Below are 106866 nucleotides of genomic sequence, written 5' to 3'. Positions count from 1 at the left end.
AAGTGATTAACAAGCATGGAATTAACAACATTGGTAGTAGCAGCCCTAGTGATAGTCTGCTAAATCAAAACTCTTTATATCTCAGAATGTTAGGGCTTGGAAGAGACCTCAAAAGATCATTGAGTCCACCCACCCTGCCAAAGCAGGAACACCTAGGACAGGTCATGCAGGAACACATCCAGATGGATCTTGAAAGTCTCCAAAGAAGGAGACTCTACATCCTCTCTGTGCAGCCTGCTCCAGGGCTCTGTCACTCTCACACTGAAAAGAAAACCTTTTCCCTTTATGTTTGCATTGAAATATCACAAATTAATTGCTCTTAATTAAACCTTGAGGTGAATGTGTCACAAAAATCATTTGAGGGGAGCAAAACCAAAAGCAATGCAATACTGAAATGATTGCCATGCACCACAGTAGAAATGAGAAAGTTCTTGGCATGCAGTCCTGGCTGTGTGAATGTGGACTTGAGTGAAGCTGCATTCAGAGCTGGGAGCTGCAAATTTGGGCCAAGACAAAATGTTCAACACAAATGATGTTTTACTTGGTTTACAGGTTAGTGCACATATCACAATGTCTCACTGGGGCATTATTCTCCCAGAAAACAGATTGTGCTGACAGTCAAATGTCAGCCTGCTCAAACCTTTTACACTGATTTGTGGTAGCTAAAGAAATCAGCAAAGCTTTGCTGCAGAACAAAACTGAATCACAGAGCAGTTTGGAAGGGAACTCCAAAGATCATCCAGTCCAACCTCTCTGCAGTGAGCAGGAACATCCTTCCTCTAGATCAGGTTGCCCAGAACCTTGAATATGTGTAAGTAGTTAATTAGACCTTGTGTCTAATACAGTTGTATGCAACTACTGATGTGATAAATCAACCTATCAAGCAGAGTTAATGAGGTCTCAAGGATGAGGCTGGAGGTTAGGAAGAAGTTCTTCACAGCAAGAGTGATTGGCATTGGAATGGGCTGCCTGGAGAGGTGGTGGAGTCACCATCCCTGGCTGTGTTTAGATGGAGGCTTTGGTGCCATGGGTTAGAAGGGTTAGGTGATAGGTTGGACTCCATGATCTCAGAGGTCTTTTCCAACCTGGTTAATTCTGTGATCCTGTGATAAGTTTGTCTGCAAATGAGACCACTTTGCAGGCTGTTTCACTGTAAAAATGCACAGAAAAGCATTCAGAACTTACCCCCAAGAAGCTTGCCTTGTGATGATCCTGCTCCTTCACCCTCCATTTCCTTCCCTTTTCCATGGCTAACACAGCAACCTCTTCACTCAGCACCCAGAAATCTTTCCCTGGCAGAAGTGCCTCTGAGGATAGTTTCTTGGGTGGTCCCTGGGTGCTCCATCTCTTCCCCTGGGACTGCTGGGTTGGAGTGCCTCCAGTCTGGGCTGTGGGTCAGCCCCATGCCTGTAACCTTTGTGTACACTCTGTTGCCATGGTCACTCAGCAGAGGCTTGTGCATGGAGGCTGGACTGGTGCTCTGAAGCGTGCAGGTGGCTCCAGCCATAGGAGGCTTTGTTGCACAAAAGGTTTCTATGGGCAAAGTCAATATGGAGCACAAAGGGAGTTTCCACCCTTCTCCTATGGACAAATGGTTGTGGCATGGATATCCAAGGTGATGCAGGCTTTAGTGCCACATGAGGCAGTCCAGACAGGCACCTCCAGGCTGCTATCTGGACACTGGGGCTGCAGCCTGGTTTTATTCACACTAGAAATCCAGCTGCTATGGGAAGAGGCCCCCAGACAGACAGACTAAGAGCTGGAAAGAATGACTGTCTTGTGACCCTGGCTCTGACCTGCAGTGGGAGACACAGGTTGGACATCTATATCCAGTGGTGACCACATCACTTCTATTTCTTGGGGGTCTAGGCAAACATTTCCATCTGCTTGCTCTCTACCTGTCCTCTCACTGCCTTGCATTTCATCTCTTCTTTCTCTAAGCAATCCTTTGCTCTTTTCTTCCTCACAATCACCTCTAACACAACCCCATCCTGCTACCATATATGTTTGGAGGGACAGAAACCAGATGGATCAGTCTGGTATGGATTAGGTCTATGCTGGCTGTCCCCACTTTAAGTTACTCTTTGCTCCTGGTTCTGCATTGCCCCTTTTTGTGTTGGAACACCTCAGGAAATAACTCAGGTTTTATGGGTTTTCTATCAAGAGTTTGGAACTTCAGCTGCTTACCTGGAGATATTGTCCTTCATCCATCATCCACAAAAGCCAACTGGCTTGTAGAAGGAAGATTGGTACTACTGAGCTGCACCTTGTCTTTTTCCATCTACTCCATCCTTTACAGCAAGCAAACTGCAACAAGTTCTGCAGAGGTGGCTCCCATCAGCAGTGTGTTTAGGGAAGCAGTGTTTGCTCTTGAGTTGGCCTGCAGTTACTAGAGAAACTGTCTCTGACACAGTTTCCCCTTTGTAATTCATGCCTAGACTTGCCTGGTGGCCCAGGAGACCCACAACTTAATCTGGCTAAGAATGCTGGTGTTGAGTTAGGAGCCTGATCTGAATCCTACTGGAACCTTTGGGCAGGTGTCTATTGATTTCAGTGAGCTCTGAACCAGTCCCATGGTTGTCCCTGAACTGTAATGCAGTGATGGTGTTGAGTTAGGAGCCTGACCTGAATTCTACTGGAACCTTTGGGCAGGTGTCTGTTGATTTCAGTGAGCTCTGAACCAGTCCCATGGTTGTCCCTGAACTGTAATGCAGTGATGGTGTTGAGTTAGGAGCCTGACCTGGACCCTGCTGGAATCTTTGGGCAGGTGTCTGTTGATTTCAGGGAGCTCTGAACCAGTCCCATGGTTGTCCCTGAACTGTAATGCAATGGGTTGGTATTTTTCCCTCTTCCTAATAAGGATTAAAACTCAACAACACCCTCTAAAAAGGCACAAATGGCTACTCCTTCATCTCATGCCACATGGTAGTCAGGACACTTGGCTATTCATCATGGGGTCAGCAAAATCTGCTGGGATACTTCTGTTTGGATACATCTGGGAATGAATTCAGTGCAGGCCTTTGAGCACAGTCTCTCTGCAGCCTTGTAGCTCCCTTCAGGTACTGGCAGGCAGATCTAAGGTTTCCCTGGAGTCTTCTCTGCTCCAGGCTGAACAACTCCAGTTCCCTCAGCCTGTCCTCATAGCAGAGGTGCTGGAGCCTCCTGGACCTGCTAGGATTTGGCTGTGTGACAAAAAGCAGCAGAAGACATCTTTTCTATTCATTTTATTTCAATGTATTCTTTATTCCTTACAGGATTCAGGATTCAGAAGAGTGTGGCCAGCAGATCAAGGAAGGTTTCTCCTCCTCCTCTACTCTGCCCTGGTGAGAGCACATCTATAGAGTATTGTGTTCCTTTGTGGGCTCCCCAGTTCAAGAGGCACAGGGCTAGATTAGAGAGTGTCCAGCAGATGAACACTGATGAACACAACAGAACACAGTACTGAATCAATTAGACCTCACAAGAAGGAGCTGATGTTGGAATAGAGCCAAGGAGGTTTCAATTAGCCTGGAACCCAGCATGTGAGCTAGTCTAGCAAGGCACATCTGAGTGTCATTACCTTCCTCAAACCCACCTGATTTCCTCTTCTATATAAACCCTAAGCAAGCTGCACTAAAGGAAGAGTGAGGGAGGATTTGGGTGGGGTTTTCCCATCACTCTCTTCTGTGTGCATGCTGTAGATTCTTGTAGCTCTTTCTGAGTGTTTGATGCCTTTGAAGCTGTCGGTAAACCATCTCAGGTTTTCAACTGCTCTGATCTTAGAAGGTAATGTTGTCTTCTTTGAATATAAAAAGCCTCTCTAATTGTGACAGTTGCTAATGGTTGAGTGTAATAAGCAATCTAACAATGAGCACTGCATTTTCAGCTCTCCATTGCTCAGTGTGAGTGTCTTCTAGTAATGCACTCAACTCACTTCGCTGCCCAGAGCTACAGGTATCAGCTGTTTGGCAACTGGAGTCTCTGGACTCTATCTGCCATAGCTCATGCAGGTTTTGCAGCAGCTATTCTTGGAGCTTGGTAGTGCCTTAATGCTATTAAATCTCTCTAGTGTGGTGTCTCATCTCTGCTGATGACTCTCCAACAGCTGAAGCACCTGCTGCACTTCCATTTAAAATGAAAGATGAAATTGCTGCCACAGTTTTCTTCATCACAAGGCTAGTGAAAAGGGAAGATAAGCTGAGCAAGCATAAGGTGGAGAAATTTGCAGCTAAGCTGACAACAATACTGTTTGAGAAGTACAAGAATCACTGGTACTTGGACAATCCTTCCAGAGGACAAGCCTTCAGGTGAGGGACCTTTAGCAGGAATGGAGCTCTTCCACACTATTCAAGGTGCAGTGAATACTTTGAGTGTGTGGAGCCCTTCAAATGGAAATATGTTGGATAAACCTGAAAGAGAGCTACTGAGCTGTCCCTTAAGCTTGAGAAGTGTCACTGATTCTGAAAGTGACTTCACATGCTGTGAGTGTGCAGCTGTGTGGCTGAGGTGGAATTTTAGAGACAGGTGTCTTGTCTTAATCCTCTGACTTCTTAACTGGCAGAGTTCAAGATGGCTTCAACTACCTGAAAGGAGGTTGTAGCCAGGTGGGTTGGTCTCTTCTGCCAGGCTTTCAGGGACAACACAAGAGGACACAGCCTCAAGCTGTGCCAGGGCAGGTTCAGACTGGATGTTAGGAGGAAGCTCTTCACAGCAAGAGTGATTGGCACTGGAATGGGCTGGCCAGGGAGGTGGTGGAGTCTTCATCCCTGGAGGTGTTGACGAGGAGGCTGCATGAAGCACTTAGTGCCATGGGTTAGTTGATTAGAAGGTGTTAGGTGGTAGGTTGGAGTCTATAATCTTGAAGGTCTTTTCCAACTTGATTAATTCTGATTCAACTTGCAGAGTTGCCCTGCCTGCTTTTAATTCCCTTGAAAAAGACTGAAGGGAGTTACTGTGGATTGTTAGAAACAAACAAGAGGTGTTCAAGAAAAGACTGGATGGGGCATTTAGTGCCGTGGTCTAGATGACTGGATAGGGCTGGGTGATAGGTTGGGCTGGATGAGCTTGGAGGTCCCTTCCAACCTGGTTGATTCTGTGATTCTAGAAGATCTGTTTTGGACCTATAAATTAGTTTGTGAAGCTAACTTGCTGGTTGAGGTGAGAACCTGCATCACTAGGTGAAATACACTGAGAAAACAAATAATGAGCTGGAGTGCAGGAGCAGGACTTAGGAGGCTGCAGTGAAATCTTTAAGCTTATCTGCCCTTTGTTCTTATGTAGGTGCATAAGGATAAACAAACATCAGACAAGAGACCCACTGCTGGAGCAAGCTTGTGTGGAGAGCAATGTGGACTTTGATAAGCTTGGTTTGCCAAAAGAGATGACAGTGTGGGTTGACCCCTTTGAGGTGTGTTGCAGGTGAGTTGGGAAGCTGTGGCTGCTCTGTGCAAAGCTGATTGGTTCTAAGCCTCTTAGTAGACTCAGTGTTTGAGGGTGTGCTTATTGTACATCAGTGCTGGGGAAGGTCTTGAAGCAAATCATCTTGAGTGCCTTCATGGAGCTCAGACAGGGCACCCAGGACCAGGTGACCTGCTCTGTGGATCAGGGCAAGGCTGAGGGTGTTTACCTGGGCTTCAGTAAGGCCTTTGACTGTCTCCTGCATCATCCTCCTGGGCAAACTGGCTCATGGCTTGGATGGGTGAAAGCTTCGCTTGGAGAAGTACCTCCTGGCTGGGCCTAAAGAGTGGGGGCAATGCAGTTAACTCTCTTTGGCAGCTTGCTGTGCCCCAGGGCTCAGTGCTGGGGCCATCTTTACCTGTGATCCAGATGAGGGATTGAGGCACCCTCAGGTGGTTTTCAGCTGACCCTAAATTGGGAGGAACTGGGGTTTAGTCTGGAGAGAAGGCAGCTGAGGAGTGACCTCATTGCTCCCTGAAAGGAGGTTGAAAGACAAAGGGTGTCAGTCTCTTCTCTCTAGTAAGAAGTGACAGGAAGAGAAGTAGCCTAAAGTTGTTCCAGAGCAGGTTTAGAGTAGAAGACACTTCCTCACTGTAAGGGTTGTTACACACTGCAACAGGCTCCCCAGGGAGACTGCTGAATCCCCTCCCCTGAATGCACTTAAGGACTGTGTCTGTGTGTCTGAGGCCATGGCTCACCACCAGAGCTGGGAGAGTTAATGGCTGGACTCCACCATCCAAAAGGTGTTCCCCACCTGAATGGGCTCTGTCCTGTTGTCTCCTCACCTCCAGGTACGGCGAGAAGAACAGGCCCTTCACCGTGGCACACTTTGAAGGGGAGGAGAACCCAGAGCTTCCTCAGCAGATCAGCTATGCTGTCGACAGGGCAGCTCTGGACTATCATTCTGGGGTTTCTTCAGATGAGGAGAGCTTCAGCAAGGAGCCAAAAGCTATCCCTACTGTCAGCAACCCTAACAGCGTCTACCAGGTAACCATATGGCAATAGCATGTGGCCTGCAGTCAGAGCTGGCACCTGCCCTGCTGGGTGCCTCATGGAGGAGTGCAGGAGGCTTAAACTGATGGCCAAGTCTGGCCTGGTCTGGTCCTGAGCATTTAGGGGTCACCAGACCAGGTCTGGTCCCGGGCTCTTGGGGCTCACTAGGCCAGGCCTGGTCTGGTCCCGGGCTCTTGGGGCTCACTAGGCCAGGCCTGGTCTGGTCCCGGGCTCTTGGGGCTCACTAGGCCAGGCCTGGTCTGGTCCCGGGCTCTTGGGGCTCACTAGGCCAGGCCTGGTCTGGTCCCGGGCTCTTGGGGCTCACTAGGTCAGGCCAGGCCTGGTCTGGTCCCGGGCTCTTGGGGCCCACTGGGCCAGGCCAGGTCTGGTCCCGGGCTCTTGGGGCCCACTGGGCCAGGCCAGGTCTGGTCCCGGGCTCTTGGGGCCCACTGGGCCAGGCCAGGTCTGGTCCCGGGCTCTTGGGGCCCACTGGGCCAGGCCAGGTCTGGTCCCGGGCTCTTGGGGCCCACTGGGCCAGGCCAGGTCTGGTCCCGGGCTCTTGGGGCCCACTGGGCCAGGCCAGGTCTGGTCCCGGGCTCTTGGGGCCCCTGTACCAGGTCAGGTCTGGTTGCAGGGCTCCGAGGGATGCTCTATCCTGGCAGGGGCTCCGAGGGGGCTCTGCTTTCACAACCCTCTTTTCCCTCTCTCCTTTCTCGCCGTTCAGTTCAGTGACTACTGCAAGGCTCCCATACAACCCTGGTGCCAGTACCTGCACAGGAAGACCTACCTGAGCGATGGCTCTTGCTACGCCCAGCACAGGGCTTACAGAGCCTGCAGGCCCACAGCTGCCTTCGCAGGACTGCGAGTCGATAGGTACCACTGGGTCAACACCAAGCGGTAGAGCTGTGGCTGCCCCTGCTGAAGCCCTGAGCTCTGTGGTACCAGGGGAAGGCTGTCACTAGTGAGTCGAATTAAAACCAGAAAGCACTTTCTGTCTAACCTCTATTTCTGCCTTTTTGTGCTTGTCACACTCTTCTTGGATGGGGGGAGGGAGGGGAGAGAGAGAGATGTGTTTTATGATGTGACCTTTTTAAAGTGTTTTATTAATGTGAAGATAAGATTGAAAATTCCATGTGAGGCTTTGCTTTGTAAGTCAAAAAGGAAATGCATCTATCAATAAATCTGCTCCTGGTGTGTTTTTAAAGCCATCTGATCTGCTCTCGGTGCTCTGAAGGGCGTTGGAAGCTCTTATGGTGACAGCAGGAGGGAGCCAAGGAGGATGAAATCGTTCCTCAAGCTGCGCTGAGCAATGGTCTGCTCTATTCTGATGAAGCAGGAGTGCCTGTCTTGAGCAAATCATCTTCCATAGCACAGAAGCAGCTCTGAGCCACCTTGAGTAAAGGTTATGGGGATGCAGCTCTGGGGGACTGCCTTGGTGCTCTGGCAGGGCTCTACCCTCTTGGCTGGGGCTTCCCTCCCCAGCTGTAAGCTAACACATCCTGTAGAAGGATGGAGCTCCTATTTCTAAGGACACCCAACAGCAAGCTGGTAATGCTGGAGCCCAGAGGAAGCTTTTGTAGCTCTCCCCAGCTGTAAGCTAACACATCCTGTAGAAGGATGGAGCTCCTATTTCTAAGGACACCCAGCAGCAAGCTGGTAATGCTGGAGCCCAGAGGAAGCTTTTGTAGCTCTCCCCAGCTGTAAGCTAACACATCCTGTAGAAGGATGGAGCTCCTATCTCTAAGGACCCCCAGCAGCAAGCTGGTAATGCTGTAGCCCACGGGCAGCTTTTGTAGCTCTCCCCAGCTGTAAGCTAACACATCCTGTAGAAGGATGGAGCTCCTATTTCTAAGGACACCCAGCAGCAAGCTGGCAGTGCTGGAGCCCATAGGCAGCTTTTGTAGCTCTGCACAGCTGTAAGCTAACACATCCTGTAGAAGGATGGAGCTCCTATTTCTAAGGACACCCAGCAGCAAGCTGGCAGTGCTGGAGCCCATGGGCAGCTTTTGTAGCTCTCCCCAGCTGTAAGCTAACACATCCTGTAGAAGGATGGAGCTCCTATCTCTAAGGACACCCAGCAGCAAGCTGGCAGTGCTGGAGTCCATAGGCAGCTTTTGTAGCTCTGCACAGCTGGAGTCAAGCTGGGTTCTGGCTAGTCCAGCATTCCAGGGAGACTGAGATTCCCCTTGCAGTAGGAAAGAACTGTGATAGCCAAAGCAATGCATGTGGCAGGACAGGGCTGGCAGCCTTAATGACTCTCTTGTCTCAAGGTGTGACATTGTTGGCACTTTTTGTACCCCTTCACCAAAAGAGTACAAAAGGACCACAACTTCTGGGCTCCAGATGTTGCATCTGCCACAGAAGACCTTCTTGGAATGTAGACCTGCACCAGGAGCCTGGCCTGTTCCTGTGACATCTTCGCTGGATCCAAGGAGTGGTGATGTCATCCCTGCTTCCCCCTCCCCAGAACTGTTTTAGAGGGTATTCAATTCTCTGGAATTTGATGGAATTCTCTGGGGCTCTCTGAACTTTAGCAGCAGTGTTTGGTTTTACACTGCTTGGGTATAGACAGAAATGTTATGTAGGCTGAAGTCTTTTAAATTAGTATTTATTAGTTGCTTTCACTCAAGGACCCTTTAGGATGAATGGAGGGGTGGAAATCACTACAGTTTTGATAACCTCAAGATGTATTTTAGCCTAATGCAGAGGGCCAAGTGAGAACCAAGCTCCCAGGTCTTCATCTGAGAGCCATTACAGCTCTCTGCCCAGGGCTATTTTCTCTTCTAATGCATCTATTTGTTTCACCAGGCAGTCTTTCTCCAGCCTAGTTAATTCAAGATAGTAAGGGAGCAACTCTTGGTTGCCTTTACTCTTTAAAAACTGGTGTTCATCCTCTGTGATATGCACCAACTCTTGAGTTAGCTGATCCACTTTATCCTCAAGGTCTGAAGGGGACAAGTAAGCACAACTTTCCTCTTCAAAGCTGGAAAAAGGGAGAGGCACTTTTAAAATCAGAGTAGAATAGAATCAACCAGGTTGGAAGAGACCTCCAAGATCATCCAGTCCAACCTATCACCCAGCTCTATCCAGTCAACTAGACCATGGCACTAAGTGCCTCATCCAGTAGCCATGCCACTGGTCATGTAATATCCATGAACTCTTCCCAGGAGCAAACCAGGACAGATTCCACTGGAACTGAACTTTTCTCTGACTGAGAGAGAAGGAAGTCAGCCTTTGTGCCACATCCTAACATCACATCTGTGTTTCTACAACGTGCCAGGCTGTAGAAGGTTACAGAAATAGGCTTTGTGGTATTAAGTGAGGTACTGATGAAGAGCTGTAATGATTTGCTTTGCATCAGCCTCCTGCCATTGCACAGTGCTTGCTGGCTTACCACAACAGTTACTGTTAGCTCCTGTCAAGGGATTCTTACCGTGCCCTCCATCCACAGCTCCCCTTTCCATGATGGAAATGCTCTTTGTTCACAGGGAAAGTGGCATTTAGTGGTTCCTCAAATTTTCTGGGGAGCAAGAGGCTGTTCTTCATGGATGAAGCAATAAGCACAGATGTGGAGAAAGCAGATCAGTGTTAATTGGTTTTAAAAAAGCCTTTTTATAGACTCTTCAGATGCCCTTTTTAAATGGTTCTCCTTCTTATGCAGATTGCATCTTTTAATGCATAGAAGCCAAATGATTTCTTTCCAAGCATGAGACTTTTTTTCAGATCAACCAGACCAGGCCTCCAATTCTTCCTTACTACCTTCTCCTCCAAAATCATAGAATCAGCCAGGTTGGAAGAGGCCTCCAAGATCATCCAGTCCAACCTAGCACCCAGCCCTATCCAGTTAACTAGACCATGGCACCAAGTGCCTCATCCAGTCTGTTCTTGAAGACCTCAAGGGATGGTGCCTCCACCACCTCCCTGGGCAGCCCATTCCAATGCCAATCACTCTCTCTGCCAACAACTTCCTCCTAACATCCAGCCTAGATCTCCCCTGGCACAGCTTGAGGCTGTGTCCCCTTGTTCTGTTGCTGCTTGCCTAGGAGAAGAGTCCAACCCTACCTGGCTGCAGCCTCTCTTCAGGTAGTTGTAGACAGCAAAGTGATCTGCCCTGAGCCTCCTCTTCTGCAGGCTGCACACCCCCATCTCTCTCAGCCTCTCCTCCCAGGGCTGTGCTCCAGGCCCCTCCCCAGCCTTGCTGCCCTTCTCTGGACACCTTCCAGCACCTCAACATCTCTCTTGGATTGAGAAGATGAGAACAGGACACAGCACTCAAGGTGTGGCCTGAGCAGTGCTGAGAACAAGGGAAGAATAACCTCCCTTGTCCTCCTGGCCACACAGAACCAACCTTCTTCTCTTCTGCATTTCTCAGTGCCTTTATCCAAAGTTTTTTCAATGAAGATATTTCATTTGTGATCTTGTGGTATATAGCTTTGACCTGAGGGACAAAAATAAGAGAAGAATATTATAGAAGGAGGGCAGGAAGTGATCTGGGTGTGCTGGTGTCAGTTCTCAGTATCAAACACACTGGTGCTAGCTTGTCTCAGGGTATGATCATTTTTCCACGCTACTCATCTGTTAAGTGCTTGCTGCAATGTCAGCTCCCTCTGCTGTCCTTGAAATCATAAACCAGAATGGGTTGGATTGCAAGGGACCTTCAAGCTCATCCAGCTCCAACCCCCTGCCATGGGCAGGGACACCTTCCACCAGCACAGGTTGCTCAAGGGCTCCTCCAACCTGGCCTTGAACACCTCCAGGGAGGTTGTGGAGCACAGAAATGCAGAATGTGATCAAAGAGCATGTTCTAAGTTTCCATGCTCCACAACCTCCCTGGGCAACCTGTGCCAGTGTCTCCTCACCCTCCCTCTCTGTGCTCCACAACCTCCCTGGGCAACCTGTGCCAGTGTCTCCTCACCCTCCCTCTCTGTGCTCCACAACCTCCCTGGGCAACCTGTGCCAGTGTCTCCTCACCCTCCCTCTCTGTGATCCACAACCTCCCTGGCCAACCTGTGCCAGTGTCTCCCCCCTTCACTGCTAAGAATTTCTTTGTAATCTCCACTCCTCCAGCTTCAGTTCATTCCCCTTCATCCTATCACTACAAACCCTTGTGAGAAGTCCCTCCCCAGCTTTCTTGTAGGTCCTCTTCAGGTACTGGAAGGAAATTAGATGAATATTACAGATAACACTTCACAGCCCAGATGTTGAACCTATCCTATGGATTTAAGTGATAAAAATCATGTCTCTATTGTGTAGTCACTCATATTTATCCTCTATTTAATCTGCAGCTCTCCTGTGTTTGAGCTAGGAACTTCATCTTGCTTCCATCTTTCAGGTGAAAAATTGAAGCTGGAAGATGAAATCACTTCCCTCAAACAGTTTCAGTTGAGTGCAGAGCCACAAGGAAAACAAAACATTCTGCCTGAAGCTCACTGCTTTTCCCACTGTATTATAAGTTATAAACTCAAAATGCTAAGCATCTGCTTGTCTGATTCACATCCTAAAAGGATGAAAATAAACCATGCCTAACAGCCCAAGGCTCATGAACCAATGGTAACAAAGCTAATGGCATCTCTTAGGCCCTTTCAGCATATATGTGAGTACTCTAAAAAAGACAATTTACCTCTTCTTTGAAGTGGTCCAGTTTGGTTGTGACAGATAGTGACTGTCTCAGCAGGAGTTCAAAGAAAACCTTGGTGTTAAATGATTCAAGGTCTATTGGTTCTTCAGCCTCCCAGCCCTCTTCCCTCTTCAGAAAGCAGCCTGCAGCAGGGACATGTAAATCAGTGCAGCTAAAGATGGAGTTCTGGCTCTGTTCCCTGTAAGCCCCAGTGTTGGTTAGCCTTTTTGCTGCTTCACCTGTCCCATCAGTGTTGAGATGCTTGAATGTGTCCAGAGAAGGGCAGCAAGGCTGGGGAGGGGCCTGGAGCAGAGCCCTGTGAGGAGAGGCTGAGGGAGCTGGGGGTGTGCAGCCTGCAGCAGAGGAGGCTCAGGGCAGACCTCTTTGCTGTCTGCAGCTCCATGAAGAGAGGCTGTAGCCAGGTGGGGTTGGGCTCTGCTGCCAGGCAGCCAGGGCCAGAAGAAGAGGACACAGCCTCAAGCTGTGCCAGGGCAGGTCTAGGCTGGCTGTTAGGAGGAAGTTCCTGGCAGAGAGAGTGATTGGCATTGGAATGGGCTGCCCAGGGAGGTGGTAGAGTCACCATCCCTGAAGGTGTTGAAGAGGAGGCTGCATGAGGCACTTGGTGCCATGGGTTAGTTCATTAGGTGCTAGGTTGGACTGGATGATCCTAGAGGTCTTTCCCAACCTGGTTAATTCTGTGCTGCTGTGTTGCCAGTGTCAGCACCCACACTACCTTTGTTTTGCAGTGAGGGGTGATGCTTTTTGATGGAGCAGACTGCCGGCACCTTGGAGGAATAGGTGTCCAGATTATGCTTCAGCTGCTGCCTTCGAAACGGAGGGCAGGGAGTGCCTCTGTGTGACCAGCTAAGCCTCTGACAAAGAAACTGCAAAGCACAACCAGATTAAACAAGTAAGTTCCTTTCCTTGTTTTGCCAAGCTCTGTCGATGTGATTCACACCTCGTTGGCTCAGCAAAGCAGGAGGTATCATCACTCGTTAGGCAGAGGACATGAGAGTCTCAGTAGCTGCTACTTACTGTCAATCCCAGCGAGGCAACAAGCAACAGGAGGAGTCCTGTGGTTACTCCAGCGATTGCTGCCCAGTCAGGTTTCAGCAGCAGGTCTTGGTTTTTGGCAATGCCCATCTGTACAGCGTGTCTGGGGGTCGTGGGGAAGAAAGGTCCCTCCTCATAACACTGTCCTCCAGGTGGCATGACCCTGATGTACTTTGAGAGGAGCATAGATAGAAAGGCTGATCTAAGCACCCATGCTGACCCAAACATGAAGGGCACTGTAGTTTCTGTCACCTTAAGGCTTTGCAGCAGCTGCATCACTTTGCACTTAAATATGCCTGGATCAGCAATAGTGTGGCCAGCAGGAGCAGGGAATCATAGAATGGTTTAGGTTGGAAGGGACCTCAAAGCTCATCTAGGTCCAACCCCCTGCCAAAGGTAGGGACACAGAATTGTGCTCCTGTACTGGACAGTGGTGAGGCTGCACCTTGAATGCTGGGTTTAGTTTTGGGCCTCTTGTTCTAAGAAGGGTGTTGAGGGGCTGGAACAAGTCCAGAGAAGGGCAACAAAGCTGTTGGAGGGTGTGGAAAATAAGGCTGGTGAGGAGAAGCTGAGGGACCTGGGGGTGTTTAGCCTGGAGAAATGAAGGCTGAGAGGAGACTTCAGTGTTCTACAGCTCCCTGATAGGTGGTTGCAGTGAAGGGAATGTTGGGCTCTGCTCTTTAGTCCCGGGTGATAGAAGGAGAGGAAATAGCCTGAAATTGTGCCAGGAGATGGCTAAGTTGGAGACCAGGAAAAAATTCTTTGCTGCAGAAGTAGTCAGGGCTGCCCAGGGATGGAGTCCCCATCCCTGGAGGTGTTCAAGAAAGGTGTGGCTGTGGCACTTGGGGACAGGGTTTGATGGTCATGGTGGTGTTAGGTCAGTGGTTGAACTTGATCTTAGAAGCCTTTTCCAACCCAAACAAGTCTGTGATTCTGTGCAGCCAGATGCATGCAGGCTCAGGTGCTTACTGCTGGACTCACCTGTACAGTCTGATGTGCAGATATTGAAAGATGTTCACTGCTGAGTTTTAGGATCATAGAATCAAGCAGGTTGGAAGAGAGCTCCAAGCTCAGCCAGCCCAACCTAGCACCCAGCCCTGCCCAACCAACCAGACCATGGCACTAAGTGCCCCAGCCAGGCTTGGCTTCAACATCTCCAGGGATGGCAACTCCACCACCTCCCTGGGCAGCCCATTCCAATGCCAGTCACTCTCTCTGACAACAACTTCCTCCTGACATCCAGCCTCAACCTGCCCTGGCACAGCTTCAGGCTGTGTCCTCTTCTTCTGTCCCTGGCTGCCTGGCAGCAGAGCCCAACCCCACCTGGCTACAGCCTCCTTTCAGGGAGCTGCAGACAGCGAAGAGGTCTGCCCTAAGCCTCCTCTGCTGCAGGCTGCACCCCCCCAGCTCCCTCAGCCTCTCCTCACAGGGCTCTGCTCCAGGCCCCTCCCCAGCCTTGCTGCCCTTCTCCAAACACCTTCCAGCACCTCAACATCTCTCTGCAGTGGAGGAGCCCAGAACTGGACACAGCACTTTAGGTGTGGCCTGAGCAGAACAGAGCACAAGGAAAGGATAACCTCCTTTGTCTCAATGGCCACACTGCTCCTGAGCCAGGGCAGGATACCATTGGCTCTGCTGCCCTCCTGGGCACTGCTGCCTCATGTTCAGCTCCTCTCTCCCAGCACCCCCAGGTCACTCTCTGCCTGGCTGCTCTTTAGTCACTCTGTTGCCAGCCTCTGTTTCCAAGCAGTCCCATGGGACATGCAATGCTTTGCTGAGAGGGACACTGCCCATGCAGAGAGGGCTCCTTGACACAAACCATTTTCTTGTGCTGGTTGCTGCTCAGCTGTAGCACATAGGTACCAGGGTGCTGGAACTGGAAAAAGAAGAGGAGGAATTTTTGGGAGGCCTCTTTGACTTCCTCACTGAGGCTTCGAAGGTCTCCCCAGTCAAATTCAGCATTGGTGTTGTACAGGTTGTTTCTAGGAGCAAAAGGACAAAACTTGGCTCTTGTTACTACTCACTTGTTTGGGTGCAGGCTCAGATTTACAACAGGCTTTTGCTAAGACAGAGTTGTCACTTAAGGTTCATCCATGTCACTCAGTAACTGAGGATCAGTGGATTTAGGCACTGAACTTCTAATTGTCTTCAACCCATTCCCTCTTGTCCTGTCTCTAGACACCCTCCTGAGAAGTCCCTCTGCAGCCTTCCTCTAGGATGCATGCAGCTCTTGGCAGGCAGCTCTAAGGTCTTGGAGTCCTCTCCAGGCTGCAAACCCCAACTCCTTCAGCCTGTCCTCACAGCAGTCCTGCTCCAGCCCTTGGATCATCTTTGTAGTCTGCTCTGCATTCTCTCCACCAAGAGGAAATTGCAGCCTTGTTCTCTGCAGCCTAAGTGCATGAGGTGAGTCCTACATTCAGCATCTGTACTTACATATCATACACTGGGTAATGCTCCTTGGAGACAATGAACATGATGACCACATTGACATTGATGCAGGTGGTAGGGTTTAAGATGCCAGTGAAAAGGAGTTCTGATGTGGAGCTTGAAGCAATCAGGTTTTGTAGCCAGGCAGAACTGTGCTCCTCATGGCCATTCCTGACTGTGAAAGCACAAATCTTGTTAGGTTTGGATCACTGCAGGTGATTTTCTAGCTGCAGAACAGCTGCAGGATGTAGCCTTTCCTTTTCATTCTCATGGCTAAGCTTTTATAGGTGCAAATTTGGGACCCAGATAAAGCTCACTGTCAAGAGACCAGGCCAATATACCACTGGCATTGTCCTGACATTGGGTTCATAGCCACAGGATGGTTTGGCTTGGAAGGGACTTTAAAGCTCATCCAGTTTCAAACCTCTGCCATGGGCAGGGACACCTCCCACCAGCACAGGTTGCTTAAGGCATCATCCAACCTGGCTTTGAAAACCTCCAGGGAGGTTGTGGATCAGTGAGGGTGAGGAGACACTGGCACAGGTTGTGCAGGGAGATGTTGAAGGCCTAACCCTAACCTTGAACATCTCCAGGGAGGTTGTGGATCAGTGAGGGTGAGGAGACACTGGCAGAGGATGCCCAGGGAGGTTGTGGAGCACCTGGAGGTGTTCAAGGTCAGGTTGGATGAGCCCTTGAGCAACCTGTGCTGATGGTAGGTGACAGGTGGGTTGATCTGGATGAACTTTAAGGTCCCTTCCAACCCTTTCTCTGAATCTCTGGAGGTGGTTGATAAGACAAAGCACAACTAAACCTTAGAGCAGCTGTTTTAAACAGGTGCTTTGGAGACTTACAGGAGCACTTACCTGGATCTGTTGTTGGAGAAGGTTGAGTTTTGTGCTGTGATGAAGCCTCATTAAGCACCATGAAGTTATGGAGCTGTTGTGGGTCAGGATTATACACCCCTAAAAATCCATTCCCTGGAGCAGCATAAAGAGCATTGGTCACTTTTGCTTTTGCTCAGGGGCTATCCACTCACCACAGCACCCTGAGTAAGACCTCCAAAACCTAAACCCAAGTAGCATTTTCAGTCCCCCTCTCTTATAACAGGACAGTTTTTGTTCTTTCCCTTACCACTCATTTTCACCATGTATGTTGGCTGACTGTATTTGCTTTGTTCTGGAGAGCAGACATCTCTCAAAGAGGAGTATGGTTGTAGGAGAACTGTTCTTAATTCTTCTAAGGACACAGCAGTCTGAGAGGAAAAAAAGTTCAGAAGTTTGTGGTTTTTTACATGAAGTTGTGACACAGTTGCAGTGTAAGGGTACTAAGAGCTGCTTTCTGGATTTAAGGGGGAAAAAAAAGGGTTGAAGGTGTCCTGTGGTTAAAAAGATTATGCAGAGAATGGGTTGGCTTGGAAGGGATCTTTAAGATCATCCAGCTCCCCAGTTGCAGAGGGACAGGAATCTGCTGGACAGGGTCCAGCAGAGGGCTGTGAGGATGCTGAGGGGACTGGAGCACTGCCTGATGAGGAGAGGCTGAGGGACCTGGGGCTGCTTAGGCTGGAGAAGAGAAGACTGAGAGGGGATTTGATCAATGTTTGTCAATCTCTGAGGGCTGGGGGTCAGGAGGAGTGGGGACAGGCTCTGCTCACTGCTCCCTGGGATAGGACAAGCAGCAATGGATGGAAGCTGCAGCACAGGAGGTTCCAGCTCAGCACAAGTGGGAACTGCTTGACTGGAAGGGTCCCAGAGCACTGGCACAGGCTGCCCAGAGAGGTTGTGGAGTGTCCTTCTGTGGAGCCTTTCCAGGCCTGTCTGGATGTTTTTGTGTGCCCTGAGCTAGATTGTATGGCTCTGCTCTGGCAGAGGGGTTGGACTGGATGATCTCTTTGGGTCTCTTCCCACCCCTGACATCCTCTGATCCTGTGTGATCCAACCTGCCATGGGCAAGGAGACCTCCCCCTAGCCCAGCTTGCTCAAGACCTCATCCAACCTGTCTATGAACCTGTCCAGGGAGAGGACTTCCACAACCTCCCTAGGCAACCTGTTCCACTGTCTCACTCCAAAGAACATAAATTACTGAGTGTAGCAGCAAGAGTCAGGTTGTGAAAACAGCTCCAGCTTTTACCTTGCTCCCATTCCTGTGAGTGATAAGAAGCTGAGCCTTTTGCTCTGCACAAATGACTTGCAGAGTAGCTTTTTGTTGTCTTCTACACTGAGAATTGCACACACCCTCCAGACTGTCAGTCTGACAAACACAGAGCCCAAGGACTTTGTCATAGCCTTGATAATCTCTGGGGACAGCACAAACCTGCAGCAACAGCAAAAGGAACAAACCAGCAGCAAAAGTGATGCTCCTTATGTGAGAAGGGAAATTAGGGCTTCCTGTTTCAGGAGGAGGAAGAGGCAATAAAACCCTCCTGTGAAAACACCACTAACACTTGGTTGCTGTGGTGTCTGTGCCTTCTGAAGGTACAATTTGGAAGCTGCCTTTTAGGGGCAGCTGCTGCAAGTGCTTTGGATTTAAAGCAACAATTGAAATCCCTCCTCTGAGCAAAAGCACCTCCTCTGAGCAGCCTCTCTTCTGAGCAAAAAGCACCTCCCCTGAGCAAGTACCTCCTGTGAGCAGTACCGAGCCCATTGCTTGCTGGTCAGACACTTCCCTTCCTGGTTTCTGGAGGCTGAATCTCTGCAGCTGTCATATGCTCTTCTGACACAGTGTCTTCCATCACTCGAGGAGCTCAGGTATCCTGGAGGGCAGGTGCAGTGAGCATCACGGGGCTGCAAAGGAAGCACTGGTGTAGGAACCTGCAGCCTCATGCAGGTACTCTTCTGTACCTTGCTGCATTCAGCATTCACAGAATGCCAGGTTAGAAGAGACCCCCAAGGATCATCTGCTCCAACTTTTCTAGGTGAGAGTGGAGCTGCAGTGACTCCACTGTTTCCCCTGGGAGATGATTCCAGTGTCCAGCTGTTCTTGTGGGGAGACATTTTCCTCTGGAGCCCTATGGGAATGTCCCCAGCAGTAACTTGTCTCCATCACCCCTTGTCTTCTCCATGGGACTCCTTAGCAAAAGGGAGTCTCCATCCTCCTGGCAGCCTCTCCTTATGCACTGGTCCATGGTGATAAGTCTCCCCTTGGCTTTCTCTTCTGAAGGCTGAACAAACCCAGCTCTCAGCCTTTCCTAGCAGGGCTGCCAGGTCTCTGATTGTTTTCACTGTCCCCTGTCTGAGCAGGTCAGATGAAACTGATGCCTGTACACACACCTTTCACCTTCCAGTGAAGGATTAATGTGCCCCTAAATAACTTCAGACTGGTTTAAAATCTGGTGTCCTGTGCCACTCCCCAGAGCTCTAATTGGCAATCAGCTGTAGGACTGGAGGCTAAAGAGAGAGACTGAATAAGGCAGTGCAGGTGAGGTGAATCAGAGACACATTCAGGTTGGCAAAGCCCCTCAGGATCACCAAGGCCAGCCTAGAACCCTACTCTACAAGATTCACCTTAAACCATAGCCCCAAGCACCACATCCAAAGCACTTTTAAACACCTCCAGGGTGGGTGACTCCAACACCTCCCTGGGCAGCTCACTCCAGTCCCTGATCATTCTGTCCATGAAAAACTTTTTCCCAATGTCCAGTCTAAACCTCCCCAAGCCTCAGCTTGAGGCCATTCCCCCTTGTTCTGTCTCCAGTTACTGTAAGCAGAGCCCAGCAGCAGCCTCTCCACAATGTCCTTTTGGGTAGTTGTAGACTGGGAAGGGAATGAACAAAGGACTAATAGAGAGGTACATCAGGACTGAACAGCTGCCCTACCTGGAACACTTGACCCTTCCCAAGGCAGACACAGGTCTCTTGCCCCTCTGCAGGCTGCACTGCCTCTGAGCCACAGGGCAGACATGCAGTCTGGCCAGGCAAGGGGTTAAAGAAACCCACTGGGCACATCAAGCAGCTGCCTGCTCCCAGTGCTGCTGCTCCTTCCGAGCGAAACGTTCCTGGGGGGCATGGAACTGGTGTGGTGCTTCCTTCAGGGCAGAAAAAGCCTTTGAACAGCAAGAAAAAGTCTTGTCAGTTTTTCTTACAGATTGCTGGTGGATGACTTAGCTCCAATATTTAACTGGCAAAGCACTAACCTTAACACCTAAGTCAGGGAAATGAATCCTGCTTCAACAAGCTATTCCTCCTTTTCAGTATTGGTTTACTCTGCAGCACACAAAGGAAGCCTTTGGATGTGTTGCACTAAAACTGAATGCTCAACACCTGCTGTTTAAGTTTCCTTGCCTTTTACACCATCAATTTCCATCAGCCCAATTGATTATCTAAGAGCTTCTGTAGCATTCAGCCAAATTAAAGTCTGGCTGCATCTTCCTTGAGCAGAATTATGCTCAGCAGTATACTAAAGGAGGTATAAAGCTCAGGAGAATGATCTGTGAGTACCTGCTGGACAAGTTGGGAGGTTCTCTTCTCTTTTGCAGTAACTTCCACTTTGGCAGTCCTCATTGTTTGGGAGCTGTGGCTCCCCACAAAGTAAGCTTGCAAAAGCAGAGCAGATGAAGAAGAAGAAAAGAGCCATTTCTCTGTTGCAGGGAGCAGTGTGGATTGCCAAAGCAGATGAGCACAAGAAGGGCATTGCTTTCAGCCCCTCAATATTTAATGGTCACTGGATGTTCAGCCATGCTGATGTGTTGGTGTAAAATATTGATGGGAGTTATCTGAGCCTATTGTGTTTCCCTGCAGGTCATCTGGCAGAAGCTGTTCTCAGTCCAATCTGAAGGATTCACATCTGAAATACGACCACTGCTGCACAGGTAAGTGCCTGGTTTATGACTGTAGTTTGCTGCTGTACTTCAACGTTTTCATAGGATCAAGTAGGTTGGAAGAGAGCTCCAAGCTCAGCCAGGCCAACCTAGCACCCAGCCCTGCCCAACCAACCAGACCATGGCACTAAGTGCCCCAGCCAGGCTTGGCTGCAACACCTCCAGGGACAGAGACTCCACCACCTCTCTGGGCAGCCCATTCCAATGCCAATCACTCTCTCTGACAACAACTTCCTCCTAACATCCAGCCTCAACCTGCCCTGGTACAGCTTGAGGCTGTGTCCCCTCCTTCTGTGCCTGGGTGCCTGGCAGCAGAGCCCAACTCCACCTGGCTACAGCCTCCCTGCAGGCAGCTGCAGCCAGCAATGAGCTCTGCCCTGAGCCTCCTCTGCTGCAGGCTGCACATCCCCAGCTCCCTCAGCCTCTCCTCACAGGGCTGTGCTCCAGGCCCCTTCCCAGCTTTGCTGCCCTTCTCTGGACACCTTCCAGCACCTCAACATCTCTCTTGAATGGAGGAGCCCAGAACTGGACACAGCACTCAAGGTGTGGTCTGACCACTGCTGAGTAAAGGCGTAGATGGACTGCCCTGGTCCTGCTGGCCACACTGCTCCTGAGCCAGCCCAGGATGCCATTGGCTCTGCTGCCCACCTGGGCACTGCTGCCTCCTCTTCAGCTCCTCTCTCCCAGCACCCCCAGCTCCCTCTCTGCCTGGCTGCTCTCAGCCACTCAGTCCCCAGCCTGTAGTGCTGCTTGGGGTTGTTGTGGCCAAAGTGTAGAACCCTGCCCTTGGCCTTGTTCAGTCTCCTCCCGTTGGCCTTTGCTCACCCATCCAGCCTGGCCAGGTCCCTCTGCAGGGCTCTCCTACCCTCCATAGATCTACACCTGCTGCTAGTTTGGTGTCATCTGCAAACTTACTGATGCCATAACAACAACCATCACTTCTCAAAGTCTATAGATCCTTGCTTACCATAAGAGGTCGTCTGTTAGCTTGGGATATGAGGAGTTTTCTTCTTGAAATAGGCTGTGTAGTTTATCATAGAATCACAGAATGGTTGGGGCTGGAAGGGACCTCTGGAGGGCATCAAATCCTGCCAAAGCAGGGTCACTTAGGACAGGTCATGTAGCCACACACCTAGATGGGTCTTGAAAGTCTCCAGAGAAGGAGACCCCACAACCTCTCTGGGCAGCCTGTTCCAGGGCTCCAGCACCCTTAGGGTGAATTTCTTCCTCCTAGTGAGGTGGATCCTCCTGGGTTCTTCGTGTGCGCTGTTTACGGCGAGCATACAACAGAAAGCTGCCGCAGTTGGCATCCTTTTGGTGCTTGCTGTAGAAGAGGGAGTTGCTCCTGGCTGCGTTGTCCCCTCCGTTCAAGCTGTGGAGCAGACCTCAGAGGGCAGTTCAGGCACTTGCTGCGGCGCTCTCTCCTCTTCGCCTGTTTCCGCGGCCGGCCAGCAGGGGGCACCCAACACAAAAGGGACAAGGACCTGTTGGAGCTGCTCAGAGAGCTGGAGAACCTCTCCTGCAGAGACCCAAACCAGCAGCCCTTTGGGGCTGGTTTGCTTTGGTTAACTCCAAGGGGATTTTTGAATCCTAACACCACCTCCCCTGCTGCTCAGGACACTGGGTTGTGACAGCTGCACAGGGATGTGGTTGAGGCTCCTGAAAACGTTCAAGAACAGGCTTGGTGTGGCCCTAGGCAGCTTGATCTAGCTGGAGGTGTCCCTGCTGACTGCAGTGGGTTGGGTATGATGACCTTTGAGGGTCTTTTTCAACCTGATGCAATCTACTCTGCACTGATGAGATCTCATCTTGAATACTGCCTTCAGTTTTGAGCTCCCCAGTTGAATGAGAGGCAGGGATCTGATGGAGAGGGTCCAGCAGAGGGCTATGAGGATGATGAGGGACTGGAGCACTGCCTGGTGAGGAGAGGCTGAGGGCCTTGGGGCTGTTTAGTCTGGAGAAGAGAAGACTGAGAGGGGATTGAATCAATGTTTATCAGTGTCTGAGGGCTGGGGGTCAGGAGGGGGACAGGCTCTGCTCACTGCTCCCTGGGATAGGAGAAGGAGCAAAGGATGGAAGATGCAGCACAGGAGGTTCCAGCTCAACACAAGGGGGAACTTCTTGACTGGAAGGATCCTAGAGCTCCCCAGAGAGATTGTGGAGTCTCCTTCTGTGGAGCCTTTCCATGCCTGTCTGGCTGTGTTCCTGTGTGCTCTGAACTAGATTGTGTCCCTGCTGTGGCAGGGGGGTTGGACTGGATGATGTCTTTGGGTCCCTTCCACCCCCTAACCTCCTGTGATCCTGTATAACAAAAGGCAGCTGTCCAAGCCCTCTTCCTGCATGTGCTATGAAGATGTCCTTTATCTTGCAGAGCCTTCTCTTTTCTGATGTCACCAGGTGTCCATGAGCATTACTGGATGCCCATTTCACTTTGCTACTCTCTGTTTGCACCTCCTGTGGCAGCAGTGAATTTCTCACAGGGGCTTTCACACAATTATTAGTTCCAAGAGCTGGAGCTGGGCAAACTCCCAGAGGCATTTGCAGTGGCAATCGTTATTCCAGTGGTTAGCCAGCCTGGGAAAGATAATGGGAAGTAAGAGAGGAGCAATCAGAGAGGAGGTATTAATATATCTTATTGCTGAAGTTAGGACTGCCTGGTGATTGGCAGTATGCAGGCTGGCAGCAATTGTTTGTGCCCTTTTGGCCAGTCTTTGGGTTTTCAGGACACAGTTAGCTGATCCAGCATCTTTTCTAATGCACTGATGGCTGCAGTCCCCTGCCAGAGCAGGGCAATGTGCAGCACAGCATCCATCAACCAGTTTGCTTCTTAAAGCAGGGTCTGCTTAGAGCTGACTTCCCTGCACCTCACATGATAATCCAAAGCATTCCTACTCCGTGGCTGCCTTAATGCTGGAAGTGCCTAAACTCACCTCTTTGAGTCTGCATTCCCTAAGCAGAGATCTTGCCTCTGAGCATGCCTGGAATTGCCCCCATTGGAGAAATCCTGTGCATAGGTCCTGCCTAAAACAGTTTGGAATGCAGGAACTAGCTCTGATTCTGTCTCTTCTCTTGTCCCCTGCAGGGCTTGGCTTTGGTACCTAAGTCTCAGAGCACACCTAGCAAATTCTGGTAATTGCCAAATTAAGGGCACTCATTTCTTCTCCTTCTCCTTTGTAGTTTTGGTTTTGGCCTTTTGGGAGTTTTTAATAAATGAAGAATCTCAGATACAGACAAAGCCATCTGCCAGCCAACATCCACAGAGCTGGAACACTCACACAGAAATGCACTTTCAGTTCTTCTCTTTCCCCAGGGAAGCTTCAGTCCACATCCCTTACCTCATAAGCTTGCTGCCAGTCTGTATCGAGGAGCAAAGAGGAGGCTGTAGGGGAATGCCTGCCTAAGCCATTTGCTCTGCTCAGGTGGAGCTGTGCAGCTGCTCATGGCATAGAGACAGCAGCGAGCAGTTCTGTGCTTGTGTTCAGCTATTTCTCTCTGTACTTCAGCCAGCAGTTAGCAGGCTCTGGTTCCACTCTCTATCTGAAAGTCCTGGTGCTAGAGTTTCGTTGTTATGCTTTTGTTTTTATCCCCAGGGAAGATTAAATTGGGCAAGGCTCCCAGGCCTGGCTCTGATAGAACTATGGACTCACAGGCATAGGTGGGTGTGAAGCATAGAAGCATATAGAATCACAGGTATCAGGATGGATCCTGAAGGTCTCTGGGGAAGGAGACTCCAGAGAGGCATGGGTGGGTGTGAAGCATAGAATCACAGGTATCAGGATGGATCCTGAAGGTCTCTAGAGGAGACTCCAGAGAGGCATGGGTGGGTGTGAAGCATAGAATCACAGGTATCAGGATGGATCCTGAAGGTCTCTAGAGAAGGAGACTCCAGAGAGGCATGGGTGGGTGTGAAGCATAGAATCACAGGTATCAGGATGGATCCTGAAGGTCTCTAGAGAAGGAGACTCCAGAGAGGCATGGGTGGGTGTGAAGCATAGAATCACAGGTATCAGGATGGATCCTGAAGGTCTCTAGAGAAGGAGACTCCACAACCTCTCTGGGCAGCCTGCACTCAAAGTTTTCTCTTGCACTGAGGTAGAACTTCCTTGGTGCCAGTTGGGGTCCAGTGTCCCTTGCCCTATCGCAGGACAGCACTGCAAGGAGCTTGGCATCTTCTTGCCCCCCATACCTCAGCTATAGAATCATAGAATGGTTTGGTTTGGAAGGGACCTCAAGGATCATCCAGCTCCAACTCCCTGCTGTAGGCAGGGATACCTCCCACTAGAGCAGGTTGCCGAAGGCCTCATCTAACCTGGCCTTGAACAGCTCCAGGGAGGAAGCAGCCACAACCTCCCTGGGCAACCTGTGCCAGTGTCTCACCACCCTCACTGTAAAGAACTTCCTGACATCTAGTCTAAATCTCCCCTCTGCCAGTTTAAACCCATTCCCCCTTGTCCTGTCATCACCAGACCTTGTCAATAGTCCCTCCCCAGCCTTCCTGTAGGCCCCCTTCAGATACTGGAAGGCCACTCCAAGGTCTCCTTGAATCCTTCTCTTCTCCAGACTGAAGAGCCCCAAGTTCTGTAGCCTGTCCTCATATAAGCATTGCTCAGATCCCCTCTCAGCCTCCTCTTCTCCAGCCTGACCAGCCCCAGGGCTCTCAGCCTTTCCTCCTCACACAGATGTTCCAGTCCCCACATCATCCTTGCAGCCTCCATTGCACACTCTCTAGCCCCTCCCTGTCTGGAACTGGAGTTTCATGGGTGAAGAACACAAGAGGAAGTTAGAAGCTTTCCTTCAGCCAGGAATGTGAGTGGCTACCATCTGCTACACACAGAGTGTCCAGTGCTGGTGGATCTGGCAGAAGGAGCTGGGCTGTGCCAACCTTTTCCCTCTCCAGCCTTAGGCAGGTGAGCAGCCACAGAACTTCCTTTTTCAGCAGAACTCTCAAACCTCACTGCTGTGTGCGTCAGGCTGCTGTTTGCCTGGCAGGGGATGGGAGGTTGACATCTCCATAACTTGTTTTGTGACTCTTATCAAGACCAAGAATTAGTGCCTGAGTCATTCATTCTCAAAGGCCTTGCCAACATGGGTGACTCTTTAGTCCTTATCTATCTTAACTTTGCATTCCACTGCAGGGGGAGGCTACCTACAATAAACTCCCACTTTTTTTCCCCCTCTCCTTTTTAATTTGTTAAAAGAAGATGGGGGGAAAAAATGAGCAGGCTGCTTGCTGAACAGCTTGTAAAAGCACTGTGTGGTTGAAGGCAGGAGCTGGAGAGCTCAAACCTTCTCAAATAGCTCCTGAAGAGCTGCCTTCAGTTTTGGGCTCCCCAGTTGAAGAGGGGCAGGGATCTGCTGGATAAGGTCTAGCAGAGGGCTATGAGGATGATGGGGGGACTGGAGCACTGCCTGGTGAGAAGAGGCTGAGGGCTGTGGGGCTGCTTAGTATGGAGAAGAGAAGACTGAGAGGGGATTTGATCAATGTCTATAACTATCTGAGGGCTGGGGGTCAGGAGGGGGAGGGACAGGCTCTGCTCACTGCTCCCTGGGATAGGACAAGGAACTGGATGCTGCAGCACAGGAGGTTCCAGCTCAACACAAGAGGCAACTTCTTGGCTGGAAGGCTCCCAGAGCCCTGTCACAGGCTGCCCAGAGAGGTTGTGGAGTTTCCTTCTCTGGAGCTTTTCAAGGCCTGTCTGGATGTGTTCCTGTGTGCCCTGAGCTAGATTGGATGGTCCTGCCCTAGCAGAGGGTTGGACTGGATGATCTCTTTGGTCCTTTCCAACCCCTGACATCCTGGGAGTCTGTGATCTGGAGCAGTCTCTTGCTGATGTTCTCTGTTATCAAACATGTAAAGGCATCCCTGGTGTGCACACAGTGTTTTAACTCATGCAGATCTCTGGGTTAGGAATGCTACTGCTTTTCCCCTCACTACGCTGGGTTTAGGCTGTGTCACAGCAGATTCATATCACAAACTGCAAGTTGTTGTCAGACTCTCTTCTTTCTGGGCATTGGGACCTGCAGGAAGGCTGAGGAGGGGCTGGTTAGAAGGGCTTGGAGCAATAGGACGAGGAGCAATGGGTTGAAACAGGAGCAGGACAGATTTAGGTTGGACATCAGGTGGGATTTCTGCACAATGAGGTGGGGAGGCACTAGAACAGGCTGCCCAGACACTAGAACAGGCTGCCTGGGGATGTGGTTCAGATATTCAGGTGGCCCTGTGCAGCCTGGTCTGGTTGGGAGTGTCCCTGCTGCCTGCAGCCGGGCTGGACAAGATGATCTCCAGGGATCCCTTTCAGCTCCTACTGTGCTGTGAATCTGTGATCCTGTTAGGCATGGTGTGGCTATTGGTTTTAAACTAGGAGCAGGATGGATATCAGGAGGAAGTTCTGCACAAGGTGAGGAGAAAGTTCTTCACTGAGAGAGTCATTGGACACTGGAATGGGCTGCCCGGGGAGGTGGTGGAGTCGCCGTCCCTGGAGCTGTTCAAGGCAGGACTGGACGTGGCACTTGGTGCCATGGTCTGGCCTTGAGCTGTGTGGTAAAGGGTTGGACTTGATGATCTGTGAGGTCTCTTCCAACCCTGATAATGCTGTGATACTGTGATACAGTGAGAGTGGTAAAATACTGGAAGAGGTTACCCAGGGATGTGCTTGAGGCATTCAAACTCATTCTTGATGCGGTCCTGGGCAGCCTGCTCTAGTTGGAGGTGTCCCTGCTGCCTGCAGTGGGGTTGGACAAAATGAACTCTGAGGATCCTTTCCCACCCAAAGCAATCTGTGACTCTGTAGTTTCAGCCCTGTGCTCTCTGAACAAGCAGGCATCAGTGTGTGTGTGTGTAAGGGCCACGGTAAGGCAGCCAGGCAGGGTTTTGCCTTTGGTTCTCTGTAAAGCTGAATCAGTGTTTCTGAACAAAGGGAAGGCTGCATTCACACAACCACAGCTGCTGCCTCTCTCTTCTTCTGCAAATATCTGACCAACCTACTCCATGGTGTTGTTTTTTTGGGGGTTATAAAGTCAATTCTCCTACTAAATGTTGACAGGAGCCTTTGGCTCTGCTAAGGAAGGTCAGCCCCCTTCAGATGGTGCTTGGCTTACAGTGGTCTGGGCTTTGGGAGCAGAAGTGTATGCAAATGCTGAAGTGGTTTAAAAGGCTTCCAGTGAAAGGCTGAGCTGTGACAGCTGGCACATAGCCATGGTAATTTGGATGGCTTTTTTTAGTGGCATTCCTCCTAATTGACTCTCAGGTGACTTACTGCTCAACACCCTGCAACTCACTTTGACCCTTCTGCCTCGTTCCAGGGTGAGGATGTTACGATGGAGGTGGAGCATTCCCTCTGCTCCCTTTTGGTTTCACAGTTGGCTGCACTGGGAGAGTGAAGTTAATTTTGGGCCACAATATCTCAGAGAACTGCAACAAGTTCCTGAAGATGTGAGGAGAGCAGATATAGACTGGAGATTAGGAAGGAATTCTTGACAGTGAAGGTGGGGAGACACTGGCACAGGTTGGCCAGGGAGGTTGTGGAGCACAGAGAGAGAGAGTGAGAAGACACTGGCACAGGTTGGCCAGGGAGGTTGTGGAGCACAGAGAGAGGGAGGGTGAGGAGACACTGGCACAGGTTGGCCAGGGAGGTTGTGGAGCACAGAGAGGGAGGGTGAGGAGACACTGGCACAGGTTGTCCAGGGAGGTTGTGGAGCACAGAGAGGGAGGGTGAGGAGACACTGGCACAGGTTGCCCTGGGAGGTGGTGGAAGCCTCATCCCTGGGTGTTTTTAAAGCCAGACTGGACGTGGCTCTGGGCAATCTGAGGTGTCCCTACCCATGGCAGAGGGGTTGAAACTCGATGATCCTTGAGGTTTCTTCCAGCCCTGACAGTTCTGTGATGCTGTGAAAATGACCTCTCCCACACACAGATGTCCTCAAGGTGGACTTGGTGTGTGTGCTTCGCCTTGGCAAGAGCTCTCTTTGGCTGTGAACTCCAACAACTGCTGGGTTCTGCAGAAGCTTATCTCTTTCTTACCTCAGAAAAGGGATTGTCTGTGTGTGAGTAATGATTCCAGTGAAATGGAAAGGTCAGGTTATCTAGGAGTCAAAGCAAGCACACCTGGAAGCACTAGAAAGCCGAATCAGAAACTGCCCAGTGTTTTTGTTCACTCTATTTCCTAGAGTCTTTCCAAGAGGCAGATGTTGCTCAATTGACATTGAATTTCATCACAGCATGAGTAGACATGTGAGCATATCTTTTAGTCCAGCTTTATGGAAGGAGCAGAAAGAGATGCCCCCAACACAAGAAGGACATTGAACTCTTGGAGCGAGTGCAGAGGAGGGTCACAAAGATGCTCAGAGGCTGCAGCCCTTTGAGCATGAGGATAGGCTACAAGAGCTGGGGCTCTGCAGCCTGGGGAGGAGAAGGCTTGGAGGAGACCTTGGAGTGGCCTTGCAGGATCTGAAGGGGGCTACAGGAGGGCTGGGGAGGGACTATTGGCAAGGTCTTGTAATGACAGGAGGAAGAGGAATGGGTTTAAAGCGGCAGAGGGGAGATTGAAACTGGATGTTAGGAAGAAGTTGTTTGCAGTGAGGGTGGTGAGACACTGGCACAGGTTGGCCAGGGATCTTTGATCACATTCTGTGCTTCTGTGCTCCACAACCTCCCTGGAGGTGTTCAAAGCCAGGTTGCATGAAGCCTTGAGTGACTTATTCTAGTGGGAGGTGTCCCTGCCTATGGCATGGATTTGGAACTGGATGAGCTTAGAGGTCCCTTCCAACCCAAACCATTCTGTGATTCTATGTATCAGAGTCCAACAAGGGAAATGAAATGTGGAGATTTAAAGAGGCTGTGCGTGGTGGCTTCTGAAGTGCTTTGTTAGATCTCAAGGCTCATGTGGAGGGATGGTGTCATGTGGCTGGGGCCAGTCTCTTTTTGGTGGTCAGCTGCAGTAAGACAAGGAGCAATGGATACAAACTGGAACACAGAAGGTTTCACCTCAACAGCAGCATCTGAGGGAGCTGGGGATAGTTGGTTTCAGGAAGAGGAGGCTAAGGGGAGACCTCAGTGCTGCTTGAAGGGATATTGTGGAGAGGCTGCTGCTGGGCTCTGCTTACAGGTAACTGGAGACAGAACAAGGGGGAATGGCCTCAAGCTGAGGCTGGGGAGGTTTAGATTGGACATTAGGAAAAAGTTTTTTATGGAGAGAGTGGTCAGGCACTGGAATGAGCTGCCCAGGGAGGTGGTGCAGTCACCCAGCCTGGCTGTGTTTCAGGGTGCTTTGGATGTGGTGCTTGGGGCTGTGGTTTGAGGTGACTCTTGTAGAGTAGGGTTCTAGGTTAGTCTTGGTGCTCCTGAGGGGCTTTGCCAGCCTGCATGGTGCTGTGATTGTGTGAACATGAGCAGAAACTTCTTTCCAGTGAGGGTGACAGAGCCCTGGAGCAGGCTGCTCCTTCTCTGGAAACTTTCCAAACCTGCCTGGATGCATTCCTGTGCAAACTACCCTAAGAGATCCTGCCTTGGCAGGGAGATTGGACTGGATGATCTCTGCAGGTCCCTTCCAACTTTTAAAATTCTGTGCTTCTGTGATGTCTTTCATGCAGAGCTTTAGGAGCAGGTTGGTTTGTGTCTTTGTGCCACTAGTGATCAGTTAGCTGTGAATACCTTCCTGGAATCAGCTGTGAAGGACTGAAAAACTATTACTCATCAGAGGGTTTTAGTGCAGGCAACACAAAGCCAGTCTGAAGATTTCAAACGTGGCCTTGGGATTGCTCATGCTGCACAGCTCTGCTTTAGCTCTGAAGTGAGTTACACAATGGTTACACCCTGGTGGCTGTGCTGCTGGAGTTAAGGTCTCTGCTTGTGCTTATCACACCACACACATTGCACTATTTCTGCTTTGAGATCATGTTGTGTTTGAAGAAAAAGAATAAGGCTTCTGTAAACTTATTTGGCTGCTGATGATAGTGAGGGATAACAAATGGAGATAATCAGGAGCTGGGACATACCCAGGCAGGCTTTGTGTGGGTGTAGCAGTGAAATAGGGCCAAGCATGGAGCAGAGCAGTGCCTGGGGCCTTCCTGGCATCAGGCAGTTAACATCTTCTTGGGTTTTTCTACCTAAGGGATGCTTTCTGCACTGCAGCCTAAACTGTGCTGCTAAAGCAAGTGAACCCCGAAACTGTGATGCTGAAGTAAAGGTGAAGTGGTTTCAGAATAGAGAACAAATGAAAACTTGTAAGATGGAAATCAAAGGAAGGTTGAGTAAGAATTGTTTCCTGGGCACTGGAGGAAGCTCAACAAGATCCTTCCTGCTTCCTCCAGCAAAAAACATTTCCTGATAACCTCGGTTTAAATTCCTTCCTCTTCCTAGAAACCAGTTGGAAGAGGGATTAAAAAAGAGAGGGGAAAGCTGGTGTGGTGATTTGGGGCAGAGGTGCCACAGGAACAGCTTCTTGTGGATGTCGGTGACTGGGACAAGCAGGGAAGCCTGAAACTCCAGACCACTTAGACTGAGACTTCTTCAGGGCTGATCCTGCAAGCTGCAAAGGCTAAGCTGCACAGCCTGCTTGTCCTCAGGACAAGTGAATCTCCTGGCTGAAGTGTGCAGCAACACTGAAAAGCAGCTCCTGGCTTGTGTGTGCATGCAGCTGGGGCAGTCTGGGTCACTGCAGCTGCTTAAGAGCTCTGCTGATCAAGTTGAGACAGTGTCTTATCCTCCTTCCTTTTCTTCCCCACCATGATCCCTCTTCAGAGGGCTGGAGACACTCAGGTTTTCAGTCAGTGGGACTCCCTTCCCCAAATGTTTCATCTGTCCTGCTCAGCACAGCTACAGAAACATGTCTTGTTTGGAACTGGATCCTTTGGTTTCCAAGTTTCTCTAGCCACAAAGAAACCAGGAAAAATAAAACTTGATGGGTGAGACTATTGTAAAAGAATCTGAATCAGCCAAAAACTCAGCCTCTCCCTCTTGCTTGGCTCAGAAACTTGGCTCCTCTAGCTCTGCTTGCAGTTCAGCCTGGTTGTCAAGTGAAGAGGGATGTGGAGTTGTGGGAAATGGGATGTGGAGTGGTGTTGAGGAAATGTCAGTGCCTCTTTGTGAGTGGCAGCTGTTGAGCCACAAAATACCTTCCCTGACTTTCTCCCCCTTTGCACACAAATGGAAGCTGAGTAGCACAGAAGGTCCTTGGGAATTCTCTCTGAGTGGATAAAAAGTTCAGTGAGGGCAGATGGGAGTTAAAATGCAAACATGAAGTGAAAAAGAATGGTGGTGTGGTAGGGTGAACAGAGAAAACTCATCAGAGGGAAAACTGTTTGTACTGCCAAGCAAAACCTGGTACAGGAAGGGAACAAGACACCACTTCACATGATGAGAAGGTGAGGGACAGCTCTGGGAGGAGGTGGATCAATACTCTGTAGAGTTTTACAACTCCTCATGTGAGGAGCAATTTTATTTGTTTATTAAGAAAATACTTCAACATTTTGAAGTATTCAGCCTCATGCAGAGTAAAGAAAACATCAATGAGTACCATTTAGCTGGTCAGGGCATAAGAAACATAAGACATGACCCAAACCCCAGCAAAATTAACTTCAACACTGTCAGGTTTCAGCTGTGCAACGTAGCTCTTGGAGCTTAACACTTAAGAATATCCACTAAGAGTCCTTTTATTCCAAGAAAGAAAAGCAAAGGGTTCATTAAAACCAAACCAAATATGCTGAGTACTTAATACTAGATCCTGCAATGGTCACACGTGGAAAAAAACCTCTCTCAGATTGGAGCAGGAGGTCCCTCCGTGGGCTGATTGCCTGATCAATCACCTGGCAGGGTTCTGGCAGTGTAGGTTGCTCCTCATGTAGCAAACAGGGAAGTTTCATAGAAACCAGCTGGTTCACAATCAGTTCACTCAGATAAAAGGATGTTAAGTCTGGGAAGAGAGTTTTCTATTCCTTTGGTTTGGGACAATAATGATCTCATTAGGATCTAAGGTATCTAATGCTACTGAACACTTGGCAGCACAGAGCAATTGAAGCTCCTTCTTATCCTTCTACCTTGCAAAACTTTGTGTATAAATAGAACCTCCTTGTAAGGTGTTATCTAATTTATAAGGATGTAGTCCTCCGGTACCATCTATTTATTCAGGGAGGTGGTGGAGTCCTCATCCCTGGAGGTGTTCAACAAACCTGTGGGTTGGGACATGGTTTAGTAGCCACAGTGCATGGTTGGACTTATGGTTGGACTTGATGGATCTTAGAGGTCTTCTCCAACCAAGATAATTTAGACTTAGGAAGAAATTCTTGACATTGAGAGTGGGGAGATACTGGAGCAGGTTGGCCAGGGAGGTTGTGGAGCACAGAGAGGGAGGGTGAGGAGACACTGGCACAGGTTGCCCAGGGAGGTTGTGGAGCACAGAGAGGGAGGATGAGGAGACACTGGCACAGGTTGCCCAGGGAGGTTGTGGAGCAGAGAGAGGGAGGGTGAGGAGACACTGGCACAGGTTGGCCAGGGAGGTTGTGGAGCACAGAGAGGGAGGGTGAGGAGACACTGGCACAGGTTGCCCAGGGAGGTTGTGGAGCACAGAGAGGGAGGGTGAGGAGACACTGGCACAGGTTGGCCAGGGAGGTTGTGGAGCACAGAGAGGGAGGGTGAGGAGACACTGGCACAGGTTGGCCAGGGAGGCTGTGGAGCACAGAGAGGGAGGGTGAGGAGACACTGGCACAGGTTGTCCAGGGAGGTTGTGGAGCACAGAATGTGATCTTTGATCACATCCTGTGCTTCTGTGCACCACAACCTCCCTGGAGGTGTTCAAGATCAGGTTGGATGAGCCCTTAAGCAACCTGTTCTAGTGAGAGGTGTCCCTGCCCATGGCATGGAGTTGGGATTGGATGATCTTTAAGATGCCTTCCAGTCCATTCTATGGCTTGATAATTCTGTGATTCTTTGATCACCACGAGTAAAAAAGGAATTCAAACCACTTTCTGTCCCAGACTTCATCTAAAATCCATTATTGGTAGCCAATTCTGATTGCACAGATACAGAGCTTGATTCATGTTGGGAAAAAAAAACCCATACCCAGCAACAGTTTGGGAGGAAGGGATTTGTTTTTCCCCACTAGGACTACCTCAAAGTGTGGCAACTGCAGCCTTGGCCAGATTCACAATCAGTGTACAGAAAGTATTAATCATAGCCCTTCATGTTCTGAGTCTTCAGACCTCATGTTTGTAACTCTGCCTCGCCTGAGATTTTCACTGCATGCAAACACTGAGTTCAGGACTGCAGAGACTAAACTTGAACACTGGTACCCTCAGGACAAGGGTCCTGAGTGCAAGACCAAGTGCAGGGTTCTGCACTTTGGCCACAACAACCCCAAGCAGTGCTACAGGCTGGGGACAGAGTGCCTGGAGAGCAGCCAAGAGGAAAGGGAGCTGGGGGTACTGATAGATAGTAGGCTGAAAATGAGGCAGCAGTGTGCCCAGGTGGCCAAGAGAGCCAATGGCATCCTGGGCTGGCTCAGGAGCAGTGTGGGCAGCAGGACAAGGGAGGTTCTTCTGCCCCTGTGCTCAGCACTGCTCAGGCCACAGCTTGAGTGCTGTGTCCAGTTCTGGGTCCCTCAATTCAAAAGAGATGTTGAGGTGCTGGAAGGTGTTGAGAGAAGGGCAGCAAGGCTGGGGAGGGGCCTGGAGCAGAGCCCTGTGAGGAGAGGCTGAGGGAGCTGGGGGGGTGCAGCCTGCAGCAGAGGAGGCTCAGGACTGAGCTCATTGCTGCCTGCAGGGAGGCTGTAGCCAGGTGGGGTTGGGCTCTGCTGCCAGGCAAACAGCACCAGAACAAGGGGACACAGCCTCAAGCTGTGCCAGGGGAGGTCTAGGCTGGATGTTAGGAGGAAGTTTTTGGCACAGAGAGTGATTGGCATTGGAATGGGCTGCCCAGGGAGGTGGTGGAGGCACTGTCCCTGGGGGTGTTCAAGAGAAGCCTGGCTGGGGCACTTAGTGCCATGGTCTGGTTGATTGGCTAGGGCTGGGTGCTAGGTTGGACTGGCTGAGCTTGGAGCTCTCTTCCAACCTGCTTGATTCTATGACTAGATTCTGGGTGGTTAATGTTGTAAGGTGGTTTAATTTTCATTGAGCTGACACCTGGATTAAAAGGTTGTGAGAGCTTCAGAGTGTAGAAGATCTCTGCTTCAGATTTCAGAAGAGAAAGGCAGATGCTTGGCTTGGCCAGAAAATGAAGGCTTATCCCTTGCCTGAGTCAGCTTTTCATAGGCACTGCTGGCTGGCTGCAGTCCTCTCTGTGCAGATCTGTTGGGTCAATGCCATTCTGGGGTGCATCGGAAGGGCTGTGGGTAGCAGGTCAAGAGAGGTTCTCCTGCCCCTCTGCCCTGCTGAGGCCACATCTGCAGTACTGTGGCCAGTTCTGGGCCCCCCAGTTCCAGAGGGACACAGAACTGCTGCAGAGAGTCCAGCACAGAGCCACAGAGATGCTGAAGGGAATGGAAGAGCTCTGTTAGGAGCAGAGCCTGAGGGAGCTGGGGCTGTGCTGCTGAGAGGAGAGGAGGCTGAGAGGTGAGCTCAGCAGTGGCTCTAAAGCTGTGCAGGTGAGTGCAGGAGGCTGGAGCCAGGCTCTGCTGGGGGATGCCAGTGCCAGGGCAAGGTGCAGTGGTGGGAGCTGAGGCAGAGTAAGTTCCATGTGAACAGGAGGAAGAATTTTTTTTTCCTCTGTGAGGGTGCCAGAGCCTGGCACAGGCTGCCCAGGGGGGCTGTGGAGTTTCCCTCCTTGGAGATATTCAAACCCTGCCTGGATGTGTTCCTGTGTGCTCTGCTCTGGGTGATGCTGCTCTGGCAGGGGGCTTGGACTGGATGAGCTTTGGAGATCCCTTACATTCTGTGATCCTGCAGCACTGAGTCTTTAATACTTTTGAAACCTGACTTGAAGGTTTCCCCCATTGTAATTGTGGGTACTGAGGAGACCTTTTCAACAGTCAGCCCAAGCTATAATACATTTGGAGGCTTTTACTGTCTGTCCTCTTGTCTGCTCTTGAGCAACAGCTGCAGCACCCAGACCAGGAGGTGCAGGTCATGAATTCTTATCAGCACTGCCCCTGAAATGAAACAAAGCAAAATGTATTCAGCATAACAGCAAAAATATTAAACATAATGTAATGATTCTGCCTAATAACACAAACATTCAGCAAAACAACAGAAATGATTTGGCATAAAAATATTCAGCAACTTAAATTCTTCAGCATAATGACAAAAAATGATCCACAGAAGTGCTAAACATCATAGAAATATTTAGGCTAATAGCAAAAATATTCAGCAAAGTAGCAAAAATGCTTCAGCATAGGAAGAAAAATGTTAAATATAATAGAAATATTCAGGGTAATAACAAAAAATATTCATCAAAGTAGCAAAAATGCTTCAGCATAGGAACAAAAATGTTAAATATAGTAGAAATATTCAGGGTAATAGCAAAAATATTCAGCAAAGTAGCAAAAATGCTTCAGCATTGGAAGAAAAATGTTAAATATAGTAGAAATATTTAGGCTAATAGCAAAAATATTCAGCAAAGTAGCAAAAATGCTTCAGCATAACACAAATATTAAAGATAATTAAAATATTCCATCTGGCAACAAAAATGTTCAGCAAAATGACAAAAATGAGTGAGCTTAATAACAAATGTGTTAAATAGAATAGAAATATTCAGCCTAATAACAAAAAAAAATCATCAAAATAGCAAAAATCCTTCTGCATAATAATGCAAATGTTAAAGGTAATAAAAATATTCAGCCTAATAACATAAAAAATCAGGAAAAGAGCAAAAATGCTTCAGCATAATAAGAAAAATGCTCAATATGACAAAAATCTTCAACTTAACAGCAAAAATGTTCAGCAAAATAGCAACAATCTTCAGGCCAATGGCAAAAATCTTAAATGTAATAAGAGGCTTGAGCCCAGTGGCAAAGGGAGGCTTGAGCCCAGTGGCAAAGGGAGGCTTGAGCCCAGTGGCAAAGGGAGGCTTGAGCCCAGTGGCAAAGGGAGGCTTGAGCCCAGTGGCAAAGGGAGGCTTGAGCCCAGTGGCAAAGGGAGGCTTGAGCCCAGTGGCAAAGGGAGGCTTGAGCCCAGTGGCAAAGGGAGGCTTGAGCCCAGTGGCAAAGGGAGGCTTGAGCCCAGTGGCAAAGGGAGGCTTAAATATAATAACAAAAAGATTCAACCCAACAGAAGTATTCAACCTAAGGCCAAAAAACCTTCAGCAAAATAACAAAAATGCTTCTGCATAAACCCACAAATTCAAAGCATGATAAAATTATTCAACCTGATAAAAACCTTCAGCAAAATAGCAAAAATGCTTCAGCATAACACAGATGTTCAACATAAAAAGAGGCAACCTAATGGCAAAAGTATTCAGCCAAAGAGCAAAGATGCTGCAGTGTAGCAACAAAACAAAACCCACTAAACACAATCAAATTATTCAGCCTGACAACAAAACTGTTCAGCAAAGCAACAGAAATGCTTTGGCATCATAAAAAAAACTCAGCAACACTTCAAATTCTTTAGCATAAGAGCAAAAATACTCAGCATAATAATAAAAGTAGTCAGAAAAAAAAGACCCAAACTGTTCAGCCAAACAAAAACTCTTCAGTGTCACACAAATATTAAACCTAAGAAGAAAACTCTTCAGCACCATAACAAATATATTCAGTGTAATCTATGTGCAAAGCTGTTCTTCTCTACTGCTGTCTATTTATTTGCACTGTTAGCTGTTTGGGTTTGGATGAGGAAGGAGTTTTTTATGTAAAAGGGATTTTGTGCACAAAGTCAAAGTGAATCTGAAGTCTGTTACAAGCCCCTGGGGTATCTTTTCTGCCAGTTCCACAGGCATTGATGATTAATTGCTAATGGCAGTGCAAGGGAGGATACTGCACCTAGCTATTGCCTGGCAGCTGTGGAGTAACAAAGACCTTGACTAGGTAAAAATCAATTTCCAACCACAAAATACCTTTAGGAATGATGTCAGAGGTCCAAAGTTGACATGGAAAGAAGTTCTGAAAGGTTATCTGGTGAGGAGGGATGGGAGATGCTTCTTGGGACATCCATCAGGCTGTAACTCTGTACAGGTGAAGAAACCAGAACTGTAAGTTCCCAGCATTAAGAGTGATGCATAGAATGGGTTGGGTTGGAGGGGACCTTCAAGATCACCTAGGTCCAGTTCCATGCCATGGGCAGGGACAACTCCCACCAGCTCAAGGTCTCATTCAACCTGGCCTTGAACACCTCCAGGGAGGTTGTGCTTCTGTGCTCCAGATTCTCCCTGGGCAACCTGTGCCAGTGTCTCCTCAGCCTCCCTCTCTGTGCTCCACAACCTCCCTGGGCAACCTGTGCCAGTGTCTCCTCACCCTCCCTCTCTGTGCTCCACAACCTCCCTGGCCAACCTGTGCCAGTGTCTCCTCACCCTCCCTCTCTGTGCTCCACAACCTCCCTGGGCAACCTGTGCCAGTGTCTTCTCACCCTCCCTCTCTGTGCTCCACAACCTCCCTGCCCAACCTGTGCCAGTGTCTCCTCAGCCTCCCTCTCTGTGCTCCACAACCTCCCTGGCCAACCTGTGCCAGTGTCTCCTCATCCTCCCTCTCTGTGCTCCACAACCTCCCTGGGCAACCTGTGCCAGTGTCTCCTCACCCTCCCTCTCTGTGCTCCACAACCTCCCTGGGCAACCTGTGCCAGTGTCTCCTCACCCTCCCTCTCTGTGCTCCAGATTCTCCCTGGGCAACCTGTGCCAGTGTCTCCTCACCCTCCCTCTCTGTGCTCCACAACCTCCTTGCCCAACCTGTGCCAGTGTCTCCTCACCCTCCCTCTCTGTGCTCCACAACCTCTCTGGCCAACCTGTGCCAGTGTCTCCCCACCCTCACTGCAAAGAATTTCTTCCTAATCTCCAGTCTAAGCTTGACTTCCTCAATCTTCAATCCATTCCCTCTCAACCTGTCACTACAAGCCCTTGTCAAAAGTCCCTTCCTGGTTTCTTGTAGGCTCCTTTCCATTAATGCAGCCTGTAAGATGCTGGGTGTAAAGGCACAGTTGCTAGGAGGAGTTTGGGTTGGGGACAGATGTGAGCAGCATGCTGGCAGCCCCTGGGTACAACCAGACTGCTCTCAGTTGCAGCAGTCTCTAGAGCTGGCATGGGATTTCCAGTGTGGTAAGAACTTGTGCAGTGGTTTTGCCCTGGAAAGATTTTCTGCCCTGTGCAAGGTGCTAGGAGCATCATCTCCTGTCACTGCAGGATGATACCAGGTTTGGTTCCTTGGGTGTGGATGCTCCAGGCTGTAAAAGCAGCTGTAGATCATAGAATGGTTTAAGTTGGAGGTGACCTCAAAGCTCATCCAGTTCCATCCCCCTGCCATAGGCAGGGACACCTTTCACTAGAACAGGTCACTCAAGGCCTCATCCAACCTGGTCCTTGAACACCTCCAGGGAGGTTGTGGAGCACAGAATGGATCTTTGATCGCATTTTGTGCTCCATAACCTCCCTGGGCAACCTGTGCCAGTGTCTCACCATCCTCACTATAAAGAACTTCTTCCTAAAGTCCAGTTTCTATCTCCCCTCTGCCTTTTTAAACCCGTTCCTCCTCTTCCTGTCATTACAAGACCTTGTCAATAGTCCCTCCCCAGTCCTCCTGTATCTCCCTTCAGGTACTGGAAGGCCACTCTGAGGTCTCCTCCAAGCCTTCTCTTACCTCTTGAAGAATTCTCTGTCCTTTAGGTTTCTGAGCCAGAAGCAGACACATGAGTTCTGTGTTCTCCTCCAGTTTTAACGAGCTAGCAGCAATCTGAGATGAATTCAATACCTGCAAATGACAAGGAAGGCTACAACAGAAAAAGCATGAGGAAACCTAAGAGCACAACAAGCAGCCTGCTGCTGCTCCTCACCTGCAGCTGGAGCCTTCCTCCCATTTCTAACAAGCAGTTAATTCCCTCCAGGATTTGATCTCTGCGTAGTCTGAGAAACCTTCCCATGGCAGTGTCCATGTCAGCTTTTTGGGATTCCATAACCAAGGCAGTGTGGGCAAGAGCAGCACCTTGCAGTGGTGTTAAACCTGAGCAGAGCACAGGGAAGTCAGACACATCCAGTGCTTGAATGCCTCACTGCATAGATCATCCCATGCTTGGCTGAGGCTGGGTAGGTTTAGATTGGACATTAGGGAAACGTTTTTCATGGAGAGAGGGATCAGGGACTGGAATGAGCACACATTCTGTGCTCCACAACCTCCCTGAAGGTGTTCAAGGCCAGGTTAGATGAGGCCTTGAGCAACCTGGGGCTGGTGGGAGGTGTCCCTGGCTATGGCAAAGGGGCTGGAACTGGATAAGCTTTAAGGTCCCTTCCAACCCAAAGCATTCCATCCATCTCTGTGCTTAGGCTTTCCCCTTACCACAGTGGTCAGTCAGATTCACTTCCACACACACTCCATTGTCCTTGCAGTTTTTCAACACCTGCAATGAAGAGGACTGAGATTAAGCCTCAGTTTTTTATAGTGCCTTGATACCTTCTCCTCCCTCTTCACTTTAACCACATCAGCTTGATTTTGGGTATGGGAAGCCCTTGCATATTGTCAAGAAAATGAGCAACTCACCTCTAAAACTCTCAAATATCCATTTTCTGCACACAGGTGGAGAGGAGTTTTCCCAGCTCTGTCCTGCTCATTGACATTAGCTCCTAGGGATATCAGGTCACTCACCATCAGATGTTGGTTCTTCTCTGCAGCAATGTGTAGTGCAGTCTGGGAAGAGAAGAATGGGAGAAGCTGGTTGTGAAAGGCAAACTTAGTCTTAAACTAACAATGCCTGCTAGAGAATGAGGCTTTGCTTGAACACCTTCAGGGATGGTGACTCCACCACCTCCTTGGGCAGCCCATTCCAGTGCCAATCACTCTCTCTGACAACAACTTCCTCCTAACATCCAGCCTAGACCTCCTCTGGCACAGCTTGAGACTGTGTCCCCTTGTTCTGTTGCTGGTTGCCTGGGAGAAGAGCCCAACCCCAGCTGGCTACAGCCTCCCTGCAGGTAGTTGTAGACAGCAACGAGGTCATCCCTGGGCCTCCTCTTCTCCAGGCTAAACAACCCCAGCTAAACAACCATGGCACTAAGTGCCTCATCCAGTCTTTTCTTTCCTGTTCCAGATTCCTCCTTCCTTCTCTTTGCAAGGACAGTAGAGATTCACAGATTGCATTGTGTTTGGAGGGACCCTCAGAGCTCATCTTGTCCCCCCCCACTGCAGGCAGCAGGGACACCTCCAGCTAGAGCAGACTGCCCAGGACCACAGCAAGGCTGATCTTAAATACCTCAACCACATCCCTGGGCAACCTGTTCCAGTATTTTACCACTCTCTTTGTGCAGAACTTCCTTCTGATGTCTCACCTAAATCTTCTGTGCTCTAGCTTCATAGAATCAACCAGGTTGGAAAAGAGCTCCAAGCTCATCCAGTCCAACCTAGCACCCAGCCCTGGCCAATCAACCAGACCATGGCACTAAGTGCCCCAGCCAGGCTTGGCTTCAACACCTCCACCCATTGCCTCTCATCCTATTGCCACAAGCCCTTCTAAACAGGCTCTCCCCAGCCTGTGAGCAAGGACATCCCCAACTCCATCAGGCTGCCTAGGGCCACATCAAGCCTGATGTACACTTGGCTATCTAACACAGGCAGCTCCAGTTTCAAACCAGCAGCCACAGCTTACCCAAAAGGATCACAGAACAATAGTTGCTGAAAGAGACCTCTGGAGATCATCTGGTCCAACCCTCCTAAAGCAGTTTTGCTTAGATCAGGTTTCCCAGGATTAAAATGTCCAGGCAAGTTTGGAATCCCTCCAGAGAAGGAGAATCCACAACCTCTCTGAGCAACTTATTCCAGGGCCCCAACATCCTCACAGCAAAGGGATGCTTGCAGCCTGGCTGGACTCTAAGAGCCCTTTGGATGTGACATGAAGTGCCCCAGTTGTTGCCAGCTTGGCCCCCTACCCGCTTCTCTGCATCCTTCTCGTTGATCTTATTTAGGGCTGCAAACCTCTGGGCCAGAGCATAAGTCAGAGCTCTTCTTCCCTGAGCAACAGCCTTGTGCAGCAGCCTGCAATAGAAGAGAGTTTTAAACAACTTGCAAGACAAAGCAGCCATCAGAGCTCTCAAAAGCAGGAGTGGGGAAGCATTTTAAAGCAGGAAAGGTTCAGGTTTGCAAATGCTGAAGTGTTGAGATAGTTCAGTGGTCGATTTGTTTAGTCTCTATGTTACTAATGGTGTTTGTCATGATCCTCTCTTCTTGCCATCTAGAGGAGCTAGTCCATGAGTCCTTTTTTGCTAGCAGTTGCTACTTCCTTCTCTTTTATTAAAGCATCCTTCAGGACAGGGAAAAGAAATAAACAACTGGAGAGAAGAGAAGTCTTCCTCTTGCACTTAGAAGGGGTTTGTCCAGATTAATTCAGTGCTAAGGAGGAGGAGAGCTCAGTTCCTTCTGTGTGCTCTACTCACACCACAAAGCAGTGCAAATGTCTCTGCTGAGTTTTAGCTTGAAAAAGGTTTTTTTAACCCCCCCCTTGTGAATGGTCTTCTTTTTTCCTCCTGAAGGAAAAATCAATGCAGGCATTAACTGCATTTATTTTCCCACTGTCTTGTAGCATGATTGACCCAAACTAACTCTGGCAGTTGTTGCTGTCCCTGTTTGGTTTGAAGGGGATTGAGTTGGGTGGTTGAGGGATTTTGACACAGTAACTGATATTGGCTGGGGACAGGATTGTCTGCAAGATCAGAAGTTAAACTCTTTCCCCACCAACTCTAGGACATTTTAGAAGTCATTTCACTCTTTCTATCAGCCTGATCATGCAGTCCAACCTAGCAACCAGCCCTGCCCAACCAACCAGACCATGGCACTAAGTGCCCCAGCCAGGCTTGGCTGCAACACCTCCAGCCACAGCCACTCCACCACCTCTCTGGGCAGCCCATTCCAATGCCAATCACTCTCTCAAGAACTTTCTCCTAACATCCAGCTTCTAATATCAGCTCACCCCAACCTAGTTGAATTATAGAACCATAGAATCAAGTAGGTTGGAAAAGACCTCCAAGCTCATCCAGTCCAACCTAGCACCCAGCACTGCCCAATCAACCAGACCATGGCACTAAGTGCCCCAGCCAGGCTTGGCTGCAACACCTCCAGCCACAGCCACTCCACCACCTCCCTGGGCAGCCCATTCCAATGCTAATCACTCTCTTTGCCAACAAATTCCTCCTAACATCCAGCTCCTAATATCACTCCCCCCAACCTAGTTGAATTATATGGGACTTAATAAGAGACTTTTCATGATTAGTATTAATTATTTTAATAAAGAGCTATTTTCCCTTCCATGCATTCCATTCTAGGGCAAATGGCATCAGTAAAACCTTTGCTTTCATTTCATTTCTACCAAAACAGCCACTCCCAGTTCTTTGGAAGTCTGTGCTCTAGACTAGCAACCTGTGTATGCTTTGGTGTAATCCTCCCACCCATTTTTATTACCAACTAATAGTGCAAGTAATTATCCTGAAGGTGTCTGCAGAGATTTCCTCTGCATAGCTTTTTTCCCCCCTTCCTTGTTCAGTTGGGTTTTTTCCCCCCAGCAGCAATTATTTGTCTTGCTTCATTTTCATTGTCTCTTAAATCTTCCCAGCCTTTACTCCAAGTCAGCCTTGAATCTCTTTAACACTCTGAACCTGTCCTGAAGTCAGCTGTAGTTTGACAACGCTGCTGCAAAGGTGGAATCACAAAATGCCTCCCCTCAAGGATCATCTGATCCAACCCCAGGCAGGTTGTAGAGTCTCCTTCCCTGGAGACTTTCATGACCTGTCTGGATGCATTCTTCTGTCATCTATGCTAGATTGTGTGGTCCTGCTCTGGCAGGAGGGTTGGACTGGATGATCTCCTTAGGTCCCTTCCAACCCCTAATATCCTGTGAACCTCCTTAGGTCCCTTCCAACCCCTAATATCCTGTGAACCTCCTTAGGTCCCTTCCAACCCCTAATGTCCTGTGAACCTCCTTAGGTCCCTTCCAACCCCTAATGTCCTGTGAACCTCCTTAGGTCCCTTCCAACCCCTAATATCCTGTGAACCTCCTTAGGTCCCTTCCAACCCCTAATATCCTGTGAACCTCCTTAGGTCCCTTCCAACCCCTAATATCCTGTGAACCTCCTTAGGTCCCTTCCAACCCCTAATATCCTGTGAACCTCCTTAGGTCCCTTCCAACCCCTAATATCTTGTGAACCTCCTTAGGTCCCTTCCAACCCCTAATGTCCTGTGAACCTCCTTAGGTCCCTTCCAACCCCTAATATCCTGTGAATCTTCTTAGGTCCCTTCCAACCCCTAATGTCCTGTGATCCTGTGAACCTCCTTAGGTCCCTTCCAACCCCTAATATCCTGTGAACTTCCTTAGGTCCCTTCCAACCCCTAATATCTTGTGAACTTCCTTAGGTCCCTTCCAACCCCTAATATCCTGTGAACCTCCTTAGGTCCCTTCCAACCCCTAATATCTTGTGAATCTCCTTAGGTCCCTTCCAACCCCTAATATCCTGTGATCCTGTGAACCTTTCTAGCTGATGGTGTAGCTTTCTAGCTCTTGGTGTAGCACCCTGGCAAGCTGAGTCTTCAAGCTGACCAATATAGGGGAATCCTTTGCTTCCCTTGGGAGATGATTCCAGTGTCTGACTACTCTCATGGGAAAACATTTTCTTCTAGATTCCATCAGGAATCTCTCTAAGGGTAACTTGGAATCTTTCTATTTTTGCTGTCTGTGTGCAGTGAGGTAGGTTGGAGTGAGGAAGCCTTTGCCTACGGGTGTGCTCAACACTGTAAGTTGAATTTCAAGGCCAGCCTGGGGACAAATGATGCCCCAGGAAATACCAACCAATAAATTTCAATAGAGAACTGCAGACCTGTTGCCATTTTCATCAGGTGCAAGCAGTTTGTCCTCTGGGATATTCCTCAGCAAACTCTCTTCTCTGTGTAGCTGGAACTGGAAGAAAGAGATGGCAGAGACATCCTGCTGGGTGAAAGAACTTGAGGAGGGCTTCAAATGTCCCTCAAGGTTTGGAGAGCCTCTGTTAGCTTCTAGAAGCACCTCTGAACAGCTTCTTGATGGACTGAAGTGTGGAGATGTGTTGTGTGAAGGACTCCTTGGGAGAAGTCTCTGGGTGCTTGTACATGCCTCTGGTACCCACCAGTGAAGCTCTTTCTCGCTTGTCCTTGAGAATATTCCTGCTGAGCTGGACCCTTGGGTGGTTTTCTGATCAGCATGGCACAAAGTCTCTACCTCTCCCTGCAACGCCGAGTTGAAAGCCTTGAAACAGCAGCACGAACACAGCTTGGTTAAGCTGTGGCATCTCCCCTGCAGGCCACCAGCTGCCTGCTTGCTTCCTGCAGTTTCCCACCGACAGGCTTGCAGGTCTGTGGAGGAGCCCTGCCAAAAGCCATCTGGCAGAGGGTGCAGAGACTCCTTCTTTGACTGGCTTTTGTTCAAATCTTCCTGCAGTACCTCCACCAGGATATCCAGGTCCTCTAAGCCTTTCTGTGTTTGCCCAGTGCTCTGCTTGCTCTGAAACAGCGAGGAAAACAGGGAGAGTGAAAGGTGGGGGAGGGAAATCAGGCATGAAGTGTCCTGTTCTCCCTGAGTGATAGAACATGAAATATGCCTGAGGAGGCTGGCAGCACAGGGTTGAAGGTGTTATGCATACCTGTCTAAGCTGTTTCTCTGTATAAGGGTGAACTCTTCTCTTTTCTGTTGGGAAGAAAGGAAGAAATCAGCTCTTTGAGTGGGGGCAGAAAATGTTCTCATCAGCAGATTTGCCCCAGTTAAAGGACAAATAACATTCATGTGGTGATGCTGCTAAGCTGCCCTTCTCCTCTATTTCAGGGGGGCTAGGAACCAACTGTGAGAGAGAAGTGGTCCAGCTCTTTGGATATCTATCCTACTAGAAAAGGAGGCTCTGTTACCAAGAGAGGAGTTTTCCCAACCTGGTCTTCCTGAGGATCCTTTGGCTACCATCTTCATGAATGAGGCTTCCTGAGGAGACAGAAACACACAACTCAATTGGAGAGAAGGTGAAGCAATCAAACACTGGAACATGTACAGAGCAATCTGTGTCCTGTGCCATGTGCTTTGTACAGCAGAGACTGCAGGGGAATAACTTCCCAGGCGTGGGGTGTTCATGGCAGCAGGAGAAAGCCTTGAAGCAGAGCAGCAGCTGCTTGGGCTGCTTTTGCAGGTTGCTGCAGCAAAATTGTTTCCTGGGCCATTTTGGGGACAGTTTTGCTGTCACTGTCTTAGAAATGTTTCTAGCACAGGCTCTCAGCCTGGTGCAAATTTGATCTGTTCTCCACTTGCACCAAAAGCATTCATTTGGTGGATGGAAGAGGCAGCAGCTGCAGCTGTAGCCTCTCTGGGATGCTGGGCAGAGCAGTGCTGTGATGTGCAGGCAGCAGGATGCTCTGCACCTCTAGGAGCAACCTTTCTACATTCCAAAAGAGTCCTCACCTTGCTGTGAGCTGGCTCCAGGCCCTTGGAAAGGCGAATTTTTCTCAGCAGTTCCCTCACAGGCATCTTGACTCTCACACCCATGTAGCGCTTCTGAGGGGGGTCAGAGCTGCGGCCAGGCTCTGGGAAAAGTTGTAACATGATGCTTAAAGTGATGGGTTGGAAGAGACCTTAAAGATCAGCCAGTTCCAACCCCCCCTGCCATGGGCAGGGACACCTCTTAACAGCACAGGTTACACATCCAGCCTGGCCTTGAACAGCTCCCTGGGCAACCTGTGCCAGTGTCTCCTCAGCCTCCCTCTCTGTGCTCCACAACCTCCCTGGCCAACCTGTGCCAGTGTCTCCTCACCCTCCCTCTCTGTGCTCCACAACCTCCCTGAGCAACCTGTGCCAGTGTCTCCTCACCCTCCCTCTCTGTGCTCCACAACCTCCCTGGGCAACCTGTGCCAGTGTCTCACCACCCTCCCTCTCTGTGCTCCACAACCTCACTGGCCAACCTGTGCCAGTGTCTCACCACCCCCTTCCTAATCTCCAGTCTCAGTCTGTCCTCCTCAATCTTCAATCCATTTCCTCTCACCCTGTCACTGCAAGCCCTTGCAGAAAGTCCCCTTCCAAGCTTTCTTAGTCTTGTTCTAACTTTCAGCTGCTGAGCTAAGTCTTCCTTTGCAGTTTCCTGTCCTGTGGTCATCCTGGCCTGCATCAGGAATGGTGTGGCCAGCAGGAGCAGGGAGGTCATTCTGCCCCTGTACTCTGCACTGGTTAGACCACACCTTGAGTACTGTGTTCAGTTCTGGGCCCCCCAGTTTAGGAGGGACATTGAGATGCTTGAGCATGTCCAGAGAAGGGCAATGAGGCTGGGGAGAGGCCTTGAGCACAGCCCTACGAGGAGAGGCTGAGGGAGCTGGGATTGGTTAGCCTGGAGAAGAGGAGGCTCAGGGCAGACCTCATTGCTGTCTGCAACTACCTGAGGGGAGGTTGTGGCCAGGAGGAGGTTGCTCTCTTCTCTCAGGTGGCCAGCACCAGAATGAGAGGACACAGCCTCAGGCTGCACCAGGGGAGATTTAGGCTGGAGGTGAGGAGAAAGTTCTTCCCTGAGAGAGTCATTGGACACTGGAATGGGCTGCCCGGGGAGGTGGTGGAGTCGCCGTCCCTGGAGCTGTTCAAGGCAGGACTGGACGTGGCACTTGGTGCCATGGTCTGGCCTTGAGCTCTGTGGGAAAGGGTTGGACTTGATGATCTGTGAGGTCTCTTCCAATCCTAATAATACTGTGATACTGTGATATTGCTATCAGTAGAACAATAAGGACCAGAATTGTTTCAGGAACAAGATAGTGATGCTCTGTGTCTTTCTCCCAGTGGTTCTTGGAGTGTTGGGAAGTGGTTCCTGAGGTGTTTGGAAGTCAGTGTGTTGTCATTCAGAGGGCAGCAGTGGTTTTTTTTTGCAGTGGAATGAAGTAGTTCTGTGAGAATATAGATAGTTGCCTAAAGGAGCTTTAGTCTTCAAACAAGTTGTGCTGTAATTGTTTGTGTTAGGTCTTCTTGTCTCTGGTGCTCAAATCTCCAAACTTGAAAGGCTTGCCCAGATTAGGAGCTTGAATGCATTGCTTTTGAAACACCTTTTGTGTAACTCTGTGTCTCTTGAGAAGCATCATATAGAATGCATCCAGCAACAGCTTTTGTCATTGTAGAATCATAGCAGCAGTCAGGGCTGGAAGGGACCACAAGGAGCAGCCAGTTCCAACCCCCTGCCATGGGCAGGGACACCTCACACTAGATCAGGCTGCCCACAGCCTAAATCCAGCCTGGCCTTAAATACCTCCAGGGAGGAGGCTTCCACCACCTCCCTGGGCAACCCCTTCCAGGCTCTCACCACCCTTGTGCTGATGAACTTCTTCCTAACATCCAGTCTGAATCTCCCCATTTCCAGCTTTGTTCTGTTCCCCTCAGTCCTATCACTCCCTGACAGCCTAAAAAGTCCCTCCCCAGCTTTCTTGTAGACCCCCTTAAGATGATAGACTTATTGCCTTAGTTAAGGTTCTTCCCAACTGCTGAGCACAGAAAGTACACCATGTAGAAGGCTCCAAAGGAGCCCAAGTATTGGGAGTCAGTGAGGCTACTGCCAGTAAGGAGTCATCCAGCAGCAATGGTTCAATGAGTTCAGTGAGTTGCACAGGCAGGTGGTGGAGGCACCAAGCCTGGATGTGTTTAAGGGCTGTTAGGATGCGATGCTTGGGGCTATGGTTTAAGGTGAATCTTGCAGAGTAGGGTTCTAAGTTGGGCTTGGTGATCCTGAGGGGCTTTGCCAACCTGCATGGTGCTGTGATTCTGTTCCTGGAGCAAAGAGAAGCTTCCCCCCACCATAGCTTTATAGAATGCTTTTGGTTGGAAGGGATCTTGAAGACCACCTAGTTCCAACCCCCTTGCCATGGGCAAGGACACCTTCCTCTAGACCCCATGTCTCAAGGCCTCATTCAATCTGGTCTTGAACACCTCCAGGGAGGAGCCATTCCCTACATCAGCTCAGAGGATGAGGATCAAGAGCATCACTGAGAGAGTTATTGGACACTGGAATGGGCTGCCCGGGGAGGTGGTGGAGTCGCTGTCCCTGGAGCTGTTCAAGGCAAGATTGGACGTGGCACTTGGTGCCATGGTCTGGCCTTGAGCTCTGTGGTAAAGGGTTGGACTTGATGATCTGTGAGGTCTCTTCCAACCCTGATAATACTGTGACACTGTGTGATACTTGTGAGCAAAATTGGTGTTTGCTTCATAGCAGCTGCTGGAGCTCGAGAGGCTAAGCCCTGTGGAGATGAACTCTGGAAGCTCAGCAGATGGGAATGGTGCAGCTCCCCAAACTTGGGATGTCTCAGAGGAGGCAGCAGTGGCATGGGAACCAGGCACACAAGATGTGGTTTCTTTGTTTCTCTTCCCTGCACCAGGCAATGAGAGACTGACACCACTTCAGCAAGTGAGTAGCAAAGGCTGCATTTTGAGTGGATGTTGAATTGGTTTGTGCTAAGATTTCTGCCATTTCTGAATGTTTCACCTCTCAGTGAAGAATTAAAACATTGGGGCTTAAAAAAAAACCCCAACCAACCAAACCCAAGCACATTTTGGTTCTCAGACTGCTCTAGAAAATGTGGACTGGTGTTGTGAGGATGAGTTACTCCTTGATGAGTGTTTTAAAAGCCTCCTTGTAAAGCTCTATGAACAAACACAAATTGCTCACAAATTATCATCTCTTAAGCCCATCTGACAGTAAAAGAAATGCTGTGTGATGGATCAGGTGATGTGGCCAGGTGTATCCTTGATAGCAAAGAGCTCAGCAAAGTCAATGAGTGACCAAGCAGACTTCCATGTGGCTTTCTATGTAACTCAGAAGGGTATCAAGGAGTGACAGGACAAGGGGGAATGAAGCAAAGCTGGAAGTGGGTACTTTCAGACTGAATGTGAGGAGGAAGGTCTTGACACAGAGAGTGATTGGCATTGGAATGGGCTGCCCAGGGAGGTGGTGGAGCCACAGTCCCTGGAGGTGTTGAAGCCAAGCCTGGCTGGGGCACTTAGTGCCATGGTCTGGTTGACTGGATAGGGCTGGGTGCTAGGTTGGACTGGATGAGCTTGGAGCTCTCTTCCAACCTGCCTGATTCTGTGATCTGTGACCTTGCTGCTAGGCTCAGAACCAAAATGCTAGAGGCAGGCAGAAATGCTGAGCTTCCTCTGCAAAACAGAGTCCTGGCTGCTGCTGCAGCAGGCCACAGCAAAACAAAGTCAAGAAATGAGCAGGCAAGTGTCACACTTCTTCCAGAGTACTGCCACAGGAGCATTGGTGCAGCTCTCTGCTGGCACAAAAGGAGCTGCAGGTCCTGGGTGGGGGGGGGTTGTTGCTCTGCCTGATGAGGAGAGGCTGAGCGACCTGGAGCTGTTTGGGCTGGAGAAGAGGAGACTGAGAGGGGATTTGATCAATGTTTATCAATAGCTGAGGGCTGGGGCTCAGCAGGGGGGGACAGGCTCTGCTCACTGCTCCCTGGGATAGGACAAGCAGCAATGGATGGAAGCTGCAGCACAGGAGTCTCCAGCTCAACACAAGGGGGAACTTCTTGGCTGGAAGGGTCCCAGAGCCCTGGCACAGGCTGCCCAGAGAGGTTGTGGAGTCTCCTTCTGTGGAGCCTTTCCAGGCCTGTCTGGATGTGTTCCTGTGTGCCCTGAGCTAGATTGTGTGGTCCTGCTCTGGCAGGGAGGGTTGGACTGGATGATCTCTTTGAGTCCCTTCCAGCCCCTGACTTCCTGTGAGCCTGTAATAAGCAACAGAAAATAGGAATAAAGATCTGATCTTACCAGCAGGAGCAGACATCTCTTGAGGTTGATGTGAAGGAAGAGAGGAGATCTCAGGACTTGCAACATTAAGCTCAGTTAATCCAGAGTCTGGCAGTGATGGGCTCTGCTGGAAAGAGCTTTGGGGACTGGCAGTTTCCCCAGGCAGCGGAGATCCTTGGCCTGGACTATAGCCACAGACTTCATTGTCACTGCTGTTTTGGTTGCCCAGTAGCTCAGGGCTCACACAAGCTGTTTGCAGCATTGCCACTGAGTGTGTAGAAGAAGATGAAAAAGAAGAAGAGATGGAAAAAAAGGGGAAAAAAAATTCTTCTTTGGTAGTGTTTGAAACAGCAAAGAAAAAACCAAGAGAAGAGAATTCAATCCAGTTTCACACTGAGAACATGGGAATTGTCCTCAGTTCTCCAATGCAATGAGCCACTGGGAGATGGATCCAGCTTCCCTCTTCTCTTTTGGAGCAGCAAGTTCCAGCAGTGGCAGGATGAAGCCAGGTTTGGGATCCCAGCAGGCACTGGGAGCAGCCTTTGAGAGCTTCTTGGCTGTGATCCTTCCTCCTGCTTTATACTTTGGTATGGTTTGAAGGACGTCAGCCTGGGCAGGCCCCACCCTGTTTGCTAACAGTCTGCAGCAGCTGATGAAGAAATTACCTTTCCCAAGAAGAGAGATTGAGTGCAAGGAGAAAAAAACTGCTCTTGCTTAGGTAGGAAATAGGAGAAGTAAATTCTGCTTGGTTTGCTGTGCAGGCTGTGAGGAGGGCAGAAGCAGCCTCTGCTTTGGAGTAGTTGATGGGGGTGTGCAAACAAGTGAGTGGTGCTGGAGTAAAGGTTTTGTGATTGCTTTGCTCAAAAAGAGAAAGGAAATGAAGAAAGATAAAAAGAAAAGGGGAGGAAATCAGGGGAAATGGAAGAGGGAGGAAAAGGGGAACAAAAGAAAAAGGAAAGAAAGAGAAAAGAGAAAAATAATGGAGGGAGAAGAAAGAGAAAGAAAAATGAAAGAAAAAGAGAAAGGAGAGAAATAAAGGAGGGAGAAGAAAGAGAAAGAAAAAGGAAATAAAAATAAAGAGAAAGGAGAAAACTAAGGGAGGGAGAATAAAAGAAAAGAAAAAAAAACAAGCAAAAGAAAAAATAAAGAGAAAGGAGGAAAATAAGGAAGGGAGAAAAAAGAAAAGCAAAAGAAAGCAAAAGTGAAAATAAAGGAGAAAAAGGAAGAAGAAGAAAGAAAAAGAAAAAAACAAAGTGAAGGAAAAATAAAGAGGAAGGAGGAAAATAAGGGAAGAAGAAAAAAGGGAAATGGAAGAAAGCAAAAGGAAAAGTAAAAAGAAAGGAGGAAAATAAGGGAGGAAGAAGAAGAAAGAAAAGAAGTGAAGGAAAGCAAAAGAAGAAAAGGAGAAAAATAAGGAAGAAGAAGAAAGTAAAAGAGAAATGAAAGAAAGCAAAAGAAAAAAGAGAGGAGAAAAATAAGGAAGAAGAAGAAAGAAAAAGAGAGATTAAGGAAAGCAAAAGAAAAAAAGAAAGGTGGAAAATAAGGGAGGAAGAAGAAGAAAGAAAAAGAGAAAGGTCAAATAAAAAGAAAGGGGAAAAAAGGGAAGAAAAGAAAAAATAATTTAAAAATAAAAGGAGCAAGAAAGAAAAGGAAGAAATGAACTGAAAAAGAAAGGTCACAGTGCCCAGGGAGGTGTCTGAGTCCCATCCCTGGAGATATCCAAGGTGATGCTCCTCAGGGCTCTGTGCAGCCTGATCCAACTGAGTGCAGGGGGTTGGACTGGAGGACATTTGGAGGCCCTTCCAGCCCATTCTATGAGCCTATGCTTGCCAAATGCAGCAGCTCCCTTCTCTGTGGCTTAGGAAGCATCCCAGCTCTGCACCCAAGGAGAATTCATCTTCTAGCTCAGAGTGAGCAGAAAGCAGCCAAACTTCCTGGAGCAAGGGGGGGAAGACTCCAACGTTACATTGGTGGTTTAGTTTAAACTGGGTCAAAGCTCCTCTCTACAGACCTGCAGGATTGTCTGTCTCCTGCTTTCTCTGTGCTGAGCAGGATTCCAGCCTCAGGCATGAGGAAAGAGTTAGGTATTGATCAAAGCCAGGAGATTTGATGCTTTGGGGAACAAGCACAGAATCAGGAACTGATCTGCATTGCAGTGGCACTAGGAGGGCTGTTACCTGGCTGCCTGCCCCACAGATCTTCCTATCTAGTAGCATTGCTGCCTTTGGATCCTGCAGATCAGGAATGCAGCAGGGATCACAGCAAGGCTGCCTCTGAGTCTGACTAACAAGGGCATGGCAGCTCCCTTTTATTCCTGTGACATCCACAGGGCTCTTCAGGTTGTGCTCAGGGTCAAAGCCTTGTCAGTCAATCTTCCAGTTTCTTTCTTACTGTGTTATACAATCAGAGAATCATTTGGGTTGGAAAAGGCCTCCAAGATCATCTAACCCAACCAGCAACCCAACCCCACCATGGCCACTAAACCATGTCCCAAGTGCCACAGCCACAGGGTTCTTGAACACCTCCAGGGATGGGCACTCCACCACCTCCCTGGGCAGCCTTTGCCAATGCCTGATCACTCATGAAGGACAGAAATTGTTCCTAATCTCCAACCTAGCCCTCCCCTGGCACAATTTCAGGTTATTTCCTCTCCTCCTGTCACTTGATCTCTGATACTGCTCCCAGTTGGCTTAAGGCACTTAGTGCCATGGTCTGGTTGACTGGATAGGGCTGGGTGCTAGGTTGGACTGGATGATCTTGGAGGTCTCTTCCAACCTGGTTGATTCTATGATTCTGTAAGGCAGGGTTCTGCACTTTGGCCACAACAACCCCAAGCAGCACTACAGGCTGGGGATAGAGTGGCTGAGAGCAGCCAGGCAGAGAGGGAGCTGGAGGTGCTGGTGGATAGTAGCTGAAGAGAAGGCAGCAGTGTGCCCAGGAGGGCAGCAGAGCCAATGGCATCCTGGGCTGGCTCAGGAGCAGTGTGGGCAGCAGAACAAGGGAGGTTCTTCTGCCCCTGTGCTCAGCACTGCTCAGGCCACACCTTGAGTGCTGTGTCCAGTTCTGAGCACCTGAACTGCAGAGAGATGCTGAGGTGCTGGAAGGTGTTTGGAGAAGGGCAGTAAGGCTGGGGAGGGGCCTGGAGCACAGCCCTGTGAGGAGAGGCTGAGGGAGTTGGGGGTGTGCAGCTTGCAGCAGAGGAGGCTCAGGGCAAGGTGGGGTTGGGCTCTGCTCCCAGCCAGCACCAGAACAAGGGGACACAGCCTCAAGCTGTGCCAGGGCAGGTCTAGGCTGGATGTTAGGAGGAAGTTGCTGGCAGAGAGAGTGATTGGCATTGGAATAGGCTGCCCAGGGAGGTGGTGGAGTTGCCATCCCTGGAGGTGTTCAAGAAAAGACTGGATGAGGCACTTGGTACCATGGTCTGGTTGACTGGATGGGGCTGGGTACTAGGTTGGGCTGGATGAGCTTGGAGGTATCTTCCAACCTGGCTGATTCTAAGGGAAGTGTTAAAGGTTGTTTCAGAAGTGAAGTGGTTGTTTGCCTTTCTGATGCTGAGAGAGCCTCAGAGTGCCTGTTTTTAACAAGGGATGCATTCTGCTCAGCTTTGGATGCTGCCTTCCTTCTATGTGGCCTCATTGATTGTACAAACCTAGGAAGGACAAGCTGGAGCCAGGGGGGATTCTGTAAGTAGTACTGTTGAAGTCAGGAGGATGAGACTTCACTTAAGGAGCTGCTGGGAGTTCCACTTAAGGAACTAGTGGAAAGTGTCTCTGCCAATGAAGAGGGGTTGGAACTGGATGAGCTTCAAGCTCTCTTCCAACACCAACCATTCTATGAATTCCTTTCCAACTGATTTGTGATGTGCAGCTCTGCAAACCTCTCTCTCTGTGTGTAAGCTCCCAGGTTTTGCTGTCAGTGGGTAGAGCTCCAGTTACACCTTTGGAGGTAGGATGAATGCTCTCTGGCCTCCTGCATCCCCTTGTTGCTGCATGTTTCTGCAGTGCACACACCCACTGCAGTGGCATTTGCTGGGATGGGTGTTTGTCTTTCCCTTCAGATGCTGTTGCTTTGCAAGCTGTTAGCTTGCCTGCCTATGAAATCCTTTGTTACAGACTCACAGCACCATGCAGGTTGGCAAAGCCCCTCAGGGTCACCAACTCCACCCTAGAACCCTGCTCTACAAGATTCACTTTAAACCGTAGCCCTAAGCACCACATCTAAGCCACCCTGAAACACACCCAGGGTGACTGACTGCACCACTTCCCCGGGCAGCTTTGTTGCAAAGATTTCTTTTATTGACATTCTCTTTCATGTGGAAAGGGATCAGAAGGTAGTGGAGGGTGATGAGATTGAGAGCAGCTCCTCAGAAAAGGACTTGGGGGTATTGGTGGATTAAGAAGCTGGACATGAGCCAGCAGTGGGCACTTGGCTGCAGCCCAGTGGCATCTTGGGCTGCATCAAAAGATGGGTGGGCAGCAGCTGGAGGGAGATGATTCTGTCCTCTGCTCTGGTGGACCTCACCTGCAGTGCTGTGTCCAGCTATGGGACCCAGCAACCTGTTCCAGTGTCTCCCCACCCTCACTGCAAAGAATTTCTTCCTAATCTCTTGCCTAAATCTCTCCTTCTCAGGCTGAGAGATGTCCATGGCATCTACTGCATCAGTCAATACTATCCCCTTTCTGCCTGAGGTGTGGCACCTCCAGATGCCTGTCAGTACAGCAGCTACATACAGACAGAGTCTTCTTCAAGGTGCCTGTTCCTTAATAGCATCAATGAAATGCTGGCCTGAGTAAAAGGTAAGACAGGAAAATCATAGATGGTCATATAATGGGTTGGGCTGGAAGGGACCTTCAAGATCATCCAGTGCCAACCCCCCTGCCATGGGCAGGGACACTTCCCACCAGCCCCAGGTTGCTCAAGGTCTTATCCTGCCTGGCCTTTGAACACTTCCAGGTTGTTCAAAACCACATCCAGCCTGGCCTTGAACATCTCCAGGGAGGTTGTGGAGCACAGAAGCACAGAATGTGATCTTTGATCACATTCTGTGCTTCTGTGCTCCACAACCTCCCTGGGCAACCTGTGCCAGTGTCTCCTCACCCTCCCTCTCTGTGCTCCACAGCCTCCCTGGGCAACCTGTGCCAGTGTCTCCTCACCCTCACTGCAAAGAATTTCCTCTTACTCTCCAGTCTAAACCTTCTCCCCTCAAGCTTCAATCCATTCCCTCTCATCCTATACCTGTTGCAGAGCTTCCACTTCCATGCCCTCAACAGAAAGCTGCAATTCTGCTGTCCTCCAGATGTGCTTCTGCCATCCTCCAGCAGTGCTGGCAGCCAGTTGGGGTTGTGACATGGCTGATGAGTTCATCTCTCATTTTCCTAGTAAACAGCCATGCTAATTAGACCCACTGAGACAGACCATTGGGTAATTGCATCTCGATTGTCTGCTGCCAGTGGTCTGTGTGTGTGATGCTTCAGAAGGAAGCAAACTCTAATGACAGCTGCCAGTGCTGCAAAAGGCAACCTGGGCAGCTCTTAGTCATTGCCATGATGGTGAAATATGAACTCTGCTCACCCCTTGCTGCAGAGCAGAGCTGTGCTGCAAGACACAGGTTGGATTGGAGTTTGAGGAGGGCAGATTTAGGTTGGAGATTAAGAGGAAATTCTTGGCAGAGAGGGTGGGGAGACACTGGCAGAGGTTGCCCAGGGAGGTTGTGGAGCACAGAGAGGGAGGGTGAGGAGACACTGGCAGAGGTTGCCCAGGGAGGTTGTGGAGCACAGAGGGGGAGGGTGAGGAGACACTGGCACAGGTTGCCCAGGGAGGTTGTGGAGCACAGAGAGGGAGGGTGAGGAGACACTGGCACAGGTTGCCCAGGGAGGTTGTGGGGCACAGAGAAGGAGGGTGAGGAGACACTGGCACAGGTTGCCCAGGGAGGTTGTGGAGCACAGAGGGGGAGGGTGAGGAGACACTGGCACAGGTTGCCCAGGCAGGTTGTGATCAAAGGTCACCTTCTGTGCTTCTGTGATCCACCACTTCCCTGGAGGTGTTCAGTGCCAGGCTGGATGAGCCCTTGAACAGCTTGGCTGGTGGGAGGTGTCCTTGTCCATGACAGGGGGGTTTGAACTGGATGATCTTCAAGCTCCCTTCCAATCTAAACCTTCTATGAATCTGTGAATACTTTATTTTAGCAATCCTAATCTGCCCTGGAATGCCTGTTCTTGTAACTGACTCCTGTTTTCCCATGGCTGGACATGGAACAACCCTGTGATGAGAGACTGAGGGAGCTGGGGGTGTGCAGCCTGCAGCAGAGGAGGCTCAGGGCAGAGCTCATTGCTGCCTGCAGCTGCCTGCAGGGAGGCTGTAGCCAGGTGGGGTTGGGCTCTGCTGCCAGGCAGCCAGCAACAGAAGAAGGGGACACAGCCTCAAGCTGTGCCAGGGCAGGTCTAGGCTGGATGTTGTTAGGAAGTTGTTGTCAGAGAGAGTGATTGGCACTGGAATGGGCTGCCCAGGGAGGTGGTGGAGTGGCTGTGTCTGGAGGTGTTGCAGCCAATCCTGACTGGGGCACTTAGTGCCATGGTCTGGTTGGTTGGTCAGGGCTGGGTGCTAGGTTGGGCTGGCTGAGCTTGGAGCTCTCTTCCAACCTGGCTGATTCTATGATCTAGTTGGAACTAGATGATCTTTAAGGTCCCTTCCAACCCAAACTGTTCTGTGATCTTGTGATTCTGTGATCCTGTGATCATCCAGTTTCACCCCTCCCTGCCATAGGCAGGGACACTTTCCCACTAGCAGAGGTTGCTCAAAGCCTCATCCAACGTGGCCTTGAACACCAGGGAGCACTGCTTGCTTTTTGGGGTCACAATGGGAAAACTAATTAAGGAGAGAAACTCTGAGCCACTAGAGGAAAAAGAATTTTGCTGCTGCTGTTCCTGCCCTGAACTGTGCTGCTGACTTCAAACCAGCTCATCTAATGAAACAGTGACCTCCCCTGGGCACAGCTGAGCTGTCCTTGATTTACATGTTCAGTGGATTGACAAATCCATTGTGGAATTCATCACCTAATCTGGGGCTGCTTAGTCTGGAGAAGAGGAGACTGAGAGGGGATTTAATCAATGCTTATCAATATCTGAGGGCTGGGGGTCAGGAGGGGGGGGACAGGCTCTGCTCATTGCTGCCTGGGATAGGACAAGCAGCAATGAATGGAAGCTGCAGCACAGGAGGTTCCAACTCAGCACTTGGGGGAACTGCTTGCCTGGAAGGGTCCCAGAGCCCTGGCACAGGCTGCCCAGAGAGGTTGTGGAGTCTCCTTCTGTGGAGCCTTTGCAGGCCTGTCTGGCTGTGTTCTGTGTGCCCTGAGCTAGACTGGGACTCTGCAGCCTGGAGAGGACACCTTGCTGTGGCCTTCCAGTATCTGAAAGGGGCTATAGAAGGACTGGAGAGGAACTATTGACAAGGTCTTGTAATGACAGGAGGAAGAGGAATGGGTTTAAACTGGCAGAGGGGAGTTTGAAACTGGATGTTAGGAAGAAGCTGTTTGCAGTGAGGGTGAGGAGACACTGGCACAGGTTGCCCAGGGAGGTTGTGGAGCACAGAAGCACAGAATGTGATCTTTGATCACATTCTGTGCTTCTGTGCTCCACAACCTCCCTGGAGGTGTTGGATGAGTCCCTCTGTGTGACCTGTTCTAGTGGGAAGTGTCCCTGCCTATGGCAGGGCTTTGGAGCTGGATGATCTTTGAGGTCCCTTCCAACCTAAACCAGTCTATGATACCCTTGGTTCAACTGAAGAGCTGAAACCCTGAGCTACTCTCAGTCGTTGCTGCTTTGCTTACTGCCAATCTGTTGGTGTTTAATGTTTCCTCACCCTTTTAATTTGCAGCAATCAAACCCCTGAACCACGCCAAGAAAATGGAGAGCAAAAAGGTTGCTGGTATCCCGAGTTCTGTCAGTAGATGGTGATGTGAATCAGACCTTTGGATACCATCAGCAGCGAGCAAAAGCAGAGGATGGAAGAGATCAGCAGGGAGCAGCCTGGAGGTAAATATATGAGGGTGGTAAAGTCTCCTGTTGAAACCCTTCTGATAGATAAAGGTTTGCCTCTGTTCCTCTGTTGTTTTAAACTGTACCTCGCTGAGGAGCAGGGAAGGAAATCCTTTTCTTGTCCTTTTCTTGCCTTTCTCTCCTTGCAGATCTGGTGCCACAAACTTGTCAAATGTTTGTGCCAGTTTCTGCCCTTGCTGCCAGTTTCCCTGGGAACTGTAACTGGAATTCAGGGCAAAAAGGGATAGTAAAGCACTGTCAGAATTGCAGCTGGACCTGTGGACAAAGTCAGAGCAGCCCCAATGGATTTTTTGGGTGAAATTGTTCATTTCAAAGGATTCCTACAGTCAGAGATTCACAGAATGGGTTGGGTTGGAAGGGACCCAAAAGCTTGTCCAGTTCCAACTTCCCTAGAGCAGCCTGCTCTAGGGTGGGGTGTCCCTGGGCATGGCAGGGGGGTTGGCACTGGCTGCTCCTTGTGCTCCCTCCCAACCCTGCCTGATTCTGTGATTCCATTTATGCCTTTGCATAATGTCCCTTTTGGGACCATTTGGTACTCTCAGTGGGTGTGAGTTTCATTCAGACCTACACATCCCTCCCAAAAGAATGTTTCAGCAGAACACAGAGGCCTTCTGCTGGCTTTGCAGGAGGTAGGCTTCACATAAGGATGCAGAGTTAGGGTTAATATCTTCTGTCCATGAGCTAGAGCCACAAGCAGGCATTCTTTTTGGGGCTGGGTACTTGAGCAGCCTTCTCTATTTACAGTCTGGGCTTTTCTGCCTTTTTGTTCTCTTTTTTTTTGGTGTTAAAGGATCATTTATCTGCTAAGTTATTGAAATACAATGACATGGCTGGCAGCCAGTCAAAACACTCTCTTGGTTTCTCCAGCTCTTTCACAATGTTGTCTCTCTCACCTTCTAAGTCCTGTCTCTGACAGTCCCAAGCACACAGGACCCATGGGGCAGCAATTTGTTCTTGTGGCCAAGAGAGGCAATGGCATTCCTGGGGTGCAGCAGGGAAAGTGTGGCCAGCAATTCCCAACAGCTCCTGGCACTCACTGAAGGTATCTGCCAGAACCTTCAGAGTTTCACAACTGCATCTTCAGAGAAGCTCTCATTAGGAGCTGGAGCAGCTCTGCTGTGAGGACAGGCTGAGGGAGCTGGGGTGCAGCAGGGAAATTGTGGCCAGCAATTCCCAACAGCTCCTGGCACTCACTGAAGGTATCTGCCAGAAACTTCACACTTCCACAACTACATCTTCAGAGAAGCCCTCATTAGGAGCTGGAGCAGCTCTGCTGTGAGGACAGGCTGAGGGAGCTGGGGTTGGTCAGCCTGGAGAAGACTCCAGGGGCACCTTAGAGCTGCCTTCCAATACTTGAAGGGATCCTCCAGGAAGGCTGCAAAGGGACATCTCATGAAGGTGTCTAGAGACAGGCCAAGGGGAAATGGCTTGAAGGTGAGGCAGAGCAGGGTTTGATTGGAGCTGAGGAAGAAATTACTCAGTAGGAAGGTGGTGAGACTCTGGAACAGGCTGCCCAGGGAGGTTGTGGATGCCTCCCTTCTCCCTGGAGGTGTTGAAGGCCAAGTTGGATGAGGCCTTGAGCAGCCAAATCTAGTGAAGAGGTGTCCCTGGGCATGGTGGGGGAGGTTGGGGTAGATGATGATCTCTGAGGTCCCTTCCAACCCAAGCCATTTTGGGGTTCTGTGTTCTTTAATATCTGCATGTTGGAACCTGGGGAGAGGGAGAGGCAGCCTGTTAGTCACCCAGCAAGCCACAGCAGCTGACTGAAACCAGAATTAAGATGGACCAAATTGCCAATGCTCTCCTATGAGCTGCAAAGTAAAAATGTGCTGATTTAGGGTTAATAATTAAAGTGCTACAGAAGTGGGGATAAAGAAAATAAAGGCTCTAAACCCATTTTTTCCCTTCTGAACAAATACATTTAAACTCCCAAGCAACAATGGTTTGCCACCTGGGGTCAAGTTTCAGAGCCCTTTTTCCCATAGACTGGGATTATATTTCATTCCCAATGGCCTTCATCCAAATTCTTTCAGCATCAGGGAAATGACTCCCACTGAGGTCAGTTCATGCAGTCCTGCCATGGCTCCATAAAAGAAGAGGAAAGGGAGACCTAAAAATGCTGCTTTTACTCTGTGTGTGGCTGGGCATGGCTCTGCCCAGCCTGGTGTGCACGGGCTGGTGGAGGGCAATGCTCTCTTGTGGGTGTGGAGCTGCCTTTGGCATTCTCTACAGATGCAGAAAGAAGGCTGGAGCCTGGTGGGGGTTGATCTTTTCTGCCAGGGCACAAGGGATAGGAGGCAGAAAATGGCCTCATGTTGCACCAGGAGAGGTTTGGGTTGGACATGAGGAACAATTTCTTCCCCTTCTGCCAGTGTCTCCTCACCCTCCCTCTCTGTGCTCCACAACCTCCCTGGGAAACCTGTGCCAGTGTCTCCTCACCCTCCCTCTCTGTGCTCCACAACCTCCCTGGGCAACCTGTGCCAGTGTCTCCTCACCCTCCCTCTCTGTGCTCCACAACCTCCCTGGCCAACCTGTGCCAGTGTCTCCTCACCCTCCCTTCTCTGTGCTCCACAACCTCCCTGGCCAACCTGTGCCAGTGTCTCCTCACCCTCCCTCTCTCTGCTCCACAACCTGCCTGGGCAACCTGTGCCAGTGTCTCCCCACAACCTCCCTGGGCAGATCACTTTGCAAATGGGGCAATAATTTCCATGAACAAAAATCTCAACCAAACCTTTCTTGTAGGAAAGAGAGGCAGGAACTCAAGAAGACTTTGGTTGGCCTGAGGTGCCATAGGAAGCAAACCCCCTTCTTCTGGTAGATGATCAACTTGAAGACATCCAAAGGTAACACTGAAGGATGAAACTTGATCCAGACATTGCTGGGGTAAGAACACAATGAATGAGGGCAGAACCCTTGAAAAACAACTCTGTAAAGTTTCCAGGGTTGCTGAACTGCTTTATTTGTTCCCTGTCGTGTGTGCTGTTGCTTGCCCTTTTTTTTTCTCCTTTCTGGAGTCTCTTTAATAATTGTGACATCTGTTATTTATCTAAAAATAAGGAAGGGCACCTTATTAACCACCAAAGCTCACAGATGTATTCAGCAGCATCCAGGTCCTTTGTAGTCAAAGAAACCAGGCTGAAGGTTTTATGTACTCGCAGCTCTCCTGTGGGGTAGCTTTAAGGACCAAGCCTTTATGTTCTGTTAAGCTTAGGCACCAAGTTTAGGGAGAGGTATCATGAGAAGGTGGGGATGTTGGACTGGATGAGCTTGGAGGTCTCTTCCAACCTGGTTGATTCTATGATTCTATGTGAGTGAGAGCTCACAGAGGTGAGAGTGAAAGGCTGCTGAGGTGTACAGGGTGGCAAAGTGAGCAGGAGTCTCTTGCAGCTCAGTTCTTCACAGAGAGAGTGATTGGCATTGGAATGGGCTGCCCAGGGAGGTGGTGGAGTCACTGGCCCTGGAGGTGTTGAAGCCAAGCCTGGCTGGGGCACTTAGTGCCATGGTCTGGTTGGTTGGGCAGGGCTGGGTGCTAGGTTGGGCTGGATGAGCTTGGAGCTCCCTTCCAACCTGGTTGATTCTGTGATTCAGAAGGTCAGTGGTGATCTGCATGGATTGGTTGGACTGGATGAGCTTGGAAGTCTCTTCCAACCTGGTTGATTCTATGATTCAGAAGGTCAGTGGTGGTCTGGATGGACTGGTTGGACTGGATGAGCTTGGAGCTCTCTTCCAACCTGGTTGATTCTATGATTCAGAAGGTCAGTGGTGATCTGGATGGACTGGTTGGACTGGATGAGCTTGGAGCTCTCTTCCAAGCTGGTTGATTCTGTGATTCAGAAGGTCAGTGGTGGTCTGGGTTGCATCAAGAGTGGCCAAGAGGTCAGGAGAGGTGATTCTGTCACAGAATCTCACAGAATCTCAGATTGGAAAAGCCCTCCAAGCTCCTTGAGTCTAATCATGAGCTTCACACTGACAAGTCCTTGACTAACCCAAACCCCTCAGCACATCTAATCGCTGTAATCACTGTGGTTGGAAAGGACCACCAGGATCAGCCAGTCCTACTTTCATCCCAGCAGCCTTCATCACCAGACCATAGCCTCAAGTGCCACATCCACTCTCCTTTCAAACCCCTCCAGGGATGGGGACTCCACCACCTCCCTGGACAGCCTGTGCTAGTGCCTGACCACCTGCTCAGGAAAGAACTTCCTCCCAACAGCCAACCTAAACCTCCTCTGGCACAACTTGAGGCCATTTCCTCTTGTCCTACCATTAGTAACTGGGGAGCAGAGACCAGCTCCAGCCTCACTACAACCTCCTGTTAGGTAGCTGCAGAGGGCAATAAGGTCCCCTCTCAGCCTCCTCTTCTCCAGACTAAACACCCTCAGCTCCCTCAGCCACTCCTCATAGGTCATGTTTGCCAGAGCTCTCCCCTCTGTCCCTCTGGTGAGAGCTCACTTGGAGTGCTGTATCCAGCTATGAGACCCCCAACACCAGAGGGCTGTGGATCTGCTGGAGGAGGTGCAGAGGAGGCCACGAAGATGGCTGGAGAACCTCTCCTCTGGGGACAAGTGGAGAGGGTGGAGGGTATTCAGCCTGAAGAGAAGGCTTCAGGGAGGCTTTAGAGCTGTATTTCAATAGCTGAAGGGGACCTACAGGAAGGCTGAGGAGGAGCTGTTTAGAAGGACCTGAAGTGGCAGGATGAGAGGCAATGGTTTGAAACTGGAGCAGGAGAGATTTAGGTTGGACATCAGGAGGGAGTTGTGCACAGTGAGGGTGGTGAGACCCTGGCACAGGCTGCCCAGGGCTGTACTTGAGGCCCCATCCCTGCAGCCAGCCAAACTCAGCCTTGCTGTGTCCCTGTGCAGCCTGCTCTAGCTGAAGGGTTGGACAAGATGCCCTTGGAGGTTCCTTTCCGACCCACTGCAACCTGTGAACCTGTAAACAGCTTGACAACATCTGGCCACAGCTGCTAAATAAGCAGAGAAGTGGAGCAGCCACACAGAGCTTTTGTGTCCTAATGCAGGACAGCCAAATACAGCAAGCCTGTGATCATCCCTCCAGGCACCTGTGTTCAGGCTCCCCAGCAAATGAAAACCTCTGGGGCAGATGTGAGGTGCTAGAGAACTTCTCAGTTTCACAGCAGGTTTTGCCATCTGTGGTTCTTGGTGCCCAGCAGAACATGCCACAGGCTGCAGATCAGGAAGACCACATCTGCCTCACAGCCCTCCAACAGCAGTCAGGGAGGAAATCTTCATCCTGTGCCACTCCTGCTGCTTGGAAATGTCTCTTGTGAGGCCAAATGAGAGAATTGCTACTCTTGAGGAGTTGTGTTTAATGGAAATTTACTTAGTTGTGCTAGGAGGGATTTACTCAGGATTATGCTTGCTGTAGTACATGTAATTCACTCCAGCCATGAACAAACAAATGATTGCTTTTGAGGATCAGGCTCTCTGACCAAACCAGTCTAACCTGGTGATTGTTTGGGTTGGGGTTTTGCCACATCTCTCTCCTCTCTCCTCTCTCCTCTCTCCTCTCTCCTCTCTCCTCTCTCCTCTCTCCTCTCTCCTCTCTCCTCTCTCCTCTCTCCTCTCTCCTCTCTCCTCTCTCCTCTCTCCTCTCTCCTCTCTCCTCTCTCCTCTCTCCTCTCTCCTCTCTCCTCTCTCCTCTCTCCTCTCTCCTCTCTCCTCTCTCCTCTCTCCTCTCTCCTCTCTCCTCTCTCCTCTCTCCTCTCTCCTCTCTCCTCTCTCCTCTCTCCTCTCTCCTCTCTCCTCTCTCCTCTCTCCTCTCTCCTCTCTCCTCTCTCCTCTCTCCTCTCTCCTCTCTCCTCTCTCCTCTCTCCTCTCTCCTCTCTCCTCTCTCCTCTCTCCTCTCTCCTCTCTCCTCTCTCCTCTCTCCTCTCTCCTCTCTCCTCTCTCCTCTCTCCTCTCTCCTCTCTCCTCTCTCCTCTCTCCTCTCTCCTCTCTCCTCTCTCCTCTCTCCTCTCTCCTCTCTCCTCTCTCCTCTCTCCTCTCTCCTCTCTCCTCTCTCCTCTCTCCTCTCTCCTCTCTCCTCTCATTCTTGAGTCTCAGCCTTCCACAAATTCACAGACTTGTCAGGGTTGGAAGGGAGCACAAGGAGCAGCCACTCCCAACCCCCCTGCCATGTCCAGGGACACCCTACCCTAGAGCAGGCTGCACACAGCCTCAGCCAGCCTGGCCTCAAACACCTCCAGCCATGGGGCCTCAACCCCCTCCCTGGGCAACCCATTCCAGCCTCTCACCACTCTCCTGCTCAACAGCTTCCTCCTCACCTCCAGCCTCACTCTCCCCACCTCCACCTTTGCTCCATCCCCCCAGGCCTGCCACTTCCTGACAGCCTCAAAAGTCCCTCCCCAGCTTTTTTGGAGCCCCCTTCAGATCCTGGCAGGCCACAAGAAGGTCCCCTGGGAGCCTCCTCTGCTCCAGCCTGCACAGCCCCAACTCTTTCAGTCTGTGCTCACAGCAGAGCTGCTGCAGCCCTCTCAGCATCCTCCTGGCCCTGCTCTGGACACTCTCCAGCATCTCCACAGCCCTCTTGTCCCAGGGGCTCCAGAACTGGATGCAGTACTCCAGGTGGGGTCTCAGCAGAGCACAGCAGAGGGGCAGAATCCCCTCCCTGGCCCTGCTGGCCACACTTCTGCTGCTGCAGCCCAGGCTCTGCTTGGCTTTCTGGGCTGCAAGTGCACACTGCTGGCTCCTGCTGAGCTTCTCCTCCAGCAGCACCCCCAAGTCCCTCTCCTCAAGGCTACTCTCCAGCTTTGCTCCATTCCCCCTAGTCTAGGATATGGTAACTTATTGAGGGTAAATTTGGGTAGGGAAATAAGAAAATGCAAAAATCCAGGTGTTGCTTGGAATCTGCTCCTCTTATTCTAGGGTGAAGAGGCTAAAGAAGGACAATTCACATAAGGAGACCTTGCTAAAAAAGGAGAGGGGGGGATTAAATATTTACCCAGTAAAAGAAATTTCAGTCAACAGCTTAAATATGCAGATTCTTTGTTATCATTCCAATGATTCCAGAAGGGGGAAAAAAAGTCAGAGCTGAAGGAGGAGCAAATACCTGGTGCAAGTCTTACACCTGTGCACAGCAAGAGGAGATTTGCCACCTGCAGTTCTCTGGGCTGCACTCACCCTCAAAGCTTTGTGATTGCTTCTCAGTCCTTCTGCATCCTTTTCCACCTCTTCTTGCATGTCTGGACTAAAGATTTGCTAAAAAGGGGCATGTTGGCAGCTCCTTGGCTTTGGCTCTGGTGTGTGCAGGGTGAAGTGTCCTGCCCCAACCCTGATAAAAGCATTCAGCTGTGGTGTGGTCAGTGCTGAGCATCCAAATCCTTGTGGGATTGAATTTAGAGTGATGTGGAAACAGGGCACTTGCTCCCTGCTCTGCATGCAGCTAGCAGGTGAGAAGTTTCTTTATAACCTCAGTCCTGGCTGCATGGAGGAGAGGGAGAGGTTAGAGAGTGTCCAATGGAGGCTGCAAAGATGATGAAGGGACTGGAACATCTGTGAGGAGAGGCTGAGAGATGTGGGGCTGTTTAGGCTGGAGATGAGAAGGCTGAGAGGGGATCTGATTGATGCTTATAAATATCTGAGGGATGTCAAGGAGGAGAGGTCAAACTCTTTGCAGTGGTGTCCTGTGGTAGGCCAAAGTGCAATGGGACCCAGAAAGTTCCACATCAAGATGAGGATAAACTCTACTGTGAGAGTGACAGAGCCCTGGGGGGCTGGGGGTCAGGAGTGGGGGACAGGCTCTGCTCAATGCTCCCTGGGATAGGACAAGCAGCAATGGATGGAAGCTGCAGCACAGGAGGTTCCAGCTCAACACAAGGGGGAACTTCTTGGCTGGAAGGGTCCCAGAGCCCTGGCACAGGCTGCCCAGAGAGGTTGTGGAGTCTCCTTCTGTGGGGACTTTCAAGACCCATCTGGATGTGTTGCTGTGTGACCTGCCCTGGGTGTTCCTGCTTTGGCAGGGGGGTTGGAGTGGATGATCTTCAGAGGTCCCTTCCAACCCCTACCATTCTCTGATCCTATGATTTCCTTTTGCATGGTTCCTGCCCCTCTTTGGGGGTGCAAACAGAGGGCAGAGGAGTGCTGCTGTGCATGGCTGATGTTCTTCTGCTAGAACCTCAGCTAAGAGTGTTAGTGTCAGTGAGGCACAGGAGTCCCAGGAGGCCTCTCAGCAGCAGAGAGCTTCATCCAGCACCTCCCATCACCTTGGATGTGTGCAGAGTGCTGCCCCTCAGGACAAGTTGGGCTTGGTACAGCAAGCTGAGTGCAGCTGATTTAATCAGCACTCATCTGCAGGGCTGTAAGCTGCACTGGCTGCTGTGTTTGCTCTTCCCAGGGAGAGAGGAGTTGAACAAAGACAGGGAGGATGCTGGAGGTGTTGCTCAACAGGATGAATTCTCTGCCCATTTACAGAGAACCAAATGTTTGTGACACCATCAGAATGCTTCATTCCAAAACCTACTGCTCCTGTCAGCTCTCTGACCTCCAGGCACAGGTAATGGAGGTGCTGCTCCTTCAGGCACTCTCCTGTGGGACAAACCCACTGCAGGAGAGCATCCAGAGAAGGGCAACAAAGCTGGTGGAGGGCCTAGAGACCAAGTCATACAAGAAGTGGCTAAGGGACCTGGAGTGGTTTAGTCTGGAGAAAAGGAGGCTGAGGGGAGACCAGCAGTGTGCCCAGGTGGGCAGCAGAGCCAATGGCATCCTGGGCTGGCTCAGGAGCAGTGTGGGCAGCAGGACAAGGGAGGTTCTTCTGCCCCTGTGCTCAGCACTGCTCAGGACACACCTGGAGTGCTGTGTCCAGTTCTGGGCTCCTCCATTGCAGAGAGCTGTTGAGGTGCTGGAAGGTGTTGAGAGAAGGGCAGCAAGGCTGGGGAGGGGCCTGGAGTACAGCCCTGTGAGGAGAGGCTGAGGGAGCTGGGGGGGTGCAGCCTGCAGCAGAGGAGGCTCAGAGCAGAGCTCATTGCTATCTGCAGCTGCCTGCAGGGAGGCTGTAGCCAGGTGGGGTTGGGCTCTGCTGCCAGGCAAGCAGCAACAGAAGGGGACACAGCCTCAAGCTGTGCCAGGGCAGGTTGAGGCTGGATGTGAGGAGGAAGTTCCTGGCAGAGAGAGTGATTGGCATTGGAATGGGCTGCCCAGGGAGGTGGTTGAGTTGCTGTGGCTGGAGGTGTTGAAGCCAAGCCTGGCTGGGGCACTTAGTGCCATGGTCTGGTTGGTTGTGCAGGGCTGGGTGCTAGGTTGGGCTGGCTGAGCTTGGAGCTCTCTTCCCACCTGCCTGATTCTATGATTCTATTTTATGTTTTTCATTGGTCTCTGCAACTCCCTAAAGGAGACTGCAGTGAGGTGTGGGTTGGGCTCTTCTCCTTAGTATCAGGTGATAGAAGGAGAGGAAATGACCTGAAATTGTGCCAGGGGAGGGTTAGGTTGGAGATGAGGAAAAATTTATTTGCTGCAGAAGCGGTCAGGGATTGGCACAGGCTGCCCAGGGAGGTGCTGGAGTCCTCATCCCTGGAGGTGTTCAAGAGAGGTGTGGCCATGGCACCTGGGGCCATGGTTTGGTGACCACAGTGGTGTTGGACTGGATGATCTTGGAGGCCTTTTCCAACCCAAAGCAGTCTGTGGCTCTCTCTGCTCAGTGCTTTGCATGCTGCTGGGAACTCTTTCTGTTTGTGCTTGGGAATGAGCCAGACTTAAGCTCTCTTACAGAGATTAGTTTGTGCTTGGGGCAAGGCCAACCCAGTCACTATAGCCCTGGCTGGCACAGGGCCCAGGAAGGCTTCTTCCTCTCTCCTCTCAAAGATCCACCTAGCTGTGATCTGGGAGAGTTGCTTTGTCTGGTGTCAGATTCGTGGCTCTGATATCATCACCGTGGGAACTCTGAGGAAGGTCTTTGGTGCCCATGGTTGAATTTAGTCTGCCTTAAGGTCAGTGTCTAGAATCATGTGCTGGGTAGATTCAGACTGGAGGTTAGGAAGAAGTTCTTCAGCATGAGGGTGGTTGGACTGGATGATCTTGGAGGTCTCTTCCAACCTGCTTGATTCTATGATTCTGGTTTCTTCAGCATGAGGCTGGTGAGAGCCTGGAATGGGTTGCCCAGGGAGGTAGTGGGAGCTTCATCCCTGGAGGTGTTTAAGGCCAGGCTGGCTGAGACTGTGGGCAGCCTGATCTAGAGTGAGGTGTCCCTGCCCATGGCAGGGGGGTTGGAACTGGCTGCTCCTTGTGGCCCCTTCCAACCCTGACTGCTTCTCTGATTGGTTCCATGATTGGCAGCTTCTTTCTGACAGCTCTCAATTTACTCACCTGGCTGTAGCCTTGAGCAACCTGTTCTAGTGTGAGGTGTCCCTGCCCATGGCAGGAGGGTTGGAACTGACTGCTCCTTGTGGTCTCTTCCAACCTAAACCATTCTATGATCTAGCCACAGAAATCTCAGCTGGTCAACTGCATTCCATTTCCAGTCAAGAAAGAGGGCAGGCATCCTGGGGGATTCACCTGAACTCAGATGGGTTGCATGAGTTATGGTTGGCAGCTCTGTTTCTGTGGGCTAGAGATGGAAGCTCCTAAGCCACAGCTTGGGATTTGTCTGCTGTTAGTGCAGTAAGGCTCAGAGCCTGTGGATTCCAATGACAGGATTCCCCATGCTTTTTGCAACCTTCAGGGAAGTGTATCCAGCTCTTGTGCATGTCACCAGCTTTTAGGTGCTCTAAAATCACAGCTCTGATCCTCAAAACCTTGGAAATAAATCCTGGTTTGAGACTCAGAGGAGTAAGCAACCTGCTGTGTTTTCACATTTCTAGTCTCTTCCTGCATCTTACACACTCTGAGGCTCCTGTTTGCAAGGGCTTCTCTGCAGTTTAAGTCCCTGGGCTGGGCTTCTCTTCATTCAGTGCAGATATACTCTTAACCCATGACACTCTGGTGAGGAAGCTCAGGAAGTGTGGGGTGGCAGAGCAGGCACTGAGGTGGATTAGGAACTGGCTACAAGATAGAGTTCAGAGAGTGGAGATCAATGGTGCCAGGTCCAGCTGCAGAGCTATAACCAGGGGGGTCCCCCAGGGATCAGTGCTGGCTCTGATGCTGTTCAACATCTTCATCAGTGCCATTGCTGAGGGCACAGACAGATGGAGTCTGCTCAGCAGGTTTGCTGCTGACACCACACTGGGAGGCTTGGCTGATCCAGCTGCAGGCTGTGCTGCCATCCAGAGAGCCCTGAGCAGACAGAGCTGGGCACAGAGGAACCAAATGAGGTTCAAGAAGGACAAGTGCAGAGTGCTGCACCTGGGGAGGAGCAATGAACTGCAGCAGGACAGGCTGGGAGGTGACTGCTGGAGAGCAGCCCTGTGGAGAGGGACTTGGGAGTGCTGGTGGAGAGCATCCATGGCACAGCAATGTGCCCTGGGGGCCAAGAGGCCAATGGGATCCTGGGGTGTATTAGGCAGAGTGTGTCCAGCAGAGCAAGGGAGGTTCTCCTCCCACTCTACTCTGCCCTGGTCAGACCTCATCTTGAGTCCTGCCTTCAGTTTTGGGCTCCCCCAGTTGAAGAGGGACAGAGATCTGCTGGAGAGAGTCTGAGGGAGGGCTATGAGGATGCTGAGGGGACTGGAGGGCATGGCTGATGAGGAGAGGCTGAGGGCCCTGGGGCTGCTTAGTCTGGAGAAGAGAAGACTGAGAGGGGATTTAATCAATGTCTATAACTATCTGAGGGCTGGGGGTCAGGAGTAGGGGACAGGCTCTGCTCACTGCTCCCTGGGATAGGACAAGCAGCAATGGATGGAAGCTGCAGCACAGGAGGTTCCAGCTCAACACAAGGGGGAACTTCTTGCCTGGAAGGCTCCCAGAGCCCTGGCACAGGCTGCCCAGAGAGGTTGTGGAGTGTCCTTCTGTGGAGCCTTTCCAGGCCTGTCTGGATGTGTTCCTGTGTGCCCTGAGCTAGATTGTGTGGTCCTGATCTGGCAGGGGGGTTGGACTGGATGATCCCTTTGGGTCCTTTCCAACCCCTGACATCTCCTGACCCTGTGAAGCAGTTGATTCCAGGTGCTGGTTCTTTAAGAGAAGCATCCAATATTACAGATTTGAACCTAAAGCAAACCAGTTGGAATTGGGGGGGTGGAGGAGGAAAAACGATGACACCTCAAATCTGGCACCCAAGTCTCAGCAGACACATTTGACTCCCTCATGCTCCTACACCCACTCCTCTCACAAGGCTGCCAATGTAGCCCTCAGATATTGAGCAAACCTTTACTCATCCTGCAGGACAAGAAAGGTTGTTTTCATTGTGACTCAACTACAGAAATCTGCACTTCATTAGGCTGCCTATGCCTTGAGCCAAACACAGCCAGCCATAAAAATGGAATGGTCCCCATAAAACATGTCACAGGCAGAAGAATGCAATCACCTCTGTGGAACTTGTTGTGTCCTGCCTGCTGCTGCTGCTGCCTGCTCTCCTTTTAGGTGGAATGGAAAAGGAGCCACTGAGGTTTGGGGCAGTGGGTTTCAGGTCTCCTGCAGGAGACAGGCTCAGCAGATGCATGTTAGAAAGAAATTCTTGCCAGTGAGGGTGAGGAGACACTGGCACAGGTTGGCCAGGGAGGTTGTGGAGCACAGAGAGGGAGGGTGAGGAGACACTGGCACAGGTTGCCCAGGGAGGTTGTGGAGCACAGAGAGGGAGGGTGAGGAGACACTGGCACAGGTTGGGCAGGGAGGTTGTGGAGCACAGAGAGGGAGGGTGAGGAGACACTGGCACAGGTTGGGCAGGGAGGTTGTGGAGCACAGAGAGGGAGGGTGAGGAGACACTGGCACAGGTTGCCCAGGGAGGGTGAGGAGACACTGGCACAGGTTGCCCTGGGAGGTTGTGGAGCACATCAAAGAACACATTCTGTGCTTCTGTGCTCCACAACCACCCTGGAGGTGTTCAGGACCAGGCTGGATGAGCCCTTGAGCAACCTGTTCTAGTGGGAGGTGTCCCTGCCTGTAGTGGGAGGCCAGAACTGGCTGATCTTTGAGGTCCCTTCCAACCTAAACCATTCTATGATGCTGTGAGGGCTGGATTCCAACAGAGGTCTCTTGCATGGCTTTTCAGATGTCTAGTCAAGGAGTGCCCTTGCTGCCCATTCACTGAGGCATTCAATGATTTTCTAAGTATCTCTTACAGGTCCTAAGCACTCAGTGATTATTTTTTAATAGCTCCTCCAGGTTCTGTGCATTCAATGATTATTTTTAATAGCTCCTTCATATTCTGAGCATTCAATGATTTCTTTTTAATACCTCCTCCTCCTTCTCATCATTCAATGATGATATTTTAATGACTCCTACAGGTTCTGAGCATTCCATGATTTCTTTTCTTAGCTCCTTCAGGTTCTGAGCATTCAATGATTTCTTTGGTTAGGTCCTTTAGATTCTGAGCATTCAATGATTCTCTAAGTATCTCCTACAGGTTCTGAGCATTCAATGATTATTTTTAATAGCTCCTTTATATTCTGAGCATTCAATGATTTCTTTGGTTAGCTCCCTCAGGTCCTGAGCATTCAATGATTTCTTAGCTCCTTAAGGTCCTGAGCATTCAATGATTTCTTTTGTTAGCTCCTTCAGGTCCTGAGCATTCAATGATTTCTTTTGTTAGCTCCTTCAGGTTCTGAGCATTCAATGATTTCTTTTGTTAGCTCCTTCAGGTTCTGAGCATTCAATGATTTCTTTGGTTAGCTCCCTCAGGTCCTGAGCATTCAATGATTTCTTAGCTCCTTCAGGTCCTGAGCATTCAATGATTTCTTTTGTTAGCTCCTTCAGGTCCTGAGCATTCAATGATTTCTTTTGTTAGCTCCTTCAGGTTCTGAGCATTCAATGATTTCTTTGGCTAGCTCCTTCAGGTTCTGAGCATTCAATGATTTCTTAGCTCCTTCAGGTTCTGAGCATTCAATGATTTCTTAGCTCCTTCAGGTTCTGAGCATTCAGTGATTTCTTAGCTCCTTCAGGTTCTGAGCATTCAATGATTTCTTAGCTCCTCCAGGTCCTGAGCATTCAATGATTTCTTAGCTCCTTCAGGTTCTGAGCATTCAATGATTTCTTAGCTCCTTCAGGTTCTGAGCATTCAATGATTTCTTTGGTTAGCTCCCTCAGGTCCTGAGCATTCAATGATTTCTTAGCTCCTCCAGGTTCTGAGCATTCAATGATTTCTTAGCTCCTCCAGGTTCTGAGCATTCAATGATTTCTTTGGTTAGCTCCTTCAGGTTCTGAGCATTCAATGATTTCTTATCTCCCTCAGGTCCTGAGCATTCAATGATTTCTTTGGTTAGTTCCTTCAGGTCCTGAGCATTCAATGATTTCTTAGCTCCTTCAGGTCCTGAGCATTCAATGATTTCTTTTGTTAGCTCCTTCAGGTCCTGAGCATTCAATGATTTCTTTTGTTAGCTCCTTCAGGTTCTGAGCATTCAATGATTTCTTTGGCTAGCTCCTTCAGGTTCTGAGCATTCAATGATTTCTTAGCTCCTTCAGGTTCTGAGCATTCAGTGATTTCTTAGCTCCTCCAGGTCCTGAGCATTCAATGATTTCTTAGCTCCTTCAGGTTCTGAGCATTCAATGATTTCTTAGCTCCTTCAGGTTCTGAGCATTCAATGATTTATTTGGTTAGCTCCCTCAGGTCCTGAGCATTCAATGATTTCTTAGCTCCTCCAGGTTCTGAGCATTCAATGATTTCTTAGCTCCTCCAGGTTCTGAGCATTCAATGATTTCTTTGGTTAGCTCCTTCAGGTTCTGAGCATTCAATGATTTCTTATCTCCCTCAGGTCCTGAGCATTCAATGATTTCTTTGGTTAGCTCCTTCAGGTCCTGAGCATTCAATGATTTCTTAGCTCCTTCAGGTTCTGAGCATTCAATGATTTCTTTGGTTAGCTCCTTCAGGTCCTGAGCATTCAATGATTTCTTAGCTCCTTCAGGTCCTGAGCATTCAATGATTTCTTAGCTCCTTCAGGTTCTGAGCATTCAATGATTTCTTTGGTTAGCTCCTTCAGGTCCTGAGCATTCAATGATTTCTTAGCTCCTTCAGGTTCTGAGCATTCAATGATTTCTTTGGTTAGCTCCTTCAGGTCCTGAGCATTCAATGATTTCTTAGCTCCTTCAGGTCCTGAGCATTCAATGATTTCTTTGGTTAGCTCCCTCAGGTCCTGAGCATTCAATGATTTCTTTGGTTAGCTCCTTCAGGTTCTGAGCATTCAATGATTTCTTAGCTCCTCCAGGTTCTGAGCATTCAATGATTTCTTTGGTTAGCTCCTTCAGGTCCTGAGCATTCAATGATTTCTTAGCTCCTTCAGGTTCTGAGCATTCAATGATTTCTTAGCTCCTTCAGGTTCTGAGCATTCAATGATTTCTTTGGTTAGATCCTTCAGGTTCTGAGCATTCAATGATTTCTTTGATTAGCTCCTTTAGATTCTGAGCATTCAGTGATTCTCTAAGTATCTCTCTCAGGTTCTGAGCATTCAATGATTTCTTTTTAATACCCTGACTGCTTCTATGATTTGTTCTATGATTGGCAGCTTCTTTCTGACAGCTCTGAATTTACTCACCTGGCTGTAGCCTGCCTGCACTTGGCACACTTCTGTGCAGTGTGCTTGAACCCCTGCAGACCCAGGCTGTGTGCCCTCCCTGCCTGCAGCTGTAAAGGAATACATGATTTTAACATTGTTTAATGTGTAATCCAAACTCTGAGGAGCTCTATCCAATATGAAAATCCCCCCCCTTGGGTAAACACAACAGCAACTTACAATTCCTTCTTTGGAAATCACCTGGCCTTTCCTAATCCCAAAACCAACCTGGAACTGACTCTCTTAATATTTAGGGTTAGGTCTCTCAAACAGTTACAAATGCAGTTACAACTAGGGCAAAAGTGATACCACAATCCAGAGTGACAGCATAATCCTGTAGGGATAAACTAGGGAGAATTTGTCTGCCAGCTGGTGTGGCCAGCAGGCTAAGAGGTGGTTTTGCCACTCAGCTCTGGTGAGACCTCACCTGGAGTGCTGTGCCCAGCTGTGGAGCCCTCAGCAAAAGAAGGAGATGGAGCTGCTGAAACAAGCCCAGAGGAGGCCACAAAGATGGGCAAAGGGCTGGAGAACCTCCCCTGTGGGTATGGGCTGGGGGAGTTGGGGCTTGTTCAGCCTCCAGAAGAGAACCACAGAATCATAGAATGGTTTGGGTTGGAAGGGACCTCAAAGCTCAGCCAGTTCCAAGCCCTTGTCATTGGCAGGGACACCTCCCACTAGAATAGGTCACTCAAGGGCTCCTCCAACCTGGTACTGAACACCTCCAGGGAGGTTGTGGAGCACAGAAGCACAGAATGGGATCAAAGATTCTGTTCTTCTGTGCTCCACAACCTCCCTGGGCAACCTGTGCCAGTGTCTCACCACCCTCACTACAAACAACTCCTTCCTAGCATCCAGTTTCAGTCTCCTCTCTGCCAATTCAAACCCATTCCTCCTCATCTTGTCAATAGTCCCTCCCCAGCCCTCCTCTAGCTCACTTCAGACACTGCAAGGCCACTCCAAGGTCTCCTCCAAGCCTTCTCTCCTCCAGCCTGCACAGCCCCAACTCTCTCAGCCTGTGCTCAGAGCAGAGCTGCTGCAGCCCTCTCAGCATCTTGGTGGCCTCCTCTGCACTGGCTCCAACACTTCCATGTGCTGCTTGTGCTGGGGGCTCCAGAACTGCCCCCAGGACTGCAGGTGTGGTGTGAGGAGAGCAGAGCCAAGGGGCAGAATCCCCTCCCTTCCCCTGCTGCCCACACTGCTCTTGCTGCAGCCCAGCACATGGTCCTTTGGGGAAGAGGCTTGCAGGGGTAGGACTCTCCTTGATGTCCCAAGGGATTCTATGCCATGAAGCACACCCTGGTGAAGGCTTTGGCCTGAGGGAAGCTGTGCCTGTATGCAAATAGAGCTGCAGGCATCACCTTTCTGGCTGTTTGGGAACTGGTTTGAGCACATTTCCTTTTTTTCATCGTGTTATTCATCCAAACCTTTGTGATTTAAAGATCAGCCTGAGCTAGAGTGTGAGATGTTGAGGTGCTGGAAGGTGTTGAGAGAAGGGCAGCAAGGCTGGGGAGGGGCCTGGAGCAGAGCCCTGTGAGGAGAGGCTGAGGGAGCTGGGGGGGTGCAGCCTGCAGCAGAGGAGGCTCAGGGCAGAGCTCATTGCTGCCTGCAGCTGCCTGCAGGGAGGCTGTAGCCAGGTGGGGTTGGGCTCTGCTGCCAGGCAACCAGCAACAGAACAAGGGGACACAGCCTCAAGCTGTGTCAGGGCAGGTTCAGGGTGGATGTTAGGAGGAAGTTGTTGTCAGAGAGAGTGATTGGCATTGGAATGGGCTGCCCAGGGAGGTGGTGGAGTGGCTGTGGCTGGAGGTGTTGCAGCCAAGCCTGGCTGGGGCACTTAGTGCCATGGTCTGGTTGGTTGGGCAGGGCTGGGTGCTAGGTTGGGCTGGCTGAGCTTGGAGCTCTCTTCCAACCTGCTTGGTTCTATGATCACCTCTGGCAGCCAGGTCATTGCCTGTGGCATTGCTGTTAGCTTTGGTTCCCCTGCTCCTTTTCTGGACCACCATTTAAAACTCTCTTTGGAATATTCTTTCCCTTTACCCAACCTAGTGTCAGCAGGCCCCAGGGGCTGGAGCAGGCTCTTAGGTAAGGTTGCCTCTTTCTTTTGGGCAGTTGGAGAACTCCTGACTGCGGTGAGTGCCTCAGAGCAGATTGCCCAAGGCTGAGCTGCAGGGTTTGATGCCTGTGAGCTTGCAAATCTGCTCCTGGTGGCTTTGTCTGCCTGCTGACACAAGTGAGGAGCCCTAACCCCCATGCAGACTGGCAGGAAGGTGTCCAGCAGGTGGCATTTGCACCCAACTAATACAGATCTGCTCAGCAGCAACGAATTTGGCAGTCAGCACCAACAGCAACAGTTCATTTGTTTTGCTTTTACCTAAGTTAAAGCTTTTGCCTCATTGCCCCTTTGAATGCTACTGAGGGCAATATCAACTGGGTGTAATCTGCAGCTCAGGAGGTTCCAGCTCAGCACAAGGGAGAACCTCTTGACTGGAAGGCTCCCAGAGCCCTGGCACAGGCTGCCCAGAGAGGTTGTGGAGTCTCCTTCTGTGGAGCCTTTCAAGACCTGTCTGGATGTGTTCCTGTGTGCCCTGAGCTAGATTGTGTGGTCCTGCTCTGGCAGGGAGTTTGGACTGGATGGTATCCTTGGGCCCCTTCCAACCCCTAATATCCTCTGAGCCTGTGAACTGCCAGTAAGTGATGATTGTGAGAACTGATGTGAAAGGAGGTGGCAGTAAGGTGGGGGTTGATCTCTTCTGCAAACTACCAGGTGATAGAAGGAGAGGAAATGACCTCAAATTGTGCCTGGGGAGGTTGAGGTTGAAGATGAGGAAGAATTTCTTTGTTGCAAGAGTGCTCAGGGATTGGAAGAGGCTGCCCAGGGAGGTGGTGGTGTCCCCATCCCTGGAGGTGTTCAAGAGAGGTGTGGCCATGGTGTGGTTGGGTTGATCATAGATAGAATCAAGCAGGTTGGAGGACAGCTCCAAGCTCAATCAGCCCAACCTAGCACCCAGCCCTGCCCAACCAACCAGACCATGGCACTAAGTGCCCCAGCCAGGCTTGGCTTCAACACCTCCAGCCACAGCCACTCCACCACCTCCCTGGGCAGCCCATTCCAATGCCAATCACTCTCTCTGCCAAAAACTTCCTCCTAACATCCACCCTGAACCTGCCCTGGCACAGCTTGAGGCTGTGTCCCCTTGTTCTGTTGCTGGCTGCCTGGCAGCAGAGCCCAACCCCACCTGGCTACAGCCTCCCTGCAGGCAGCTTGGATGGTCGATGGTTGATGGTTGGACTCTTAGAGGCCTTTTCCAACCCAAACAGTGCTGTGTTTCTGTGCAGGCAGTTTGACAATCTCATGCTCTCTCTTAAGCACAAGGGCTGCATGAAGATGGAGCAGGTCTGAGTCCAGGTGAGTTGACATTGCCACCATCCTAGGGCCTGAGCAGCTCTGTATGTAGTCTACACAAAGCTGTGTCCTCACTGCTGATGACAAAAAGGGAGGTCCTCAGCAGGGAATTCCCCCAAACCTTTCCTACTCCCCTTATTTCCCCCCAACTCCCTAACTCCCTTTCCCCTCTACTAAGCAGAGGATGAATCCTGTGAAGGAAGAGATGAGCTGAGATCTGCAGGTGGCCCTGCTGGCAGTGGAGACCTCTCTGATTCCCATGCTGCTGCTTGTGTCCTGGGAAAAACAAACGTCCTGAGTGTTCAGAACCAACTGCAGCCCCGAGGGGTTTTCCCAGGTGTCTCGAAGGAAAGTAAATGCTGAATGAAGCAGTGGGAACTTCTGTGGAGTTTCACAGCTCAGCACAGTGCTATTGTTCTCTGCAGCTCTCTGCCCACTCCTCTGCAGCTGTACAGCACAGGTTTCAGGGCAAGGCAGGCTCCAGGATGCTGCCAAAGCTACTGACTTCTGTTTCTCTGTGAAACTCTGGGGCTGATGGTGCTCAGAAAGCACTCTCAGCATGAACGTTTTGCAGAAGGGACCAGGTGCCTGTGACTTAACTTTCCTTGTGACACAGTCAGGGCTCAGGGTTTGCCTGGGTGGCAGTGCCCAGGGTCACGCTGTAACCGAAGCAGCTAGAAGCAGCCTGGCACTGTGGTCTCTGGCAGGAGATCTGAGCTGATTGTAGGCTATCTAGCACCTGCTTAAATCCCTTGGCCAGGAGAAATGCACTTGTTTGGGTTTTGGCAAGCCTGGGCCAAGATCTGAATGTGAAAGGAGGCATTGGAGTCCCTTTAGTCTGCTGAGCTGGGCATGGTGCTCCACTGAGTGTGGCCCTTGAGAGCTGTTTGGGATGGGTGTGAATTGAGTGCACAGGTTGTGAGCTCTAACTGAAATTCCTCTCCAGGCATTGCCTTAGTGTGTATCTACTCACAAGAGATGTCTTGAGGAAGAGAGGAGCTTTGTCTGCAGTTGCTCTCAGCAGCAAGGTGGCTTTGGAGTGGAGCTCATTTCCAGAGCTGGTGGAACCAGGTTGTGAGAAGTGTCCCTGAATCCAGCTTGCACAAAGGCTTCCTCTGGCTTTGGTTCTGTTCTGTGAGGGGCAAGAGAGGCTTCTGAAAGGTGATGGTAAGGACTCAGAGAATCACAGAATGGTAGGGCTTGCTCTCTTCTCCAGTTGGAACCAGCTGCCCAGGGAGGTTGTGGTGTCTCCCTCTCGGGACGTACTCAAGGACTGACTGGATGCATTCCTGTGTGATCTGCTCTGGGTGATCCTGCTCTGGCAGGGGCTGCACCAGATGAGCTTTGGAGGTCACTTCCAGCCCCTGACATTCTGTGATTCTATGATTCTCCCTAGTAGTAGGTGATAGAAGAATCCCAGAATCAAGCAGGTTGGAAGAGAGCTCCAAGCTCATCCAGCCCAACCTAGCACCCAGCCCTGCCCAACCAACCAGACCATGGCACTAAGTGCCCCAGCCAGGCTTGGCTGCAACACCTCCAGCCACAGCCACTCCACCACCTCCCTGGGCAGCCCATTCCAGTGCCAATCACTCTCTCTGACAACAACTTCCTCCTCACATCCAGCCTGAACCTGCCCTGCCACAGCTTGAGGCTGTGTCCCCTTCTTCTGTCCCTGGCTGCCTGGGAGAAGAGCCCAACCCCACCTGGCTACAGCCTCCCTGCAGGCAGCTGCAGGCAGCAATGAGCTCTGCTCTGAGCCTCCTCTGCTGCAGGCTGCACCCCCCCAGCTCCCTCAGCCTCTCCTCACAGGGCTGTGCTCCAGGCCCCTCCCCAGCCTTGCTGCCCTTCTCTCAACACCTTCCAGCACCTCAACAGCTCTCTGCAATGGAGGAGCCCAGAACTGGACACAGCACTCAAGGTGTGGCCTGAGCAGTGCTGAGCACAGGGGCAGAAGAACCTCCCTTGTTCTGCTGCCCACACTGCTCCTGAGCCAGCCCAGGATGCCATTGGCTCTGCTGCCCACCTGGGCACTCTGCTGCCTCATCTTCAGTTGGAGATGAGGAAGAATTTGTTTGCTGCAAGAGTGGTCAGGGACTGGCACAGGCTGCCCAGGGAGGTCGTGGAGTCCCCATCCCTGGAGGGGTTCAAGTAACCTGTAGCCATAGCACCTGGGGACATGGTTTAGTGGCCCTGGTGGGGTTGGGTTGCTGGTTGGACTGGATGATCTTGGAGGCCTTTTCCAGCCCAGACAATTCTGTGATTCTGTGGTTTGCTGCTGTCTCACAATGCCAGCTTCCAGGGCCACTCTTGTGCCCTGTGACTGTGGCATTCAGAGGGATTCTCAACCCTGCTTTCTCTTCCTGAAGCATTTGAGATGTGCTTTTGATCTTTGCCCATTTCAGGTTGATTTTGAGGTTGGCTCTGTGTCTGATGGCTTGGACCATCAGACTCTGTTGATGTGCACAGACTCTGGGAACCAGAAAGCCACCAGACTGGTACTGTTGTAGGTGGGGAGGGGACAGAGGTGCCCTGCTCATTTTACCCCTTACCACCACCTGCTTCAGTACTCACTCTGTGAAGTGTGAAGGGGGAGAGCCTGTGCAGCTGCTCCCAGCCCTGGCTCACCCGGGCTCAGCTGCCAGCATTGCAGTCAGGGGCAAGCCTGCAAGGGGCACAGGCAGCCACAAACTGGGTTGAAGACCTCTCTGCAGAGAGAAGCTGCAGTGACAAGAGCTGCAGCCTGCATTAGCTCCGTGGTGGCATCCTGGGCTGCATCCGAGGCAGCAGAGGGAGAGAGGAGATCCTGCCCCTCTGCCCTGCTCTGGGGAGACCTCACCTGTAGTGCTGTGGTCAGCTATGGGACCCCCAACATGTGAGAGGCATAGACCTGCTGGAGCAGATGTGAAGGAAGACCACAAAGATGATCAGAGGGCTGCAGCACCTCTGCTGTGGGGACAGGCTGAGGAAGTTGGGGCTGTTCAGCCTGGAGAGGAGAAGGCTCCAGGGTGACCTTAGAGCAGCCTTCCAGTACTGAAAGGAAGCTACATGAGAGCTGGGGAGAGACTTTTGACAAGGGCTGGGAGTGATAGGATGAGAGGGAAGGGATTGAAGCTTGATGAGAGTAGCTTTAGACTGCAGATTAGAAGGAAATTCATTCCAGTGAGGGTGGGAAAACACTGGAACAGGTTGCCCAGGGAGGTTGTGAATGTCTTCTCCCTGGAGATGTCCAAGATCAGGTTGGAGAAGGCCTTGAGCAACACTGACTAGGGGGAGGTGTCTCTGCCTATGGCAGGGAGTTGGGTCACAGGATCAGAGGATGTCAGGGGTTGGAAGGGACCCAAAGAGCTCATTCAGTCCAACCCCCCTGCCAGGGCAGGACCATACAATCTAGCTCAGGGCACACAGGAACACATCCAGACAGGCCTGGAAAGGCTCCACAGAAGGAGACTCCACAACCTCTCTGGGCAGCCTGTGCCAGGGCTCTGGGACTCTTCCAGGCAAGAAGTTCCCCCTTGTGTTGAGCTGCAACCTGCTGTGCTGCAGCTTCCATCCACTGCTGCTTGTCCTATCCCAGGCAGCAGTGAGTAGAGCCTGTCTCCCCCTCCTGACCCCCAGCCCTCAGAGATTGATAAACATTGATTAAATCTAGTTGGAGCAAGATGATCCTTGTGGTCCCTTCCAACCCTGACTGATTCTATGATTAAATCCCCTCTCAGTCTTCTCTCCTCCAGACTAAGCAGCCTCACATCCCTCAGCCTCTCCTCATCAGGCAGTGCTCCAGTCCCCAAATCATCAAGATCTACCTGATCTTGAAGGTCCCTTCCAACCCAACCCATTCTGTGATTTCTTTATTCTGTCATTTCTTCATGGGGGGAAATATCTGCAGTAACCCTGGAGTGGATGTGGAATGTCCCAGGTTCAGATCCTCCCTGTTTGAGAGGTGGTGAGGTCTGTGGTGGCTTTCAGTGCCTAAGGACATTGTCTCTAGCACTAAGCCTGTACAAAGACTGCATCATTTGTTCCCTTATCAAAGCTGTGGCTATGAATCAGAGCTTCTCTCAGAGGGTGGAGTGGGAGGTGTGAGGCTCACATAAGAATGATTAAACCAAAAAAAACCAATAAGAGAGACAAATATGAGTGAGGTCGTTGTGCCAGGCCTGCTCCAGTCTTGCTTGCAGCATGAGAAAAGAAAAGGAAAAAAGGAAATCAGAAGGTGATAGACTCCTGGCAGACCTGGTGGTCTTCTGTGAACAGGTCCCAACATGGGTAGATCAGGGGCAAGCAACTGATGGCATTTGGCTGGACCTGAGCAAGGCTTTGCCACTGTCCCACACCACCTCCTGGTCTCCAAGCTGGTGCCACATGGGTTTGATGGGTGGGTCACCAGATGGATAAAGAACTGACTTGATGGCAGCACCCAAAGAGTGGCTGCCAATGGCCAAGTGGAAGCCAGGGACAAGCAGAGTCCCTCAGGGGTCAGTCCTGGGACCAGCCTTGTTCAACATCTTTGTGGGTGCCATGGGCAGAGGCACTGAGTGCAGCCTCAGCAAGTTTGCTGCCCACACCAAGCTGTGTGGTGCAGCAGCCAGGCTGGAGGGCAGGATCCATCCAGAGGGACCTGCACAGGCTGCAGAGGTGGGCACAAGCCAAGCTCAAGAGGTTCAACAAGACCAAGTGGTAGGTCGAGGAGTGCTTGTAGTAGCCTTTCAGTATCTGAGGAGGACTGGAGAGGGACTATTGACAAGGTCTTGTAATGACAGGAGGAGGAGGAATGGGTTTAAACTGGCAGAGGGGAGATTGAAAGTGGATGTTTGGAAGAAGCTGTTTGCAGTGAGGGTGAGGAGACACTGGCAGAGGTTGCCCAGGGAGGTTGTGGAGCATAGAGAGGGAGGGTGAGGAGACACTGGCAGAGGTTGGCCAGGGAGGTTGTGGAGCACAGAGAGGGAGGGTGAGGAGACACTGGCACAGGTTGCCCAGGGAGGTTGTGATCTTTGATCACATTCTGTGCTTCTGTGCACCACAACCTCCCTGGAGGTGTTCAAGGCCAGGTTGGACGAGGCTTTGAGCAGCCTGTTCTAGTGGGAAGTATCCCTGCCTATGACAGGGGGTTGGAACTGGCTGAGCTTTGAGATCCCTTCCCACCTAAACCATTAGAATCATAGAAACAACCAGGTTGGAAGAGACCTCTAATATCATTGAGCATTCCAAGCCAAGGAAAGTGTTAGAAGCCAGGTGGGGTTGATCTCTTCTGCCAGGCACCCAGCAACAGAAGAAGGGGATCGAGTCTCAAGCTGTGCCAGGGCAGGTCTAGGCTGGATGTGAGGAGGAAGTTGTTGTCAGAGAGAGTGATTGGCATTGGAATGGGCTGCCCAGGGAGGTGGTGGAGTTGCTGTGGCTGGAGGTGTTTAAGGTTGGTTTGGATGTGATGCTTGGGGCTATGGCTTAAGGTGAATCTTGTAGAGTAGGGTTCTAGGTTGGCCTTGGTGATCCTGAAGGGCTTTGCCAAGCTGGGTGTTTCTGTGCTGCTGTGATTTTGGCAGGGCCATCTCTTCTTTGGGAGGAAGTGTTGCATTTTGATCAAAACAAAACAGAATAAAAAACCCAACCAAAACCCAATAAAAAATGAAAGAGAGAGAAAAAAAAAAGAGCAGGTTTCTTTTTTAAATGGAGGAGGTCCTCGTTTAATGAGGCTTGAAGTGTTTACAGGTGTTTCCTCAGAGGTTCAGATTTAGAGGCCCCAGGGAGTTGAGATTCTCATAAGGCAGGAGGAGCAAACACTCAAGTTTTGTGTTGTAGAAGTGTTGCACATTTAAAGGGCCAGGCAGACAGGGAGCCTGGGCTGGGGCAGGGCAGCTGAATCACAGAACCATCAGAGGATCAACCAGGTTGGAAGAGACCTCCAAGCTCAGCCAGTCCAAGCTAGCACCCAGTCCTGGCCAACCAACTAGACCAGAAGCCAACACTTCTGCCACCTGCAGCAGCAAGATCACAGAATTAAAGCATTTCTTAGATTGGAAAAGACCCTCAGGATCATCAAGTCCAACCATTAGATGCTGTCTTGCTTGGGAAAAGATCATCCTCAGTGCTACAGCTGCTGAAAGGCCTGGAACACAAACTCTGTGAGGAGAGGCTGAGGGAGCTGGGGGTGTGCAGCCTGCAGCAGAGGAGGCTCAGGAGGGACCTCATTGCTGTCTGCAGGTGCCTGCAGGGAGGCTGTAGCCAGGTGGGGTTGATATCTTCTCCCAGGCAACCAGCAACAGAAGAAGGGGACACAGCCTCAAGCTGTGCCAGGGGAGGTTCAGGGTGGATGTTGTTAGGAAGTTGTTGTCAGAGAGAGTGATTGGCATTGGAATGGGCTGCCCAGGGAGGTGGTGGAGTGGCTGTGCCTGGAGGTGTTCAAGACAACACTGGATGAGGCACTTAGTGACATGGTCTGGTTGGCTGGATGGGGCTGGATGCTAGGTTGGGCTGGCTGAGCTTGGAGGTCTCTTCCAACCTGGTTGATTCTATGATTCTAGAAGGCCAAAATCTTACTTAAAAGAGCTTTCTTTTTTCCCCCTGTTCTTTTTGTCCCACTCTGAGTGCTTTAAGAGGGCTTTTTCCTCTCCACAGCCCTCCTGATTGTCATATCTGAGAGCAAGGCTGATTGCCTGGGGAAAGCCAGGGTGAGGGATGAGAGATGACCATGAAGGTGATGAGAGATGGCCATGAAGGTGATGCTATGCACTGTGCCTCAGCTCCCTCCATCCTCCCTGCTGCAGCCAGCATCAGGTGAGCATTTTGACGTCTCCACACTCAAAACCTGGCTGCTCAGCTAATGGGTGTCTGAAGCTAATCTTGCAAATCTCTGCTAAAAAGCCCCACGAGTGGCAGGCTGCAGCTTTGGTGCCACCAAAGGCTTTTTCTGTGCATGATCTCTTCCAGAGTGCGCTGCTCTTGGAGGAACTGTTGAGCATCTCGACGAAGAGCAACCCAGAGCAAGGGAAATACAGAAGTGGTTGTGGTCGGAGGATGTGATGACATCAGAGGGCTCAGCGGGAACATGAGGCTTTTAAAAAGCCGAAAGGAACATCCTGACAGTCACTTGTCACCTCTTCAGGAAGGACTGCATAGACGCAGAAGCTATTAAAGAGCCAAGCTCCCTTCATCCCAGAGACAAAAAGGCTCCATCCTGCCTCAGAATATGCACTGGCAAAAATGTAAGTGTGCTCTGATTTGCTTTTCCTACCTGTGGTCTAGCTGGAGGTTGACTTTAGCACAGCAGGGGAGGCAACACTCAGGAAGAGAAGCAGGTGATGAGGCAGGGTGCTTGGGTTTTTTGTTCCAGCAGGGATCTTACCACCCTGCTGCTTTGTTGGCATTCATCACTATGAATCAAGTGGAAGACTATGATTCATAAAAACAATAACAGGATGCAGGTAGGGTATCAAAGGTTACAGTGGTTACATACCAGAACATTTTCCTTTTGAAAAGTGAAACCTGTGAGAAATCTTCTTTCTGGGTCCTTTCTTGATATGTGACTTTGGTTGTTTGGTTTGGGGTTTCTTCTTTTCAGCTGGTAAAAAAGAAAAGCTAAGGAGCAAGGCAGGTGAGAGAGAGACAGTTCTGACTTTACAGGAAATAAGTGGTCTTGTTTTCAAGCCAATTTCCCTCCTCCTGGCCCACCTTTGCTTGCATAATTTACTGCTCACAGCACAGCTAAGGTGTTTGCTTCTTGCAACTTGTTCATCCTCACTGCTGCCATCCTTTGCCTTTCACCCTGCTGTTCCATCAACCTGGAATCACAGAATTAACACAACATACCAGACTGGAAGAATCTAATCTCTTAACCAAAGTGACTCATCTGCTATGGATCTAACATTCATCTTCTTGCTGTGGTAGCCTGTGGGTTGTGCAGAGGTTGGGTTACTGTGCAGGTGTCTTTCCAAGCTTCTTTCTGAGCTGGGGCTGTTTAGCCTGGGAAAGAGCAGACTGAGAGATCTTATTAATGCTTGTGCATGTCTGAGGGGTGGGTGTCAGGAAGGCTCTTATCAGTGGTGTCCTGTGATAGGAGAAAGGGTGATGGACACAAACTAGAACACAAAAAGTGAGTTGTGCAGAGGTTGGGTTACTGTGCAGGTGTCTTTCCAAGCTTCTTTCTGAGCTGGGGCTGTTTAGCCTGGGAAAGAGCAGACTGAGAGATCTTAGTAATGCTTATACATGTCTGAGGGGTGGGTGTCAGGAAGGCTCTTATCAGTGGTGTCCTGTGATAGGAGAAAGGGTGATGGACACAAACTAGAACACAAGTTCCACCTTGGCATATGGAAATACTTTGCTGTGAGAGTTCTTTGGTGTGAGCCTTGGAGCAGGCTGCCCAGAGAAGCTGTGGAGTCTCTTTCTCATTCAAGACCTCCCTCTCTCTCCTTCCCATTTAAGACCTATTTGGATGTGTTCCTGGGTGATCCTGCTCTAGCAGGGTGGTTTGACTCAGTGATCTTCAGAGGTCCCTTCCAGGCCCTACCCATTCTGTGGCTGTGTTAGCAGTAAGCTCTGTTCCCTCTCTTACATATTTGCATTGCCTTTTCTTTTCAGTGGGAACACTTTGGGAGCTCCAATATACACTTGTGAGATGATATTGCAGGCTGTAATGTCCTGTAGCAAGAAGCTCTTAGCTGCTTATTCAATCCTGTTTCAATTTCTCTAACAAGTAATAATCAATAAGTGGGAGCAGTGCAGCAACACCAAACCTGGTTTCCTCCTCTATCTCAGGCTGACTGCAGAACCAGCAGACATTCCATGTGGAGCATGCTGAAAGATGATTAGATTCAAACCTTCAATCTGATCTTCCATCTCAGGAGTCCATTCATGGTTTGTTTGTTGGTTGAGGTTTTCTTTTGTGCAGTGACAAAGCAATGCCAACAACTTAATGTTTTAGAGGGAAGAGGCCAACCCCAACCTCACTGCAACCTCCTCTCAGGGACTGGTAAAGAGAAATGAAATTTCCATACCTTTGCCCCAGCTATGACAACAAAACCAAACAACAAAAAGCCACCAAAGAACAAAAACTTCTCCCAGACTGAAAGCCTAAGAGTGGCACAAGAACTCACTTCATAGATTCATAGAATGGGTTGGAAGGGACCTTCAAAATCAGCCAGTTCCAACTCCCCTGCCATGGGCAGGGACACCTCCCACTGGAGCAGGTTGCTTAAGGTCTCATCCAGCTTGGTCTTGAACAGGTCCAGGGAGGTTGTGATCTTTGATCACATTCTGTGCTTCTGTGCTCCACAACATCCCTGGGCAACCTGTGCCAGTGTCTCCCCACCCTTATTTGGACAGGTGGCACCTCACCAGCGGGCACTTCTCAGGGGCATCTGCTGAAGGGCAATTTCCTGACTCTACTGTAGAAAACCCTTGCAGCAACAGAAGAAAAGCTAACAGACCTTGGCTTCAGCTGCTATGGTCAGAGGCTGTTGCCCTCCAGGGAGTCCTGCATGGCTGATCCTGTGTGCTGGAAATGATCCCCCCATGGTCACAGCACAGCAAATTGCATTGCAGGAGTGGGGCCCAGGGCTTCCGCCCAGCAAAAGCCCAGGGTGGCTCAGCATGAAAGCCTCCCCTCCCACAGCAGAAGAGAAGTGACTGGCTGGGGCTTCCCAGCTCCTGGCACCACTCTGCTGGATGAAAGAAGGCCCAGGGCAGCCTGGCAGCCCTTCAGGGATGGGAGATTTCTAATGGGTAGCACCAGTGGCTTCCCTCTCGCCCATCTTTATGCAGCTATTGGGTTGGAAGACACCTTCCAAGGGCATCTTGTCCAACCCCCCTGCAGGCTGCAGGGGCACCTCCAACTACAGCAGGCTTTACAGAGACACATCAAGGCTGATCTTGAATGTCTCCAGGGATGGCAGCTCAATGACATCTTTGGGCAGCCCCTTCCAGTGTTTCCCCCCTCTCACTGTATAGAACTTCCTCCTGATGTCCAAGCTAACTCTGCCCTGCTCCAGTCTCAAACCATTGCCCCTCATCTGACCACTCCAAGTCCTTCTAAATAGTCCCTCCCCAGCTCTCCTGTAGGTCCCCTTCAGATACTGAAATGTAATTATAAGGTCTGTCCAGAGCCTTTTCTTCTCCAGGCTGAGCAGCCCCAATTCTTTCAGCCTGTCCCCACAGGAGATGTTCTCCAGCCCTCTGATCATCTTCTTGGCCCTCCTCTGGACCCTATCCAGCAGTCCTTGTCTCTTCTGTGTTGGGGAGGTCCCAGGTAATTACTCCATAGAATCAAGCAGGTTGGAAGAGAGCTCCAAGCTCAGCCAGCCCAACCTAGCACCCAGCCCTGCCCAACCAACCAGACCATGGCACTAAGTGCCCCAGCCAGGCTTGGCTGCAACACCTCCAGGCACAAAGACTCCACCACCTCCTTGGGCAGCCCATTCCAATGCCAATCACTCTCTCTGACAACAACTTCCTCCTCACATCCAGCCTGAACCTGCCCTGGCACAGCTTGAGGCTGTGTCCCCTTCTTCTGCTGCTGGTTGCCTGGCAGCCTCTCTGCAGGCAGCTGCAGGCAGCAATGAGCTCTGCCCTGAGCCTCCTCTGCTGCAGGCTGCCCACCCCCAGCTCCCTCAGCCTCTCCTCCAGGCCCCTCACCAGCTTCTCCATGTTGTATTTTGAGAGCAAGCTGAACACACCTTTCATGCAAGTGCTTTCTGTCATGAGCAGGTGGAAATTCTGCAAGAGGTTCACATTTAGGTGATGCTTTTAGCTAGGTCAAAATGCTTTGGACACCCAATGGGGCTTCAACACCTACGGGAGGCATTCAGCTCTTTAGCTGTTCCACTGACTGCTTGGGTTCCTGTGCAGCTGAGATGTGGCACCTTTGAAAACCTCTTCCCAAAAGCTTTTTTAAGTGCATGAAGCCTTTTCTGCCCAGCACAGCTGTAAGGCTCCTCAGAGCTCTTGTGAGAGTATCAGCTAATGAGACTGAGAGGTGAAACTGCAAGATGCAGCACCACGTGGGGTTTCATTTTGGTAAGACCCCCACTGGGAAAGATGGATAGCATGAAAGCTGAGCCCATCCATGCTTTGCAAAGCAGGTGTCAGGCTCTACAAATGACCACAGCAGCAATTCAATGGAAAGCCTGCACTACTAAAATGGAAAGAGTGTTATGGGCTGGGAGGAATGAGGACGTGAGGGTGAGACTCATGGTTAAGACACTTTCTGTCTATCTCAGCTTCCCTTTTGTAAGAGGGATTGTCTTGCTCTGAAACAGACAGCTTTTAGTAGCCCCCACCACTCCATGGTCAATGCTTCCAGCTCTTGTTGGACACTTGGGGAGTGTTGGTTGATGAGAAGCCCCCCCATGAGCTGGCAGTGCCCTCTTGCAGCCCAGCAGGCAGCTGTGTCCTTGGCTGCAGCCAGAGGAGTGTGGGCAGCAGGGCAAGAGAGGGGATTCTGCCCCTTGGCTCTGCTGAGAGCTCACCTCAAATGCTGTGTCTAGTTGTGGTGTGCCCATCACAAGAAGGACACAGAGATGCTGAAGTGAGTCCAAAGGAGGCCACAAAGATGATTCAAGAGCTGGAACACCTCTGACAGGCTGAGGGAGCTGGGGATGTGCAGCCTGGAGAAGACTCCAGGGGGACCTTACAGCTGCCTTCCAATACCCAAAGAGATCCTACAAGAAGGCTGCAGAGAGACTTGTCCTGAGGGTGTCTAGAGACAGGCCAAGGGGGAATGGTTTGAAGCAGAAGCAGAGCAGGGTTAGACTGGAGCTGAGGAAGAAGTTCTTCAGAACAAGGGTGGTAAGACATTGGCACAGGTTGCCCAGGGAGGCTGTGGATGCCTCCTCCCTGGAGATGTTCAAGACCAGGATGGATGAAGCTTTGAGCAAGAGTCTAACTGAGAGGTGTCCCTGCCCATGGCAGGAGGATTGGAACTGGATGATCTTTAAGGTCCCTTCCAACCCAAACTATCCTATGCATCTGTGAAATAAGAGCCCCTTCCAGCCTGAGCCATCCTCTGATCTGGAGGTGTGAAGGAGACAACAATCCGAAGCAAACCGTGCCCCTGAGAGAGGCACAGGCAGGCTACAGGAGCAGACAGATCTGCTAGAATCCAAAGCTGATTGGATTCTTAACAACCTTCCAACTGCAGCTAGACTCCTGGAAACAAAGACATGACCACACTGAGGCCATCATTTGGAGACCTACTGCTGGCAAAGGAAATGTTTCACTGCCCTTGGTTGTCGCAGTGCAGAAAGAGACCTAATCAACCACTGGCCTGAGTTGTTGGTAAGCAAGTGAAATGTTCACTCTGTTGCTTTAATTATGCTCAGAACCCTCTTGAGTTCATTTCCTCCTGCTGAGCAATGAACCATCACTCAGCTCTTTTGCTCATGCTCTGAGCTCTTCTGGTTTCTATAGAGCAGATTCTCTGGCCAGTGCGTTTCACTGCATCTTTATTGAGGTCCCCATCCCTAGCATAGGAATTAATCCTCTCCAACCCAGTTTTCCTTGTCTTGCTTGGTTCCAAACAACGAAGGTAGCACTTCAAAGGAGATTTGGGATGTGTCAGAAGCACAAAAAAGAGCTGCACTGTTGGGTCCTTTGCATGTTCAGTCCTTCTAATGGGCCTCGGCATGCAAATCTGGAGCCTGGAGCCACAGAATTTCAGGTGGGAAGGTTCCTGGCAAAACAATGGAGCAAGCAACATTAAATCACAGAATCAAAGAATGGGAGAGGTTGAAAGGGAGCTCAGGAGATCATTGAGTCCACCCCCACCCAGCTAATGCAGATATGCCTTGATCAGGTCAGCCAGGAACACGTCCAGGCAGGTTTTGAGCATCTCCAGAGAAGGAGACTCCACAACCTCCCTGGGAAAACATGGAATGGAATAGAGATAAACATTGTGACAGCTGTGTTAAAACACTTGCCCTTGGGCAGCTGAATAACTTCAGCAATCTCCCAACTGGGTGACCCTTCCCTCAACTTTGTACAGGTATCCTGGCAGAGCCAAGAGTTTGACTTACATTCCCTTGGTGTTCCTTCCTGATGTGCTGTTCCAAAGGGCTGGGTGGGAGTGCAAGGGAAGGTGATGGAATAATTCTCCTCAGAAGCATTCCCTGCCTGAAAGCTGCATTTTATCCAAGTGTTGCTCACCATGACCCACAATGGACTGTGCAAGATTATCAATACCACAGAACCAACCATTTTCACTTCTGAGGTCAGATCTAATCCATCACTCCCTTCCAAAGCAGCAACAAACCCCAGATACCCAGATAACATTCCTTGTTTGTGGTGAGGGTGCTGGAGCCCTGCAGCAGGCTGCCCAGAAAGGTTGTGGAGTCTCCTTCTATGAAGAGTTTCCAAACCTGCCTGGGCATGTTCCTGTGTGACCTGCCCTAGGTGACCCTGCTCTGGCAGAGGTGTTGCACTCAATGATCTCTGGAGGTCACTTCCAACCCCTACCATTCTCTGGTTCTCCTTCTGTGATTGCCTGCTGGAATGCTTTTTAAAGAAAGAATTCTTCTGGAGGGATCATGAAGTGAAAGTGAAATGGAGCAACCATCCTGAAATAGAATCATAGAGACAGTCAGGGTTGGAAGGGAGCACAAGGAGCAGCCAGTTCCAAGCCCCCTGCCATGCCCAGGGACACCCTACCCTAGAGCAGGCTGCACACAGCCTCAGCCAGCCTGGCCTGAAACAGTTCCAGGGATGAGGCTTCCACCACCTCCCTGGACAACCCATTCCAGGGTCTCACCACCCTTATACTGAAGAACTTCTTCCTAACCTCCAGTCTGAATCTCCCCATTTCCAGCTTTGTTCCATTCCCCCCAGTCCTATCACTCCCTGACAGCCTAAAAAGTCCCTCCCCAGCTTTCTTGTAGCCCCCTTCAGATCCTGAAAGGTCACAAGAAGGTCACCTGGGAGCCTTCTCCTCTCCAGACTGAACAGCCTCAACTCCCTTAGTCTCTCCTCACAGCAGAGCAGCTCCAGCCCTCTGAGCATCCTCACAGCCCTGCTCTGGACACCTTCCAGCACCTTCACAGCCCTCTTGTCCCAGGGGCTCCAGAACTGGATGCAGTACTCCAGGTGGGGTCTCAGCAGTGCAGAGCAGAGGGGCAGGATCACTTCCCTGGCCCTGCTGCCCACACTGCTGCTGCTGCAGCCCAGGCTCTGGTTGCTCTCTGGGATGCCAGAGCACACTGACAGCTCAGATTGAGCTTCTCCTTCACCAGCACCCCCAAGTCCCTCTCCTCAGTTTAGTCTCTTGCTAAACCACAAAATCAGAGAATGGTTTGGGTTGGAAGGGGACTCTAAAGGTCATCTGCCTCAACCCTCCTGCAGTCAGCAGGGACATCCCCACCTAGGTCAGGTTGCTCAGAGCATTGTCCAGCCTGACCTTGAATGTCTCCAGGGATAGGGCCTCAGCTACCTTCCTGGGCAACCTCTTCTAGTCTTCCACTACCCTCCTGGTGCAGAACTTGTCCCTGACATCCAATCTAAATCTCCTCTCCTTTCAAACCATTGTCCTCATCCTATCCCTACAGGCCTTTGGACTCAGTCCATCTGCAGCCCCCTTGTAGCCTCCTTCAGGTACTGGAATGCTGCTGTTAGGTCTCTCTGGAGCTTTCTCTTCTCCAGGCTGAACAACCCCAACACAAATGACCTTTGAGGGTCCTTTCCAACCCGATGCAATCTGCTTCCTTGCCTTACTCTAAAAAGTTTTGATCAGACTCCAAGCACCCAAACAGAGTGCACAAAGCTAAGCCACTTTTACCTTTTCATTAACCAAAGCTCCCTGTATAAAAACTCCAGCAGCTGCCTGATGCAGTTCTATCCTCAATATCCAAGCCAGAACTCCAGCAGCTGCCTGATGCAGTTTTATCTTCCATATCCAAACCAGAACTCCAGCAGCTGCCTGATGCAATTTTATCTTCCATATCCAAACCAGAACTCCAGCAGCTGCCTGATGCAATTTTATCTTCCATATCCAAGCCAGAATTCCAGCAGCTGCCTGATGCAGTTTTATCTTCCATATCCAAGCCAGAACTCCAGCAGCTGCCTGATGCAGTTTTATCCTCAATATCCAAGCCAGAATTCCAGCAGCTGCCTGATGCAGTTTTATCTTCCATATCCAAACCAGAACTCCAGCAGCTGCCTGATGCAGTTTTATCTTCCATATCCAAACCAGAATTCCAGCAGCTGCCTGATGCAATTTTATCCTCAATATCCAAGCCAGAATTCCAGCAGCTGCCTGATGCAATTTTATCATCCATATCCAAACCAGAATTCCAGCAGCTGCCTGATGCAGTTTTATCTTCCAGACCCAAGCCAGAAGCTCCTAAGATGGTTAATGGAAATCTACCTTTTTTTCTTGTTAGCCAAGAGTTGCTGTTTGCCTTTTTTTGGGGGGGTATTACTACAAATAAGGGGGAGGAGAGGGAAAAAAAAAGTCTTCTATTGTGTTTCTTTTCATTTCTTTTTATTATGCTGGAGATGAAAGGAGCAAAGAGAACAATATTTACACTGCTAACACCGATGAATTGATTTGATAAGCTTATCTCAGGCCAGTGAGTGAGCAAAGAAGCAGTAAATGTCCTGGAGCAGTGACAAGTGTGTCATTTGCTGGTGCAGGCAGGGAGCTGTGCAAGCCCTTCCAGTGGTTATCAGTCAGCCTCAAACTGAAAATGAGCCTGGTGGCAAAGGGCTCTGACTTGTTTGCAAGGATGAAGGTTGCAACTTAGCCTGGAGTTTAGGAGTGGCTGAAAGCTGAGTGGTGCTGATAGGAAGTTTGGTGATCTGAAACTTGTCACACTTCAATACCTGCAGTCTTCCAACAGCTGTTTTTGGTCATTATCTTCCCTCCAATTGCAGCAGAAAAAAACAACAATGTAGAGGAAGACACATTTTGAACTTGCTTGGTTTGCTTGTTTGGCAATGGCTTGGTATGCACTACAGGGGCTTGTTGTGAAAGGAGGAGAGGGAATGGACTGAAGCTTGAGCAGGGCAGATTTAGACTGGAGATTAGGAAGAAATTCATTAGAGGGAGGGTGAGGAGACACTGGCACAGGTTGCCCAGGGAGGTTGTGGAGCACAGAGAGGGAGGGTGAGGAGACACTGGCACAGGTTGGCCAGGGAGGTTGTGGAGCACAGAGAGGGAGGGTGAGGAGACACTGGCACAGGTTGGCCAGGGAGGTTGTGGAGCACAGAGAGGGAGGGTGAGGAGACACTGGCACAGGTTGGCCAGGGAGGTTGTGGAGCACAGAGAGCGAGGGTGAGGAGACACTGGCACAGGTTGGCCAGGGAGGTTGTGGAGCACAGAGAGGGAGGGTGAGGAGACACTGGCACAGGTTGGCCAGGGAGGTTGTGGAGCACAGAAGCACAGAATGTGATCTTTGATCACAGGTTGGAGGAGGCCTTGGGCAACCTGATCTATAAGAAAGTGTCCTTGCCCATGGCAGAAAGTTAGAACTGGATGAGCTTTAAAGTCCTTTCCAACCCAAACCATTCCCTGAATCCATGCCCACAGCAGAGCCCTTTCCATCACTGTTTTGTTTTCCAGCTACTTTGAAAGAGTACTCAAAAGCCTTCAAAGTTTGTTGGCTTTCAACAAATACAGAGGGTGATAAGACTGATGAAAGGAGCCTGAGTGTGCACACACATCATGGGGCTGTGAGGCAGCCTGGCAGAAGCAGCATTACCATGAGCTGAAATATATTTACATGTGGAACCTCTTGCAAAGCTTCCTCCTGGGCTGAATCAGGTCCCTTCTCTTCTTTCCTGCCTTCTGATGCTTCACACTGCTCCAGCTTCAGCAAGCTATTGCAAAGCAAGGTCCAGTGGCTGCTAAGGAGCAGCAGTGGCTGGTTTGTGGTCCTTGAGTTGAATGGGTTGGGTTAGAACACAGTGGGCAGTGGAGCACACATGCAGGGGATCATAGAATCAGTCAGGGTTGGAAGGGACCACAAGGAGCAGCCAGTTCCAACCCCCTGCCATGCCCAGGGACACCTCACACCAGATCAGGCTGCCCACAGCCTCATCCAGCCTGGCCTTAAACACCTCCAGGGATGAGGCTTCCACCACCTCCCTGGGCAACCCATTCCAGCCTCTCACCACTCTCCTGCTGAACAACTTTTTCCTAACCTCCAGTCTGAATCTCCCCATTTCCAGCTTTGTTCCATTCCCCCCAGTCCTATCACTGCCTGACAGCCTAAAAAGTCCCTCCCCAGCTTTCTTGTAGTCCACTTAAGATACTGAAAGGCCACAATCGTTTGGGCATGCAGAGCTTGGTGCATTATTGCAGCTCATTACTTTAAATGTAATTAAAACTTGAAGACACTGGCACAGGTTGGCCAGGGAGGTTGTGGAGCAGAGAGAGGGAGGGTGAGGAGACACTGGCACAGGTTGCCCAGGGAGGTTGTGGAGCACAGAGAGGGAGGGTGAGGAGACACTGGCACAGGTTGCCCAGGGAGGTTGTGGAGCACAGAGAGGGAGGGTGAGGAGACACTGGCACAGGTTGGCCAGGGAGGTTGTGGAGCACAGAGAGGGAGAGTGAGGAGACACTGGCACAGGTTGCCCAGGGAGGTTGTGGAGCACAGAGAGGGAGGGTGAGGAGACACTGGCACAGGTTGGCCAGGGAGGTTGTGGAGCACAGAGAGGGAGAGTGAGGAGACACTGGCACAGGTTGCCCAGGGAGGTGTTCAAAGCCAGGTTGGATGAGGCCCTTGAGCAATCTGATCTAGCTGGTGAGAGGCCTTGAGCACAGCCCTACGAGGAGAGCTGAGGGACCTGGGATTGGTTAGCCTGGAGAAGAGGAGGCTCAGGGGAGACCTTATTGCTGTCTACAACTACCTGAGGGGTGGTTGTGGCCAGGAGGAGGTTGCTCTCTTCTCTCAGGTGGCCAGCACCAGAACAAGAGGACACAGCCTCAAGCTACACCAGGGGAAATTTAGGCTGGAGGTGAGGAGAAAGTTCTTCCCTGAGAGAGTCATTGGACACTGGAATGGGCTGCCCGGGGAGGTGGTGGAGTCGCCGTCCCTGGAGCTGTTCAAGGCAGGACTGGACGTGGCACTTGGTGCCATGGTCTGGCCTTGAGCTCTGTGGGAAAGGGTTAGACTTGATGATCTGTGAGGTCTCTTCCAATCCTGATAATACTGTGATACCTCCAAATCCTTTTCTTTCCAGCTGATAACATTTCTTTCTCTCTGTGATGAGTTGTACACCGAAGCTCAAAGCCACTTTGCTGCGGTTCGAGCTGTTAGTGGCCCTGGTACAGCCTTGAAGAGTGGAAAAGCAGCTGTGCTAGCATTATTTTTGCTTCTGGAGGTCAGCCCTGGGGGGGAACTGAAATATGTTCTGCAGACTTTGGGGTTTTTTAATCTTCTTTCTTGTTTTTTCTTCTTCTTCTTCTTCTCTCTCTATTTTTTTTCCTCTTGCTTGCTTTGCTTACTCCGGAAACTCCTCATAGGTATATTTCTGGCAGCTCTTACAGTAAATTTCTTCTTTCCCTTCCCCCACCCCCCCCTAAACTTAGAGCCAAAAAAAAAACCTCATCCCTCCCCACCCTACTTCTTCAAGAAAGCTCTGGTGTGATGACTCAGGGAGAAGATACTGCCCCAGAGGTGCACTTCTGCAGAGCTCGGATTTGTTTCGCTGGAGCTTCAGTGGATGCAGTTTGCTTTTGTGTCCTGATCACAGGAGGTCAGAGGTTGGAAGACTCCCAAGGAGATCAGTTTAAGAAAGATGTTGAGGTGCTTTAACATGCCCAGAGAAGGGCACCAAGGCTGGTGAGGGGAGCTGGAACATGATTGGATAGGGCTGGGTGTTAGGTTGGACTGGATGAGCTTGGAGGTCTCTTCCAACCTGGTTGATTCTGTGAAATGGTTATGATGGAACAAAGCTGGAAATGGGGAGATTCAGATTGGATATCAGAAAGTTCTTCAGCATGAGGGTGGTGAGACCCTGGGAGGGATTGTCTAGGGTGGTGGTGGAAGCCTCATCCCTGGAAGTGTTTAAGGCCAGGCTGGATGAGGTTCTACACAGCCTCAACTGGTGTGAGGTGTCCCTGCCCATGGCAGAGGGGTTGGATCAGTAGCAGTGTGGGCAGCAGGACAAGGGAGGCTCTTCTGCCCCTGTGCTCAGCACTGCTCAGGCCACACCTTGAGTGCTGTGTCCAGTTCTGGGCTCCTCAATTCCAGTGAGATGCTGAGGTGCTGGAAGGTGTTTGGGAGAAGGGCAGCAAGGCTGGGGAGGGTCCTGGAGCACAGCCCTGTGAGGAGAGGCTGAGGGAGCTGGGGGTGTGCAGCCTGCAGCAGAGGAGGCTCAGGGCAGAGCTCATTGCTGCCTGCAGCTGCCTGAAGGGAGGCTGTAGCCAGGGGAGGTTGGGCTCTGCTCCCAGCCAGCAACAGAACAAGGGGACACAGCCTCAAGCTGTGCCAGGGAAGGTCTAGGCTGGATGTTGTTAGGAAGTTGTTGTCAGAGAGAATGATTGGCATTGGAATGGGCTGCCCAGGGAGGTGGTGGAGTCTCTGTGGCTGGAGGTGTTGCAGCCAAGCCTGGCTGGGGCACTTAGTGCCATGGTCTGGTTGGTTGGGCAGGGCTGGGTGCTAGGTTGGGCTGGCTGAGCTTGGAGCTCTCTTCCAACCTGCTTGATTCTATGGTTCTATTATCTTGTGGTCCCTTCCAACTCTGACTGATTCTATGAGGTGGGAAAGAGTTAAAGGTAGAGCAAAGATGAGAGGGAATAAAAGTGTTTAAGTTTTGGAGAAAGGAATTAAAGCAGAAATGTTTATTCTGTTAGATATATATAGATATATATTTAGACCCACTTGCAATGTCTGCACTTAGCCTGAAGTTTTTCTCTTCCCAGAAAGGTGTAACAGGAACATCTCAGTGTGCAGGTTACTCTCAGAGGTGATCAGCAATCAGCTGAGGTGAAGCACAGGAGGGAAATTTGAATCAGTGCTTCCTGGGGCGGGGGGAGAGGGGTGAGAAATGATCTTTCCAGTTTCAGACTTGGGCTGGGTACCCACCTGTCCTTCCTAACCCTCAGAAGCCAGTTGGGATCCTTGGAACTGGAACCTTTTCAGCCAGCAGTGTGTTACAAAGCAGTGAAACTGGGCAGGCAGCCCCTGCTGCTAGCAGTGGCTTTACAAACACAGGACCTCAATGAGCTTTGGCTTCCTTCTGCCTGCTGTTAATTGCCTCTGAATACTTCGTGTTAAGCTGTGGGTTAATGATCCCAGCTCTCACATGAGTGTATAGCATAGCCCCACAACGAGGTGGGGAATGTAGGCAGCCACTGCTCTTAGAAATGGAGCATCTCTGCTATGGGGATAGGCTGAGGGAGCTTGGGGTTGCTCTACATGGAGAAGGGAAAGCTCCAGGGGAGCCTTAGAGCTGCCTTCCTGTACCTGAAGGAAGAGCTGGAGAGGAGCTCTTCATGAGGGTGCCTAGAGACAGGACAAGGGGCAATGGTTTGAAGATGATCTTTGATCACATTGGGTGATTCTGTGCTCCACAACCTCCCTGGAGGTGTTCAAAGCCAGGTTGGATGGGAATGGATTGAAGGCGACAGGGTCGGGCTGGAGCTTAGGATGCTCTTCTATATGAGAGCAGTGAGGCACAGGTTGCCCAGGGAGACAGGACAAGGGGCAATGGTTTGAAGGTGATCTTTGATCACATTGGGCGATTCTGTGCTCCACGACCTCCCTGAAGGTGTTCAAAGCCAGATTGGATGAGGCCTTGAGCATCCTGGGCTAGTTGAGAGTGGAGGTTGGAGTAGAGCATCTCTAGGCTCCCTTCCAACCTAAAGTCACTCTGTGGGTGCCAGCAGCAGCTCCTTCTCCTTGCCCTCCATCCTCCCTGGCTTTCAGTGATGTCTCAACCCTAACCATGCAGCAGAAGGTGTTCATCACACCCTGTGCCAGACAGGACACAGCTTCTGCAGACCATAAAGACACCTGTCGGTGCGGAAGGGAAACCACCAGCCCTGGCTTCCAGACTATCCCAGCTGCAAGCTGTGTAACCTCTTGTCCTGTGAGCTCTGTGTGAATGATCTTCTGAAAACACAAAACCAACCCAAAAAAAAACCCCACAACAAGAACCAAGCCCAGAAAAAAAAAGAACAAAGCCCAGGTGAAGTTTCTCAGTACTGCTGCAGCTATTTAACAGCTGGAAGGGGTTGCAAGCAGACTTACTTCAGGTTAGTTTGGCCTTGTGATCTATCTGTGTGGGCACAATATGGGTTTGGAAGGGACCTCTAGAGATAAATCAGACTAAGCCCCTTGCCAAAGCAGGATCACTCAGGACAGGTCACACAGGAACACGTTCAGGCAGGTTTTGAATGTCTCCAGAGAAGGAGACTCCACAATGTCTCTGGGCAGCCTGCTGCAAGGCTCCAGCACCCTCACAGAAAGAAGTTGCTGCTCGTGTTGAGGTGGCAGCTCCTGTGTCTTGGCTTGTGCAGGTGTTGTGCCTTGTCCTGTCACTGGGCACCACCAAAAAGAGATGACCCAAGCAGCAAAGGTCTATGCCATCTGACATCGTAAGATCAGTCAGGGTTGGAAGGGACCACAAGGAGCAGCCAGTTCCAACCCCCCTGCCATGGGCAGGGACACCTCACACTAGATCAGGCTGCGTAGAACCTCATCCAGCCTGGCCTTGAACACCCCCAGGGATGAGGCTTCCACTGTCTCTCTGGACAACCCATTCCAGGCTCTCACCACCCTCATCCTGAAGAGCTTCTTCCTAACATCCATTCTGAATCTCCCCATTTCCAGCTTTGCTCTGTTCCCCCCCAGTCCTATCACTACCTGACATCATAGAATCAGGCAGGTTGGAAGAGAGCTCCAAGCTCAGCCAGCCCAACCTAGCACCCAGCCCTGCCCAACCAACCAGACCATGGCACTAAGTGCCCCAGCCAGGCTTGGCTTCAACACCTCCAGCCACAGCCACTCCAGCACCTCCCTGGGCAGCCCATTCCAATGCCAATCACTCTCTCTGACAACAACTTCCCCCTAACATCCAGCCTGAACCTGCCCTGGCACAGCTTGAGGCTGTGTCCCCTTGTTCTGTTGCTGGTTGCCTGGCAGCAGAGCCCAACTCCACCTGGCTACAGCCTCCTTTATGGGCTAAAAGCCACTGTTAGCTAAGGAGAAAGACTCACAGATTGCTCTGGGTTGGAAGGGAGCCTCAGAGCTCATCTTGTCGAATTCCACTGCAGGCAGCAGTGAGCTGCTCTAGGTGATGCTGCTCTGGCGGGGGGGCTGGACCAGATGATCTTTTGAGGTCCCTTCCAGCCCCTGACATTCTTTGACTCTTGATCTTCTTTCCACCTCCAACCGAAGCAGGCTGCCCAGGACCACATCAAGGCTGATCTTGAACGTCTCCAGGGAGGGTGCCTCAACCACAGCCCTGGGCAGCCTGTTCCTGTCTTTCCCCATTCTCCCTGAAGCACAGCCCCGGGGAGAGCATCCTGCCGTAGGGATTTTGCCTCTGTGCCAACGGCAGGAGAGGAAAATCAATGTCACCTCCTTTCCTTTCTTCTTTCCCAGCTTCTGCTCCAGAGCAGCAGCCGCAGCCTCGCCCCTACCAAGGTGTCCGTGTCAAGGAGCCAGTGAAGGAGCTACTGAAAAGGAAAAGGGGCAATGCTCACAGTGCCACTGCAACGGCAGCTAACTCGGTAGGAGAAAAAGCAAACAGGTGGAAAATTGTTCCTCAGGAGCTAAATGGTTGCCCAGCCCCGGCAGCAGCTGGCAAGGCGTCGGTGCTGATGTCCAACCTAAATCCCTCCTGCTCCAGTTTCAAACCATTGCCCTTGTCCTATCACTCCCAGCCTTTCTAAGCAGTCCCTCCCCAGCTTACCTTCAGATACTGAAACAGCTCAGAGACCTTGGTGCCCTCTCTTCTCCAGGCTGAACAGCCCCAGCTCTCACCCTGTCTCTTTAGGAGAGGTTCTCCAGCCCTCTGATCATCCTAATGGCCTCCTCTGGACACCATCCAGCAGGTCCATGTCCTTTTTGTGTTAGGGATCCCACGGCTGGACACAGCACTGCAGGTGAGGTCTCAGCAGAGCAGAGCACCCTGGCAGATCCACCTCTCCCAGCCTGCTGAGCACCCTTCTTTTGATGCAGTCCAGGATGTGAGTGGCCTTCACAGGGCTGCCAATGCATGCTGCTGGCTCAGCACTCAGCTGATAGGAGCTAACATGCTCTGTGCCTCAGTGTTTCTCAGAGGGGACTGAATCTAATGCTTATGGTCTTAATTCTGGGTATTTCTCTCCTCTCTTCTAGGTTGTTTTGCCTCACCAGCCTCCTCCTCCCTACTCACCAATGGGTAATGATTCCCTGCCTTCCTCAGTGTTTGTCAGCCCTGCTGCAGGGAAGGCAATGCTGGAGTGAGCTTTTCATCCTCTCCTGTTTTTCAGGCCAGCCTTGCATTGATATGGATGTTAGCAGCTCTGCCTTGCCTGTCACTGATGAAGGAGCACTCTGCTCGGGCTGGATCTCCCAGCCCTCTCCCACCACCTTGCAGCCTTTGCCTCAGTGGACCACTTACCCTGACTACATGTCCCATGAAGCTGTCAGCTCTCCATACACATCAGATATGTATGTTCAGCCCATGTGTCCCAGTTACACACTGGTGGGACCTTCATCTGTTCTGACTTACACTTCTCAGCCACTGCTCACCAATTTTGCAGTAAGTCCACAAATACTTTGGCTTAAATGACAGCAAATTCCCTACCTTCTAGCAAGGGCCATGGGCAGTGCCAGATTCAAGCACTATGATTTCATTCATGACAGTGTTGGGGGTCCTTATTCATAGGTTCATAGGATAGGTTGGAAGGAACCTTGAAGATCATCCAGTTCCAACTGAGCAGGGACACCTCCCACTGGAGCAGGTTGCTTAAGGTCTCATCCAGCTTGGTCTTGAACAGCTCCAGGGAGGTTGTGGAGCACAGAAGCACAGGATAGGATCAAAGATCACATTTTGTGCTCCACAGCCTCCCTGAGCAACCTTTCCCAGTGTCTCCTCACCCTCCCTCTCTGTGCTCCACAACCTCCCTGGCCAACCTCTGCCAGTGTCTCCCCACCCTCATTGTCAAGAATTTCTTCCTACTCTCCAGTCTAAATCTGCCCTGCTCAAGCTTCAATCCATTCTCCCTCATCCCATCCCTACAAGCCCTTATCAAATGTCCCTCCCCAGCTGGCTGGGCTGTCACAGAGGGACAGAATAAGCTCCCTTCAGCCTTGTGGCAGCAAAGTTGTGGCCAATGCATTCATCTTGCAAGAGGAGGCAGTTTTTAGCACAGGATGTCACTGTCTCATGGGCTTACACTGAGGGTGGGAGTGGGAACAGAAAGCTGGAGGGAACTTGACATGAGTGTGAGCTGGAATGGGCTGCCCAGGGAGGTGGTGGAGTCGCCGTCCCTGGGGCACTTCAAGGCAAGGTTGGACGTGGCACTTGGTGCCATGGTCTGGCCTTGAGCTCTGTGCTAAAGGGTTGGACTTGATGATCTGTGAGGTCTCTTCCAACCCTGATGATACTATGATACTATGATGCTACCAGCAGCTAGCACCTGGGACCCCCACAGGCACTGCCCTCCTGGGAAAACTCTCACACTCAGTAGAACCCTTTACCCAGAGAGGCAGGAAAAGGGATGTTAAAAGTGAGATTGAGCACCCTCAGTCTGTTGGTTCGTGTCCTCTCCCCAGCCCACCCAGGCAGCTGTTTTGATTCTGCTTTGTCTGTGTTCTGCTTTGCCAGCCTCGAAGCACCACCCCTGCTGTCGTGCCTCAGCTAGAGATGGCCGAGCAGCAGCCACCTCTCACGTACTTCCCGTGGGCACAGCCCCTCTCTGCACTGCCAGCCTCCACTTTGCAATACCAGCCAGCTTCTTCCACACTTGCTGGGCCCCAGTTTGTGCCCATGCCCATCTCCATCCCTGAGCCAGGCCCCCAGGAGCTGGAGGATGCCAGACGAGCCATCGGCACGCTGCCCATCGAGAAGCTGCTGCTCGAAGACGAAGACAATGATACGTACGTCCTAAACCATGCTCTCTCTGTTGAAGGGCTTTAACTTGCACTGCTGGGGCCTGATCCTCATCTACTCAAAGCTCCACCTGGCAGCACAGTGAGTTTTGAGTACAGAGGAAAAGCAGACTTGGGAGGGAGGGGGGAGGGAAGGGTGGGAATTTCACGCGTGGGTTTGGTGTCACTTGCGTGTTGTGCGAGACTGGCTTTGTGCTGAGATCTCTCTGCTGCTCCAGTTCCTGCTGCCTCTCCTAGGGGGGCTGTTGATACTGCATAGTTCTTGAGCTCAGCAGCAGCAGGAGGTGATTTTTGTCCTCAGACACAGGGTATGGGCTCAGTGGCATAGCTGCAGCACCGGGTGAGGGGCCACTTGCTTCCGAATCTTGGCAAAACCCAGCTCAGGGGGGGCTGCTGCCTTTGAGTCCAATGTGAATGCCTTTGACCTCTCCATGGAGGAACCATTGCCTGCTCTAGACCACTAGAAAACAGTTTTAGGGCCTAAATGGATATTTTTCTTTCCTAGACTGAACTTTGGACACTGGAAGAGGTTGTCCAGGGAGGTCATGGATGCCCCCTCCCAGGAAGTGTTCAAGGGCAGGTTAGACAGGGCCTTGAGCAACTTGGGCTAGAGAAGGTGGAGTTGGAACTAGATGATCTTTAAGATCCCTTCCAACCCAAACCATTCTATGAAGGCAGAGAAATGTGAAGTGTAGTTTTCTTCTCCTGGTGCAGGCAGGGGCATGAGTCTGAAGGCAAAAAGCCAACCCTGTGCAGTCAGAACTTCCCATTGCAGAGCAACACAGACACATCTGACCTCACACAAAGGTGTAACTTGAAGGTCTCACCCTGTGCAGTCAGAACTCCCCATTGCAGAGCAACACAGACACATCTGACCTCACACAAAGGTGTAACTTGAAGGTCTCACCCTGTGCAGTCAGAACTTCCCATTGCAGAGCAACACAGACACATCTGACCTTACACAAAGGTGTAACCTGAAGGTCTCACCCTGTGCAGTCAGAACTCCCCATTGCAGAGCAACACAGACACATCTGACCTTACACAAAGGTGTAACTTGAAGGTCTCACCCTGTCTGCTATTGTAAAACAGCCCTGGAGGTGTGGGGCAGTGTTCTGGGGCCATGATCTTCCAGCTGCAGAATGTTTGGAGGCTAAGCTTCAAGGTGAGAGGCTGATTTCTGTGGCTGCCTGCTGCTGCAGGTCCTACCAATGGACAGATCCTGGCCCCACTGAGGTGCCCAGGAGTTTTGCAGGAGTCAGGATAGCAAAGCATGGCCCTCTATGAGGAGATGGTTGAAAAGACAAGGGTCTTCCAAAATCTGGACTTCAGTCTAGCAAGGAAGTCATGGAATTACTGTAAGCAAACAGTATTTCATTGGCCTGTAGCACTGCAGTGTGCAGTTGGTGTTGTGATGCTGAGCCAGGGAGCCTTAGAGACCTCTCCTGTACCTTGCTGCTGTGCAAAGCTTCTCTCTGCTGCCTTCTCCCAGCCCCACACATTCACTTCATAGCTTTAGCTCTCCTGTACCTTGCTGCTGTGCAAAGCTTCTCTCTGCTGCCTTCTCCCTGCCCCACACATTCACTTCATAGCTTTAGCTCTCCTGTACCTTGCTGCTGTGCAAAGCTTCTCTCTGCTGCCTTCTCCCTGCCCCACACATTCACTTCATAGCTTTAGCTCTCTTGTACCTTGCTGCTGTGCAAAGCTTCTCTCTGCTGCCTTCTCCCAGCCCCACACATTCACTTCATAGCTTTAGCTCTCTTGTACCTTGCTGCTGTGCAAAGCTTCTCTCTGCTGCCTTCTCCCAGCCCCACACATTCACTTCATAGCTTTAGCTCTCTTGTACCTTGCTGCTGTGCAAAGCTTCTCTCTGCTGCCTTCTCCCAGCCCCACACATTCACTTCATAGCTTTAGCTCTCTTGTACCTTGCTGCTGTGCAAAGCTTCTCTCTGCTGCCTTCTCCCAGCCCCACACATTCACTTCACAGCTTTCAGATTCTCTTCCCTTAACTGTATTTTTTTGCCCCTAATGCAACTCTCAATAGGATTGTTGATGTTCAGCAGTGCCATGCCACAGGCAAACATATTTGCAAGGAGGCACAGCCCCTTCTGACTCTGCTCCTTGTTTTCTTCCCCAACAAGAGATTCCTGCCTGGTGAACACAATTCCTCTGGGTTTTTCTGCTTCCCAAAGCTCAGAATCCTTAGGAGACTTTATTATCTGCAAGACAAACTGCAGAGTAATTTATTGCACTCTTCATGGCAGTATTTCAAGTGACCTTGGAGTTTAAGCCTGAGTGAGGTGTTGAAAGCTTTGAGGCCTTTCAAAGCATTTTTTGGTTGTGGTGGTTGTTGTTGTTGTTGTTTGATGTTGCCCAATCTGGAAGGCAGGAGCAAAGGCTCTTGTGAGTGCTGATGAAGTCAACTGGAAGTAGCAGTCCAGGTGCACTGAAGTCAGTGGCTTGCACTGGCAGAAAAACCCAGCAAAGAAATGAATTGGAAGGAGCTTAGTTCACCACTGCTTGCTCCAGTTTTAGGGGTTGGAAAGCCATGGAGTAGGGTAAAAGTGGGATCAGGCAGTTGTGGGTCAAAGGCTGTGGATGCTAAAGGTTGCTTTTAAACTTCTCTCCCTCTGTTGTGTCTGTGTGTGGATAGAAAACGATGAGGAATTGCTTCAGGATTTCTTTCTGGGTTGTTCTGGTTAGAAAAGGACAAAACCAAACTCTCTTTTCAATAAAGATGTGCAGTAACTTTCACCTGCCTAGAGTGTTTTATTTCCTATCCAAAAGGGTAACCCAGCTTTGACTGAGCAAAGTGGGGAGACACTGGCACAGGTTTGCCCAGGGAGGCTGTGGAGCACAGAAGCACAGAATGGGATCAAAGATCATATTCTGTGCTTCTGTGCTCCACAACCTCCCTGGAGGTGTTCAAGGCCAGGCTGAACGAGACCTTAAGCAACCTGTTCCAGTTGGAGGTGTCCCTGCCCATGGCAGGGGAGTTGGAACTAGATGATCTTCAAGGTCTTTTCCAACCCAATCCATTCTGTGACAGCCCACCCAGCTGGAGAGGGGCATTTGATAAGGACTTGTAGGGATTGGGATGAGGGAGAATGGATTGAAGCTTGAGCAGGGCAGATTTAGACTGGAGAATAGGAAGAAATTCTTGACAATGAGGGTGAGGAGACACTGGCAGAGGTTGGCCAGGGAGGTTGTGGAGCACAGAGAGGGAGGGTGAGGAGACACTGTCACAGGTTTCCCAGAGAGGTTGTGGGGCACAGAGAGGGAGGGTGAGGAGACACTGGCACAGGTTGCCCAGGGAGGTTGTGGAGCACAGAATGTGATCCCATCCTGTGCTTCTGTGCCCCACAACCTCCCTGGAGGTGTTCAAGGCCAGGCTGGATGAGCCCTTGAGCAACCTGACCTGTTGGGAGGTGTCCCAGCCCATGGCAGGGGGGTTGGAACTGGATGATCTTTCCAGCCCAAACTATTCCATGACTCTATGGATCTGTAAACTGCCTGTAGGATGTTCCCCTCCTGTGCAAAGGGGAACTGCAAAGCTGCCTGTGCATGCCTGCTGCCCTGGCAAAGAGGACCTAGGTGAATGGAAGGGGCAAGCAGCTCTGTGTAGTGCTCTCCAGCTCCAGCCACAAAGCCAGGCAAGCCCCAGGGGAGCACTGAACTGCTTGCCCTGTCCCTCAGGGCCATGCCATAGCTGCTAGATGCATGCCCTGTGCAATGCTATGCACAGCCAGATCTTTGGCTAATGAGCAAGGTGAGGATGTGATCCCTCTCACCAGCAGATAGGATGAAGTAAAGCTCAGCAGGCTGTCCACAAACACCCCATGCAGAAGGGCTGTGTTTCACCCACAAGCCTTTACCACCCCAACAAGTGCCACCTGCCTACCACACGCCAGGCTGGGCCTCACCACCAGGCTTTGTGGAGGATTTTAGACCCCTCCCTGCACCCTGAAAGAAAGTGCTGGAGTGGAAAGGAGACAGCACAGCAAAGGTCAGTGCTGAGGGCTCTTGAGCAATGCAGTTATGATGAGGCAGGGAACCCTCTCCATGGAGTGAGTGCTTGGAAGGTCAAGCCCTGAAGGGCTCCTGAGATGGTTTTGTCGAGCACTGGGGGGTTGTAAAACCCCCGAAGTGGCCACGCTAGCCTGTAAAACTGTTTGCTCCCAGGCTGGTTGGTGGCCAAGCAGTGATCACTGTCTTTATTTACTGTCTTAGAATTCTGCATATTTCTGCAGCTAAAGGTATGAGGGAGTACACCTTGGCAGCTGCAGAGCGCATCAAGCCGCTGCGGAGACTCGATGCCAAGGAACACAGAGGGAAGGTAACGTGGGCACAGCTTGCTCCTGCACACCCTGGGGTCTGGGGTGGGCTTTGGGGAACTGAGAGCAAATGATGCCCTGAAAAATCCAGCTCTGTCTGTCTGCTGCTCCAAAGAAAGCCTTGGCTCTGAGGTGGCCTTGCTGTATCTGAAGGGGGCTAACAGAAGGGTGGGGAGGGAGTTTTTAGGCTGACAGGAAGGGATAGGAGTGTGAGGAGTGGGACAAAGGTGGGGAGGTTCAGACTGGAGGTTAGGAAGAAGTTGTTCAGCATGAGGGTGGTGAGAGGCTGGAATGGGTTGCCCAGGG

The 106866-nt window shown here is 50.6% G+C and overlaps 2 protein-coding genes and 2 long non-coding RNA genes across 5 annotated transcripts; 3 read left to right on the top strand and 1 right to left on the bottom strand.

The window, feature by feature from the left end:
* The first annotated feature begins 3631 nt into the window (after positions 1 to 3631).
* BTG4 (BTG anti-proliferation factor 4) lies at positions 3632 to 7637 on the top strand. Of its 2 annotated transcripts, none has more exons than XM_064173037.1 (5): positions 3632 to 3765; positions 4085 to 4286; positions 5260 to 5397; positions 6228 to 6423; positions 7154 to 7637. In XM_064173037.1, exons 1-5 carry the CDS (start codon positions 3708 to 3710, stop codon positions 7328 to 7330), a joined length of 771 nt encoding a protein of 256 aa, XP_064029107.1. In that variant the 5' UTR covers positions 3632 to 3707; the 3' UTR covers positions 7331 to 7637. The 2 variants fall into 2 exon arrangements, with proteins under 2 accessions (XP_064029107.1, XP_064029106.1); XM_064173036.1 differs by having other exon boundaries at positions 4049 to 4286.
* Positions 7638 to 12847: 5210 nt separating this feature from the next.
* LOC135191139 (uncharacterized) lies at positions 12848 to 45403 on the top strand. The gene is made up of 4 exons (XR_010308734.1): positions 12848 to 12956; positions 15278 to 15502; positions 20259 to 20329; positions 45230 to 45403. It is a non-coding gene; the product is annotated as an uncharacterized LOC135191139 (long non-coding RNA).
* LOC135191026 (uncharacterized) lies at positions 35325 to 39389 on the bottom strand. The gene is made up of 4 exons (XR_010308716.1): positions 39236 to 39389; positions 39043 to 39153; positions 37314 to 37423; positions 35325 to 35415 (listed from the first exon to the last, which is right to left on the bottom strand). It is a non-coding gene; the product is annotated as an uncharacterized LOC135191026 (long non-coding RNA).
* A 3345-nt stretch (positions 45404 to 48748) lies between the features above and the next one.
* On the top strand, positions 48749 to 102257 carry POU2AF1 (POU class 2 homeobox associating factor 1). Its single transcript, XM_064173157.1, has 9 exons — positions 48749 to 48815; positions 58034 to 58191; positions 60958 to 61058; positions 83817 to 83975; positions 84129 to 84403; positions 99734 to 99861; positions 100472 to 100514; positions 100606 to 100877; positions 101946 to 102257. Exons 5-9 carry the CDS (start codon positions 84388 to 84390, stop codon positions 102255 to 102257), a joined length of 771 nt encoding a protein of 256 aa, XP_064029227.1. The 5' UTR covers positions 48749 to 48815; positions 58034 to 58191; positions 60958 to 61058; positions 83817 to 83975; positions 84129 to 84387.
* The last annotated feature ends 4609 nt before the right edge of the window (positions 102258 to 106866 follow it).

This window comes from Pogoniulus pusillus, chromosome 38 (genome assembly GCF_015220805.1).
Source record: "Pogoniulus pusillus isolate bPogPus1 chromosome 38, bPogPus1.pri, whole genome shotgun sequence".
Classification (NCBI taxonomy): domain Eukaryota; kingdom Metazoa; phylum Chordata; class Aves; order Piciformes; family Lybiidae; genus Pogoniulus; species Pogoniulus pusillus.
Note: the sequence above shows the minus strand (reverse complement) of the source record. Positions and strands in the feature narration are given on the sequence as shown.

Bases quoted from the DNA above. Each gene is read 5' to 3' on its own strand.
- BTG4 (XM_064173036.1), top strand. From the start codon at position 3,708: ATGCCTTTGAAGCTGTCGGTAAACCATCTCAGGTTTTCAACTGCTCTG. The intron at 5,398-6,227 runs GTGAGTTGGGAA...CCTCACCTCCAG, and splicing joins CCCTTTGAGGTGTGTTGCAG to GTACGGCGAGAAGAACAGGC. The intron at 6,424-7,153 runs GTAACCATATGG...CTCGCCGTTCAG, and splicing joins ACCCTAACAGCGTCTACCAG to TTCAGTGACTACTGCAAGGC.
- POU2AF1 (XM_064173157.1), top strand. The intron at 100,515-100,605 runs GTAATGATTCCC...CCTGTTTTTCAG, and splicing joins TCCTCCCTACTCACCAATGG to GCCAGCCTTGCATTGATATG. The intron at 100,878-101,945 runs GTAAGTCCACAA...CTGCTTTGCCAG, and splicing joins CACTGCTCACCAATTTTGCA to CCTCGAAGCACCACCCCTGC.